The following is a 140832-nucleotide window of genomic DNA, read 5'->3' as shown; positions in this document are numbered from 1 at the left end:
CCTCTCAAGAATAAGCTTCTTACTGTGACTAATGCCAGTAACATGACCCAGGTTATAACTCAACCAAGTAGAGTGTAGACCAATAGTGTTGGATCTGTGACATCCACTTGTAATAATCATATCTTCACTAATGCTGCAGAGCTTTGCTCCAAAGCAATATCAGTTCCCATTGGCTGTAGTGACTATAACATTGTGGCAATAACTAGGAAACCCAAAGTACCGAAGGCAGGGCCTAAAGTTATTTATAAGAGATCATACAAAATGTTTTCTCAGGACTCTTTTGTAGAAGACAAATGTATGTCGGTCTGATGTGTATAAGGAGGAGAATCCAGACGCAGCACTTTGAGTATTTGTCAAATATTATTCTTGCCAATTGTTGACAAACATGCACCTGTTAAGAAACTAACTGCGAGAACTGTTGGAGACCCCTGGATTGATGATGAATTGAAAAATGGTATGGTTAAAAGAAATGAAGCAAAAGAGGTGGCAAACAAGTCAGGCTGCTCCGCTGATTGGTTGACATACTGTAAATTAAGAATTGTTGTGACTAAACAAAACAAAAATATATATATATATAAATTACATAAAACACAGTGGAAAAATACCCTTCATCTCCATCGTTCATAGAAGTGAATGGGTCATTTATAACAAAATATTTCGATATAGCCAATCATTTCAATGACTATTTCACTGGTAAAGTGGACAAACTGAGAAGTGAAATGGAAATATTGAACAGTGAACCATCATATTTCTGTATTGAAGATCTAATAATGAAAGAGAAGGATTGCTGTCTTGAGTTTGGTCATAATTTGTTATCGAAAAAACTCACTTGTTATGGCTTTACATCACCTGCCATCACATTGTTGGAGAGTTACTTATCCAATAGAACTCAGAGAGTATTCTTCAATGGAAGCTTCTCTAACATTAGATATGTACAGTATCCCTCAGGGCAGTTGCCTTGGGCCGTTATTCTTGTCTATTTTTACAAATGATTTGCCACTTGTCTTACAAGAAGGTAAAATGACTATGTATGCTGATGATTGCACACCTACAGCCAGTGAGCTCACTGAGACTCTTAGCAAAGCGTTACAGTCAGTGTCAGAATGGATAATTAACAATAAACTGGTCATAAATACATCTAAAACCAAAAGCATTGTATTTGGTTCAAAGCATTCTCTTAGACCTAAACCTCAACTGGAATTGTGCATAAAGGGTGTGGCCATTGAAGAAGTTGAACTCCTAGGAGTAACATTGGATAGGGGCGGCAGGTATCTTAGTGATTAAGAGCGTTGTGCCAGTAACCAAAAGGTCGCTGGTTCTAATCCCTGAGCCGACTAGGTGAAAAGTCTGTCGATGTGCCCTTGAGCAAGACACTTAACCCTAATTGCTCATGTAAGTTGCTCTGGATAAGAGCGTCTGCTAAATGACAACAACAAAAAAATTGTCAGTTATCATGGTCAAGCCATATTGACAAAGTTGTTGTGAAGATGGGTAGAGGTATATCTGTTATAAAAATAGTTTTGAGTTTTCACACAAAGATCAACTGTACTAGTTGTTCAGGCTCTGATATTGTCCCATCTTGATGACTGATTACCTGGTTAAATAAAGGTGAAATAAATAAAATAAAACAGTCCAGTAATATGGTCAGGTGCAGCTAGGGCTGGGCGATATATCGAATTAATTCGATTAATTAGAATTTATGTTTTTGCGCGATATTCCAAAAATCTGTATAGCAAGAATCGAGGTTTTGTATTTTATCGTTTTTATGAGCGTTTATGTCAGCTTGTTCTCATGTTGTACTTTTGGTCTCGTCTCCTTCGCTACTCTATGCTTTGCGTATCCTTCCCAGTTACACCAGAGATATCCATATGGTGACGAGATGCAATTCTCCACCCTAATAATGGGATTCATTGACCCAAAGGCGGGAAGGCAGGCGACAAACTTAGGTCCAAAATAAACCCATAGAAACGCATTGGCCTTATTTTTAACAGATTTTAGCGAGAGTGACACTTCTCGCTTCGCCTCTTCCTCGATTGTTTACACACACACCAAGCCCCTCACCCTGCCTCTCACGTCAACAAAGTTGAGAGATTACATCTTCCTCTCTGACAAGCGGTTTGAACTCGCAATTTGCATTTGAGGTTTGGTCGAACAGAATCGGTCATATGTCACAAACACATTGAGACATTATTTTACTGTAATAGAGGAGAAGTTAACTTTTCTAATGTCTCAACTACTCAAATTGCGCGCAGAGCAGACACTACTAAAACGAGAGTTTCGATTAACATTGATTCTGGAAAATGAATGCTCAGTTTGTACTATGTACCCCTAGCAGCATTTTAGCCAAATACTGTTATACTAGCTGTGTAGTCTGTGTTTTATAAATGTGCAATAAGCATAAAACACAATTATATAAGGAATTGGCAACTCATTCTCATTCAGAGAAATAAGGTAGGCCACTTGATTTCAACATCTGAACAAAGTGGACAGGCTAACATGCTTTTCAAACAGTTGGAGACAGTCAAACAGTTGGAGACAGACAGAAGGGTGTGTTCATAACAATTCAACTGTTCAACCTTGTTAGCTAACAAATAGATCCAAGTTGGCTAAACTTGAAATATAAAGAATAGCTGACTAATCACTAGCACGTGGGCTTGAGAGATTGTTGATGAGACCTGTGTTAATTTTCTATAGCCTAATGCCTGCTACAAGAAGTTAGTCATTATTAGTGAATGTGCATTATGGATGCTTCTAGTTACATCTGTAACAAAAATTGGGATTTTCATAGACAGACTTGAAAGCCAGATCAGTGATTATTGAAAAAAAAGCAGGTTAAACTATTTTGTTAAAATAATTAAATTATTAGTAGGTCTTATGGTTGTGGAAGACTTATATTTAGCCTAGGTATAACTTCACAAGCTCTGAATTCAATAGATTTTTGCTGACTGTTTGTAATGCAGTGTATTTGACGTTTAATTGTACAACAACGCTTATTTAGAGAAAACATATTTTTTTTAAATTGAGATATACAGTATATCGTGAATCGCCCATAAGTTAGAAAAAATGGAAATAGGACTTTTAGGCCATATTGCCCTGCCCTAGGTGCAGCATAGAAAGACCTAGCAAAGTTGCAGCTGGCTCAAAACAAAGCAGCATGCCTTGCCCTTAACTGCACACATATAACTAATATCAACAAACGCACAAATGCATGACAAAGTACAGAACAGTTATAGACAAGGACATTAAATGACATTAAATACAAAGGTAACTGCACTAAATGACTATCGCCCCGTAGCACTCACTTCTGTCATGAAGTGCTTTGAGAGACTAGTCAAGGATCATATCACCTCCACCTTACCTGTCACCCTAGACCCACTTCAATTTGCTTACCGCCCCAATAGGTCCACAGACAATGCAATCACCATCACACTGCACACTGCCCTATCCCATCTGGACTAGAGGAATACCTATCTAAGAATGCTGTTCATTGACTATAGCTCAGCATTCATGTCATGTATTTGTACATGTTATGTGGACCCCAGGAAGAGTAGTTGCTTCATGTGCAGTAGCTAATGGGGATCCTAATAAACTAAACTAAAACCCAGTGGTGGAAAAAGTATCCAATTGTCATACTTGAGTAAAAGTAAAGATACCTTAATAGAAAATTACTCAAGTAAAAGTGAAAGTCACCCAGTAAAATACTACTTGAGTAAAAGTCTAAAAGTATTTGGTTTTAAATATACTTAAGTATCAAAAGTAAATGTAATTGCTAAAATATACTTAAGTATCAAAAGTAAAAGTATAAATAATGTATAATTCCTTATATTAAGCAATTTTCTTGTTTTTTAAATTTGTGGATAGCCAGGGGCACAGTACAACATGCAGACATAATTTACAAACAAAGCATTTCTGTTTAGTAAGTCCACCAGGTCAGAGGCAGTAGGGATGACCAGGGTTGTTCTCTTGATAAGTGCATGAATTGGACCATTTTCCTGTCCTGCTAAGCATTCAAAATGTAACGTATAATGTATGGAGTAAAAAGTACACTATTTTCTTAAGGAATGTAGTGAAGTAAAAGTAAAAGTAGTCAAAAATATAAATAGTAAAGTAAAGTACAGATACTACAAAAAACTACTTAAGTAGTACTTTAAAGTATTTTTTACTTAAGTACTTTACACCCCTGCTAAACCCGACATATCAGGCACAACCCATTTTAATCTACCTCTTTGGGTAGATACAGTTGCTAAATACTAGTGCTATAAAAGAAAACTGTTTACCTGTCCCTTTGACTTTTCTAAAAACAGGGCTGTGAGGTAGAAAATAATTTTCATGCAAATGTTGACTCTGAATGTTTAATAAGCATATCTATAATACATGGAGATGCACAAGGCAGAGGAGCAGGTGTAAGATAATCACTTTCCCCATAACGTGGCACTGGTCGGTGCACACGTCTGTTACATCAACTCACACTCAGAGAGAGGAGCGCTAGCAAAGTGCTGTCATCATTTTACTGGGTGGCATTGATTGTTCCCCCTTTGGTGATCAGATACTGTTTAGGCATTCTGATTTTGAATCAATGAGAGTGGAAGATGAAATCATCTGCTTTGTAATGGCCCACTACTAATTAGATCTGCCTTAATTAAATTAAACTTGATGCCATTCAAATGCTAAATGGATAGATTACAAGTGGAAAGGCCTATATGCATTGGACATCTAAGTGAAAGAGATCCTGCTGTAATCCAATGCAACTCACTGAATTTCATTATTATATGAAGAATACCAATATGTGGCATTCAAACGTGATTATATACAAATTATAAACTACCTCCAGAGTTCAGACTACTTCACGTCCATGTTTGTGTTATCCAGAAACACACACGAGAGGTCACATAACACAGAGTGCATGAGCATCAAATGTAAGCTCTGTGTTCTCCTCTCATGCTCTGTGTAGTCCTGCTGGCCCAGGGGAGACAGATGCTGCCGGCTTATTGGCTGCTACTCCTGTCATTGTGAGAGAAAAGCAAATCAAGAGGCCCTCCCCAAGGCCCAGGAAAATGGATATTGGTCCCGAGCCATGACTAAATGGATGAAATTACAGAGTAGTGCTGGTAGTAGCAGGGATGGAGAGGGAGGGATGGAGAAGGAGGGAGGGGGAGAGAGGTAGGGAGGAAGGGGGGTTTGGGGGGATTGGAGTGGACTCTGCCAAGGCTTTGGCCGCCCATGCCTGGCAATGGCAGACAGCTCACTCCCTCTTCTCCCTATAATCAATACTATAATCAATCGTCCACTCCAACTTCCTCCTGCATGAAACAAGTTCCTAGAACACGCTCAGTCTCTATAACATTTGATTGAGACTGAGTGTGAAACTGTGATGAAGGTATCGACTACAAATTGGAGGGAGAAGATGCATCACAGACACATTAGGGGAGACTTGACTAACACTGTGTCAACGTTAGTGGGTAAAGCTGGGTGGGAGAAGTCATTCACTAACCTGCAGTCACTAGTCTTCTTGTATAAGCAGTGATCTGTGCATGGAGTACTCCAGGGTCTTCACTCCTCTGTCTCATTCACACCCTTTTTGTTCATGGCTTGAAGAGAAGAGAGGGAGAAGAGTCTGGAGAGGATATCTAACATAATACTTTCCCTGCATGTTCTGAGCATTAATATTCTGCATATTAATGTGTCCAATGGCACGACAGGAATATCAAAGAGTGGAGTGCTCAAGGGTAACTCTGTCATACTCTTTTAGGGACGGTTTCGCAGGCACAGCGATGGTCATATGACAAGAAAATAGAGCTCTTTGGCCATGCACACCAGCGGTGGGTTTGGCCTTCGAAAGAACAATGCAGGAATGACCTCATTCCTACTGTAAAATATGGTGGTGGATCTTTCATGTCATGGGGCAATTTTGCTTCCACTGGTCCTGGAGCCCTTTTTCAGGTCAACAGCATCATGAACTTTATCAAGTACCAGGACATTTCAGCCAAAACCTGGTTGCCTCTGCCAGAAGGCTGAAACTTGGCCGCAAGTGGAACTTCCAGCAAGACAAGAACCCCAAGCACATATCAAAATACACAAAGAAATGGTTAATTGACCACAAAATCAACATTTTGCAATGACAATCTCGGTCTCCAGACATGAACCCAATTGAAAAGCGGTGGTTTGAATTGAAGAGGGCAGTCCATATGTCCAGATGAAGGATATCAAGGATCTGGAAAGATTCTGTATGGAGGAATGGGCTAAGATCCCTCCCAATGTGTCCTCCAGTCTCATAAAACATTTTAGAAAATGCTCAGTGTCATTATCCTTGCAAATGGAGGGTGCTGGAGTATTGAAAACAGGGGAGGGGATCCAATCATTTTGACCCCTATCTAATTATATATTTATTTTTTTACTTTTTAACCCAATTGGTAGTTACAATCTTGTCCCATCGCTGCAACTCCCGTACGGACTCGGGAGAGGTGAAGGTTGAGAGCCAAGCGTCCTCCAAAACACGACCCTGCCAAGCCGCATTGCTTCTTGACACACTGCTCGCTTAAGGCCCAGCGTCGTCCAGGGTAGGGGAGGGAATGGCCGGCAGGGATGTAGCTCAGTTGGTAGAGCATGGCGTTTGCAACCCCAGGGTTGTGGGTTCGTTTCCCACGGGGGGCCAGTATAAAAAATTATGTATGCACTCACTAACTGTAAGTCGCTCTGGATAAGAGTGTCTGCTAAATGACTAAAATGTAAATGTAAATGTAAAATGCAACCAAAGTCAGCGTGCATGTGCCTGGCCTGCCACAAGGAGTTGCTAGAGCGCAATGGGATAAGGACATCCCGGCCGTCCAAACCCTCCCCTAACCCGTACGACGCTGGGTCAATTTTGCGCCGCCTCATGAGTCTCCCAGGTCTGTAGTGACACCTCAAGCGCTGCGATGCAGTGCCTTAGACCGCTGCGCCACTCAGGAGCCTTTTTGAGATTGTCTATGTATTACCTGTTATACAAATCTCTTTCTCTGAGCAATTGTATTAGTATAAAATAATATACTTTTCAAAAAATTTTAGCATACAATATAGCTCAATATTTGTATTATTTATTTTATACAGTCTTTTCTGCTCATTTTTATCAAGGGATCCAATAATTGTATGTAAATGTTAATTAAACCGCTGTCCATTTCAGTCCTTATGGATCCCTGTGTCCATTATAATGACAGTTAAGGGTGTCAATCCATGAGTACTAAAAAGAAAACTGATGTGGTTTTATTACTTTCTTTGATGCAAGAAAATAGTTGAACATTTTGGGGGAATACTGCCATGCTAAATCCATAAAATATACATTTATACATTTGCACACCACTGGTAGTCTAGCCAATTTTGGCAGATTTGTAAACAGATCAGTCATCAGTCATCAGTCAAGAAATTCTAAGAAAGTTGAAGCTCATTTACTGCATTTCTATACAATTTAAAACTCTAAAATAGAACAGCAAAAACAAGCTAAAATAACCCCAGTCATTATCACATTGGTTGCTGTAGTTTCATTCACCTCAGTCGATCTACAAACACATATCCTATTAGCTATACAGTTAGCCACTACAAACGTTAATTCAGTACCGGGATTAAAAACTATAATTGAATACATACAGAGGGATTTGTTAGAGGAAGCATTTTATTAACAAAAGGTAAACAAATACATTTGCTTTACATCACTTTTTTTTGTGCGGTTTTACAGCTAATGTCCTGCAATTCTACAGATTTTGCCATGACTTAATTTATCTTAATATGATATCTGAGTGAGAGTGACTAACAAAATCAATGGGGGCCCCCTAGAGGTCAGGGCCCCTGGGCACGTGCCCAGTCGGTAATTCGGCCGTGAATACTACAAGTTTAGATAGCTGGCTAGACTATACTAATTTATCAATAAATAAATTACTGACATGGGCTAATGTAGTGACTGTTAGTGAGTGACATATAACAAGAGAAAAACTGCTGATGCACAACCAAGTTTCGAAATTCCTCCTTGTGTATTCTACAGATGTAGGATCTTAATTTGAGCCAGTTTGCTACAGCAGGAAAATAATCCTGCAGCAACAGGAAATATGAATTATTATGTGGATTATAAATAATGGACATTTTTGTAGGGGTTGATAAATGTTTTCGTTAGGGCAAATCAAGTCTGACATTTTTAAGTGGAAATGACAAACTTTATAAGCCTTTTTAAAACTCAAATATATTACAAGTTTGCATTTCCTGCTGTGCAGGAAAATTCTCAGCAACAAAAGATTGATCAAATTAAAATCCTACATCTGTACTATTCTAACTCTCAACAGTAAATTGAGACCCCGACTGAGTTCCTAAATATATACAGTGCATTCGGAAAGTATTCAGACTCCTTGACAGCCTTATTCTAAAATTAATTAAATAGTTTTTTCCCCTCGTCAATCTACACAGAATACCCCATAATGACAAAGCAAAAACAGGTTTTTAGAAATGTTTACTAATTTATACAAAATAAAAAAAACGGAAATATTACATTTACATAAGTATTCAGACCCTTTACTCAGTACTTTGTTGAAGCACCTTTGGCAGTGATTACAGCATCATGTCTTCTTGGGATTGACGCTACAAGCTTGGCACACCTGTATTTGCAGATCCTCTCAAGCTCTGTCAGGTTGGATGGGGAGCGTTGCTGCACAGCTATTTTCATGTCTCTCCAGAGATGTTCGATCGGGTTCAAGTCTGGGCTCTGGCTGGGCCACTCAAGTACAATCAGAGACTTGTCCCGAAGCCACTCCTGCGTTGTCTTGGCTGTGTGCTTAGGATCGTTGTCCTGTTGGAAGGGGAACCTTCGCCCCCAGTAGGAGGTCCTGAGCATTCTGGAACAGGTTTTATCAAGGATCTCTCTGTACTTTGCACCGTTCATCTTTCCCTCGATCCTGACTAGTCTCCCAGTCCCTGCCGCTGAAAAACATCCCCACAGCATAATGCTGCCACCACCATGCTTCACCGTAGGGATGGTATTCACTAACTGTAAGTCGCTCTGGATAAGAGCGTCTGCTAAATGACTAAAATGTAATGTAAATGTATTGGCCAAGCGATGAGCGGTCCCAGGTTTCCTCCAGTCGTGACACTTGAGATTCAGGCCAAAGAGTTCAATCTTGGTTTCATCAGACCAGAGAATCTTGTTTTTCATGGTCTGAGAGTCTTTAGGTGCCTTTTGGCATACTCCAAGCGGGCTGTCATGTGCCTTTTACTGAGGAGTGGCTTCCGTCTGGCCACTCTACCAGAAAGGCCTGATTGTAGTCCCGTGTAGCTCAGTTGGTAGAGCATGGCGCTTGCAACGCCATGGTTGTGGGTTCGTTTCCCACGGGGGGTCAGTATGATAAAAATAATAACAAATAATGTATGCACTCACTAACTGTAAGTCGCTCTGGATAAGAGCGTCTGCTAAATGACTAAAATGTAATTGGTGGAGTGCTGCAGAGATGGTTGTCCTTCTGGAAGGTTCTCCCATCTCCACAGAGGAACTCTAGTGCTCTGTCAGAGTGACCATCGGGTTCTTGGTCACCTCCCTGACTAAGGCCCTTCTCCCCCGATTGCTCAGTTTGGCCAGGCGGCCAGCTCTAGGAAGAGTCTTGGTGGTTCCAAACTTCTTCCATTTAAGAATGATGGAGGCCACTGTGTTCTAGGGGGCCTTCAATGCTGCAGAATATTTTTGGTACCCTTCCCCAGATCTGTGCCTCGACACAATCCTGTCTCGGAGCAATTCCTTCGACCTCATGGCTTGGTTTTTGCTCTGACATAAACTGTCAACTGTGGGTCCTTATATATACAGGTATGTGCCTTCCAAATCATGTCCAATTAATTGAATTTACCACAGGTAAATTGTCATTATGAGGTATTGTGTGTAGATTGCTGAGGAAAATGTTTTATTTAATCAATTTTAGAATAAGGTTGTAACGTAACAAAATGTGGAAAAAGTCAAGGGGTCTGAATACTTTCCGAAGGCACTGTACACTACCGGTCAAATGTTTTAGAACACCTACTCATTCAAGGGGTTTTGAGATATTTGACATTCTTCAAATAGCCACCCTTTGCCTTGATGACAGCTTTGCACACTCTTGGCATTCTCTCAACCAGCTTCACCTGGAATGGTTTTCCAAGAGTCTTGAAGGAGTTCCCACATATGCTGAGCACTTGTTGGCTGATTTTCCTTCACTCTGCGGTCCGACTCATCCCAAACCATGTCAATTTGGTTGAGGTCGGGGAATTGTGGAGGACAGGTCATCTGATGCAGCACTCCATCACTCTCCTTCTTGGTAAAATAGCCCTTACACAGCCTGGAGGTGTGTTGGGTCACTGTCCTGTTGAAAAACAAATGATAGTCCCACTAAGCCCAAAGCAGATGGGATGGCGTATCGTTGCAGAATGCTGTGGTAGCCATGCTGGTTAAGTGTGCCTCGAATTCTAAATAAATCACAGACAGTGTCACCAGCAAAGCACCCCCACACCATAACACCTCCTCCTCCATGCTTTACGGTGGGAAATACACATGCAGAGATCATCCATTCACCCACACCGCGTCTCACAAACACACAGCAGTTGGAACCAAAAATCTCCAATTTGGACTCCGGTTTAATGTCCATTGCTTGTGTTTCTTGGCCCAAGCAAGTCTCTTCTTCTTATTGGTGTCCTTTAGTAGTGGTTTCATTGCAGCAATTCGACCATGAAGGCCTGATTCACACAGTCTCCTCTGAACAGTTGATGTTGAGATATGTCTGTTACTTGAACTCTGTGAAGCATTTATTTGGGCTGCAATTTCTGAGGCTGGTTACTCGAATGAACTTATCCTCTGCAGCAGAGGTAACTCTGGGTCTTCCATTTCTGTGGTGGTCCTCATGAGAGCCAGTTTCATCATAGCAGTTGATGGTTTTTGCAACTGCACTTGAAGAAACTTTCAAAGTCCTTGAAATGTTCCATATTGACTGACCTTCATGTCTTAAAGTAATTTCTTTTTGCTTATTTGAGCTGTTCTTGCCATAATATGGACTTGGTCTTTTACCAAATAGGGCAATCTTCTGTTTACCCCCCCTACCTTGTCACAACACAACTGATTGGCTCAAACGCATTAAGGAAAGAAATTCCACACAGTAACTTTTAAGAAGGCACAGCTGTTAATTGAAATGCATTCCAGGTGACTACCTCATGAAGCTGGTTGAGAGAATGCCAAGAGTGTGCAAAGCTGTCATCAAGGCAAAGGGTGGCTATTTGAAGAATCTCAAATATAAAATATATTTTGATTTGTTTAACACTTTTTTGGTTACTACATGATTCTATATGTGTTATTTCATAGTTTTGATGTCTTCACTATTATTCTACAATGTAGAAAATAGTAAAAATAAAGAAAAACCCTTGAATGAGTAGGTGTTCTAAAAGTTTTGACCGGTAGTGTATATATATAAAAGTTGAACTCCAGACTTCGGTGTCCTAATATGTACTGTAGCTACGGCCCTGGTTATGTTGCAGCAGTGTGTAGGAGGGAGATTCCTAGATGGGAGAAATGTGCAGGAGGGCATGAGACAAACGAATGTGTTGTATCGGTGGAAAAAGTTGTTTGTATTAACTGTAGGGGTACCCATGGTGCGGGAGATCAGAAGTGTCCGGTGAGAGAAAGGCAGGTCGAGGTTGCCAGGATCAGAGTAGTACAGAAGGTGTTGTATGCTGAGGTAGTGTAGAGAGTAGTAGAGGAAGATTGGTCCAGGGTGAGTGATCCTAAGAGGCTCCCTGTTAGTAGGCCGAGGACAATAGAGAGTGATAGGAATAACATGTGTTTCAGTAAGGTTGGCTTCTTAGCGTTCATAGCCATAGTTACAGAAATGGAATGTAAATCACAGAAAATAGATGTTGTGGTGGCAGCTGCAGAGAAGTACATGGGTGTATGAAATGTTACTGCAGAGGAGTTACAAGGTGTGTTGAACGATAGTGTCCCGTCCTCCCAGGCTGCCGGCCTGGTGTAGGATCAAATAGGACCAAGTAGTGAATAGGTTTTAATGGGTGAATGGTTAGTTGGTAGGGCAATTTTTCTTCCCTTTTCCCCGTCCTCTTTCCCTTCCCTTTTGTGTCACAAAGTGTAATGAATTCACACTCCAGAACAGTAGGCGGATACTAGATAAGAGTCCCCTGTAGCTCAGTTGGTAGAGCATGGCGCTTGCAACGCCAGGGTTGTGTGTTCGTTTCCCACGGGGGGCCAGTATGAAAATGTATGCACTCACTAACTGTAAGTCGCTCTGGATAAGAGCGTCTGTTAAAATGACTAAAATGTAAAAATACGAGAAATAGATGAGTAGGGAGGCCATATCCGGCCTCACACTCCAGTACAATAGGTGGCGTTGTAAGCACCTTTCAGTTGGTTGCGATCTGCCAATTTAAAGAAGAAACATGTAGGCTAGTGGTTAGCTCAATTATGTATATATAAACCATTGGGTTAGCTAGCTGATTAGCTTCACGGCAGCAACATTAGCGTCCAGGCACCAACATTAATATTGATTTTCTCTTCAAAATAAAAGGCTGCTGTAAAACGCTATGTGTATGATACAAAATCCATACTTTTTGCAGCTTTGAATAGTGCAGAATGTTAGAATTATGTTACAAAATTATAACTACATCGGGAAAAAAAACTAAAGAGAATGACTACTTTATATAAGATACATAATATTATAAGGTGGAGCACATTGAGAAGCTTAAGTAAATGAATGTAAAGAACATCATATTCTATTGACCCTACTGATCTAGCACTAGAGTCTATGCAGTTGAAGTTGGAAGTTTACATACACTTAGGTTGGAGTCATTAAAACTCGTTTTTCAACCACTCCACTAATTTCTTATTAACAAACTATCGTTTTGGCAAGTTGGTTAGGACATCTACTTTGTGCATGACACAAGTAATTTTTCCAACAATTGTTTACAGACAGATTATTTTACTTATAATTCACTGTACCACAATTCCAGTGGGTCAGAAGTTTACATACACTAAGTTGACTGTGCCTTTAAACAGCTTGGACAATTCCAGAAAATGATGTCATGGCTTTAGAAGCTTCTGATAGGCTAATTGCAATAATTTGAGTCAATTGGAGGTGTACCTGTGGATGTATTTCAAGGCCTACCTTCAAACTCAGTGCCTCTTTGCTTGACATCATGGGAAAATCAAAAGAAATCAGCCAAGACCTCAGAAAAAAGATTGTAGACCTCCACAAGTCTGGTTCATCCTTGGGAGCAATTTCCAAATGCCTGAAGGTACCACGTTCATCTGTACAAACAATATTACGCAAGTATAAACACCATGGGACAACGCAGCCATCATACCGCTCAGGAAGGAGACGCGTTCTGTCTCCTAGAGATGAATGTACTTTGGTGCAAAAAGTGCAACTCAATCCCAGAACAACAGCAAAGGACCTTGTGAAGATGCTGGAGGAAACGGGTACAAAAGTATCTATATCCACAGTAAAACGTGTCCTATATCGACATAACCTGAAAGGCCGCTCAGCAAGGAAGAAGCCACTGCTCCAAAATCGCCATAAAAAAGCCAGACTACGGTTTGCAACTGCACATGGGGACAAAGATCGTACTTTTTGGAGAAATGTCCTCTGGTCTGATGAAACAAAAATAGAACTGTTTGGCCATAATGACCATTGTTATGTTTGCAGGAAAAAGGGGAAGGCTTGCAAGCCGAAGAACACCATCCCAACCGTGAAGCACGGGGGTGGCAGCATCATGCTGTGGGGGTGCTTTGCTGCAGGAGGGACTGGTGCACTTCACAAAATAGATGGCATCATGAGGAAGGACAATTATGTGGATATATTGATCTCAAGACATCAGTCAGGAAGTTAAAGCTTGGTCGCAAATGGGTCTTCCAAATGAACAATGACCCCAAGCATACTTCCAAAGTTGTGGCAAAATGGCTTAAGGACAACAAAGTCAAGGTATTGGAGTGGCCATCACAAAGCCCTGACCTCAATCGTATAGAAAATGTGTGGGCACAACTGAAAAAGTGTGTGCGAGCAAGGAGGCCTACAAACCTGACTCAGTTACACCAGCTCTGTCAGGAGGAATGGGACAAAATTCAGCCAACTTATTGTGGGAAGCTTGTAGAAGGCTACCCGAAACGTTTGACCCAAGTTAAACAATTTAAAGGCAATGCTACCAAATACTAATTGACCCACTGGGAATGTGATGAAAGAAATAAAAGCTGAAATAAATCATTCTCCCTACTATTTCTCTGACATTTCACATTCTTAAAATAAAATGGTGATCCTAACTGACCTAAGACAGGGACTTTTTACTAGGAATACATGTCAGGAATTGTGAAAAACTGAGTTTAAATGTATTTGGCTAAGGTGTATGTAAACTTCCGACATCAACTGTATATGGTGTTATTTATTGGGGGACTGTGGTCTAAATACACAGCAGCACTTTCAACTCCACCCATTCCATTGGTCCCAATGCAGTACACTGTATGCCTATAAATGACATTTGCTTATAGAGAGAAAACTATTCTATGTGCCAATGTAAAAGCGGAGTTGGAATTACTCAGTAGGGTCTGTAGAATCTATTTATGGTGTTATTTCAAGGGGGGCTGAGATTTAAATACCCAGCAACACGTTCTACATCATGCATTCTATTGGTCCCAATGCAATACACTGGCCTATACATTTCATATTGGCTTATATAGAAAAAAGTATTCTATGTGCCGGTGTAAAAGTGGGGTTGGGAATACTCTACTCTGTGGAATCAGTTTATCCTTAAGAGTCCATTGACGCACCGGTGTGTCAATCTAAGTATCATAATACAAAAATTAAACTAGCGATATCAGGTTTTTTACACGGGCTGGGTATCAATCCACTGCCTCCGCCTATGGCGGCCTACTGCATCTGCAGTGGAAGGTGGCTGAGCTACACACTGTGTTTCTCACACCATGAGACATCCCGAAAATTGGTCTTCTCACAAAAACGTCTATTTGCTCTACGACCCCCACAAGTGTCACGGGACTAGTCTGAAGTCAATAACCCTGATGTGCCAACTTCTGTTTGTAGTGTCCGAACCGTTTGGGCTTTTCCACTGTGGAAAGGGGAGATTCTCACAAACACGTTGTTATCTGTTTTGCTCTACAAGCCCCACGAGTGTCACGGGACTCTCCTCAAGCAATAGGTTTTGTACCTGAGCCTCATTTACATTCTCTGTTTGTACCATTTTGTTTCATTTCACCCTGTTGTCACTAGCAATAGAATGTATAAATGTGTCACAGTCCCCTTTAAGACATAACCCATTTTGCAATGGATATAATTGAACTCTACATGATTCTGAGTTGCATAGAAAAGTAGCAGATTCTACATCCTTTTTACAACACAATCAAAGTGATACCAAATTGCACAGATATCACATTCTAGTGTTGCTTGTTTACTGTTATGGAGTGGGTGGAGTAAAAGTGTTGCTGGGCATCTAGACCTCAGTCCCCCATGAAATAACACCATACATAGATTCTACAGACCCTACCCACTGGGCACAGTCATCAAGTCAATGTCTATTCCACGTTGGTTTAATGTAATTTCATTGAAATGACGTGGAAACAACGTTTATTTCAACCAGTGTGTACCCAGTGGGTAGTGAATAATCCCAACCCCACTTTTACTTCGGCACCTAGAATTATTTTCTCTCTATAAGCCAATATGTAATTTATAGGCCTATAGTGTATGCCATTGCAACGAATGGAGTTGGTGGAGTAGAAAGGGTTGCTGGGCATATAGACCTCAGTCACCCATGAAATAACACCATACATATATTCTACAGACCCTAGTGAATAATCCCAACTGCACTTTTACTTCAGCATCTAGAATAGTTCTCGCTCTATAAGCCAATATGTATTTAATATTCAGTGTATTGCATTCAGGGCATATATTTGACCTTGGAACATGTTTTAAAATCCAAATGTAATGCAAATGCCACTTAAATATTAACAAATATGAATCATTGTTAATGTTATACAATTATTTTTCATATATCATGAATAAACACAGGGTATCCCTTTCCTACAGTCAAATGATCTAGTGGCCTCATGGCTGGAATGTTATTAATATTTTTCATAATTTCATAATTAATACATGTTAATTTATTAAAATGCCGTAAATACGGTGTTTCTATCAAACAATTTTGTTATATTTCAGTCTTCTGTGATGTATATAAAGTGTAATATTGGGATGCAAACTCAAAATGTAATACATTTAAACTCTATATCTGACCTGGTACAGGTGATTTCTTTTTTTAAGCCCATAACCATGTGTGTGAGGTGTATACTTTTATTTCATATTAGATTTGTTTGAGACTACCAAGAACACTCTGTGTGACCCTGATTCAGCCCACTGCAGTAAAAAGGTTAATGATACTTTTCTACTATTTTACTATTGAGCCCCGTGAAATGACACCATCTATAGATTCTACAGACTCTACTGAGTACTCCCCACCATAGAATGTGAGCAGAGTTGAGCGGTTGGAAGTGCTTGCACACCGCTCCTACCCGCTTCGGCTCACAGGGAAAAAAACTGCGCCTCCAAATTTGCTCCATTCATTAAAATCACAATTTAATCAACACACATCTATATTTGTGACTACCTGGATTGGTTTTAAGTATTGAAAACAAACCATATGGATTTGAATTAAAAGTATTTGAATAAACATGAAAAGGTGAACGTAAGCAAACATAATTTCAAATAGGCTACATGTCATTTTAAACAGCATATAAATACTCTAAATAGGTCAGGAGCCAGACAGGGAGCCTAAGAAGGAACGAAAATGAATTATTTAGGCTATAGCATTTAAACAACATTTTGTTGTATTAAAACATTATAGTCTATAAATTGCGCATTTAGACTGTGACTTACTTAGAATTAAATACACATTAAACGAAAAATGACTTATTAGTGCCTTTGAATTCATTTTTAGAATCCATTTTTAGAAACACGAGTTTGGCCAGTGTGTGGCTTCAGGCTCAAGCGATGGTGGCTTCAGGCTCAAGCGATGGTGCCTGGAGAGCCGGCCAGCATCGGAGAATATCCTCTCCACACTTGCAGAGCCACTGGGGATGCTTTTAGCCACTCTTGCCAGGCTGGGCAGAGATTCAAAGTTTTATTTATATATATATATATATATATATATATATATATATATATGGTAGGCCTAAATAACCCAATAAAAATGGAAATCTCCTTGAACGTGGGAATATGACAGGCCTATTCGGCCAACATCAATTATGACCTATTGTATAGACAATATAACGAAAATGAACGAAACGTTTAAGAGATAGGAATTTTAGTTTATAAATACATTGCTACAATGACACACTTATCGACCCACCTCATTCCTTTCTTTTAGCATGTGCACGTAGTAAGTACGCATCATGCTTTTGGAATACGTCTTCTCAGATTCGGATGATTATTTAGTTGTGGACACTACATCACCGCACTCCATCTCATGCTCTTGGTCCTCATCTTTGTAAGTCACCTTGATTTAGCACCTATGTGTTTTATCAGTAGCTAAACTCCATGACAGTAGCTAAAGCAAGGGGCTATAGCAGCACACAAGAAGACTACAAATGCATGCTGGGGCGGGCATCCCCTGAGCTCATGAAGTGAGCACTACTGGAGCGAAATTGGAGCAGGGGGGAAGGCCGACTCTCCAGCCTTTGGGAATCTCGCTCCATGCGCCAGTCAAATTGGGCACGCTCCACTCCTCCCTCTGCTCCAGCTCTGTTCTGCTCACATGCTCACATACTCTGCTCCCCATCCCACTTTTACATTGCGAATAATCGTGAAAATGTTACTTAACCCAAATGTAATGAAAATGTTACTTAAATAGGAACAAATATGAATCATTGTTAATGTTTAGACAAATATTTGTCATACATCATGAATAAATACAGGTTAATAACACTTTTCTACTATTACGCGGGGGACTTTTATTGAGGAAATTCCGTGACCCGGAAGTACTGTTTTAGTGTTGCTGACGAGACGCTGATAGTTAGCTGCTGGTTCCACGTGCAGCAGAATTTTGTAGTCGCATTGCCAGAGCCACAAACCTGCAATGAAGCGTCCAGGTAAGTGTAGCTAAAGTCTTTACATTTGGCATGTACATTCGTTTTTCTTTATTAATTACTATTAATTTAGTCTCTGTTGTGATTCAGTTGAATACATTTTCATTGCCAGTTAGACTGCCGATACTTAGCTAGTGACACATGCTGGCTACAGTCATAACGTTAGCTCTCTGGCTAGCATTAGGTTGTTAGGAAGCCAACCCTGGCTAGAATTTCGTTCATGTTTTTCAGGGTTAAAGAAAGCAAGTAAACGCGTGTCTTGCTCCAAACGTTACAAAATACAGAAAAAGGTAAACATTGTCAATTGCACTCATTACTGTCATTACTCTTTTTAAGGCTAACGTTACTCCTAGCTGTTGGTGATGTCATACATTGCTAACGTTAGGTAGCTAGCTAAGTTAGCTCAATTGGAGATACAGTATCCAAATCAAATATTATTGGTCGCGTACACATATTTAGCATATGTTAGGGGAATGTATGTAGGGAAATGCTTGTAAATTGCTTAGCGAAGCAGAGCTGCCATGTCTGTCGGCGCCATCTTTCAAATCAAATCAAATTGTATTGGCCACATGGGCCGAATACAACAGGTGCAGACATTACAGTGAAATACTTACTTACAGCCCTTAACCAACAGTGCATGGGAGGGGGGGCAGTGCAAATAGTCCGGGTAGCCATGATTAGCTGTTTAGGAGTCTTATGGTTTGGGGGTAGAAGCTGTTGAGAAGTATTTTGGACCTAGACTTGGCACTCCTGTACTGCTTGTCGTGCGGTAGCAGAGAGAACAGTCTATGACTAGGGTGGCTGGAGTCTTTGACAATTTTGAGGGCCTTCCTCTGACACCGCCTGGTATAGAGGTCCTGGATGGCAGGAAGCTTGGCCCCAGTGTATAACAGACCTATTAGTTATGTAGCTATATAAATATGCAATTTTGTCTTGTCATGATTTCTAATGTAATTTCTTTGTTTTTAGGTCCGGGAACACAACAAAAAACTAAGAAAAGATTCAAAAAAGAAAGGAGTTGGCAAAAAAGTGAAAAGGGATATTGGAGTTCCCAACAAAGCACCATTCAAAGAGGATATTCTGAGGGAAGCAGAACAGAGAAGGTCAAAGGTGAGGCGATGAACTGTTTTTGGGATAGCGTCCAGGTACATGTGTGGGCTCATCGCTTTCATATTTTAACGGGCAAAATAATTAGGTCTATGATAATTTTGTTTTTTATCTCTCTCCAACCCAGCTTGAAGAAGAAAAGGAGAAAAAGAAGCTTGCCAAGCAACAAGAATGGGCTCAGAAGAGGAAGAAGGAAAACGCTGCCAGCAGTGATGCAGACCCTAAAGCGAAGAAAGCTAGAAAGGTAAAAGAAAAGGGTGAAGTGCATCAAAGATCATGCCCTCAGCGTAGCTTGACACTATTTTAACTCCACATTTTAACTCCACAGGAGTTACCGTCACAGGAGGACCTTGTGAAACAGATGGTGAAACAGAGTGACCCAAGGAATTCGAAGAAGCACCTTTGTTCAGAATTAAACAAGGTGAGATTATTACATCCACATGTGTCTGTTGGCATTAAGTCCCAGATAAGGAAACGATAGCCCTTGTCTGGCTGAGTTGCTCTGCAAGACAGAAGCTGTCATGAAGCCATGCCCTACCTGAGTGTCCCAGCTACTCTCATATTTACTCCAGGTGATCGATGCCTCTGACATCATAGTGGAAATCCTAGACGCAAGAGATCCCCTTGGCTGCAGGTGCCCACAGCTAGAGCAAGCTGTGCTGAAGAGGGAAGGAAACAAGAAGCTACTATTCCTGTTGAACAAAATAGGTAATAACTTTATGGATAACATTATTTTGTGTCAATTCTATTTTTAAGGTTTTTACATCTTTATTCCAAAAGTAGTTAAACTTTAATACCGTAAATTACATTTTCCAACCCTCAGATCTTGTCCCTAAAGAGAATGTGGAGAAGTGGCTGCAGTGTCTTCAGCTTGAGTTCCCTACTGTGGTGTTCAAGGCATCCACACAACTACAGGACAAAACAGTGGTATGTAAATGAAATACCTACTATTTGAATGGGATTAATTTCACTGACTACTTGGGGGGGGGTCCATATTGATGACCAGCTTCAGTCACATGCAGAATGTAGAATATGGGTCATTACTGTGTAGACTATTTATTAGAATGTTGATAATTAATGCATTTACATGTACATTTTTTTGTTAAACAGCAAGAGAAGAAGGCCAGGTTGGCAACTCTTAATGGAGTAGTAGACCAGACCAAAGGAGTGGCCTGTTATGGCAGCAGCTGTCTTCTCCAGCTCCTGGGAGACTATGCAAATGCAACAGGAAGAGAAGGCTCACTAAAAGTGGGCTTAGTCGGTAAGGAAGTTACTCCCCTCACCATTACTCAAACATGAACAGCATCTTTTCCCTTGATTAGTATGGCTCTCAAGTGGTGTTATTAAAGGGTTGTGGATGAGAAATGATGAGGATTTATGTGAACTACTGATGTCTGTGAAGACTAATAATCCAACTCTGATCTCATCCATAGCAAACACAGTGCCCTGTTGGCTACCCTATGTCCTATCATGTCTGATCTGTTTTACTTGTGTTCTTTCAGTTTTATTTGATCAATTATATCATGACTGCATGCACAAATTAGCCCGTTATATCAGGACCCCTTGACAATGATTCACCTTTAAGGGTTTATCCTGCACAGTATAAATACCTGTTGTTTATTACTTCCACCTCTGATGCCCTCCTCTGTCCCCTCAGGGTTCCCCAACGTGGGGAAGAGCAGTCTGATCAACAGCCTGAAGGGGATGAGGGCCTGTAATGCAGGAGTCCAGAGAGGGATCACCAGGTGAGTGAAGCTGAACCATTTAAATAATTCATGATAGAGATGGGGTCCGTTTTAGTCGAAGATGGTGAGGAATTGAATGAAGCATGATGAAGTTGAAGATCTGACAAAACCGTGGAGTCTATATTCAATCCAACACTGAGCTTCATACACTTCATCTGGGTCTTGCCAATTGGCGCAGAACAGGCCAAAACACTTGGCTACGTCTGTTTACCTGAATTTGCTCATTGCATGAGTGTTATTGGAAGCTTCCCACCTAACACACCTGATATCTGACCCTTGCAGGTGCTTCCAAGACGTCCACATATCTAAGAATGTCAAAATGATTGACAGCCCAGGGATAGTGGCAGCCCAGTCTAACCCAAAAGCTGCCATGGCCCTGAGGAGTCTCCAGGTGGAGGATAAGCAGGAGACTGTTCTAGAGGCCGTCAGGACCCTGCTCAAACAGTGCAACAAGCAACAGGTGAGACGAGGGAGATCCCTGCTACTCACTGGTGTAAGGACATTTTACTGCCACGTTTGAGATCAAGCCCTAGCTCTGCTGAGCCTACTGATAGGTAATCATGGACTTTGTCTTTCAGGTAATGCTTCAGTACAACGTTCCAGACTTTAGAAACTTCTTGGAGTTTTTATCCTTTTTTGCCAAGAAGCGTGGATTTTTGCAAAAGGGTGGAGTCCCCAACACAGAACTGGCTGCCTCTACCTTCCTCAATGATTGGACAGGGTGAGTGTTGTCATCGTAACAATTTGTTACCAATTAAAGTAGTCAGACTAGCATGGAAATGAGGATAATTAATGCAATTCTTGAATTTAAGTGAAGACTTCTAATCCAACTCTGATCCACTGCTGAGCCAGACTGAGTACCTTGCCTGGAATCTAGAATGCATTTTTTATTTGTATTTCAGGGCAAAGCTTAATTCCTGTTACATTCCCATACAAGTGTGTTGATCCAGCTGCTGAGCCAGACTAAGTACCTTGCCTGGAAACTAGAATGACATTTATTTAATTTGATATATATATACCTAAAAATTTGATATTTTCAGTGCAAAGCTGAGTTACCACTGCAAAGCCCCTGAGAAGCAAAGCCTTCCCCCATACCTCTCTGAAGACATTGTAACAGAGATGCAGAAGGGGTGGGACTTGGACAAGCTGAGGAAGGGCAACGAGGAGACTCTAAGAAGTATGTTAATTTAGTATTTTCTCTAATAGAATTGTCTCATTTTACGGGAATGAGTGTTGTGTGATGATGACTGACCCACTCTCCTTCCAGGTGTAAAGTTCCCAAATCGGGCCAGCAGCATTGTCCTCCTGTCTAAATGCCCCACCGCCGGAGTGTTGAGTGATGTTGTTGAGGACAAACCTGCTCCAGAGCCCACTGAGGAAGATATGGAGGGTAGCTGTGAAAACGAAGAGGTAGCTGAAAATCTTTCTGTTTGTTTCTAACCTGATGAATCAGATAAAAGTAGGGTCAGTCAGTCTGTGCTATCATGGAAATGAGGAGAAAAAACGCAAGTCTGATTTTAAAGTGAAGACTTCTAATCCAACTCTGATCCCCTGCTGAGCGAGTACCTTGACTGTAATCAACAATCAAATGCATTTTTTGGTAAACAGGGCAAAGCTGAGTTACTACCTCAAATACTTTTCCAGCATTTGTAATACAATATCTTCCTCTTAATTTCAGGCTGATGGGGTTGAAGAGGTGTCTGATGCAGAGGAAGTGACTGAGGAAACAGATGAACCACAGATGAAGACACCAGTCACAAGTAAATAAATATAAAAGAGAACCAGCTTCATTCCTAGTTAATGTAGTGTCAGTCTGTGTGGAAATGAGGACAATAACACAAGTCTGACTTTAAGTGAAGACTTCTAATCCAACTCTGATCCACTGCTGAGCCAGACTGAGTACCTTGCCTGGAATCTAGAATGCATTTTTTTTTTGTATTTCAGGGCAAAGCTTAATTCCTGTTACATTCCCATACAAGTGTGTTGTCAATGTCACTTAAATTATTTATCCTTTGCAGATGAACAAGCCAAGGTGAGGTTACAGGTTCCTGTCCCAGTCAACATTGACCTCTCCTCAGTCCACACAGATGATGCCTATGACTTCAATACAGATTTTAAATGAACATCTGTCCTTTTTGTTTCTCAAAACTGTACTGGCTCTACCTGCACCATCTGTTCTGTAAACCTGTGTGATGGAAAATTGTATCTTGGTTACAGGCTATTCGAATCAAGTGACTGTTTAAGGCCTCTGTGGATGTAACCTGTATGAGTTGGTAAATGTTTTGCCTTTTGAGTAAAGGACCAGCGGTAATGTTTATGATCTGTACATGTTCAATGTGAATTATTGTATATAACCTGAACACAAATAAATTGATCCATAATTTGCTCCAAGCAGTGCTTTCATTCCAGTATTTCAGTTAAAATGGGGCTGATGAATACAACTGCTCAACCCCATATGGGGTGTTTAATTTGCTTTGACGTGGTGTTGATAACATGACAAAGACTCCAGGTAGAGTTGACTTGGTTTTATTAAGCTTCTTTTACAAAAGGATGACAATTTGAATATTTATATCTGCTAGAATAATCCTTTGTACAGAGTAGAAAAATAAGCCCTGACAGTGACATGTAACAACTGTTAGCAAAACACCACATTATCAGGAGGCGTGTAGTGTTTGAGAATACTTTAAAATGAAAACCATAGGAGTTGGTCCCGTGTGGCTCAGTTGGTAGAGCATGGTGCGTGTAACAAGGATTGTGGGTTTGATTCCCACAGGCGACCAGTAAGAAAATGTATGCACTCACTAAGTTGCTCTAGATAAAAGCACCTAAATGATGTAAAAAAGCTATTTGACACATGGTTATCCCATAACCATTTCAGCTAAAGCACATGTATTGATACCATAGTGGTTTGTGTATACCATTTATATCCATCTTTGCAAAAAAGCATGATGCTGCAAAATGCAATCAAGAGAAAGGATAGTAGGCTTCAAGCTTGTTTATAACTATTTGTTTAGTGTTGTGGTAGTGATGCTGATTTACAGTTATAAAGGGTAAGGAGTTAAAGTGCGAGACAACCGGCAGTAACAAACATTGATCCTTGTTCTGACAGAATAATGCATCAATGTGAAGGTCTAAGGAAAGAGGCAGACTGTTGGTTTAAGGAAAATGACAATCTTGGCAAATTGTCAGAGGGATAGTTCCTGAACACAGGCACAGAGTGTATTCAGTATGGCACTACTTCATGTTAAAGATATACATTATTACCTTGTCACATGTGAAGCTAAGCATAGAACCATTGGTGCATCTCAACAGTTATGTAGCTGCATCTGCTTTGATGTGAAAAAATTAGAAGGCCACTTTAGACTATTGAGATGTATGACACATTTCTATCTGTAACATCCTATGTTACACACTATGGAACATTGGAACATGCCCCTGTCTCTGCCTGAGATCTACAACACCACTGCATGGTAAACAGTAGACATATCACTGTGTTTGGAATGGGCTTGCATCACGTTAGGGTTCCTGAGAAGTCACTCTGGGAGGACAGACAGGTAGAGGCAGACTAGCTGTCGTCTGGTCACATCCCTGCTTTAGTCTACTTGTCCCCTGCATGTTTCCGAACTGGATGGAATTTACGCATGGGGTCCTGAATATACCACTTGTCCCAGACTTCGGTGAATGAAGAGGTCCTGGACCATGGTTTGTAATGTCCATTCCAATGGAGGAGTTTGGCAGCTTTCACGAACTGGGGAGAGTAGCGGTTTCCAGCACCAGTAGCCCCTGAAAATAGAGCAATACTGAGTGTTTCTATGCAAACAGCTCCCAAGCTTATAGGACAATAAACTGTACAAGCCAATAAGAAAGGGCAATGATGATCCTGTAATAATAACCTTTATTTGTACTTTATTATACAACATTACATCACTAAGTGTGCCAGGGCTGTCTGCAGCTCATTGTTAGGTAAACATGGAGACAGACAGTGAAGCATCCCCCCAAAGCATGATTTCACACCGTGAATGCTTCCTCCTCAGCGAGCTTAACTACAGCGTTCTCTTACCCCCGCACGTCCGCTCTCTCTCTCTCTACTGCATGTGCAAACACATTGGCGGGGAAACAGCTGTTGGCTCAGTGGGGAAACTCGCTATATGAAGTCTATTTAATCAAATACATTTCTCGACAGACCATAGTAACAGTTCTTACCTAGGTGTCTGACGTGCCACATGGGGTCGATGCTGGAGTGGTGTTTGTAGAAGACAATGAGCAGGGGAGGTGTGGTGATACTCTCTGCCAGGGTCTTACTGTAGAGGTCCTCTCTTGACGAGGGAATGAAATAAAAGCAAATGAAAACTCAAACAGAATGCTTTACAATTGTCAACAATCTGTGGTGAGTGTCAATTCAGATTGATTTAATTGATGTACTTTCAAAATCTCTGGAGGGCTGAGGGAATTCTGCCCGTGTGGCTGTCTGGCCCTCCAGGTGACTTACTGTGCGTTAAGCTCCATCCAGTGTTCAAGTTGGTTGGTGATGTTCTGACGCTTCCACTCCGTCAGGTTGGCCACGATCACGCCGGGATTAAAGGAACACGTGTTAGCCCTCATGCCCAGCTTCTTGATGGCCTCTTTTTTAAAGTCCAGGAAGCCAATGTAATTGTTCTGAAGGAATACATACTTGAGATGATTAAAACGTTGCCAATTTTTGATTTATGGCACCAAGTACAAAATAAAATGCTTTCATATAATTATGTAAAATAAGACCCTGTGTGTTCATTATTTTTTTATACAGAGGCTTTAAATCACTAGTTTTTGTAGAGTCTACAGCTGCCGTTGTGTACCTGGTTCCCGGCCCCTCGAACGATGCCCTTTGCGGATGCAGAATCACAGTCGTCTGAGAACGCAGCTGCGTGACCTGACTTTAGGCTTGTGTCAAAAAGCTCTTGGATGTCCCCTGCAAACATATCATATATTTAGTATTCATTCTTTATTCTCTTTCAGGAAATAAATCATCTTACTGTGCCAAACATGATCATGTTCAGTTAAGAGCTACCTTGTACAATGATGTCATCATCCAAATAAATGGCCTTTTCTGCATCTGGTATGAATACCGGCATGTAAAATCTGGCAAAGGTCAACTGAAACAAACAAGAGTAGTACTAATATTAACAGTAGTATGTACAGTGCATTCAGAAAGTATTCAGACCCATTGACTTTTTCCACATTTTGTTACGTTACAGCCTTATTGTAAAATTGATTAAATAAAAATGTTCCCTCATCAATCTACACACAATACCCCATAATGACAAAGTAAAAACAGGTTTTTAGACATGTTTGCACAGCTATTTTCAGGTCTCTCCAGAGATGTTCGATCAGGTTCAAGACTGGGCTCTGGCTTGGCCACTCAAGCACATTCAGAGACTTATCCTGAAGCCACTCCTGCGTTGTCTTGGCTGTGTGCTTAGGGTCGTTGTCCTGTTAGAAGGTGAACCTTTGCCCCAGTCTAAGGTCCTGAGCGCTCTGGAGCAGGTTTTCATCAAGGATCTCTCTGTAGTTTGCTCCGTTCATCTTTGCCTCGATCCTGACTAGTCTCCCAGTCACTGCCGCTGAAAAACATTCCCACAGCATGATGCTGCCACCACCATGCTTCACCGTAGGGATGGTGCCGGGTTTCCTCCAGACGTGACGCTTGGCATTCAGGCCAAAGAGTTCAATCTTGGTTTCATCAGACCAGAGAACCTTGTTTCTCATGGGCTGAGAGTCTATAGATGCCTTTTGGCAAACTCCAAGCGGGCTGTCATGTAAGCCACTCCTCAGTAAAAGGCACGTCTGGCCACTCTACCATAAAGGCCTGATTGGTGGAGTGCTGCAGAGATGGTTGTCCTTCTGGAAGGTTCTCCCATCTCCACAGAGGAACTCTAGAGCTCTGTCAGAGTGACCATCCGGTTCTTGGTCACCTCCCTGACCAAGGCCCTTCTCCCCCGATTGCTCAGTTTGGCCGGGCGGCCAGCTCTAGGAAGAGTGTTGGTGGTTCCAAACTTTTTCCATTTAAGAATGATTGAGGCCACTGTGTTCTTGGGGACCTTCAATGCTTCAGAAATGTTTTGGTACCCTTCCCCAGATCTGTGCCTTGACACAATCCTGTCTCTGAGCTCTAGGGACAATTCCTTCGACTTCATGGCTTGGTTTTTGCTCTGACATGCACTGTCAACTGTGGGACCTTATATAGACAGGTGTGTGCCTTTCCAAATCATATCCAATCAATTGAATTTACCACAGGTGGACTCCAATCAAGTTGTAGAAACATGTCAAGGATGATCAATGGAAACAGGATGCACCTGAGCTCAATTTCGTGTCTTATAGCAAAGGTTCTGAATACTTATGTAAATAAGATATTTCTGTTTCTTATTTTTTATAAATTTGCTAAAATTTCTAAAAACCAGTTTTCGCTTTGTCTTTCTGGGGTATTGTGTGTAGATTGCTGATGAAAAGGTTTTATTTAATCAATTTTAGAATAAGGCTGTAACGTAACAACATTTTGAAAAAGTCAAGGGGTCTGAATAATTTCCGAAGGCACTGTATATACAGTGAGCTCCAAAAGTATTGAAATGATACAATGACTATGAGGTTAAAGTTCAGACTGTCAGCTTTAATTTGAGGGTATTTTCATTAATATCGAGTGAACTGTTTAGAAATTACAGCACTGTTTGTACATAGTCCCCCCATTTTAGGGGACCAAAGGTATTGAAACAAATTCACTTACAAAGTAGTCAAAAGTTTAGTATTTGGTCCCATATTCCTAGCACGTAATGATTACATCAAGCTAGTGACTCTACAAACTTGTTGGCTACATTTGTTGTTTGTTTTGGTTGTGTTTCAGATTATTTTGTGCCCAATAGAAATGAATGGTAAATAATCCATCCTTCCGGAGACATTTGAAACCCCACCTCTTTAAGGAACACCTGGGATAGGATAAAGTAATCCCTTCTACCCCCAAAAAAAAAAAAAAAAGTATAATTGTAAAGTGGTTATCCCACTGGCTATAGGGTGAATGCACCAATTTGTAGTCGCTCTGGATAAGAGCGTCTGCTAAATGACGTAAATGTGCCCTTGAGCAAGGCACTTAACCCTAATTGCTCCTGTAAGTCGCTCTGGATAAGAGCGTCTGCTAAATGACTAAAATGTAAATGTAAATGTAATGTATTGTGTCATTTTCGAGTAACTTTTATTGTAAATAAGAATAGAATAAACAGTTCTCCCGATATGGATGAAAATACCCTCAAATTAAAGCCGACAGTCTGCACTTTAACCTCATAGTCATTGTATCATTTCAAATCAAATTGCTGGAATATAGAGCCAAAACAAAAACGCCACTGTCCCAATACTTTTGGAGCTCACTGTATTATATATGAATATCAACATTTATAACACTGATAATACATGTTGTCTGTCTCACCGGTTTCACAGACTCAAGCTTCTGAGGATCTTTGGTAATCTTCCCATTGAGAAGTTGGGGCTCAAATATGATGATCTTGTGCTTGACATTGTTAAGCTGAGTCTTACTCATCCACACCCTGGGGATTGAAATGGGCATTAAAAACGCTAACATCATTCAACCTCAAACAAACAAGTCTCTGTTGTGCTTTTTATTAACAGCATGGCAGAGGTAACGCGTTAATCACTCACTTGAGGTGATCCACAGTGTCGTTCATGGTCACAATGTTGAACACAATGTTGGCTTTGCTGTTCTGGTAGACACTGTTCATGGCAGCCACCACAGCTCCCAGTCTCTCCTCTGCAGCAGTAATGACCACTGGGATCTTCTCCCCAGTTCTCACAAGGTCTGGTCTGAGCTCAGGAGAGAACTCAGACTCAAATGGCAGAAGCATACCTGGCACTGCATCTGTAAGAAGAATATTCAGTTCAATTCAATTCCGTTTAGATCAGGGCGATCTGTAATGCAGTCAGTGGTATAAAAACAACACACAATGCAGAATGCAGTACACTACACATTATCCATCAGCACCCTAAATGTTATTTGAGAAAACAGAGAATTACCCCCACTACCAGATAGGGAAACATTTACCTGGATTCTCACTTATAAGGAAGTCATTGAGATTCAGGAGATTCCGTTGCACGATGATCAGAAATGCTACTGCCAGTAGCACAAGGATGACCACATTTACTGAAAAATACAGAGCAGGGAGAAGAAAGGATGAGAACATCTGAAGAGATAACCCAAAGGCCAGGAGATGGCGATATTGAGTCGTTTCATCTTGCGTTGCCTTTGGACAGTAAGATGAAACGACTCAATATTGCCATCTGCCGGCCTTTGGGCTTACTCTTCAGATGTTTACATTTTTAAATTTTTAGTCATTTAGCAGACGCTCTTATCCAGAGCAACTTACATTATCTTTTTATTTTATTTTTCATACTGGCCCCCCTCATTTTACTGAAGAAAAGTGTCCCCTACAGCTCAACACTCCAATTATAGGAACCCCCCCCCCCCTGTAATTCTCACAGAAGCCACTTTATGTCACAATTTGTTTTTATCCCAACACTTTCCCTGGCTGCTTTAGAATGATTTGGTGTGAGAATAAAAAGAGGCTCCTCACAAACTAGTAGTCCCGTGTAGCTCAGTTGGTAGAGCATGGCGCTTGCAACGCCAGGGTTGTGGGTTCGTTTCCCACGGGGGACCAGTATGAAAAAATGTATGCACTCACTAACTGTAAGTCGCTCTGGATAATAGCGTCTGCTAAATGACAAAAAATAATAATAAACATTTCTATCCACAGGTTTTATGCGAGTAAAATCATACCATATAAAAAAAATCACGATGGAAACAGTACGTTTCTTTACAATTTAAAAAATGCCAACAGATCATTTGTTCGTTTGACATGGTGGGATCTTTTTGTGTCTGTAAAATTAATGATGCGAGAAATGGCGCTGGAAACGCCTTTAATGCGCAAATATTGATATACTGTAACAACCATCATATTGAAGTAAACTTGGAGTGATGCGATGACATGGTGTGTAGTCCTCCCACCACGACTCTGGAAACCATGCAGTTTATTAGGCTACAGATTAAATAAATTATGATGAACTTCACAGGGTGGTGAAAGTGCACGGTGATCTTGATGCTCCTTTCCAATAAATATCGAGAGTCATATTCTGGTGACATGATGATCGATGCTTGACTGCCGTTTGACAAATTAAAATATTCTCGCTCTTATCCGTAATAATCTCATTATGTATAGTTCACCCGCACAGCCTACCTGTTGGCTAGAGCGCATGTGCCAAGACCAGAGTAGGCATATTTGCTATTTAATGCAACAGTTTGTGACAAGTTGAAAATGCGATGGAAACACATTGAACTTTAGATGTTTATTCGGTACATGAAAAATTAAGCAAAAAAGTACCTTTTGTGTGCACAAGTCATCACGCACTGATTTTTATCAACCTAGTGAGGATATTAATAGTGAGATGTGCAATGCCATTTTGTTTCAATATTTGATTTATTTAATTGAAATGAGATACCTAGACTTTAGCTTTTAAGAGTTAATAAAACAATTAAAATATAAATATAATTTATAAAATAGATTTTAATACACTAATCTTCTGGGGCCAGTTACTGTCCCCCCCATGGGGTTACCCCGGTATTTGGGAAAAATTCCCCTTTTCTAGGTGTAAACTGCAGCCACTTATTTCCCTTCATTGTTTGTTTGCCTAAGCATACCTAATTTTACCAAACGTAGCTTATTTTTTCTCTCCAGTAAATTGACATTGTTCTTAGGGGGGCTATTTACCCCACATTACCCTACATTGTTGCAAATGTATGTAATGTAACAACACTGACCTCTCCTTAATGACATCGCGGCGTCATCTGCTGCTCTCCTTGTTAGCCTGCACAGAAAGTAAACTAAGTAATGAAGCAGAATATGTAATAATGATCCATACAGAAAACTACCTTGATTTATAACGGATAATTGACCACCGTCTCAATGCACCAATGGCATGGATCCGCAATGAATAAGCCAAGTCAAATTAGTTTTTAAATAATATATACAATATATCCACGCATGCTTCGTACTCACAGACACACAAAAAATTCACATCAAAAGCCGAAGTGCCAACTCAACATCGAGTCTGTTAATGTCACTAGTTAACACAGCCACAACGTCATAAACCCCGCCTATTTCTACAATTTATCTTATTAAATATTTTAAACCTAACCCTAACCTTAATCACACTCATAACCTTAAGCCTGACCCTAACCGCAAATTAAGACCAAAAATATGATTTTAATTATCATTAACTTTTATAGTTAATGTTGACTTTGTGGCTGTGCTATCTAGTGGAAACACCCGTTACCTTGAATGGCCGGTAAAGATAGTTGCCTACGTATTTGCCTGTATTTAAATCGCGAAGTCTAATGAATAATAACCATACATTCCAATGGAGTTCACTATCACAACATCAGATTAACGTTTAATTTGATCAGTATTTTGATGTCGTATATGGAGTGGGATTGCTTGATAAACGGACGAAGAGCACCGTGTGAAGCTTCACATGCCTCGCGCTTGAATGAGGGGAGAACGAATGCCTCCTCTCATTAAAGCCGACGCGATACTGCAGGCTTTGTTAGCAGAAAAGAGGATCCCCCCATTATAGTGAATGGAAAAATGGCGATCTTCGTGGTCAACCTTTGTGTAAATACATTTTTTTAAACAATCATGGTACCAATAATTGCTTATAATGAACCAGATGTATGTCTTTGAACCGATTATTTTTTAAATCGCACACGTTCTGCTCGCCTAAGTTAGAATACCTCATGATAAGCAGTAGACCATACTATTTACCAAGAGAGTTTATCTATATTTTTCGTAGCTGTCTATTTACCACCACAAACCGATGCTGGCACTAAGACCACACTCAACGAGCTGTTTAGGGCCATAAGCAAAGAAGAAAATGCTCACCCAGAGGCGGCGCTCCTAGTGGCCGGTGATTTTAATGCAGGGACTCCAACCCCATTCATTGAACGGATGTTGGTGAAGCTATGTCTACATAAGGGTACTCATTTTTAAAAAAACTCACAGAAGCTCTGACAAAGGCCTTGAGGCCGATATGTAAAGCTTAATAAAGAGCAGTGATAAAAGCAAAAATGTCCAAAATAAAAAATACATTAATACATGCTTAATTAAGAGCAGTGATACTAGCAAGAGCAGTTTCTTCTTTTTTCTTATCTAATCATTTTACCCAATTTCTACCAGCATGCCACCTGTGCAACTAGGAGACAAAACTCTAGATCACCTTTACTCCACACACAGGAACGCATAAAAAGCTCTCCCTCACCCTCCATTTAGCAAATCTGACCATAACTCTATCCTCCTGATTCCTGCTTACAAGCAAAACCTCAAACAGGAGGTAGTACCAGTGACTCGCTCAATAAGGAAGTGGTCCGATGAGCTACAGGACTGTTTCGCTAGCACAGACTGGAATATGTTCCGGGATTCATCCGATGGCATTGAGGAGTTTACCACATCAGTCACCGGCTTCATCAATAAGTGCATCAACGATGTCGTCCCCACAGTGACCGTACATATCCCAACCAGAAGCCATGGATTACAGACAACATCCGCACTGAGCTAAAGGCTAGAGCTGCCGCTTTTAAGGAGCGGGACACTAATCCGGATGCTTATACAGAAATCCTGCTACGACCTCCGACGAGCCATCAAACAGGCAAAGCGTCAATAGAGGACTAAGTTCGAATCCTACTATGCTGGCTCTGACACTCGTTGGATGTGACAGGGCTTGCAAACTATCACAGATTACAAAGTGAAACCCAGCCACGAGCTGCCCACTGACGCGAGCCTACCAGACGAGCTAAATGCCTTCTATGCTCACTTCGAGGCAAGCAACAATGAACAATGCATGAGAGCACCAGCTGTTCCCAATGACTGCGTGATCAATCTCTACGTAGCCTTTTAAACAGGTTAACTTCACAAGGCCGCAGGGCCAGATGGATTACCAGAACACGTACTCAGAGCATGCGCTGACCAGCTGGCAAGTGCCTTCACTGACATTTTCAACCTCTTCCTGACCCAATCTGTAATACCTACATGTTTCAAGCAGACCACATTTACATTTACATTTACGTCATTTAGCACCATAGTCCCTGTGGCCAAGAACCTCAAGGTAACCTGTCTAAATGACTATCGCCCCGTAGCACTCACATCTGTAGCCATTAAATGCTTTGAAAGGCTGGTCATGGGTCATGGCTCACATCAACACCATCATCTCAGACACCCTGTACCCCATCCAATTTGTTTACCACCCCAAAAGATCCACAGATGACGCTATCTCTATTGCACTCCACACAGCCCTCTCCCACCTGGACAACAGGAACACCTACAGTTGAAGTCGGAAGTTTACATACACTTAGGTTGGAGTCATTAAAACTCGTTTTTCAACGACACCACACATTTCTTGTTAACAAACTATAGTTTTGGCAAGTCGGTTAGGACATCTACTTTGTGCATGACACAAGTACATTTTCCAACAATTGTTTACAGACATATTATTTCACTTATAATTCACTGTATCACAATTCCAGTGGGTCAGAAGTTTACATACACTAAGTTGACTGTGCCTTTAAACAGCTTGGAAAATGATGTCATGGCTTTAGAAGCTTCTGATAGACTAATTGACATCATTTGAGTCAATTGGAGGTGTACCAGTGGATGTATTTCAATGCCTACCTTCAAACTCAGTGCCTCTTTGCTTGACATCATGGGAAAATCAAAAGAAATCAGCCAAGACCTCAGAAAACAAATTGTAGACCTCCACAAGTCTGGTTCATCCTTGGGAGCAAACACCTGAAGGTACCACGTTCATCTGTACAAACAATAGTACGCAAGTATAAACACAATGGGACCACGCAGCCATCATACCGCTCAGGAAGGAGACGCGTTCTATCTCCTAGAGATGAATGTACTTTGGTGCGAAAAGTGCAAATCAATCCCAAAACAACAGCAAAGGACCTTGTGAAGATGCTGGAGGCAACAGGTACACAAGTATCTATATCCACAGAAAAACGAGTCCTATATCGACATAACCTGAAAGGCTGCACAGCAAGGAAGAAGCCAATGCTCCAAAACCGCCATAAAAAAGCCAGACTACGGTTTGCAACTGCACATGGGGACAAAGATCGAACTTTTTGGAGAAATGTCCTCTGGTCTGATGAAACAAAAATATAACTGTTTGGCCATAATGACCATCGTTATGTTTGGAGGAAAAAGGGGTTGTTTGCAAGCCGAAGAACACCATCCCAACCGTGAAGCACGGGGGTAGCAGCATCATGCTGTGGGGGTGCTTTGCTGCAGGAGGGACTGGTACACTTCACAAAATAGATGGCATCATGAGGAAGGAAAATTATGTGGATATATTGAAGCAACATCTCAAGACATCAGTCAGGAAGTTAAAGCTTGGTCGCAAATGGGTCTTCCAAATGAACAATGACCCCAAGCATACTTCCAAAGTTGTGGCAAAATGGCTTAAGGACAACAAAGTCAAGGTATTGGAGTGGCCATCACAAAGCCCTGACCTCAATTTGTGGGCACAACTGAAAAAGCGTGTGCGAGCAAGGAGGCCTACAAACCTGACTCAGTTACACCAGCTCTGTCAGGAGGAATGGGCCAAAATTCACCCATCTTATTGTGGGAAGCTTGTGGAAGGCTACCTGAAACGTTTGACCCAAGTTAAAGGCAATGCTACCAAATACTAATTGAGTGTATCTAAACTTCTGACCCACTGGGAATGTGATGAAAGAAATAAAAGCTGAAATAAATCATTCTCTCTACTATTTTTCTGACATTTCACATTCTTAAAAAAAAGTGGTGATCCTAACTGACCTAAAACAGGGAATATTTACTAGGATTAAATGTCAGGAATTGTGAAAAACTGAGTTTAAATGTATTTGGCTAAGGTGTATGTAAACTTCCTACTTCAACTGTATGTGAGAATGCTGTTCATAGACTATATCTCAGCGTTAATCTCCATAGTGCCCTCCAAGCTCATCACTTAGCTAAGGACCCTGGGACTGAACACCTCCCTCTGTAACTTGATCCTGGACCTCCTGATGGGCCGCCTCCAGGTGGTGAGAGTAGGCAACAACACATCCACCACGCTGACCCTCAACACGGGGGCTCTTCAGGGGTGTGTGCTTAGTCCTCTCCTGTACTCCCTGTTCACCCATGACTGCGTGGCCGCGCACGACTCCAACACCATCATTAAGTTTTCTGACTACACAGTGTGGTGGAAGGACAACAACCTCTCCCTCAATGTCAGCAAGACAAAAGAGCTGATCGTGGACTACAAGAAACGGAGGGCCGAGCACGCCTCCATTCACATCGACGGGGCTGTAGTGGAGCTGGTCGAGAGCTTCAAGTTCCTCTGTGTCCACATCACTAAGGATCTATCATGGTTCACACACACCAACACTCGTCGTGAAGAGGGCACGACAACGCCTCTTCCCCCTCAGGAGGTTGAAAAAATGTGTCATGGGCCCACAGACCTTCAAAAAGTTCTACAGGTGCACCATTGAGAGCCTCTTGACTGGCTGCATCACTGCTTGGTATGGCAAGTGCTTTACATTTGACTGCAAGGTGCTACAGAGGGTAGTGCGTACGGCCCAATATATCTATATATATATAATTATTTAACAGCGCCGGAGAAGATGGCTGCCGTTTTACAGCCCTCTAACCAATTGTACTATTATGTGTGTTTTTCCGCGTTATTTGTAATTTATTTTGTACATAATGTTTCTGCCATCGTCTCTTATAACCAAAAAGAGCTTCTGGATATCAGGACAGCGATTACTCACCTCGTATTGGACGAAGATTTTTTCTTCAACGAGGCGGCCGCGAAGGATATCATACAGACACCCGACAAGGCCCAAATCCCCGTCATTCGTGTAAGGAAGAGACGGAGATATCGTGGACGTAGATCGGGGTGCCTTGTAAGGATCCGACGGCGAGCGAGTAAACTGCCTCTTCCATCAATCCTATTAGCCAATCTTCAATCATTGGATAACAAATTGGATGACCTAAGATTACGGTTATCCTACCAACGGGACATTAAAAACTGTAATATCTTATGTTTCACCGAGTCGTGGCTGAACGACGACGTGGATAACATACAGCTAGCGGGCTATACGATACATCGGCAGGATAGAACGGCTGACTCCGGTAAGACAAGGGGTGGCGGTCTGTGTATATTTGTAAACAACAGCTGGTACACAAAATCAAATACTAAGGAAGTCTCGAGGTTTTGCCCGCCTGAGGTAGAGTATCTTATGATAAGCTGTAGACCACACTACTTACCAAGAGAGTTTTCATCTATATTTTTCATAGCTGTCTATTTACCACCACAAACCAATGCTGGCATTAAGATTGCACTGAATGAGTTGTACAAGGCCATAAATCAACAGGAAAACGCTCATCCAGATGCAGCGCTCCTAGTGGCCAGGGACTTTAATGCAGGGAAACTTAAATCCGTTCTACCTAATTTCTACCAGCATGTTAAATGTGTAACCAGAGGAAAAAAAACTCTAGACCACCTTTACTCCACACACAGAGACGCATACAAAGCTCTCCCTCGCCCTCCATTTGGCAAATCTGACCATAACTCTATCCTCCTGATTCCTGCTTATAAGCAAAAACTAAAGCAGGAAGCACCAGTGACTCGGTTAATAAAAAAGTGGTCAGATGACGCAGATGCTAAGCTACATGACTGTTTTGCTAGCACAGACTGGAACATGTTCCGGGATTCTTCAGACAGCATTGAGGAGTACACCACATCAGTCACTGGCTTCATCAATAAGTGCATCGATGATGTCGTCCCCACAGTGACCGTACGTACATACCCCAACCAGAAGCCATGGATTACAGGAAACATCCGCACTGAGCTAAAGGGTAGGACTCTAACCCGGACGCTTATAAGAAATCCCGCTATGCCCTCCGACGAACCATCAAACAGGCAAAGAGTCAATACAGGACTGAGATTGAATCGTACTACACTGGCTATGACGCTCGTCGGATGTGGCAGGGCTTGAAAACTATTACAGACTACAAAGGGAAGCACAGCCGCGAGCTGCCCAGTGACACAAGCCTACCAGACGAGCTAAACCACTTCTATGCTCGCTTCGAGGCAAGCAACACTGAAGCATGCATGAGAGCACCAGCTGTTCCGGATGACTATGTGATCACGCTCTCCGTAGCCGATGTGAGTAAGACTTTTAAGCAGGTCAACATTCACAAGGCCGCAGGGCCAGACGGATTACCAGGACGTGTACTCCGAGCATGTGCTGACCAACTGGCAAGTGTCTTCACTGACATTTTCAACATGTCCCTGACTGAGTCTGTAATACCAACATGTTTCAAGCAGACCACCATAGTCCCCGTGCCCAAGGACTCTAAGATAACCTGCCTAAATGACTACCGACCCGTAGCACTGACGTCTGTAGCCATGAAGTGCTTTGAAAGGCTGGTCATGGCTCACATCAACAGCATTATCCCAGAAACCCTAGACCCACTCCAATTTGCATACCGCCCCAACAGATCCACAGATGATGCAATCTCTATTGCACTCCACACTGCCCTTTCCCACCTGGACAAGAGGAACACCTACATGAGAATGCTATTCATTGACTACAGCTCAGCATTCAACACCATAGTGCCCTCTAAGCTCATCACTAAGCTAAGGATCCTGGGACTAAACACCTCCCTCTGCAACTGGATCCTGGACTTCCTAACGGGCCGCCCCAGGTGGTAAGGGTAGGTAACAACACATATGCCACACTGATCCTCAACATGGCGGCCCCTCAAGGGTGCATGCTCAGTCCCCTCCTGTACTCTCTGTTCACCCATGACTGCATGGCCAGGCACGACTCCAACACCATCATTAAGTTTGCCGACGACACAACAGTGGTAGGCCTGATCACCGACAACGATGAGACAGCCTATAGGGAGGAGGTCAGAGACCTGGCCGTGTGGTGCCAGGACAACAACCTCTCCCTCAACGTGACCAAGACAAAGGAGATGATTGTGGACTACAGGAAAAAAAAGAGGACTGAGCACGCCCCCATTCTCATCGACGGGGCTGTAGTGGAACAGGTTGAGAGCTTCAAGTTCCTTGTTGTCCACATCACCAATGAACTATCATGGTCCAAACACACCAAGGCAGTCGTGAAGAGGGCACGACAAAGCCTATTCCCCCTCAGGAGACTGAAAAGATTTGTTATGGGTCCTCAGATCCTCAAAAAATTATACAGCTGCACCATCGAGAGCATCCTGACTGGTTGCATCACCGCCTGGTATGGCAACTGCTTGGCCTCCGACCGCAAGGCACTACAGAGGGTAGTGCGTACGGCCCAGTACATCACTGGGGCCAAGCTTCCTGCCATCCAGGACCTCTATACCAGCGGTGTCAGAGGAAGGCCCTCAAAGTTGTCAAAGACTCCAGCCACCCTAGTCATAGACTGTTCTCTCTGCTACAGCACGGCAAGCGGTACCGGAGTGCCAAGTCTAGGTCCAAAAGACTTCTCAACAGCTTCTACCCCCAAGCCATAAGACTCCTGAACAGCTAATCATGGCTACCCGGACTATTTGCACTGCCCCCCCACCCCATCCTTTTTACGCTGCTGCTACTCTGTTAATTATTTATGCATAGTCACTTTAACTCTACCCACATGTACATATTACCTCAACTACCTCAACTAGCCGGTGCCCCCGCACATTGACTCTGCAACGGTACCCCCCTGTATATATATATATATATATATATATATATTTTTAGTCATTTAGCAGACGCTCTTATCCAGAGCGACTTACAGTTAGTGCATACATTATTAATTTTTAATTTTTCATACTGGCCCCCCGTGGGAATCGAACCCACAACCCTGGCGTTGCAAACGCCATGCTCTACCAACTGAGCTACATCCCTGCCGGCCATTCCCTCCCCTACCCTGGACGACGCTGGGCCAATTGTGCGCCGCCCCATGGGTCTCCCGGTCGCGGCCGGCTACGACAGAGCCTGGATTCGAACCAGGATCTCTAGTGGCACAGCTACCACTGCGATGCAGTGCCTTAGACCACTGCGCCACTCGGGAGGTGGCGCAGTGGTCTAAGGTTTACTTCTGCTCTTTTTTTTCTCAACACTTTTTTTGTTGTTGTTTTATTTTTATTTTTTTTGTTAAAAATAAATGCACTGTTGGTTAAGGGCTGTAAGTAAGCATTTCACTGTAATGTCTTCACCTGTTGTATTCGGCGCATGTGACCAATAAAATTTGATTTGATTTGATTTGATCACTGGGGCCGAGCTCCCTGCTATTCAGGCGATGTCAGAGGAAGGCCCTAAAAATTGTCAAAGACTCCAGACATCAAAGTCATAGACTGTTCTCTCTGCTACCGCACGGCAAGCAGTACCAATGCACCAAGTCTGGAACCAACAGGACCCTGAACAGCTTCTACTCCCAAGCCCTAAGGCAACTAAATAGTTAGTTACATAGTTAACCAAATAGCTACACGAACTATCTGCATTGACCCTTTTTGCACTAACCTTTTTGACTCAAAACATACACTGCTGTTACTGTTTATTATCTATCCTGTTGCCTAGTCACTTTATTCCTAGTTATACTGTATGTACAAATGTACCTAAATTACCTCGTGTCTCCGCACATCAACTCGGTACTGGTACCCCGTGTATATAGCCAAGTTATTGCTACTCATTTTGTATTTATTGTTATGTGTTATTACTTTTCTATTATTTCTCTATTTTCTCTCTCTGCATTGTTGGGAAGGGTCCGTAAGTAAGCATTTCACTGTTAGTCTATACCTGTTGTTTACGAAGCATGTGACAAATACAATTTCATTTGGGATAATTTAGTTGCTAATGGCAGACTGCAGTACCCAGGTTGGCCTTCAATTTGAGTTAGCCTGGACTAGCTCAAACTGCGTATGTCTCCATGAGACTCCATCTTAGTGAGCTTGGCTTCAAATGCGCTATTGAGTCTTCACATGGTCAGTACTATCTGTAAACTTTGGGACAACCCTACCCAGAACCTAACCCCAAACCTTACTTTAACCATTATACATTTCAACTTCAATGGGGTAGGGACGTGCCAAGGACCCAGGATGTACCTCTGCACATTGATCTGGTACTGGTACTCCCTGTATATAGCTCCATTCTTGTGTATTTTATTTTATTTCTTGTGTTACTATTTTATTTTAAAACTCTGCATTGTTGGGAAGGGGTAGTAAGCAAGCATTTCACAGCGCATATGACAAATACAATTTGATTTTGATTTGAATGGTGTCACCTGATCGATGGCTTTGTCCATTCCTTTTACCACCCTTTTACAGTCTATGGCCGTGTTCCATAGGATCAAAACCGCCAAGTATCATGGGTAAATTGTGACTGACTGATCTACAAATAATAATTAGTCGTTATTTATGATGCAAGTTGATTTGTAGATCAGTCAATCGGCAGTCGCCTCAGTCATTTTGATGCTCTCTAACACGGCCATTGGCTTGAATGCATCAACAGTGAGGTCCTTCGAAATCCTACGTGTGCTTTTTCAAACCGGAAGTCTAACCAGACAAATTGGATGCACATTTTTACTTTAATCTGATTAGCTATCTAACGTACAAAGATGTTGTCAATATTTAACTCCATTCCAACACACATGGTAAGAGTTTTAATTATTACTGAATTCACCGACTGTTGCAAATAGCTACAAATTGAAAACGCATGAGTAGATTAATCAAAGGCTAGCTAACGTTTGCTACAATATTGACATTTGAGTCATTTAGCAGACGCTCTTATCCAGAGCGACTTACAGTTAGTGAGTGCACACATTTTCATACTGCCCCCCCGTGGGAAACGAACCCACAACCCTGGCGTTGCAAGCGCCATGCTCTACCAACTGAGCTACAGGGGAATTGTGTTTTCTGCCATATGCCAATATCAAGCAGTTGCAGCAAGCTAGCTAGCGAGTTATAACATACAAGCTAGTTAGAACCTAAATTCGATGCAAAAATAATATTGAACATTGTTAAGAGTATAATAATTAGCTAACTATTCATCACAACCATAAATCCATGTCATATTGTTGGAATCAAACATTGATCATTGTTTGGATGCTAGCCAGCTTGATGCCCATATGGCATCTCTATGAACCTTGAAGGGATCTCATGTGTTATTGTGGATGCCCTAGTAGTTATAACCAAATGTATAAATGCATCCCCAATCACAAAGCATTTAATAATACTACTCTTCAAGGCACCACTTCTGATGAACCTTCCTGATCTGTCTTGATTATTGAAACGTCAGATATGAGTTTTTCTCTTGTGATGTAACAATCTACCAGTCCTACCTCAAAAATGATAAACTTTGCAAATGGCTTGGTGACGTTTTAGGATTATAAAGGACAAAAGCTGGCGGAGCAGATCTTCCAAGGAATCATACTTGCCTCAGCGGTGAGTGGCCTGACAAGCATACCTATTAAAATGTACTTTTCAGTATGTGTTGTTTTTACACTAGGCTTAACCCTAGCCCTTGATCATGACTCTCAGTTCCATATGGTTAGGGTTCCCACATGGCCATATTTCCCAGCCTGGTCTCATAGACTAGACGTAACATAGTAAATGTAAATCCGAGACACTCGAATTAGTGTGATATGTTACGTTGGTATGGTTACACAAGACCGATGGTTACTTAAGGCAAAATAACGTGAACATCTAGCAACCCAAAGGTTGCGAGTTTGAATTTCATCACGGACTACTTTAGCATTTTAACTAATTAGCAACTTTTCAACTATACTGAACAAAAATATAAATGCAACGATTTTACTGAGTTCGTATAAGGAAATCCGTCAATTGAAATAAATAAATTAGGCCCTAATCCATGGATTTCACGACTGGGCCTGGGAGGGCATAGGCCCACCCACTGCAGAGCCAGGCCCAGCCAATCAGAATGATTTTTTTCCCACAAAAGGGCTTTATTACAGACAGAAATAGTCCCCAGTTTCATCAGCTGTCTGTGTAGCTAGTCTCAGACGATCCCGCAGGTAAAGAAGCCGGATATGGAGGTCCTGGGCTGGCATGGTTACACGAGGTCTGTGGTTGTGAGGCCGGTTGGACGTACTGCCAAATTCTCTAAAACAACGTTGGAGGCGGCTTATGGTAGAGAAATGAACATTACATTCTATGGCAACAGCTCTGGTGGACATTCCTGCAGTCAGCATGCCAATTGCATACTCCCTCAAAACTTGAGACATCTGTGGCATTGTGTTGTGTGACAAAACTGCACATTTTAGAGTGGCCTTTTATTGTCCCCAGCACAAGGTGCACCTTTGTAATGATCATGCTGTTTAATCAGCTTCTTGATATGCCACACCTGTCAGGTGGATGGATTATCTTGGCAAAGGAAAATACTCACTAACAGAGATGTAAACAAATTTGTGCACACAATTTGAGAGAAGCTTTTTGTGCGTATGGAACATTTCTGGGATCTTTTATTTCAGTTCATGAAACATGGAACCAGCACTTTACATGTTGTTTATATTTTTGTTCAGTATACTTACTACTTTTTAGCTCCTTTGCAATTACTTAGCATGTTAGCTAACCCTATCCCTTTAACCTAACTCCTAAACTTAACCATAAAACCAACCCCTAGCCTAGCTAACGTTAGCCACCTAGCTAGAAATCCGTAACATTGTACGTTTTGCAAATTCGTAACATAATATGAATTGTAATTCATAACATATCATACGAAATGGGTGATGGAGATCCAAAAATTAATACACACCTTACGAAACGTTACATATCATACTAAAGAGTTCAGATTTACATACAGAATAATATGAAATGCTCTAAGACCAGGTTGCATTTCCATGCTACAGTGCTTGTTTATGGAAGAGACTGAAGACAGTGGACTACCTGTGCTAATTAGCCATCTGTGTCTCTGAACACCTGTGTGTAACGGAAGATGAACGCCACAAACATGTCACTGAAAAATACTGTTGGTTGCAACTGTGTTAGCATGTATTCTGCATTTTTGAAATTATTTGAAAGTAGAGGGATTTATGTTTCTAGAACCTACTTGACAATCAATTCACGTTTATATGTATTTGGCTGTTTTGGCTTCCAAAGCCAATCCGTCTTTAAACAGAACATGTAATGTCTTGGAATGGAAGGAGTAACGTTTAGTCCATTATTAGGCTAACCCCTTGCATTACCCTCCAGGTGATCGGATTCGCTTATGGCCTCATCATTGAACAGTTTGGGTGGACTGTGTACATAGTGTTAGGAGGTTTCGCTGTGTCTTGTTTGGTGAGTTAAGATTCATTCCATCCTCCCTGTATATGTGTATTTGACTTTGTTTCAGTTGCACCTGTGCAAAGAGTGCACCCACAGACCCACCTTGACTCAGGTTTATTCAAATGTATACTCTGTAGTCATTACATTCCATTCTGCAATGTTTGAAACATCTTACGGGATCCAAACTAACCCTCTTCTCCTCAACATCTCTCCCTCATCCCATGTCTCCTCCCCTCTCCGCCCTTCTGTCTCAGCTGACCCTGCCCCCCTGGCCCATGTACAGACAGAACCCCCTCTCCTGGCTTCCAGCCCTACCAGAGATTACAGGAGAAACCCAGCAAAAGCCTCAGGAGAATCTGAAGAAGAAGAAGCACAAGTAGATCATGACTGTTTGCCCAAGACACATTTTGTAACTGAAAATAACCGTATGTCTATACAATACATCCTTGTTTAAAGGAAGCCTTTGTCCACCAATCAGTGGTGGAATGTTTGAATGTACAAAAAAACAGATTTCTGCTACTGTCGATAATTTGTAGACTGCACTCATGCTGATGTTGTCATCCCAACTGTTTTTAATAATGTGGATATAAGAATCTATGTAATGTAAGGATAAATAAAATAACTTTACATTTTTATTATAAAGTCAAACAAAGGGGTTGGAAATATCTACAATACAGTACTTCTACGTCCTGCAACTTATAATAAACAATCAGGAAATTAAGAATTTACTCTGTTGTGTTTATTGGTACAATTATTGTTGCACTAGTTTGCATTATAAATATTTCACTACAATAATTAATCTACCTGACAGGTAGAAAAACAGTAACAGAAGACTCACATTCATTGCATATTGTCACCTTTATGGAAAATTAGATTATGTATTTTCTGAATTTATATTTAAAGTGAGGTATAAAAATTGTCTAAATGAACTTGTATATAGGATATGGAGATGTGATTGTGTCTATACAAAAAGTATTACATTGCTTGTGTGAAATGCATTGTTCATTAGCTGAACCTAACCCTTGAAAGAAACATCCTCAAAGAACTTTAGCTGCCGCACCATCAGAGCATATGACTGGTACTTGTCCTCTCCCATCTGCTCCCGAAGACACTGCTGTTTGCGGAGAAAGAGAGAATAAAACAGATTACAGCCATGTCTAGCTGGATGCACTCTGTATCATGGATGTCATTTTAAATCCTAACCTCTCGTTTGTCCTCGTCATCCTCCTCCATTATGTCCAGGACTCTGTCCAACAGCTTCACCCCCAGTCCCTTCACCACATCTGTTCTCAGGTGCTCGATTGCTCTGCGGATCTTCGCCGGTCCAGATGTGGAGCCTTGTAAGAGGTGGGTTGAATACAAAAATACATATAAGTTTCACAGATGTACCATTTAAATCCATTTATTTCTTATGTAGAAATATATGGATTTCTCAGTGATAAGCCAGTCACCAGGGCAATATTGCATTGAAACAAGCATTGAAACTGCTAAGGAAGCTCAGGGAGACTGTTTTGGCTGAGACTAACCCATGGGTAATTCACTGAAGTGGAACTCCTGCTCGTCGCTAGCTTTCCCATGCAGCACCAGAGTGTCCCTGTACTTCCTGTTTAGCTTAAACTCAGCCAGTGGAGTAGAGCCAGATCTAACACCATCCGGCTCACTAACAGCATCTCTGCCATCCATTCGCAATGTCTGGGCCATCATCTGAACCAGGTCCTCCATTTCACCGGATTCACTCTTTCTGCAATAGAAAAAAAAAAAAATGTGTCAGATTGAAATGTGCCCATTATCAGCAACACAAAGGGGTTTGTGCTTCTATGGGTGTGGGGTTGCACTGCCCCCAAAGAGTCAGAACAAGTAGTTTTTACCCCTCTTTGCAGTCCCTCTCTGAGCGATCTATTGAGCTGGTGGAAGAGCTGTATTCATCCTCGTCTGACAGTCGCCCCAGCAACCTGTCCTGCTAGAGGAGAACACACCACTGACATAGACTGAAGCCATATATGGACCTTTTAGCTTACTGTAACAGTAAGACAATGGAGATCAACCTATAGTTACCTTGTTTGTTTCCTTGCCCATGTCAGATGCATAGCGAGTGACAGTGGGGTTCTGGAACTCTGGCTGCTTATTATGTAAAGAGGCAACATCATATGATGCCCTTCTTACTGCATTGATAACCGCGGGAAAGAAGAATACTACAGTGAGCAATACAAAGCAGAGCTACCACTTTATTGTTTAATATGACAAAATGGCCCTCGCCAATTCCTTCTGGTCCTATGGTCATATGATATATTGACAACACAGGGCGGAGGAGTTAACCTGGTTGGCTGGAGTTCTCCTGGGACTGCCTCAGTCTTCTCCTCTCCCTGGCTGACAGAGGACGCTCCTGGAAGCAGTGGAGATATTATAAACTTTACCTGCCTATATAATTACCATGTAAATACATGGGCATTAAACTAATTGTAAAGTTGGACCAACTTTATTTCAACAAAAGGGAAACACAATTGACAATATCCAATTAGCAGTATACACTGATATACCAAACATTAGGAACACCTTCCTAATATTGAGTTGCATCCCCGCTTTTGCCCTCAGAACAGCCTCAATACGTCAGGGCATGAAAGCATTCCACAGGGATGATGGCCCATGTTGACGCCAATGCTTCCCACAGTTGTGTCAAGTTGGCTGAATGTCCTTTGGGTGGTGGACCATTCTTGATACACGTGGAAAACTGTTGAGCGTGAAAAACTTAGCAGCTTTGTAGTTCTTGACACAAACCGGTGCGCCTGGAACCAACTATCATACCCCGTTCAAAGGCATTTAAATATTTTGTCTTGCCCATTCACCCTCTGAATGGCACACATACACAATCCATGCCTCAACTGTCTCAAGGCTTTACAAAATCCTTCTTTAACCTGTCTCCTCCCCTTCATCTACACTGATTGAAGTGGATTTAACAAGTGACATCAATAAGGGATCATAGCTTTCACCTGGATTCACCTGGTCAGTCTATGTGATGGAAAGAGCAGGTGTCCTTAATGTTTTGTATACTCAGTGTATATTCAAGACCTCAAACCTGTAGCTGTTTAGTGCATTGACCTCACTTGTGTCAGTGGAGTGTTGCTGTCCTTGGAAGAGCTAATGGTTGTTGAGGAGTTTGTTGTGGCAGCCCTCTTCTTCTCTGTGTTTGTCCTGCTCCTCTTCTTCACCTCCACTACCATTGCATCAACAGGAGGAGGCGGTAGAGGTCTAGGAGCTGCCCCTTCACACTGGGAAAGAACAAGCAAGGGTTGAAGAGCCTTTAGGTTCCAAAGAACAGTTTGACAGCCCAAAGCCATGATAAAGTCCCCCAGTCACTGTCCTCACCTTGTCCGGATCACTCTGTATCCACCCCCTGTCCTTCTGCCTGCATTGCCGGGAGACAGAGGGCTCAGAGGAGGAGGGCATACACAGAGGGGGCGTGTCCTGCTCTGGGACTGGAGGGATGGGCTTCATGTGACAGGGTTCCTACATACACAGATAAAACATAACCAGCGTCAATGACCTCTAAAGGATGTGCTATATGGAGTGTGGTAGCCTATAGAAGAAACTAACTCCCACAATAAGAGAACAAACTGGTTCTTACCTGTGTTATCACAGGAGGAAGAGGCTCAAGGAGCTTTTCTGTGGATTCCAAGCTCTCCTTTAAAGACGAAAACACAGAGGTTTACAACTACTACAACTCTCATTCACAGAATTTACTAGCGTATGTGCACTGTGTGCAGCACGAGAGAATCATTCCCTATCCACAAACCAGGCACTTACTCTGACATCTGCAGGATGTATTTGTGTGGGATCCTCCTTCAGAAGATTCATGGTGTCATCTTTGTTATCGAAATTTTCTTCAAAAGTCTGTCCAGTGGATTCCACTTTGAGTTCCCCTGCAGACCTTGATTCAGGCAAGCTGGTGGAAACATCCAGACTTATGCTCTGTTCAGGAGCTGGGCTCTCAATGACCACATCCTTGAGTAGCTCTATTGTGTCATCCTTATCGTCCATGTTCACAGTTTTCTCTACAGAGGTTCTGACTCCATCTCTGGGCTTCAAAGCACACTGCATTAGAGGTCCATTGGCGATCCTCCTCTCCTCTACCCTGCTACTGACACCTGATAGCAGCCTGCGAGGGGGAGGCAGAGGGTGGGAGGGATCCTGTTTCCCTCCCCTCAGCTCCTCTACGGGTCTCTGATACAGAGCGTCATTATCTTCCCTGGCGTTAGGCACGGTCTGGGGAGGATCCCCTCTCTGGGCCTTTCTCTCCTCTTCCTGTGGCTGGATATCAATGTCAATGTTACTGATGGTTGCCAAGGATGCACCAGTGGTGTTGAGAATGTCTGGTGTTGGGGATTTGGGTGCTAAATATGTCTGGGGTGGGGCGTCCTCTATGATTCCATTGTGTCCTTTGTGCTTCTGTGAGTTCATCTCCTCCTATGAATGAGAACAAAAATACAACACAATGAAAAAAATTAAGACACTTGTGGGACTTGATGAGCATAAGTTTTACTCTCCCTCCCTCAACGATTTTACTGAGTTACAGTTCAAATAAATTAGGCCCTAATCTATGGATTTCACATGACTGGGCAGGGGTGCAGCCATGGGTGGGACTGGGAGGGCTTAGGCCCATCCACTTGGGAGCCAGGCCCAACCACTGGGGAGCCAGGCCCAAACAATCAGAATTAGTTTTTCCCCAACAAAAGGGCTTTATTACAGACAGAAATACTCCTCAGTTTCATCAGCTGTCTGGGTGGCTGGTCTCAGACGATCCCGCAGGTGAAGAAGCCGGATGTGGAGGTCCTGGGCTGGCATGGTCTGCGGTTGTGAGGCGGGTTGGACATACTACCAAATTCTCTAAAACAACGTTGGAGGCGGCTTATGATAGAGAAATTAACATTTAATTATTTGGCAACAGCTCTGGTGGACATTCCTGCAGTCAGCATGGTAATTGCACGCTCCCTCAAAACTTGAGACATCTGTGGCACTGTGTTGTGTGACAAAACTGCACATATTAGAGTGGCCTTTTGTTGTCCACAGCACAAGGTCCACCTGTGTAATAATAATGCTGTTTAATCAGCTTCTTGATATGCCACACCTGTCAGGTGGATGGATTATCTTGGCAAAGGAAAATACTCACTAACAGGGATGTAAACAAATTAGTGCACAGAATTTGAGACAAATAGGCTTTTTGTGAATATGGAACATTTCTGGGTGCATTTATTTCAGCTCATGAAACATGGGCCCAACACTTTACATGTTGCATTTATATTTTTGTTCAGTATACAGTACCAGTCAAATGTTTGGACACACCTACTCATTCCAGGGTTTTTCTTAATTTTTTACTATTTTCTACATTGTATAATAATAGTGAAGACATCAAAACTATGAAATAACACATATGGAATCATGTAGTAACCAAAAAAGTGTTAAACAAATCAAAATATATTTTATATTTGAGATTCTTCAAATAGCCACCCTTTGCCTTGATGACATCTTTGCACACCCTGTGGTAAATTCAATTGATTGGACATAATTTGGAAAGGCACACACCTGTCTATATCAGGTCCCATAGTTGACAGTGCATGTCAGAGCAAAAACCAAGCCATGAGGTCAAAGGAATTGTCCGTAGAGCTCCGAGACAGGATTGTGTCGAGGAACAGATCTGGTGACGGGTACCAACAATTTCTGCAGCATTGAAGGTCCCCAAGGACACATTGGCCTCCATCATTCTTAAATGGAAGAAGTTTGGAACCACCAAGACTCTTTCTAAAGCTGGCCGCCCTGCCATACTGAGCAATCGGGTGAGAAGGGCCTTGGTAAGGGAGGTGACCAAAAACCCGATGGTCACTCTGACAGAGCTCCTCTGATGTGAGAACCTTCCAGAAGGACAACCATCTCTGCAGCGCTCAAAATATGGCTACCACAGCATTCTGCAGGAATACGCCATCCCATCTGGTTTGCACTTAGTGGGACTATCATTTTATTCCCCAACAGGACAATGACCCAAAACACACCTCCAGGCTGTGTAAGGGCTATTTCACCAAGAAGGAGAGTGATGGAGTGCTGCATCAGATGACCTGGCCTCCACAATTACCTGACCTCAACCCAATTGAGATGGTTTGGGATGAGTTGGACCGCAGAGTGAAGGAAAAGCAGTGCTCAGCATATGTGGGAACTCCTTCAAGACTGTTGGAAAAGCATTGCTCATGAAGCTGGTTGAGAGAATGCCAAGAGTGTGCAAAGCTGTCATCAAGGCGAAGGGTGGCTATTTTGAAGAATCCAAAATCTAAAATATATTTTGATTTGTTTAACACTTTTTGGTTACTACATGATTCCTTGTGTTATTTCATAGTTTTGATGTCGTCACTATTATTTTACAACGTTGAAAATAGTAAAAATAAAGAAAAACCCTTGAATAATTATATATATACAGTGAGGGAAAAAAAGTACTTGATCCCCTGCTGATTTTGTACGTTTGCCCACTGACAAAGAAATGATCAGTCTATAATTTTAATGGTACGTTTATTTGAACAGTGAGAGACAGAACAACAACAACAAAATCCAGAAAAACGCATGTCAAAAATGTTATACATTTATTTGCATTTTAATGAGGGAAATAAGTATTTGACCCCCTCTCAATCAGAAAGATTTCTGGCTCCCAGGTGTCTTTTATACAGGTAACGAGCTGAGATTAGGAGCACACTCTTAAAGGGAGTGCTCCTAATCTCAGCTTGTTACCTGTATAAAACACACCTGTCCACAGAAGCAATCAATCAATCAGATTCCAAACTCTCCACCATGGCCAAGACCAAAGAGCTCTCCAAGGATGTCAGGGATAAGATTGTAGACCTACACAAGGCTGGAATGGGCTACAAGACCATCGCCAAGCAGCTTGGTGAGAAGGTGACAACAGTTGGTGCGATTATTCGCAAATGGAAGAAACACAAAAGAACTGTCAATCTCCCTCGGCCTGGGGCTCCATGCAAGATCTCACCTCGTGGAGTTGCAATGATCATGAGAACGGTGAGGAATCAGCCCAGAACTACACGGGAGGATCTTGTCAATGATCTCAAGGCAGCTGGGACCATAGTCGCCAAGAAAACAATTGGTAACACACTACGCCGTGAAGGACTGACATCCTGCAGCGCCCGCAAGGTCCCCCTGCTCAAGAAAGCACATATACAGGGCCGTCTGAAGTTTGCCAATGAACATCTGAATGATTCAGAGGAGAACTGGGTGAAAGTGTTGTGGTCAGATGAGACCAAAATCGAGCTCTTTGGCATCAACTCAACTCGCCGTGTTTGGAGGAGGAGGAATACTGCCTATGACCCCAAGAACACCATCCCCACCGTCAAACATGGAGGTGGAAACATTATGCTTTGGGCATTGAAAATGGGTCGTGAATGGGTATTCCAGCATGACAATGACCCAAAACACACGGCCAAGGCAACAAAGGAGTGGCTCAAGAAGAAGCACATTAAGGTCCTGGAGTGGCCTAGCCAGTCTCCAGACCTTAATCCCATAGAAAATCTGTGGAGGGAGCTGAATGTTAGAGTTGCCAAACGTCAGCCTCGAAACCTTAATGACTTGGAGAAGATCTGCAAAGAGGAGTGGAACAAAATCCCTCCTGAGATGTGTGCAAACCTGGTGGCCAACTACAAGAAACATTTGCAAATTTGTTGTCCTGTTGGAAGGTGAGCCTTCGCTCCAGTCTGAGGTCCTGAGCGCTTTGGAGCAGGTTTTCATCAAGGATCTCTCTGTAGTTTGCTCCGTTCATCTTTCCCTTGATCCTGAATAGTCTCCCAGTCTCTGCCGCTGAAAAACATCCCCACAGCATGATGATGCCACCACCATGCTTCACCGTAGGGATGGTGCCAGGTTTCCTCCAGATGTGACGATTGGCATTTAGGCCAAAGAGTTCAATCTTGGTTTCATCAAACCAGAGAATCTTGTTTCTCATGGTCTGAGAGTCCTTTAAGGTGCCTTTTGGCAAACTCCAAGCAGGCTGTCATGTGCCCTTTACTGAGGAGTGGCTTCCGTCTGGCCACTCTACCATAAAGGCCTGATTGGTGGAGCGCTGCAGAGATGGTTGTCCTTCTGGAAGGTTCTCACATCTCCACAGAGGAACTCTGGAGCACTGTCAGAGTGACCATCGGGTTCTTGGTCACCTCCCTGACCAAGGCCCTTCTCACCCGATTGCGCAGTTTGGCAGGGCGGCCAGCTTTAGGAAGAGTCTTGGTGGTTCCAAACTTCTTCCATTTAAGAATGATGGAGGCCAATGTGTTCTTGGGGTCCTTCAATGCTGCAGAAATTGTTGGTACCCTTCCCCAGATCTGTTCCTCGACACAATCCTGTCTCAGAGCTCTATGGACAATTCCTTCGACCTCATGGCTTGGTTTTTGCTCTGACATGCACTGTCAACTATGAGACCTGATATAGACAGGTGTGTGCCTTTCCAAATCATGTCCAATCAATTGAATTTACAACAGGGTGTGCAAAGATGTCATCAAGGCAAAGGGTGGCTATTAGAAGAATCTCAAATATAAAATATATTTTGATTTGTTTAACACTTTTTTGGTTACTACATGATTCCATATGTGTTATTTCAAAGTGTTGATGTCTTCACTATTATTCTACAATTTAAAAAATAGTACAAATAAAGAAAAACCCTTGAATGAGTAGGTGTGTCCAAACTTTTGACTGGTAGTGTATATATTTTAATATTTAATATGCCATTTAGCAGACGCTTTTATCCAAAGCGACTTACAGTCATGCGTGCATACATTTTTTTGTGTATGGGTGGTCCCGGGGATCGAACCCAATACCTTGGCGTTACAAGCGCCGTGCTCTTACCAGCTGAGCTACAGAGGACCACATATATAAACTCAGCAAAAAAAGAAACCCTGTCCAAATAACTTCACAGATCTTCATTGTCAAGGGTTTAAACACTGTTTCCCATGCTTGTTCAATGAAGCATAAACAATTAATGAGCATGCACCTGTGGAACGGTCGTTAAGACACTAACAGCTTACAGACGGTAGGCTATTAAGGTCACAGTTATCAAAACTTAGGACACTAAAGAGGCCTTTCTACTGACTCTGAAAAACACCAAAGGAAAGATGCCCAGGGTCCCTGCTCATCTGCGTGAACGTGCCTTAGGCATGCTGCAAGGAGGCATGAGGACTGCAGATGTGGCCAGGGCAATAAATTGCAATGTTCGTACTGTGAGACGCCTAAGACAGCGCTACAGGGAGACATGACGGACAGCTGATCGTCCTCGCAGTGGCAGACCACATGTAACAACACCTGCACAGGATCGGTACATCTGAACATCACACCTGCGAGACAGGTACAGGATGGCAACAACAACTGCCCGAGTTACACCAGGCACGCACAATCCCGCCATCAGTGCTCAGACTGTCCGCAATAGGCTGAGAGAGGCTGGACTGAGGGCTTGTATGCCTGTTGTAAGACAGGTCCTCACCAGACATCACCGGCAACAACATCGCCTATGGGCACAAACCCACTGTCGCTGGACCAGACAGGACTGGCAAAAAGGGCTCTTCACTGACGAGTCGCGGTTTTGTCTCACCAAGGGTGATGGTCGGATTCACGTTTATCGTCGAAGGAATGAGCGTAACACCGAGGCCTGTACTCTGGAGCGTGATTGATTTGGAGGTGGAGGGTCCGTCATGGTCTGGGGCGGTGTGTCACAGCATCATCGGACTGAGCTTGTTGTCATTGCAGGCAATCTCAACGCTGTGCATTACAGTGAAGACCTCCTCCCTCATGTGGTACCCTTCCTGCAGGCTCATCCTGACATGACCCTCCAGCGTGACAATGTCACCAGCCATACTGCTCGTTCTGTGTGTGATTTCCTGAAAGACAGGAATGTCAGTGTTCTGCCATGGCCAGCGAAGAGCCCGGATCTCAATCCCATTGAGCACGTCTGGACCTATTGGATCGGAGGGTGAGGGCTAGGGCCATTCCCCCCAGAAATGTACGGGCACTTGCAGGTGCCTTGGTGGAAGAGTGGGGTAACATCTTACAGCAAGAACTGGCAAATCTGGTGCAGTCCATGAGGAGGAGATGCACTGCAGTACTTAATGCAGCTGGTGGCCACACCAGATCTTTTGATTTTGACCCCCCCTTTGTTCAGGGACACATTATTCAATTTCTGTTAGTCACATGTCTGTGGAACTTGTTCAGTTTATGTCTCAGTTGTTGAATCTTATGTTCATACAAATATTTACACATGTTAAGTTTGCTGAAAATAAACGCAGTTGACAGTGAGAGGACGTTTCTTTTTTTGCTGAGTTTATATATGTGTGTGTGTTTTCCAGAGTATTTTAGTGCTGTTCTGTTAGCTGTTCACTCTCACCCTCTTCCCTTTGGTGTTTGGGTCTGGCTGGGGACATTGAGGGTGGGGCTCAGGCCTGGGCTTAGACGAAACCACAGACGCTGCACCACTGCCACCAACAGCTTTCTTTCTGGACTTGGCAGTTTTCCTAGAGTGAATGGAACAAATAAGACATCCAAGATGAGATCAATCCAACACACTTAATTTACTAAATATTGCTTCAACATACAAAGGCGCGCGAGAGAGAAAGAGAGCGTTAGCCAGGTGCTACAACAGATGAAGACACCTACTCTTTGGTGGCCTCTAAAAATATTGCGATTTGTCGTTTGATGTAGGGCTGACGTAGGACGTGTTTGACGTCAGGTCTGTCCTCTGGTCTCTTACACAGCATGCTCTTTATCAGCTCTCCCAGCTTAGGGTCGTACTTACTCGGCATCTGAGGCAACTGGATGACAGGAAAATAGATCAATTAATCTAGTAGCAGACAAATAATCAGTGTCATCATGAGCAATGTTCCCTCTAATTCTTTCTGGCACTGAGCAAAATTCAGGCCTGCTGAGCGCAAACTTGAACATTGTGAAAATTCTGAGCAACTTCTGGTGCGCTTCTTTTACTGTGAACACTGAGTCTGTACCCACTTTAAGTTACAGTTATAAAAGTGGCCACGTAGGCTACTGTGGCTATTTGATCATAATGTAGGCCTATCAGAGTGGCCTACCATCAAAAACAATGGAGAAAATGCATCCAATAACATTTTAACATGGAAAAAGCTGTTCTTTCATTTAGCCTACAGTAACAGCCAATGTGTCGTGTTCAATGTAGTCCTACATTCCATAAGACTTTTGGAAAAAACATGAAGGACTTGACATTAACCTGTTTATCTACTTGTCCTTCAGGCAAGGAGGTGACTGAAAATATTTTTTAATGCAAAAAAACACTTTACCTTAATATAATTCATTATTATTCCCATACTATTATTACAGAGAATCAGACAAATTATACTACCCTCTGCCTATTGGCTACTAAGCTTATTCAAGACCGTCTCAAAATACAACACTACCCCTTTTAGACAAAAAAAACAACAATTTACCTGACTTACTTTTCAAAGCTCTTGTAGGAAGCACCCACTCCCTCATTGATGACTAGAAATTATCTATATCTGGGCTAATAACTCACTTATTAGCAAAGCATACGAACAAATGTGCACACGTGGCTACATGCAGCTCTCACGTTGATCTCAAAACAAGCGCATCTACTCACGACCACTCATGCTGTAAACACAGTCCAGTTCAAAGTGAATGGCACAGATCCATATATGACAATGGTCTATTTGCATATAGATCTACTGCAGCTTTGATTGGTTATGCCGCACCGGTCTGTGTAGAGCAGGACTGCCCAACCCTGTTCCAGGAGAGTTAACGTCCTGTAGGTGTTTGCTCCAACCCTAATCTAGCACACCTGATTCTAATAATTAGCAGGTTGATAAGATGAATCAGGTTAGTAACACCTGGGGTTGGAGCGAAAACCTACAGGAGGGTAGCTCCCCAGGAACAGGGTTGGGCAACCCTGATGTAGAGTATGGGCCTGAGTCCTGCCTGTCAATGCAATAGAATCCTACTCCAATGTGCTCTGCCTACAAGAAAGAGATTTACTCTTGCATAGTTCATTTTGTTTCGGTATGTTGCATTGAAAGTGGCTAATATTGCGTTGATTAGATCACAATTCCCACAGTAGAGGGTAGCGTTGATAGTGTTAACTAAAGGGGTCCTCTGTAGCTCAATTGGTAGAGCATGGCGCTTGTAAAGCCAGGGTAGTGGGTTCGATCCCCGGGACCACCCATATGTAAAAATGTATGCACACATGACTGTAAGTCGCTTTGGATAAAAGCGTCTGCTAAATGGTATATTATTATTATTATTATATTATAAAACTAGAAAGTTGAGTGTAGTTCAATCTCGTGCTTCTCTGCGTGGGCTGATATTTCTTCAGCATGGCAGTCCCAGGGCTTAGAGGTAACATTGATCATGACTACTCATTTGGGAAAAGGTGTAAGAGGCTGACCTTTCCCTCTACAATGCGGTACACCAGTGAGTTCATGTCCTTGGCATTGAAGGCATGTTTCAGGGTTGACATCTCGTACACACAGCAGCCCAGTGCCCACACGTCAGACTGGGGGGAAAAAGGAGGGTTGAAGTTGGCAAATGAAAAGGTCTAGTGCCCACAACAGCAATCTCCTCAGATTGTGTCTGGCTCAACAGAACTGCTGCTCCAACAGTGATGATCTCAAGCATTGATCTACTAAGTACACCGTACCTTGTGGTTGTAGGGTTTGTTGGAGAACAGCTCCGGGCTCATGTAGTACGGTGTTCCTATGAGGGTATTGGCCATGTCGTTCTGATTCTCCAGAACCCGGGCGATGCCAAGGTCCCCCACTTTGATGATGTTAGTCTTGGTCAGAAAGATATTCTGGGTCTTCAGGTCCCGGTGCAAGATACACTTCTCGTGTAGATACTACAATTCAACAGAGAAAAGAGTCAGATGTTGTCACTATAACTCTCCTGTACGTAAGCCTCTGTCTCTGCCAAAACGAATGGCAAGAGGCAGAGTAGATGTTGCAGCATATCAATCAATTGTTATCCGGGGCGCAACTTTGGTTTTAGAAGTGGGGGGACATAACTTTTTTGTAATGTTATTATTTTAATCCAGTCGGATAAACACTTCAAGCAGCCTACCCAACCTCTCGGAGGCGTCTGCATGGTCTTAAAGCACACCGTTGCCTCGTTTTGTATCACATTCCAATTATAAAACTGGGGGGGGAGAAAAATGCAATTTCAGAATGTGTGTGTGGGGGGGGGGACATGTCCCCCAAGTCCCCAGTGAAAGTTGCGCCCCTGATTGGATGCACTTCAATGTACCTGGAGGGCCATAGCTATCTGAACGAACCACTCCACCACCTGCCTTTCAGGTAGGAGTTCCCCCTTCTGTTGCTTGAGTCTATGGTAGAGGTCGCCTCCCTCGCAGAAGCCCATGACGATGTAGAGCTGGCAGTCTTCTCCTTCCCACGACTCCCTGTAAGTCACGATGTTTGGGTGTCGTAGTTGCGAGAGAAGCTGAGCCTCTTGTTCCGCGGCTCGCCGCTCACGTTTCGAGGACGTGGTCAAGTTCAACTTCTTTATGACATACTGAGGAAAAATATTAAACGGTTTCGACTTCGCGCCACATATTTCACCCTGCAAACATTCTGTCACAAATGAATCTAGCCAGAATGTTCACAACAAATGCCGCAGTTTTTTATTTCTAAATAGCAAACTAAATAACTACCTTATTTGTAGATCCCATAGGCAGTAATATCAACGTTAGTTTGTTAGCTGGCTAGCTAACGTTAGCTTAACTAGCTAGCTAGTTACTAACTTGTTGTGATATTATAACGTTATTCAAACCATGTTTTGAAGTGTATTGTTGTATTCTTACCTGCTTACGGTCGGTTTTGTGTTTCACCAGATTCACCTCTCCATAACTCCCCTTTCCAACAACTCTGATAAACATGTAATTATTCATGACTTCAAATCGTACAATCTTTCTAATTGTTACCCCAAATTCAAAGGGTATAATCTACTTAATTAATTGAAGAAACCCTGTGAATATCTCCCATTTTCTACACATTATAAATTCAGATTTCTAACTTATTTAGCGCAGGATAATGTGCCAACAAGACGATTTTCAAAACACAGGAAATCATCAGTAGCTTTTTCGTCACTAGGCAACTGGCACATGAAAGTCGACGTTGGTTGGAGGGGTGTACGAACCCGTAAACAAACACCCCCATTTATCCCATAGCCCCATCTAGGGTCGAAAAAGAGCATGAGCTGTTTGTCATAAATGTTGTATCAGTTGTTTACATTTTTTTACATTTTTTGTCATTTAGCAGACGCTCTTATCCAGAGAGACTTACAGTTGTTGTATGGTGTTCCCTGGACATTAGGTAAAGGTTTTTATTGTCTGTCTGCCTTTCACACATCACGGATCGCATCGATTTCCAGAAAATGTTTCATTATAAACAGTGTTGTTTATAATCATCCCAACCTGTATTCAGTAGCCTACATTTAGTCCTTATAATTTCATTGACGGATGCATGTGTCTATGACATTATAGACGCATGCATCCGTCAAGTTCCTTGGTGTCCACATCACCAACATCCTATCATGGTCCAAACACACCAAGACAGTCTTGAAGAGGGCACGACAAAGCCTATTCCCCCTCAAGAGACTGAAAAGATTTGGCATGGGTCCTCAGATCCTCAAAAAGTTATACAGCTGCACCATCAAGAGCATCCTGTCTGGTTGCATCACTGCCTGGTATGGCAACTGCTTGGTCTCCGACCGCAAGGCACTACAGAGGGTAGTGTGTACGGCCCAGTACATCACTGGGGCCAAGCTTCCTGCCATCCAGGACCTATATTTTGTTTTCTCATGATTTAGTTGGGTCTAATTGTGTTGATGTCCTGCGGCTCTGTGGGGTCTGTTTGTGTTTGTGAACAGAGCCCCATGACCAGCTTGCTTAGGGGACTCTTCTCCAAGTTCATCTCTCTGTAGGTAACGGCTTTATTATGGAAGGTTTGGGAATCGCTTCCTTTTAAGTGGTTATAGAATTTAACGGCTCTTTTCTGGATTTTGATCATTAGCGGGTATCGGCCTAATTCTGCTCTGCATGCATTATTTGGTGTTTTTCGTTGTACACAGAGGATATTTTTGCAGAATTCTGCATGCAGAGTCTCAATTTGGTGTTTGTCCCATTTTGTGAATTCTTGGTTGGTGAGTGGACCCCAGACCTCACAACCATAAAGGGCAATGGGTTCTATAACTGATTCAAGTATTTTTAGCCAGATCCTAATTGTTATGTCGAATTTAATGTTCCTTTTGATGGCATAGAAGGTCATTCTTGCCTTGTCTCTCAGATCTTTCACAGCTTTGTGGAAGTTAGCTGTGGCGCTGATGTTTAGGCTGAGGTATGTATCATTTTTTGTGTGCTCTAGGGCAACGGTGTCTAGATGGAATTTGTATTTGTGGACCTGGCAACTGGACCTTTTTTGGAACACCATTATTTTTATCTTACTGAGATTTACTGTCAGGGCCCAGGTCTGACAGAATCTGTTCAGAAGATCTAGGTGCAGCTGTAGGCCCTCCTTGGTTGGTGACAGAAGCACCAGATCATCAGCAAACAGTAGACATTTGACTTCAGATTCTAGTAGGGTGAAGCCAGGTGCTGCAGACAGTTCTAGTGCCCTCGCCAATTCGTTGATATATTTTTTAAAAGAGGGTAGGGCTTAAACTGCATCCCTGTCTCACCCCACGGCCCTGTGGAAAGAAATGTGTGTGTTTTTTTCTCCCATTTTAACCACACACTTGTTGTTTGTGTACATGGATTTCATAATGTATGTTTTTCCCCCAACCCCACTTTCCATCAATTTGTATACTTTCCATCAATTTGCACACCCTAATAGACCCTCATGCCAAATTGAGTCAAAAGCTTTTTTGAAATCAACAAAGCATGAGAAGACTTTGCCTTAGTTTTGTTTTGTTTGTTTGTCAATTAGGGTGTGCAGGGTCAATACGTGGTCTGTCGTACGGTAATTTGGTAAAAAGCCAATTTGAAATTTGCTCAGTACATTGTTTTCACTGAGGAAATGAACTAGTCTGCTGTTAATGATAATGCAGAGGATTTTCCCAAGGTTGCTGTTGACGCATATCCCACGGTAGTTATTGGGGTCTCCACTTTTGTGGATTGGGGTGATCAGTTCCAAATATTGGGGAAGATGCCAGAGCTAAGGATGATGTTAAAGAGTTTAAGTATAGCCAATTGGAATTTGTGGTCTGTATATTTTATAATTCCATTGAGGATACCATCAACACCACAGGCCTTTTTGGGTTGGAGGGTTTGTATATTGTCCTGTAGTTCATTCAATGTAATTGGAGAATCCAGTGGGTTCTGGTAGTCTTTAATAGTTGATACTAAGATTAGCATTTGATCATGTATATTTTTTTGCTGTTTGTTCTTTGTTATAGGGCCAAAAAGATTGGAGAAGTGGTTTACTCATACATCTCCATTTTGGATAGATAGCTCTTTGTGTTGTTGTTTGTTTAGTGTTTTCCAATTTTCCCAGAAGTGGTTAGAGTCCATGGATTCTTCAATTACATTGAGCTGATTTCTGACATGCTGTTCCTTATTTTTCTGTAGTGTATTTCTGTATTGTTTTTGTGATTCACCATAGTGAAGGCGTAGGTTTCTCAATTTCTTTCTTAGGTTTTTGCATTCTTCATCAAACCATTTTTCATTGTTGTTACTTTTCTTCGGTTTTCTGTTAGAGATTTTTAGATTTGATAGGGCAAATATACTGTTTAGGTTTTCTACTGCCAAGTTTACACCTTCACTATTACAGTGGAACGTTTTGTCCAGGAAGTTGTCTAAAAGGGATTGAATTTGTTGTTGCCTAATTGTTTTTTGGTAGGTTTCAACACTACTTTCCTTCCATCGATAGCATTTCTTAATATTATTCAGTTCCTTTGACTTTGATGCCTCATGATTTGAGTATTGCTCTGTTCAAGTAGACTGTGATTTTGCTGTGGTCTGACTGTGAATGCCCTGAGAGACTCTGGGTTGAGGTCAGTGCTAAAGTAGTCTACAGTACTACTGCACAGAGATGAGCTATAACTGTACCTACCATAGGAGTCCCCTCGAAGCCTACCATTGACTATGTACATACCCAGCGTGCGACAGAGCTGCAGGAGTTGTGACCCGTTTTTGTTGGTTATGTTGTCGTAGTTGTGCCTAGGGGGGCATATGGGGGAGGGAATGCTGTCACCTCCAGGTAGGTGTTTGTCCCCCTGTGTGCTGAGGGTGTCAGGTTCTTGTCCAGTTCTGGCATTTAGGTTGCCACAGACTAGTACATGTCCCTGGGTCTGGAAATGATTGATTTCCCCCTCCAGGATGGAGAAGCTGTCTTCATTAAAGTATGGGGATTCTAGTGGGGGGATATAGGTAGCACACAGGAGGACATTTTTCTCTGTTGAGATAATTTCCTTTTGAATTTCTAGCCAAATGTAAAATGTTCCTGTTTTGATTAATTTAATAGAGTGAGTTAGGTCTGCTCTATACCAAATTAGCATATCCCCTGAGACCCTTCCCTGTTTCACACCTGGTACTTTGGTGGATGGGACTACCAACTCTCTGTAACCTAGAGGGCAACCAGTGGGTCCGTCTCCTCTATACCATGTTTCTTGTAGGATGACAATGTCTGTATTTCCGATTTCTTTGGTGAAGTCCAGGTTCCTGCTCTTTAGGCCAAAGGCAGATGACCTCAGGCCTTGGATATTCCAGGATGAGATAGTGAAGGCTTTGTGTTCCATAAAGTGTCTAATGTTGTTGGTCGTGTGGTTTGGCCTCAGGCCAGTAATTGTGAGCAGAGCCTGCTGATCATCTGGTACATGCCATTGGCTTGGGCTAGTGTAAGAGTGGGGATTGGGCCTGTTTGCCTGCTCACGGCCTGGGCGTATGTGTGACTTTCATGTTGAGGCCCCCTTTGCGGGAGTGGGGGGCATGGGGTGGGTAGGAGGGGCATAGGTCTGATCTGAGGGGGCCTAAATGGGGTGTGGGCATGGTTGACTTGGGGGGGTGTTAATTGGTTGGGGTGTTTAAAAAAAAAAATTATTAAAAATGATCTACGCATAGCCACTTTAACTCTACCTACATGTACATATTAACTAAATTATCTCGACTAACTTGTGCCCCCGCACATTGACTGTACCGGTACCCCCTGTAAATAGCGTCGCTACAGTTATTTTACTGCTGCTCTTTAATGATTAGTTATTTTTATTTTCTACTTAGCTATTTTTTACTTAACACTTATTTTTCTTAAAACTGCATTGTTGGTTAAGGGCTTGTAAGTAAGCATTTCATTGTAAGGTCTACACCTGTTGTATTCGGCGCATGTGACAAATAAAATGTGATTTGATTTTGCATGAATGAATGGGGATTTGAATTTGACAGAGGGATGAAACATAATGAGTAATTGATGGCCAAGGCCACTCCACTAGAGGGCAGATGATACTAACAAAGTTGGTAGTGCAGGGAGTTTGTTTGATTGACATCACATTTTTGTTGCCTATGCCTCTCACCCTGTCCTTGACAGTGTGTAGGCCTATGGTGGCAATAATGAGAGAGCGTTTATTGAATAAAATTCCAGTGGGAATGAAGTATCCTACTTGTGAATGACATGTCATCATTGTAACACCTAATTATTTGTTGGATGTTTTTAGTAAACTTCAGCCTTTCTATATAGCCTATTAACACTTTGACCAAACGATTACGCTAATCAACTGGGACAATTTACCCTGTCCGGAGCCATTGGACAAAGACGACACCTTCCTTAAGCAGAATGTTTAAAAAAGAATTAACCAATTATGAAGCAGCATGCTTACCTTTGTGCCACAAACAAGTTGTTCATTGGGTATTGGACGAGAATGACCAGACCCCTTGTGTGTTAGCCACGCCCTCCGCCCATTGCCCTGACGTCAGGAGAGTGCTGTTGGAGGTGTGGAATCCAGTTTTTCCGCAAGCGCCGTGAGTCCAAAATTGGAGAAGCAGTAAGAAAGGAACGACCTTTGAAATCGTGCAATTCACAGGTAAAAATCTCTGTTATGTTGATTAGAACATTGTGTGGCCAAAATTGAAATGACTGGCGTAATCCAGATTTAGTCGCTAACGTTATATGGAAACATGCCCAGAATGCGAGAATAGTTTAAATTTTTGGTCTGTCTGATTGACAATAAAAAACCTAGTTGAAATGTTAAACCATAGGCTAAATAGTTTATTGCTTTTATAAATATTGTTTCCTAATAGTTTAAATGAATAATATATTGAAAGTAATTGTTTCTCGTAGCTGGTTGACCTCTCAGACTGAAACAAGCTATGAGACAGACAGTGCCCCATCATATGGAGCGTTCATTCATATTAATATGCGTGCTAGTGTTTTACATTAGTATTAATAAAGGCCAGATACCAAAGAGTTGCGGGCATATTGGTTTATGGTACTAAGCATATTTCTCAGTAGAGATCAGAGACCACTGATGGAGTGTGTGCAAACCAATAGAAAGAGGATAAACTGATAGCAGTGTTGAATTTTTCATCAAAGTTATAATTCACATTTTAGAGTGTAGGTCCTCATGAATGTATTATAACTTATTGTAAAAAAAAATCCCTTTTTAGTGCATTACTGAACTAGAATGCTTGAGGTATTTTTGTCTTTACTTTCATTCTCTCTCACTCTCTCTCCCCTTCAAGCACTCATTATTTTTTATACACTCTATGATACACACACACACACACACACACACACACACACAGACACACACAGACAGAGAGACACACAGACACGACACACACATACATCCTCGCCAGCTCGGAAGGAGAATGTGGCTTATCAATGAAAAAGCTCATTTTGAAAGGGATTTGCTTAGTGTCATGGACACCGGTGTCCCAGATGAGCTTGTGGTTCAGATCAGGATGTTATCATGACAAGGATAATGTGATATCTGTGAGTGGACAGTGAGATGTTACTGTAACACAGATACAATGTCATGTTGCAGCTCTCAATGTGGAGGTATCAGTTAGGATAGCCTATGTGTTCTTGACTTTTTGTCATAGGGTGTAATCAAGGTGACAGCCAGTAACGCATTCAATACCGTCTTGCACACTCTTGCCTGCATCTAGCTGATCTAGGGTGTAATCATTAGTCCAAACAGTTGCAAGCGAGAGATTATATTTGACAAATTCAGGTATGTTTATCCCCGTTTCATTTGCTTCCATTTAAGAAATGTTTTTCAACAGAATAGGCGGAATGACTACACCCCTTATTACCCACACACACAGTTCACTTTCATAGCAGCCACATAAAAACATCATGATCACTTTGCTCGTTGTATAATTCCTTCTCACATCTACGCACTCTCCTCCTCTCACCTTTTCCCTTCACTTGTGGACTTCAGTGCACAACACAACAGCTGTCTGTGATCAGGTGAAAAAACCATTCCAAGCCAAACCTTCATACCATAACCACTAACCGCTACACACGGCCTACATCGTTGTCACCATATTAGCTAATATCATAGTCAACATAGCTACTAGAACTAAACGCGTTAGTAAACCTGCTACATTTATGCAGTACAGTGTACAGCAAGCAGTTTAGCAGTTACACCGGTGGGCCCCAGTGGCAATAAATTAATAAAACCAAAAGTTTACCATGACTTGGAAGAGTTCCAGTTTTGGATAGCCTTAGCCAGCTATCTAACAATCCCTCTCTGTTTGAGCCGGGTGTTTGAGTACGCTTAACTAGCTACCTCCATTCACTAGCTAAGTAAGTGAAAGTGAAAAAAATATAACTAGCTCTCTCTCTATCTCTCTCTTGCTTCTCCTTCATTTTTGAAGAAATTAATTTGTTAAAAACTGTTCAACTATTGTCTTTCTCTCTCTTTGAGTCAACTACTCACCACATTTTATGCACTGCAGTGCTAGCTAGCTGTAGCTCATGCTTTCAATCATTTTCTGATCCTTTGATTGGGTGGACAACATGTCAGTTCATGCCGCAAGAGCTCTGATAGGTTGGAGGACATCCTCTGGAAGTCGTAATAATTACTTTGTCAGTCAATGGAAGGGGGTGCGAACCATGAGCCTCCTAGGTTTTGTAGCCTCAACAGCACACTCTGGGGTAGCACCATTGTGTAGCCAGAGAACAGCTAGTTTCCGTCCTCCTCCGGCTACACCATGGTGCTATCCCAGAGAGTGCTGTTGAGGCTACTATGGACCTTCATTGCAAAACAGTGTGTTTTAATCCATTATTTGGTGACATGAATATATTTAGTATAGTTTTATCTAAAAAGGAAAACTTTTCTTAATCTTTCACTATTTGCATTTTTATGAAATTCACTGAGGAGGATGGTCCTCCCGTTCCTCCTCTGAGGAGCCTCCACTGAATGTAAAGTTATATCAATAGACCAAACATATGAAGATGTTTTCACTACAGTGGATAAAAGCGACTGGGTATACACCGTGGATTTGCTCAAGGCTTTTCTGGAATTGCTATGTTAGGCTAGAGTGATTTTGAAAACGTATAGCATGTTGATTGCCATAAAAAATAATAATGATTTTTTATAATTGACCATGTTTTTAACCAGATTTTTTTTGTTTTTGTTACTTTGAGTAACCTCAGTTGCCATTGTTCCTCTGGTTACCTCTGTCCCTATTCTCTGTTGGGGGCCAATGTCATGTGACCTCTGCTCTGACTGGTCCTCGGATACACACACACACACTGCTTGGTGGTGGAGCCAAATGTCCCAGACTATCTTGGCATTCTGATCCACTACTGATCCTTTTTTATATGACAGCTATGCTGTCAAGATAGTCCAGTCCAACTAAACACACATAATTTATGGCAAGTGTGTAATCAGGAAAGGATCCCTATCAGTAAGTGAATGATGACTTTATACAATAAAGAGCGATAAGCTGGGGAATCTTTAAAGACAGATTGTACTCAGTGATGAGCTTCAGAAAAATTAGTTTGCATTGCAGGTTACTGAAGGCTTATTAAGCAAGAGAGCTTGTGAGTGAGATACAGTGCATTCGGAAAGTATTCAGAACTCTTGACCTTTTCCACATTTTGTTAAGTTACAGCCTAAAATTGATTACATTCATATTTTTCCTCATCAATCTACACACAATACCCCATAATGACAAAGCGAAAACTGGTTTTTAAACATTTTAGCAAATTTATAACAAATAAAAAACAGATTTTTTTTTTCTTCTTATTTACATAAGTATTCAGACCCTTTGCAATGTGACTCGAAATTGAGCTCAGGAGCATCCTGTTTCCATTGATCATTCTTGAGATGTTTCTACAACTTGATTGGAGTTCACCTGTGGTAAATTCAATTGATTGGACATTATTTGGAAAAGCACACACCTGTCTATATAAGGTCCCACAGTTGACAGTGCATGTCAGAGCAAAAACTGAGCCATGAGGTCAAAGGAATTGTCCGTAGAGCTCCGAGACAGGGTTGTGTCAAGATTCTCTAGTCTGATGAAACCAAGATTGAACTCTTTGGCCTGAATGCGAAGCGTCACGTCTGGAGGAAACCTGGCACCATCCCTACGGTGAAGCATGGTGGTGGCAGCATCATGCTGTGGGGATGTTTTTCAGCGGCAGGGACTGGGAGACTAGTCAGGTTTGAGGCAAAGATGAACGGAGCAAACTACAGAGAGATCCTTGATGAAAACCTGCTCCAGAGCGCTCCGGACCTCAGACTGGGGCGAAGGTTCACCTTCCAACAGGACAACGACCCTAAGCACACAGCCAAGACAACGCAGGAGTGGCTTCGGGACAAGTCTCTGAATGTCCTTGAGTGGCCCAGCCAGAGCCCGGACTTGAACCCAATCTAACATCTCTGGAGAGATCTGAAAATATCTGTGCAGCAACGCTCCCCATGCAATCTGCAGAGCTTGAGAGCATCTGCAGAGAGGAATGGGAGAAACTCCCCAAATACAGGTGTGCCAAGCTTGTAGCGTCATACCCAAGAAGACTCGAGGCTGTAATCACTGCCAAAGGTGCTTCAACAAAGTACTGTGTGAAGGGTCTGAATATTTATGCAAATGTGATATTTCAGTTGTATTTATTTATTTTTAGAAAAAATATGCAAAACCCTGTTTTTGCTTTGTCATTATGGGGTATTGTGTGTAGATAAATGAGGGGGGGGAAAACAATTTAATCCATTTTAGAATAAGGCTGTAACTTAACAAAATGTGGAAAATGTCAAGGGGTCTGAATACTTTCCAAATACTCTGTATATGTTACAATGAGCCCATCCTCCGTTTCTCCCTCCACCAGCCACCACTGGCTACCCCAGCCCTAGCCTCTGTGGTCTTGTGTGGCTCAGTTGGTAGAGCTTGGCGCTAGCATGGCTAAGGTTCCCGTGGGGCCAAATATTATACAAATGTATGCACGTACTGTAAGTCGCTTTGGATAAAAGCGTCTGCGAAATGGCATATATAAACTCCACAGGAGCGGAATAAGTGGAATGGTATCAAATACATCGAACACATGGTTTTCCATGTGTTTGATGCCATTCCATTAACTCTGTTCCAGCCTGCTGATTTTGTACGTTTGCCCACTGACAAAGAAATGATCAGTCTATAATTTTAATGTTAGGTTTATTTGAACAGTGAGAGACAGAATAACAACAAAAAAATCCAGAAAAACGCATGTCAAAAATGTTATAAATTGATTTGCATTTTAAAGAGGGAAATAAGTATTTGACCCCCTCTCAATCAGAAAGATTTCTGGCTCCCAGGTGTCTTTTATACAGGTAACGAGCTGAGATTAGGAGCACACTCTTAAAGGGAGTGCTCCTAATCTCAGCTTGTTACCTGTATAAAAGATACCTGTCCAAAGAAGCAATCAATCAATCAGATTCCAAACTCTCCACCATGGCCAAGACCAAAGAGCTCTCCAAGGATGTCAGGGACAAGATTGTAGACCTACACAAGGCTTGAATGGGCTACAAGACCATCGTCAAGCAGCTTGGTGAGAAGGTGACAACAGTTGGTGCGATTATTTGCAAATGGAAGAAACACAAAAGACCTGTCAATCTCCCTCGGCCTGGGGCTCCATGCAAGATCTCACCTTATGGAGTTGCAATGATCATGAGAACGGTGAGGAATCAGCCCATAACTACATGGGAGGATCTTGTCAATGATCTCAAGGCAGCTGGGACCATAGTCACCAAGAAAACAATTGGTAACACACTACGCCCTGAAGGACTGAAATCCTGCAGCGCCCGCAAGGTCCCCCTGCTCAAGAAAGCACATATACAGGGCCGTCTGAAGTTTGCCAATGAACATCTGAATGATTCAGAGGAGAACTGGGTGAAAGTGTTGTGGTCAGATGAGACCAAAATCGAGCTCTTTGGCATCAACTCAACTCGCCGTGTTTGGAGGAGGAGGAATGCTGCCTATGACCCCAAGAACACCATCCCCACCGTCAAACATGGAGGTGGAAACATTATGCTTTGGGGGTGTTTTTCTGCTAAGGGGACAGGACAACTTCACCACATCAAAGGAACGATGGACGGGGCCATGTACCGTCAAATCTTGGGTGAGAACTTCCTTCCCTCAGCCAGGGCATTGAAAATGGGTCGTGGATGGGTATTCCAGTATGACAATGACCCAAAACACACGGCCAAGGCAACAAAGGAGTGGCTCAAGAAGTAGCACATTAAGGTCCTGGAGTGGCCTAGCCAATCTCCAGACCTTAATCCCATAGAAAATCTGTGGAGGGTGCTGAAGGTTCGAGGTGCCAAACGTCAGCCTCAACCTTAATGACTTGGAGAAGATCTGCAAAGAGGAGTGGAACAAAATCCCTCCTGAGATGTGTGCAAACCTGGTGGCCAACTACAAGAAACGTCTGACCTCTGTGATTGCAAACAAGGGTTTTGCCACCAAGTACTAAGTAATGTTTAGCAGAGGGGTCAAATACTTATTTCCCTCATTAAAATGCAAATCAATTCATAACATTTTTGACATGCGTTTTTTCCTGGATTTTTGTTGTTGTTTGTGATGTCACGAGAGGCTGTGTCCTGGAGGGACGTTACATCCCCCTGAGGTGGCTGCAAACCCAGACAGCTATGGCTCCATCTGCTGGTATGGTCGGGAACTCCACCCCTCTATGGCCAATCTTCCCACGCAGCTGAAACAAATGAGGAGCTGATGAGCTGAAGGTTTGGGAAGGGAAGAGACACAGTCTCCAACCTGGGCTCTCTGGAGGACAAGAGTGCTGCACGTCCACTTCCATGAGGAATATAAGGATTTGGAGATACTTACCTTTGGGAAATACTCACCTTTGGATATATGCACCTGTGGAAATACGTGAGAGACATTTGGAAGGACTTTTTGCTGGGTTGGCCACTAGCTGCAACGTGGACTACAGTAAGGCTGGGGAAAAGTTATCTGAGCGAGTGAGAATTATGATTTTGGATGTGGAAGAGACATCCCTGAACTGTTAACCCTTAAAGAGCCACAAGAGAACAGAATTTTGTTATATTTTCGTTAATTTCCCAAGACCTATAATAAAATCCTTGTTTTGTTTGAACCTTGTCTCCTTGCACTACTTGAGCAATCCCGCTGAAAGCTGTGTAGCCTCTCGTGACGTCACAGATGGTGGAGAATACGGGCACGCTCAAGCGTTAATAGTGCATGTCAGAGGAGGATACCGAAGGTTTGATCACCCAGTTTTCCAAGTTGGCCGTAGGCTCCCCGCCCGACTGAAATGGAGGACATATTGAAAGCCCTTGTTGCTGGCCAGCAAGCCCAGATGCAAGCAAACGTGGCTCTCTTGGAGGAGCAAAAGAAAGCCAACCTTCTGAAGGCAGAGGAGTTGCAGTTGCAGAGACAGAGGGTGGTCCAAAATACCCGCCCAATAAAGGCAAGTGACTTTATATCTAAGATGGGAGCTACCGATGACATTGAGGCATACCTGCATGCATTTGAGGCCACGGCCACTAGGGAAGCCTGGCCCAAGCAACAGTGGGTTGGTCTGTTAGCCCCCCTTTCTAACCGGGGAATCGCTGAATGCTGTCCGGGACCCGGGCCCTGACCAGGTTACTGACTATGATGCCCTGAAGTCTGAGATCCTCAGCAGATATGGACTCACAAAGTTTGGTATGGCCCAGCGCTTTCACAGCTGGACCTTCCAACCAGACCAACCTCCTCGGGCGCAGATGCATGAACTTGTCCGAATCGCAAGGAAATGGCTGGATCCGCAGAGGAATACAGCAGCGGCGGTGGTGGAGGCCGTTGTGGTGGATCGTTACCTACGCGCCCTGCCTTATGAGGCAAAACGGTTCATCAGTCAACAGGCCTTGACCACGGCTGATCTGACCGTGGAAGCTGTGGAAAAGTACCAGGCCACAGCGGAGATGCTGAATGCTTCCCGAAAAGACCCCAGGAGTGCGGCCCCACCCCAAATGGGAAGAACCCGTCCAAAGGACCCCAAGGTCTCGAACCCAGCCACGTCAGGACTTATCCCGGCTCCAGGGGGGAGCCAGAAACCAGGCGGGTCCAAGAAGAGTACACCAGGAGGGGGAAACTCGACAGTGTTACCGGTGTGGGGAGATGGGACATATCTCCTGGCAGTGTGGGAAACCAGCCGATGAACCTATGCCCACTGCGGAGTCCTCCAGCTCAGCACCCACACACCGTTTTGCCTCGCTCTTGGGAGTCGTAGATGGCGGCCCAGATCGACCCCCCACCTGCCCGGTAACTGTGAATCACCATGATGTGGAGGCCTTACTGGATTCTGGTAGCCGGGCCACCCTGGTGCGTAAGGATTTGGTGGGCCCAACGTGTCTGACCCCGGGGAAAGTCCTCCCAGTTTCCTGTGTCCATGGGGACACCAGAGAATACCCCATTACTGAACTTACAATGACCAGCACACGGGGAACCATACACACGACGGCGGGGGTGGTTGATTCCCTCCCCGTCCCTGTCCTAATTGGACGAGACTGCCCAGCCTTTTACCCACTCTGGAGAGAGTCTCAGGAGAGGATAACCCGAGTACCTCGGAAACGGAGAGGCAAGACTCATCCTGGGAAGGCTCCGGTGCAATCCTCCGAGTTACTCACTCCCGCCCGGGCTCTGATAGGGATGGCAGGTGCCCAGACCGACACAGAGACGGAGCTACAGAATCTGGACAAAGAACTGTCTGGTCTGAAGGGGACCGCTGAGAGGTATCGTTTGTTAAAGCAACAGTTAGACATGAAGACAGAAGAGTTAGATATCCTCCAGGCTAAACTCCAACAGAGCTCCTTCCCTAAGCAACAGGAGGAGCTGGAGAGGCTGCGCAGGACCATCGAGGAGTGTGAGGAGACCCTGCGCAGTAGTAAGGAGGTCCAGAAGAAGGCAGAGGAGAAGTACAAGGTGTTGGAGAACAAGATGAAGAATGCGGAGGCAGAGGGAGAGAAGGAACTGAAAGCTGCTCAACAGAAGCTAAACTCTGCTAAAACCAAGGCTGATGCGTTCAGTAAGAAACTCAAGGAGAGACAACAGGAGGCTGAGTCCCTGGTCCTAGAGTTGGAGGAGTTGAAGAGAGAGCAGTCTGGCAAGCACCACGGCAATGCGGACGCCCTCTCCCGGCGTGATGCCTTCTTCGCTGCCTTTACCCCGACGAGGACGTCGGTCCCGAGGAGGGGGATGTGTGATGTCACGAGAGGCTGTGTCCTGGAGGGACGTTACATCCCCCTGAGGTGGCTGCAAACCCAGACAGCTATGGCTCCATCTGCTGGTATGGTCGGGAACTCCACCCCTCTATGGCCAATCTTCCCACGCAGCTGAAACAAATGAGGAGCTGATGAGCTGAAGGTTTGGGAAGGGAAGAGACACAGTCTCCAACCTGGGCTCTCTGGAGGACAAGAGTGCTGCACGTCCACTTCCATGAGGAATATAAGGATTTGGAGATACTTACCTTTGGGAAATACTCACCTTTGGATATATGCACCTGTGGAAATACGTGAGAGACATTTGGAAGGACTTTTTGCTGGGTTGGCCACTAGCTGCAACGTGGACTACAGTAAGGCTGGGGAAAAGTTATCTGAGCGAGTGAGAATTATGATTTTGGATGTGGAAGAGACATCCCTGAACTGTTAACCCTTAAAGAGCCACAAGAGAACAGAATTTTGTTATATTTTCGTTAATTTCCCAAGACCTATAATAAAATCCTTGTTTTGTTTGAACCTTGTCTCCTTGCACTACTTGAGCAATCCCGCTGAAAGCTGTGTAGCCTCTCGTGACGTCACAGTTATTCTGTCTCTCACTGTTCAAATAAACCTACCATTAAAATTATAGACTGATCATGTCTTTGTCATTGGGCAAACATACAAAATCAGCAGGGGATCAAATACTTTTTTCCCTCACTGTATAATGAGCCGTCCTCCGCTCAGCAGTCTCCACTGATATACTACTAACCCTAGACTCAGTGATTGATACTTTCATTTCCATGTTTATTTGAGCTAGCTGCAGTCATTCCTCACTCATCTCTACTATATCTTGACATACGTCATTATGTTGATGTCTTTCCTATGAAGGGTTAAACTATTCTTCATTTTCATTATGTGAAAGGGTAAAAAAAAAAGTGTTTTATAACCTACCAATTGCTCAGGGTTCGCAATTTCGCACAAAGTTTTGTTCATCATTTTTACATTTTAGTCATTTAGCAGACGCTCTTATCCAGAGCGACTTACAGTAAGTGAGTGCATAAATTTTTTTCATACTGGTCTCCCGTGGGAAACGAACCCACAACGCTGGCGTTGCAAGCGCCATGCTCTACCAACTGAGCTACACGGGACTATGAAATTAATACCTTTATTATGCCATGTGATGTGTGTGTTAGCAGAACAACGCATCATTGCAGTTCATGAGAACATGAGTACACCCGAAATGGATCACTCACACAGATAGATTAAGCTAGCCAGCTAGCTTGCTAACATAAACACACTTTGGAAGCAGTAGGAAGTGCATGAACATTTTATCATGATCGCGTTATGTAGTGATGCTGACTAGTGAGTCCATGATAATTTTATGAAGCGTCCGTAACGGTCACATCCGTTACACTTAGTACTGACAAAGAGAGAAAGGCAACCAATTACACATCACCTAAGCCCTTGATGAAAGTTAGCTTTGCATAGAAAGTTTGAATACAATTACATTTACATTTACGTCATTTAGCAGATGCTCTTATCCAGAGCGACTTACAAATTGGTGCATTCACCTTATAGCCAGTGGGATAACCACTTTACAATGTTTTTTTTTTTTGGTGGGGTAAGGGGGGTTGTAGAAGGATTACTTTATCCTATCCCAGGTATTCCTTAAAGAGGTGGAGTTTCAAATGACTCCGGAAGGTGGTGAGTGACTCCGCTGTCCTGGCGTCGTGAGGGAGCTTGTTCCACCATTGGCGTGCCAGAGCAGCGAACAGTTTTGACTGGGCTGAGCGGGAACTGTGCTTCCGCAGAGGTAGGGGAGCCAGCAGGCCAGAGGTGGATGAACGCAATGCCCTCGTTTGTGTGTAGGGACTGATCAGAGCCTGAAGGTACGGAGGTGCCGTTCCACTCACAGCTCCGTAGGCAAGCACCATGGTCTTGTAGCAGATGCGAGCTTCAACTGGAAGCCAGTGGAGTGTGCAGAGGAGCGGGGTGACGTGAGAGAACTTGGGAAGGTTGAACACCAGACGGGCTGCGGCATTCTGGATGAGTTGTAGGGGTTTAATGGCACAGGCAGGGAGCCCAGCCAACAGCGAGTTGCAGTAATCCAGACGGGAGATGACAAGTGCCTGGATTAGGACCTGTGCCGCTTCCTGTGTAAGGCAGGGTCGTACTCTCCGAATGTTGTAGAGCATGAACCTACAGGATCGGGTCACCGCCTTGATGTTAGCGGAGAACGACAGGGTGTTGTCCAGGGTCACGCCAAGGCTCTTCGCACTCTGGGAGGAGGACACAACGGAGTTGTCAACCGTGATGGCGAGATCATGGAACGGGCAGTCCTTCCCCGGGAGGAGGAGCAGCTCTGTCTTGCCAAGGTTCAGCTTGAGATGGTGATCCGTCATCCATACTGATATGTCTGCCAGACATGCAGAGATGCGATTCGCCACCTGGTTATCAGAAGGGGGAAAGGAGAAGATTAGTTGTGTGTCGTCTGCGTAGCAATGATAGGAGAGGCCATGTGAGGATATGACAGAGCCAAGTGACTTGGTGTATAGCGAGAATAGGAGAGGGCCTAGAACTGAGCCCTGGGGGACACCAGTGGTGAGAGCACGTGGTGCGGAGACAGCTTCTCGCCACGCCACTTGGTAGGAGCGACCGGTCAGGTAGGACGCAATCCAAGAGTGAGCCGCGCCGGAGATGCCCAGCTCGGAGAGGGTGGAGAGGAGGATCTGATGGTTCACAGTATCAAAGGCAGCAGACAGGTCTAGAAGGACAAGAGCAGAGGAGAGAGAGTTAGCTTTAGCAGTGCGGAGAGCCTCCGTGACACAGAGAAGAGCAGTCTCAGTTGAATGACCAGTCTTGAAACCTGACTGGTTTGGATCAAGAAGGTCATTCTGAGAGAGATAGCAAGAGAGTTGGCTAAAGACGGCACGCTGAAGAGTTTTGGAGAGAAAAGAAAGAAGGGATACTGGTCTGTAGACATCAGAGGGATCGAGTGTTCGTTTTTTGAGAAGGTGTGCAACTCTCGCTCTCTTGAAGACGGAAGGGACATAGCCAGCGGTCAAGGATGAGTTGATGAGCGAGGTGAGGTAAGGGAGAAGGTCACCGGAGATGGTCTGGAGAAGAGAGGAGGGGATAGGGTCAAGCGGGCAGGTTGTTGGGCGGCCGGCCGTCACAAGTCGCAAAATTTTATCTGGAGAGATAGGGGAGAAAGAAGTCAAAGCATAGTGTAGGGCAGTGTGAGCAGGACCAGAAGGGTCATTTGACTTAACAAACGAGGATCTGATGTCGTCAACCTTCTTTTCAAAATGGTTGACGAAGTCATCCACAGAGAGGGAGGGGGGAGGGGGGGATTCAGCAGGAAGGAGGTGGCGGCAAAGAGCTTCCTAGGGTTAGAGGCAGATGCTTGGAATTTAGAGTGGTAGAAAGTGGCCTTAGCAGCAGAAACATATGAAGAAAATGTAGAGAGGAGGGAGTGAAAAGATGCCAGGTCCGCAGGGAGTCTAGTTTTCCTCCATTTCCGCTCGGCTGCCCGGAGCCCTGTTCTGATAGGGGACATAGAGAGTCAAAGGATGCAGAAAGGGAGGAGAGGAGGGTTGAGGAGGCAGAATCAGGAGATTGGAGGGAGAAGGATTGAGCAGAGGGAAGAGATGATAGGATGGAAGAGGAGAGAGTAGCGGGAGAGAGAGAGCGAAGGTTGCGACGGCGCATTACCATCTGAGTAGGGGCAGAGTGAGTAGTGTTGGAGGAGAGCGAGAGAGAAAAGGATACAAAGTAGTGGTCGGAGACATGGAGGGGAGTTGCAGTGAGATTAGTAGAAGAACAGCATCTAGTAAAGATGAGGTCAAGCGTATTGCCTGCCTTGTGAGAAGGGGGGGACAGTGAGAGGGTGAGGTCAAAAGAGGAGAGGAGTGGAAAGAAGGAGGCAGAGAGAAATGAGTCAAAGGTAGACGTAGGGAGGTTGAAGTCCCCCAGAACTGTGAGGGGTGAGCCATCCTCAGGAAAGGAACTTATCAAGCCGTCAAGCTCATTGATGAACTCTCCAAGGGAACCTGGAGGGCGATAAATGACAAGGATGTTAAGCTTGAATGGGCTAGTGACTGTGACAGCATGGAATTCAAATGAGGAGATAGACAGATGGGTCAGGGGAAAAATAGAGAATGTCCACTTGGGAGAGATGAGGATTCCTGTGCCACCACCCCGCTGACCAGATGCTCTCGGGGTATGCGAGAACACATGGTCAGACGAGGAGAGAGCAGTAGGAGTAGCAGTGTTTTCAGTGGTAATCCATGTTTCCGTCAGCGCCAAGAAGTCGTGGGACTGGAGGGTAGCATAGGCTGAGATGAACTCTGCCTTGTTGGCAGCAGAACGGCAGTTCCAGAGGCTGCCTGAGACCTGGAACTCCACGTGGGTGGTGCGTGCAGGGACCACCAGGTTAGAGAGGCAGCAGCCACGCGGTGTGAGGCGTTTTGTATAGCCTGTGCGGAGAGGAGAGAACAGGGATAGACAGAGGCATAGTTGACAGGCTGCAGAAAATGGCTACAATAATGCAAAGGAGATCGGAATGAAATGAACTAAACATCTGGGAAAGGAGAGAGCGGGGCCTCCCTCACCACAACACCCAAATATAACTCTCCCAACTTCCACCTCAGAAACTATAATTGTTGTAAACTACAGCGGTTCAATGTTTTCTAGGAATAGACTAACTTAGTTTATTCAGCTAGCTAACTTGGTACAGTATTCTTCCGTGAAAATCGTCCAGGGCACCTAGTCATAAGACGCCACAGCCAGCTAGCATGCCGGACTCCAACAACACGCCACAACAAACCACCAGTGTGTCAACACGCCAAACAGATCGTTCGTGTCCGTGTCTAACGTTGTGGGTTAGTCCCGACAGCTTGAGCGAGTCCGTCGTCAACTTATTCAGCCAGTTAGTTAGCTAGAATAGTTAGCATACTAGCTAGCCATTGCTTTCAGACAAAGAAGAAACCCCTCCTTTCACGGCACGAACACACAGAGAGAGCCAAGCTAACGTTAACTAGTCACCCATGTCCCGAATTCCTTGAACGACTCTGGCTACCAATATGTAAAAACAAAACACAAATGTAGGTTATGACTTACCCCTAGCAGCTACTGTTAGCTAGCCAAGTGCAAAGCTAGCCACTGAATTGACTCAGCCAGTTCGCGTCTGTTCGCTAGGTCGTTCCAGCTATTGTTTACTATCCAGGTAGCAACAAGCTAGCTAAATTTCAAGCACAGTAGCCACTTACTACCTAACGTTAACGGTTCAGACAATGAGGTTAGAAAACAGCTGAATGGTAGGCATTATTGTATGTAATTTTTGTAGGCAGCCTGCTGGCGTAATTACAGGCACTCTCAGGCGTGAAACAACTACAGTGGGGAAAAAAAGTATTTAGTCAGCCACCAATTGTGCAAGTTCTCCCACTTACCTGTATTAATGGCACCGGTTTGAACTTGTTATCAGTATAAAAGACACCTGTCCACAACCTCAAACAGTCACACTCCAAACTCCACTATGGCCAAGACCAAAGAGCTGTCAAAGGACACCAGAAACAAAATTGTAGACCTGCACCAGGCTGGGAAGACTGAATCTGCAATAGGTAAGCAGCTTGGTTTGAAGAAATCAACTGTGGGAGCAATTATTAGGAAATGGAAGACATACAAGACCACTGATAATCTCCCTCGATCTGGGGCTCCACGCAAGATCTCACCCCGTGGGGACAAAATGATCACAAGAACGGTGAGCAAAAATCCCAGAACCACACGGGGGGGACCCTAGTGAATGACCTGCAGAGAGCTGGGACCAAAGTAACAAAGCCTACCATCAGTAACACACTACGCCGCCAGGGACTCAAATCCTGCATTGACAGATGTGTCCCCCTGCTTAAGCCAGTACATGTCCAGGCCCGTCTGAAGTTTGCTAGAGTGCATTTGGATGATCCAGAAGAGGATTGGGGAGAATGTCATATGGTCAGATGAAACCAAAATAGAACTTTTTTGGTAAAAACTCAACTCGTCGTGTTTGGAGGACAAAGAATGCTGAGTTGCATCCAAAGAACACCATACCTACTGTGAAGCATGGGGGTGGAAACATCATGCTTTGGGGCTGTTTTTCTGCAAAGGGACCAGGACGACTGATCCGTGTAAAGGAAAGAATGAATGGGGCCATGTATCGTGAGATTTTGAGTGAAAACCTCCTTCCATCAGCAAGGGCATTGAAGATGGAACGTGGCTGGGTCTTTCAGCATGACAATGATCCCAAACACACCGCCCGGGCAACGAAGGAGTGGCTTCGTAAGAAGCATTTCAAGGTCCTGGAGTGGCCTAGCCAGTCTCCAGATCTCAACCCCATAGAAAATCTTTGGAGGGAGTTGAAAGTCTGTGTTGCCCAGCGACAGCCCCAAAACATCACTGCTCTAGAGGAGATCTGCATGGAGGAATGGGCCAAAATACCAGCAACAGTGTGTGAAAACCTTGTGAAGACTTACAGAAAACGTTTGACCTGTGTCATTGCCAACAAAGGGTATATAACAAAGTATTGAGAAACTTTTGTTATTGACCAAATACTTATTTTCCACCATAATTTGCAAATAAATTCATAAAAAATCCTACAATGTGATTTTCTGGATTTTATTTTCTCATTTTGTCTGTCATAGTTGACGTGTACCTATGATGAAAATTACAGGCCTCTCTCATCTTTTTAAGTGGGAGAACTTGCACAATTGGTGGCTGACTAAATACTTTTTTTCCCCACTGTATACCGTTGCTAATAGTTGCCTGTAGCTACCCGCCAGCTATTCCAGGTAGTGGGTTAGCTAGCTAGCTTTGTGCTTCACCGGGCTCAGATGAATACAATACTAACCTACAATAATTACATACAACAACCCACGATAACAACCTACAATACCTAACTACAATCTAAATACATAGTTTAAGCTTTACTCGACAAAGCCCAAACTATGTATAAAGCCAAGCTTACCCGAAGACCTCACCCGACAACCTCCAGATGATATATAGTCATTTACAATCATACTCGAAACGTATCTACAATAACAACTTTTCTTCAAAAACATTAAGGATGTGACTCTGCCTGTCCAAATCAGTGTTCTATCTTTACTAGATTGTACAATTCTATACTAGCATTCAATGGACTAAAATGTGTTTGATATTGTTTCATTAACCTTCCGACTTGGTCAGAAACACAGAGGGACAGATGTGAGTACCAAAACAAGTTCTGTGAGCCATTGCCAAAAGCTATGAAATCTGGTTGACTGAAAAGTCTTATTTTGAGACTGAATCCTACGTTGTAGTAACAATAACACTACATTTGGAAAATATAAAGGCCAGCTATAGTCTGTACTTCAAAATACACACATTCAAGGTAAATATGAAAGTAGTTTAATTACGAAATGAGCTATTTTGTTTTTTCATGCTCAGGTTGACCTTTCTATGGAATTGCCCTTAAGCAAGTCAGCCATATCAGCTATGTTTTTTTAAAAGGCAGTAAATGAGGCTGAATGAACTGTTTCGCTGCCAGACAAGGCTCCGCTGATAGCCAGGTGTAGCGGTGGTAAGGATTCACTCCATGGTGCTGAAAAGAAAGCTCTGCTGTTGGGACAGCTTTCTGTAGGCCCTAACAGTTTTTGGGCACCGTTCGTCACCATTATAGTACAATTAATGTATTGTTTAGTGTTGTGTTGTGGCTTTGCTGGCATGCATCCCCCCAAAATATGTTGGGTTTGCACCACCAAGATTTACAAGCTTAAATCGCCACTGGTCCGATGGTTGAGGAAGGCTTATCTGTATCTTAGGTTCACAAGCACTGAATTAATTAGATTATTGCTGACTGTTTGAAATGCAGTGTATTTTACCTTTAATTGTACAGCAAAGCTTATTTAGAGATTTTTTTTTTTTACAAACGAGATATACAGTATATCATGAATCATCCATAAGTTTGAAAATAATTGAGATATGATTTTTAGGCCATATCACCCAGCCCTACCTCTGCACCTGTGTCAACAACTAAGGGCCCATAACACCGGCACTCAGAGGCCATACTGTATAGTGTATGGCTACTTTCCTTCATCTGCTCTGATCTATAATAACGGGACATGTTGTAAGCGAATACCCTTGTGTCCATATTGCTCTCAGCTATTCCATCCTTCCAGCTTAGTACAGATGAGGGAGAGGAGAAGCCACTAGACCAGGGATGGGCAACTTTGATGAGTGTGGGGGCCACAGAAAATCTGAAGTCATCATGAGGGTTGAGAGTTGGAATTTAGAACAGGTAACTCAGGTAACCACCTATTTCTTACTGGGACTTTCCTGGCTATGACATTGGCCAGAGTTGTGACTAAAGGCACGGCCCTGAGGTGTCTGTTGATGTGCCCACCTCTGTGTGTGCGTTCACCACGCATCGACACCATGCACTGATATACACGGCTTCAGCTGACATTAGATCTGGTGCAATTTGGTTCTGCAGATACCAGAATACCTCTCTGGGGTTACCATGGAGACATGCAAGAAGCCAACTTCAGACGAGGAAGGAAAGGCACCTCTGAACGAACCTGTGTGTGTGTGTGTGTGCCTAGCAGCAGTGACATTGAATTCAGCATTGAAAAAAGGCACACGTTTTTAAGTTTGTTCCACATGACCACAAGTCAGAGACCACTATGATGAGCGGAAAGTGATCAAAAAGTAACAGAAAGTAATCAGATTATGTTACTGAGTTTGGGTAATCCAAAAGTTACATTACTGATTACAATTTTGGACAGGTAACAAGTAACTGTAATGGATTACATTTAGAAAGTAACCTACCCAACACTGATGAGCAATCAAATAACGTTTTTAAAAAACCGCCGGCGAGCAGGCATTTGCCCCAGCACTTCTTCTAAAAATATTGACAGAAAAGCGTTCAAGAGGGACAAAGTACTGTTGTTTAGAATGATTTGACTCAGAATTTGTTTGACAGGACTTCAATGTTTTCATCCTACCTAGTGCCAGGAGTTTTTCCAGGAGTTTTTTTGTGGTCCCATGATAGCCCATATAAAGCAATTTTTTTTTACAGCTGATGTTTTTCTATGTCATACCTTGAGTTTAACCTGGTTAGGTTATCTACCAGATCAGGAAAAACTGGGCCCCAGGAAAACTATTTCCCCCCCACCACTCTGGGACCTGCAGTGCCACCCAGGGGAGGATCAAGGCCGACCGCGGTACAATTGTTTGCAGAAAACAGGATCCCCCATTAATTTTGAATGGAAAAATGGCAGTCTTCGTGATCAATCTTCGTGTAAATAAAACATTTTTTTGTTGAAAAAAAGTAATTGCTTCTAATACAGCAGATGTATTTCCTTGAACCGATTTATAAAAAAATATATTAAAAAAATATTGCACACACAAGAAGTTATAAGGATAATTTTTATTTTTTATTTTACCTTTTATTTAACTAGGCAAGTCAGTTAAGAACTAATTATTATTTACAATGACGGCCTACACCGGCCAAACCCGGACGACGCTGGGCCAATTGTGCGCCGCCCTATGGGACTCCCAATCACGGCCGGTTGTGATACAGCCTGGAATCGAATCAGGGGGTCTGTAGTGACGACTCAAGCACTGAGATGCAGTGCCTTAAACAGCTGCGCCACTCGGGAGCCCGCTACAATTAAGTTGTCAACCACGCTGACTCCAGCAGCGGCTTCGTCGTCGAGTTCGGCTCCTTTCCCTCGCTCTGGATCTGACGGGGCACTGCCTGCTGTGGAAGATCTGGACCTATCGCCGGGAGCAGCGGGTGGATTTCTCAATTTGCTTCTCTGGCCGTTGTATTGGGCAGTTCAATGGTGAGAAATGTCTCAGTCCCTGGAGCAAAAATGTTGTGCTATCCAGGAGCACAAGTACAGGACATCAATAAGCTGCTCCCAAACATTTTAAACCAACATCAGGAAATTGAGTCTATCATAGTTAATGTGGGATTCAATGAGATTATGAAGGGCAGCTCAGAACAGCTGAAGATGGATTTTAAAGAACTGATTGGGTCAGTACTTGACACCAACAAACGCCCCATAATATCTGGCCCTCTGCCCTTCCTGAATCGTGGCATTGAACGGTTCAGCAAACTTTTAGCCCTCCATAACTGGCTACAAGACTATTGCAGCTCTGTGGGTGTAACATTTATTAACAGTTTTGATAACTTCTGGAAACAAAGCTTGTATTATAAGGAGGATAGGATCCACCCAAATCATTTCGGTTCCTGGATCCTTTCACAGCATTATAAGGCTGCGTTGAGACAATGACTTATCAATGATCCAAGCCCAGCTCATTTAATCCCTACCATTGTGTTGCTGAGTTGTCATAATGCGTGAGCAAATGTACATTTTCCCAGGGGCGCTGGAAGACACAATGTAAGTAACCTAATTTATGTCCCTCTTACTGCCCTGAATGCCTCTGCTGATCCTACAGCAATTGTATGCAGTAATCATGCGCCTATGAACTAGAGTTATACTGTTAGCACTGAGGCGGTGTGCCCTAGTAGGAAGTCCACTGTGTGCAGCTCACCCTGCACTAACATAAATAACCTGACCATGTCTACCTCTGCTAAACATCCCAGTGAAGCAATGAAAACAATTAAGCATCCCAGAAATGCCAAGGCAGCAGCTACTCTTCCTGGGGTCCAGCAAAATTAAGGCAGTTCATACAATTTTAAAAACATTACAATACATTCACAGATTTCACAACACACTGTGTTCCCTCAGGCCCCTACTCCACCACTACCACATATCTACAATGTAATGAGAAGCAACCAGACGTTCCACTTGACCCATTTATGAAATTGCTTATCCCAGTTACTAATAACCATGCACCCATAAAGAAATGACTGTTAAAAACTGTTAAATCCCTGTGGATTGATGAGGAATTGAAATTTTTTATTGTTGAGAGGGATGAGGCAAAATAAATGTCAAATAAGTGGCTGCACAACCGATTTTCAAACGTACTGCAAATTGAGAAATCATGTGACTAAACTGAATAAAAAGAAGAAGAAACTACACTATGAAACAAAGATAAATGACATAAAGAATGATAGTAAAAAGCTTTGGAGCACCTTAAATGAAATTTTGGGCAAAAAGGACAACTCCACTCCATCATTCATATGAATCAAATGGCTCATTCATCAAAAACCCAACTACTTTAATGATTTTTTCATTGGCAAGATTAGCAAACTTAGGCATGACTTGCCAGCAACAGACACATGCATACAAACACACAATAACATACTCACTATCCACACACGTACACATGGATTTTGTGTTGTAGATGTGTGGTAGTAGAGTAGGGGCCTGAGGGCACACACTTAATGTGTTGTGAAATCTGTTGTGAATGTATTGTAATGTTTTTAAAAATGGTATAACTGCCTTTATTTTGCTGGACCACAGGAAGAGCAGCAGCTAATGGGGATCCATAATACAAATACAAATACAAATACAAATACAAATGGCAGCCTGCAGTACCCCGGTCAACCTTCAATTTGAGTTACTCAATGGGAGGGGGCAGCACTGGGCTAGCCTGCAACTTCACTTCCTGGAGTAGCTCAAACTGCGCATGTTACGTCTCCATGAGATGCCATCTTAACTGGCTTCATTTGGCGCCAATGCACTATTGAGTCTTCACATTGGAATAAATAGTGTCACGTGATCAATGGCTTTGTCCATTCATATATACAGTCATTGGTACCATGTCTGAAATCACCACACAATGTTGCAAATTAAAAAACATTCTATGTATTATCGAAAATGTTTAACTTATGTAGTTTGACTTGCGTATCTAAAAATGTTGACTTACATATCTCTACATTTTGAGATGGTATCACCCCCGCCCGCTCCCCCCCACGGTGGCGGAAATGGGCTTCCATTGTTTTATGTGGCTCAGTGCAGCCGGCAGCTATTGCAACAATTTTATAATGTAAGAAGATGTTACTGCAATTTCAGATAAAAACTCTATAAAACAAGTCTCAAATACAGTGCCTTCAGAAAGTATTCATACCCCTTGACTTATTCCACATTTTGTTGTTGCAGCCTGAATTCATTAAAGATATTTTTTTTATCACCCATCTACACTCAATACCCCATAATGACAAAGTGAAAACATGTTTCATTTTATTTTTTCAAATGTATTTAAAGTTAAATACAGATATCTAATTTACACAAGTATTCACACCCCTCAGTCAATACATGTTAGAATCACCTTTGGCATCGATTACAGCTGTGCGTCTTTTTGGGTACGTTTCTAAGAGCTTTGCACACCTGGATTGTAAAATAATAATATAATAATAATAATATGCCATTTAGCAGACGCTTTTATCCAAAGCGACTTACAGTCATGTGTGCATACATTATAAAATTATCAGCACATTATTCTTTAATAAATGCTTCAAGACAAGTCTTTCCATGGATTTTCAAACTGATTTGAGTTAAAACTGTAACTGGCACTCAGGAACATTCAATGTTACCGTTTATACTGTATGAGCTCAACGACACAATTCTGTTTAGACTGCCCTGCTCGGAGGGAGGCAACTGTTGGGCGAGTATCGTGTGCGATCTCCAGAGGTAGCGCTCGGTACGTGATCGTTTTGCAAGTTTACCCAACAGTATTGTCTCTCGAGAATCAATACCTCTCGAAAATGCAATGTGAAAACATTCTGAGACAGTGCCAACAGAACAGGCTGCAGGCAGAATAGTGGAGTAAGCTCTTTAATGAAATGGGCTATTTTAGTCAGAATGGGCTGGTGGGATTTGGAATGTGATAACAATAGCCCACTTGCAGCTAGGAGAGGGATTCTGTCTGTGAGGTCTAATTATAAGTAAAACACAAATTGTATAATGTTTGATCTGGTTGTTTTATTGGTTGATTCATAACCACATCTACTGCCCACAGTGTTTCCGTTTAAAAGTCTGCATTGTTATGGACCTGCAAAACTAGTCTGTCGGATAATAAGTGTTACACTTTAATTTCTCCTAGTTTGAATAAAAAGCCACTTGCAACTGACAGCGGGAGTGAGTATGTCAACTATAGTTACAAAAGGTACTTATTTTTGGTGCACAGACTGGTAAGAATAGCAACAAGAGATGTTAAAGGGAAGCTTAAGTTGTGTTCATTCAGGATTATGAGGTAAAGGAAGAGCAGGACTGATCGCAAACCCTCGTCACCTGAAGCAATTTGTAGAAGTTTGTATATTCTGGGTGACATTCTAATAATTTTAAGTGTCGGAGAGCTCACTTTATCAGACTTAGTTTCCAGGTGAGTCTAAACCATTTGTGTGTCAAACAAAAGGTGCCAAAATATGTCCAGTCCAGTTACTTTTTTAGTCAACCCTTATCTCTTTGACTTTTAAACCTTTTTAGTGTGGAATGACAAAGCTATTCTGTTATCCTCAAAAACAAAGAACCCTTATTGTTTCAATTACAATTAATACCTAGACAAATATTTGGGTACTATCCAGAAAGAGTGTTTGTCTGACCAGTTTTTTCCCCATGTTGAACAATGAGTGATTAAGTTTCCCTCCTCTTCTCCAGCATTGTAGCCGACCACCAGAAAGTAAAGATGCCTTTGGGTGACGATGGACATTCCTGGAAGAAGAAAACGTCAGATGTGAAGGAGAACTTTGACTTCAAGGAGATCCTGGGGACGTAAGTGTTGAGGATATAGTTTAATAGTGAATATACCGTATAACTGTAGCATACAGGGGTCTGAGCCTTTTGCTATCTCTCTGCTCATGAAAACACCATAAAGAGTTCACACGGACCGCTTAGCAGTGTTATTCAGATGCAGGCTACAACACTATAAATACAGAGGGACATTTGCATGTGTTTTCTGTACCTCTACCTTTTTGCATGTTTGACACAGACTGACGACCTCTATGTATTGGTCATGTTTAATGCAGGCATGTGGGTAGAAAGTGGCTAATAGGGTCTATTAAAGTTTGAGTGATTGGGGGATATTCTCTTCACTAAGAGCCCTTTGGCTCTGAATGCAGTAAACAGATCAGGACTCTACCTTGGCGACATGCCACTGATTGGTCATTATTAATGCTGAGAAAATTGCCCAATGGTTTTAGATTACACTGTTAAGATGTGTGTGTGTCTCTCATGTGTCCTTAGTACGAGTCGTTCTGGTCCAGTTGATAATGTATTCTAACAACAGAACCTGCCTTGCTCTGAGCAGTGCTTTGATGTGTTACATGTCTTTTCACTGAATTATAAATGTCCCGGGAGATATTTTGCACTTTAGCTTTTCTTATTTAGCTTTTTGTTGTTGTTGTAGTTTCCAGAGTTTGTTGTGTTTCATGTCTGTATGTGATTTGAGTGGAAAGGACGTCAATAGCGTGCTAGATATTCTGGGCCTCATCAAGTATTAAAGTGCAAGCTAAAATACTGTATATTGTCAGAGATGTTACATTTTTATAGAGCTGACATCAGCTGTGCTATTTTGACATGGTCCCTGGTGGGTGAGAACATTATTCAGTGATGTTGTTTCCCTGCTCAGTGTGTGTGTGTCGACATGTGAGCTGACCCCTGACCCAGGAAGCAGTTAGCAGAGGGGCTTTGGTGCCCTTTCCCTGAGTGGTCCCAGCATGGGAGAGAGAGCGAGACAGGCAGGAACCAGAAACTACAGGAGAGACAAACTATATCCATGCTGGGACCACTTATAGTGAGGAACCATACATTAATACATTACAGTACAGTGTCAAGGGAGATACATATTTTATCAATATCTTTGCATAGCTCAGGCCATTGCTAAAGAGGAATGAGGTTGAGAGAGACTGAATGCCTAGCATATACGAGGAGCAGACAGAGAAAAGCCAGGAGTTTGCATGAAACATGCAATCAGAGGGCCAGTTGTAGCTCCATACAATTAGGTGTTCAGAGAGACAGCCCATGCTTGGTCAGTGCCAGTTGTAGCTTGAAGTCTGTCCTTTTAACAGCTCTGTGTTTAGGTTCGAGGGGGTCGGCCTTCTACACTAAAGTGTTGACTAATCCAGTGGACAGGGCCTTTCATTTAGCACTGAGTGGTGGATGGGTGGCTCTGTTTCCCCCCTCAACAGTGATGATGAGAATATTGTTCCCTGTGTGTTTGTCGGTCGGTCTGCGTGTATCTGATCTAAGGAGGGTTTTAAACCTGCAATGTTTTTTGCAGGTTTAAAACCCTAATTTATGTAAAAGAGTGGTTAACAGGTAGTAATAGGCCTTGTGAGGTACTGTATTGTGATGCTGTTTGGTTCTCAGGTATTTGTCTCTGGCCCAGCCTGTCTTCAGACTGGTGAATAATCTGTGTTCTGATCTCTTCTGGGTGTCTGGATAATGGAATCAGGCTAAACGTATTATCCAGTAGAGGTGTTTAAAAGGCTTTGGTGTAACAGTCTGCACGTTTCAACATGCATTTGAAGGAATGTTACAGTTGCAGTCGGAAGTTTACATACACATAGGTTTGAGTCATTAAAACTCGTTTTTCAACCACTCCACAAATTTCTTGTTAACAAACTATAGTTTTGGCAAGTCGGTTAGGACATCTACTTTGAGCATGACACTAGCAATTTTTCCAACAATTGTTTACAGACAGATTATTTAATTTATAATTCACTGTATAAATGGCATATTATTATTATTACTGTATCACAATTACAACGGGTCAGAAGTTTACATACACTAAGTTGACTGTGCCTTTAAACAGCTTGGAAAATTCCAGACAATGATGTCATGGCTTTAGAAGCTTCTGATAGGCGAATTGACATCATTTTAGTCAATTGGAGGTGTACCTGTGGATGTATTTCAAGGCCTACCTTCAAACTCAGTGCCTCTTTGCTTGACATCATGGGAAAATCAAAATAAATCAGCCAAGACCTCAGAAAGAAAATTGTAGACCTCCATAAGTCTGGTTCATCCTTGGGAGCAATTTCCAAACGCCTGAAGGTACCACGTTCATCTGTACAAACAATAGTACGCAAGTATAAACACCATGGGACCCGCAGCCGTCATACTGCTCAGGAAGGAGACGCGTTCTGTCTCCTAGAGATGAACGTACTTTGGTTCGAAAAGTGCAAATCAATCCCAGAACAACAGCAAAGGACCTTGTGAAGATGCTGGAGGAAACGGGTACAAAAGTATCTATATCCACAGTAAAACGAGTCCTATATCGACATAACCTGAAAGGCCGCTCAGCAAGCAAGAAGCCACTGCTCCAAAACCGCCATAAAAAAGCCTGACTACGGTTTGCAACTGCACATGGGGACAAATATCGTACTTTTTGAAAAAAAGTCCTCTGGTCTGATGAAACAAAAATAGAACTGTTTGGCCATAATGACCATCGTTATGTTTAGAGGAAAAAGGGGAAGGCTTACAAGCCGAAGAACACCATCCCAACCGTGAAGCACAGGGGTGGCAGCATCATGCTGTGGGGGTGCTTTGCTGCAGGAGGGACTGGTGCACTTCACAAAATAGATGGCATCATGAGGAAGGAAAATTATGTGGATATATTGAAGTAACATCTCAAGACATCAGTCAGGAAGTTAAAGCTTGGTCGCAAATGGGTCTTCCAAATGAACAATGACCCCAAGCATACTTCCAAAGTTGTGGCAAAATGGCTTAAGGACAACAAAGTCAAGGTATTGGAGTGGCCATCACAAAGCCCTGACCTCAATCCTATAGAACATTTGTGGGCAGAACTGAAAAAGCATGTGCGAGCAAGGAGGCCTACAAACCTGACTCGGTTACATCAGCTCTGTCAGGAGGAATGGGCCAAAATTCACCCAATTTATTGTGGGAAGCTTGTGGAAGGCTACCTGAAACATTTGACCCAAGTTAAACAATTTAAAGGCAATGCTACCAAATACTAATTGAGTGTATGTAAACTTCTGACCCACTGGGAATGTGATGAAATAAATCATTCTCTCTACTATTATTCTGACATTTCACATTCTTAAAATAAAGTGGTGATCCTAACTGACCTAAGACAGGGAATATTTACTAGGATTAAATGTCAGGAATTGTGAAAAACTGAGTTTAAATGTATTTGGCTAAGGTGTATGTAAACTTCCGACTTCAACTGTACCTGGGAATGTGTTCAAGTTTTTTTCTGGATCAAAAAGGGGGTTAGCTGAGAGAAGATGTTGTAGATTTAAAGCTAGTTTCCTCCAATTCTATGCATTTTGCTATGGATAATGCTGTGCTATTTTTCTCAAACATAATAACAAAATGAATACTGCTAAACTCCCTGACTGTTTAGCTTTTATTTTGGTGATTGTTTGTTCTGAAATATTATATTATTTAAAGATATATAGGTCCATTATCTTTTCTACATACTTCATATCTGGTTTTAGTCATTTAAGTTTACACTTAAAACACTTAAAGCATTATTCCATCCTGAATTATTATATATATATATATATATATATATATATATATATATATATATATATATATACAAATATATATACAAATATATATACAGTACCAGTCAAAAGTTTGGACACACCTACTCATTCAAGGGTTTTTCTTTATTTTTACTATTTTCTACATTGTAGAATAATAGTGAAGACATCAAAACTGTGAAATAACACATATGGAATCATGTAGTAACCAAAAAAGTGTTAAACAAATCAAAATAGATTTTAGATTCTTCATAGTAGCCACCCTTTGCCTTGATGACAGCTTTGCACACTCTTGGCATTCTCTCAACCAGCTTCACCTGGAATGCCTTTCCAACAGTCTTGAAGGAGTTCCCTCATATGCTGAGCACTTGTTGGCTGCTTTTGCTTCACTCTGTGGTCCAACTCATCTCAAACCATCTCAATTGGGTGGAGATCGGGGGATTGTGGAGGCCAGGTCATCTGATGCAGCACTCCATCACTCTCCTTCTTGGTCAAATAGCCCTTACACAGCCAGGAGGTGTGTTGGGTCATTGTCCTGTTGAAAAACAAACAAATGATAGTCCCACTAAGCGCAAACCAGATGGGATGGCGTATCGCTGCAGAATGCTGTGGTAGCCATGCTGGTTAAGTGTGCCTTGAATTCTAAATCAATCATAGACAGTGTCACCAGCAAAGCACCCCACATCATCACACCTCCTCCTCCATGCTTCACGGTGGGAACCTCACATGCGGAGATCATCCGTTCACCTACTCTGCATCTCACAAAGACACGGTGGTTGGAACCAAAAATCTCAAATTTGGACTCATCAGACCAAAGGACAGATTTCCACCAGTCTAATGTCCATTGCTCCTGTTTCTTGGCCCAAGCAAGTCTCTTCCTTTAGTAGTGGTTTCTTTGCAGCAATTCAACCATGAAGGCCTGATTCACGATCTCCTCTGAACAGTTGATGTTGAGATGTGTCTGTTACTTGAACTCTGTGAAGCATTTATTTGGGCTGCAATCTGAGGTGCAGTTAACTCAAATGAACGTATGCTCTGCAGCAGAGATAACTCTGGGTCTTCCTTTCCTGTGGCGGTCCTCATGAGAACCATGAGGACCGCCGAGTGGCGCAGTGGTCTAAGGCACTGCATCGCAGTGCTAGCTGTGCCACTAGAGATCCTGGTTCGAATCCAGGCTCTGTCGTAGCCGGCCGCCACCGGGAGACCCATGGGGCGGCGCACAATTGGCCCAGCGTCGTCCAGTGTAGGGGAGGGAATGGCCGGCAGGGATGTAGAGCATGGCGTTTGCAACGCCAGGGTTGTGGGTTCGATTCCCACGGGGGGCCAGTATTTAAAAAATAAAAATACAAAAAAATTATGTATGCACTCACTAACTGTAAGTCGCTCTGGATAAGAGCGTCTGCTAAATGACGTAAATGAAAATAAATGTAAATGAAACCAGTTTCATCATAGCGCTTGATGGTTTTTGCGACTGCACTTGAAGAAACTTTCAAAGTTCTTGAAAAGTTCCGTATTGACTGACCTTCATGTCTTAAAGTAATGATGGACTGTCGTTTCTCTTTGCTTATTTGAGCTGTCCTTGCCATAATATGGACTTGGTCTTTTACCAAATAGGGCTATCTTCTGTATACCACCCCTACCTTGTCACAACACAACTGATTGGCTCAAATGCATTAAAAGGATCTGACCCATTGAATCAAATGTAGTCTAAAATGACATACCCAAATCTAACTCAGGACCTGAAGCAAGGATATGCATATTCTTGATATCATTTGAAAGGAAGCACTTTGAAGTTTGTGGAAATGTGAAATTAATGTAGGAGAATATAACACATTAGATCAGGTAAAAGATAATACAAACAACAAAACATGCGTTGTCTATATTTATTTTTTTGCGTCATCTATGAAATGCAAGAGAAAGGCCAGACAGTGATGTAGGATTCTAGATGTAATTTAGATGTTGTCCACCAGATGGCAGCAGTGTGTGTGTGTGCAAAGTTTCAGACTGATCCAGTGAAGAATTACATCACTACACAATATTTTGTATCAAGTCTGCCAGGGTTCTTCCCAAATGTGCCGAATTGGTTTTCATGTACATAACTATAGAGAAAATACAAAAATGCTACGGTAATACAAAATGTAAGTTTGCACACTCCCAGGAATGTCATAAATGATGGATCATTAGCTTCCCTACAGAAAAGACACTAACCTTCACACATCTAGATGGCCGGGCGGGGTGTGTGTGGAGTCAGTGGTCAAACTGTAGAACCCAGTTCCTACATTTGAATATAAAATTTGATTTTTCAAACAAAACTACACTACATTTTATCTCTAGGACCCTCAGGATGACAAATCAGAGCAAGATTACTGAATGAAAGTACGTTATTTACCTTCAGAGGTGAATGTACCAAACCAGTTGCCGTGATGAAAGTGTTTTGTTGTTGTGCACTATCCTCAAACAATAGCATGGTATGTGTTAGCTGTCATAGCTACTGTAAATTGGGCACTGCAGTTAGATTAACAAGGATTTAAGCTTTCAATCAAGTTTGGAATCTGATTGATTGATTGCTTCTGTGGACAGGTGTCTTTTATACAGGTAACAAGCTGAGATTAGGAGCACTCCCTTTAAGAGTGTGCTCCTAATCTCAGCTCGTACCTGTATAAAAAGACACCTGGGAGCCAGAAATCTTCCGGTTTAGAGGGGGGTCAAATACTTATTTCCCTCATTAAAATACAAATCAATTTATAACATTTTTGACATGCGTTTTTCTGGATTTTTTTTGTTGTTATTCTGTCTCTCACTGTTCAAATAAACCTACCATTAAAATTATAGACTGATCATGTCTTTGTCGGTGGGCAAACGTACAAAATCAGCAGGGGATCAAATACTTTTTTCCCTCACTGTATGTCCCGGAAAGTTGGCTGTTGTTACAACACCATTCTAGTCACATATCGCATATTGAGCAACAACCATCCCATATAAAGGACACCAATCCCATAGAGGTTAAGAAGGAAATAAATTCCACTTATTCACTTTTAACAAGGCACACCTGTTAATTGAAATGCATTCCAGGTGACTACCTCATGAAGGTGATTGAGAGAATGCCAAGAGTGTGCAAAGCTGTCATCAAGCAAAGGGTGGCTACTTGGAAGAATCTCAAATATAAAATATATTTTCATTTGTTTAACACTTTTTTGGTTACTACATGATTCCATATGTGTTATTTCATAGTTTTGATGTCTTCACTATTATTCTACAATGTAGAAAATGGCAGAAAATCTCTGGTGTTATCGCTATGCTGCTTGTCTCTAATTTGACATTTGCATCCTTTACATTCATAACTTCTGTCAGTTCTCGCTTGAGCCTACACTATTTTGTGCGAAAGGTTTTTTGTGAATCACAAGGAAACCAGGAGGTTATGAACTTTCTTTTATTATTTAAGAATGTCCTTTACCATGCAGTTTCTATTGTAAATATCAGGTAATGCATAACAATATGAGTATCTCCTCTGATGTCTGGTGACTGAGCACATACACTGGAATGGTAAAGCCTTATTGATACAGTAGCACTGAGCGATGAACTGTTCCAATGAAACAGGATGTTTACCTAAGGTGCACTGACATTAGACATACACTACCAGTCAAAGGTTTGGACACACCTACTCATTCAAGGGTTTTTCTTGATTTGTACTATGTTTTACATTGTAGAATAATAGTGAGACATCAAAACTATGAAATAACACATATGGAATCATGTAGTAACCAAAAAAAGTGTTAAACAAATCAAAATAGATGTTATATTTGAGATGCTTCATTTGAGATGCACACTCTTGGCATTCTCTCAACCATATGAACCATACAGCCATACAGAAGATGGCTCTATTTGGTAAAAGACCAAGTCCATATTATGGCAAGAACAGCTCAAATAAGCAAAGAGAAATGACAGTACATCATTACTTTAAGACATGAAGGTCAGTCAATATGGAAAATGTCAAGAACTTTTAAAGTTTCTTCAAGTGCAGTCGCAAAAACCATCAAGCGCTATGATGAAACTGGCTCTCATGAGGACCGCCACAGGAATAGAAGACCCAGAGTTACATCTGCTGCAGAGGATAAGTTCATTAGAGTTACCAGCCTCAGAAATTGCAGCCCAAATAAATGCTTCACAGAGTTCAAGTCACAGACACATCTCAACATCAACTGTTCAGAGGGGACTGTGTGAATCAGGCCTTCGAATTGCTGCAAAGAAACCACTACTAAAGGACACCAATAAGAAGAAGAGATCTGCTTGGGCCAAGAAACACAAGCAGAGATTTTTGGTTCCAACCGCTATGTCTTTGTGAGATGCGGTGTGGGTGAACAGATGATCTCCGCATGTGTATTTCCCACCATAAAGCATGGAGGAGGAGGTGTTATGGTGTGGGGGTGCTTTGCTGGTTACACTGTCTGTGATTTATTTAGAATTCAAGGCACCCTTAACCAGCATGGCTGACACAGCATTCTGCAGCGATACGCCATCCCTTCTGGTTTGCGCTTAGTGGGACTATCATTTGTTTTTCAACAGGACAATGACCCAAAACACACCTCGAGGCTGTGTAAGGGCTATTTTACCAAGAAGGAGAGTGATGGAGTGCTGCATCAGATTACCTGGCCTCCACAATCCCCTGACCTCAACCCAATTGAGATGGTTTGGGATGAGTCGGACGGCAGAGTGAAGGACAAGCAGCCAACAAGTGCTCAGCATATGTGGGAACTCCTTCAAGACTGTTGGAAATGCATTCCAGGTGAAGCTGGTTGAGAGAATGCCAAGAGTGTGCAAAGCTGTCATATAATATGCCATTTAGCAGACGCTTTTATCCAAAGCGACTTAGTCATGCGTGCATACATTATTTTTTTTGTGTATGGGTGGTCCCGGGGATCGAACCCACTACGTTACAAGCGCCGTGCTCTACCAGCTGAGCTACAGAGGACCACAATCATCAAAGCAAAGGGTGGCTATTTGAAGACTCTCAAATATAAAATATATTTTGATTTGTTTAACACTTTTTTGGTTACTACATGATTCCTTATGTGTTATTTCATAGTTTTGATGTCTTCACTATTATTCTATAATGTAGAAAATAGTAAAAATCAAGAAAAACCCTTGAATGAGTAGGTGTGTCCAAACCTTTGACTGGTACTGTACATTATTTGAAGTTTCCATTAAGTACACACATGGATCATTGTTATTGAGGATTTAAACATCATCCATAACACAGTTTACCTAATGTAGCCCAATGATACATTGTGTTCCCAAGGCTCCTATGTTGGTTCAGGTATAAGCCAGTCTCTATTTGATTGGGATATTTCTACCACAGTGCTTGTCTCATTCCTATCATCGTGATGTTTGTCAAACATTTTGAGTAAACCCCGTTGACATTGTAAAACCCCCTTTCCTCTTGACTTCAGGTGTTAGGAATTCTTTAGATAAAGTTGTGTATGTGACGGGTATGTTTAGGTTTCCTTTCCCCCATATCCCCTGGTCTGCCGATGGGGTTGTCCTCCTGTTTATGGAAAGATCACCAGCTCACCACATTGTCAGCTAAGAGTTCACCGTTGGCTGGTTGTCTTAGCAACAGGAGGAGACACTTTCCATATGGACTCTTAACAATCACTATGGAAACAAAGTTTGTATTTACTATTAATAATCCTGGTGTTTGAGCATTGTGAGGGGCGGTTAAGTCCCCTCATTGTATACACTGTTGAATGTGTCAGCTAGGAGCAGAGCTGAATTCCTGGAGACTCCCTCTCTGACGTCCTTTCACGAATAGGCCGTTTGAGGGAAGAATCCCTCTGTGTGTGTGTGTTTATGTGTGGTGTTCACCATGTTATCCCCTGTCCAGATGACTCCTCTCCCACCCTCCACCCCCTCATGCCATCCCTTTGTAGCAGAAATTCTCTGATCATGGCGTCAGTTTGAGTCCTCGGCTGTGTTTTGATCTTATTCAGCCCCACTCCACAACACAATAGCTGACTGATCAATCTGCCCTTAACAAGTACAATGAATGTATGTATCTATTTTCTCATTCATAGTAATGAAGCACTCTAATGACAAAACATTTAAATAATTGAAATTCTAATTCAGGCCCTTGTCTACCACCTACCCAATGATGTATTCTGTCACGCAGAGGGAGGCTGATGAGGCTTATTGGGGAGAACAACGTTCTTGCTACTCACTGTCTCGGTCCACATTGATGCAGGTACTGATGTGCCTCTTAGGATGTAATGGGTCCCTTTAAGTAAAGATCTGTGACATACATCCTTTTACGCTCCTTATCTTAATCGCTCTCCTCTGCTGTTGTCTCTCTCTCTATCATTCCCTCTATGTCCTCTGCTTCCTTTCAGTCAGTCAACTTCGGTAGAAAATACTATGGGGAGTCGCACTCTCACGACTTTGGTTGAAGGATCTACAATGACGCCTAACAAGGCCAATGAAATCCGCACCTCGCTGGAAGCTCTGCCTTCCACAGGTGATAAGCACAAGGCTCGGATTAATTCCTTCAGTTATTCCGCTCTTCCCCTCGTTGTACACAGGAACGATTCTCGCTACTAAAACAAAATATTTGAATCAATGGTAAGCCCTCCCGGCGCATCCACTTCAACGTGGGCTGAATCAGAACCACTGGCGGAAACGCGTAAAGGAGGGTCCAAAGCCACTGGTGCGCCAGAGCGTCCGTTCTCAATGGGGCACTCAGGTCCCTCGTCTAGAAAAATAGATGACACTGCACGTTGTCCCGCGATGCATATAGATCTATGTCGGCCCTGACGAAAATGTCCCATACCTGGCAGTGCCTCCACTCCTGAGAGGGTCCCACCTGGATAAAAGATCTGCATCCGAGTTGAGGCAACCGGGGACATGCGTTGCCCAAAGCGAAAGCATGTGCGCACTGCTTCCTAGCAATAGGGAGCAAGCCAAGGTTAGGAGGGTGAGAGACAGTCTCTCTCCATTTGTTGATGCACGCCACCACTGACATATTGTCGGTTCTGACCAGCACAAGCTGGCCTGACAAAAACAGGGGGAAGCACCTGAGCGCCAGATACTCCGGGTAATTGACCTGCAGTGCGCTCCGCACCAGTTCCATACCCCCGGAATTGAGTTGCCTTCGTACAGCGCACCCCACCCTCAGGGATGTGTCTGGTGTGATCACCTTTGCACGATACAACTCAGCCCATGGGAGCCCCCTAACAATAGTAGAGGGTCCCACCCCAGGGACATGGCCTGTAGGCCTGACAGGGACACCCGAAGCGACCCGCTTAGGCTGCGAGATGCGTCCAGGTGAGTGGCTAGCACTCATTGCTGGAAGGGCCATATCAACAATAGCGCCACAGGAAAGACTTAAATCACAGAAGCCATCATCCCCAGTAGGCATTTGTGAAAAAGCACTGTGTGATCCAGCTGAAATTTGGCTAAGCAGAGCCGGAACATGGACACCCTCCGTGGGGATAGAAAAGCATGATATGCAAGTGAGTCTAGCTTAAGACCCAGAAATGGAATGCATTGAGATGATGTCAGAGAGCTCTTATTCTGGTTTATCTTGAAGCCTAGAGACTGAATACAGGACAGTAGCATGGATGTGTGTAACTCTGCTTGTACCCTCGACCATGCCGCCACCAGCCAATCACTGTAATAGCCGGCAGCTCGAGAGCATTCTGAATTTGTAGACTCTGAGGTGCTTGCTGAGGGCACTTAGGTCTAGAATGGTATGCAATGTCCCATCCCTTTTCGTAACCAGGAATACCGGCTGTACCAGTAGTCCCGGATATTCGACATAGGAACCACTCGGATTTCCTGCTTCTGGAGACTGGAGGATATTTCCTCCCTCAAAACGGGCACTGAGGCCTCGGGAACAGTCGACATAATGACGCTGCAGAAGTGTGGGGAACGCACAACAAATTGTAGCCTGTAACTTGAGGTCACTGTTCGCATGATCCAGGGCGACATTGCGCATGTGCGCTATTGGTCGGCGCAGACAGTGAGACTCCTGTGAAGTGCCATCTGAAGGGGCGGGATGCCACCTTGTGGACTGGGAGAGAGCCAGGGGAAATTTCCGTTGCTCAGGGACCTGTTGTCCCAGGTGCACGGGCAGGTTTGGCAATCGAGGCCAGATATTTGGTTCCTATGGGCCTGTCCTGTAAGCAGGCCAATCTGATGGCTAGAGGTTTACCACTGAATGTTATTGCTACCATTCAGTCTGCAAGGGCGCCCTCCGTGAGTGGCAAACGTTTCAGCTCTGGTGCCAAGATAAAGGACTTGTTCCTTTTCAGTGCTCTGTGAGGGACATCCTTATGTTCCTACAGCAGCATTTCAAGCATTCTCCACTTTAAAAGTGTGCATGGCTGCTGTCTCAGCGTGTCATGTGGGAATTGACGGAAACTCACTGGGGGCTCACCCCCTGGTGGTGCGGTTCCTGAAAGGTGTACGTCGTCTCAGACCGGTCTCTAAACCTATTACGCCCACATGGGACTTAGCGCTGGTTTTGGAGGCACTGTGTGTGACCCCCAGATCGGTGGATCTGAATATCCTCTCCTACAAAACCTCCCTGCTCATGGCTTTGGCCTCGGCTAAACATGTTGGGGATCGCCATGCGTTATCCGTACACCCTTCCTGTACTTAGTTCGCCCCGCGAAATTCTAAGGTGACGTTGCGTCCAAATTTGGCCTTCGTCCCGAAAGTCATGGCTATGTCCTACAGGTCCTTAGCTTTTGAGATATTTACCTTTTCACCTCTTCCTTTTGCTTCTGAGGAGCAACAGAGGTTACATGCCCTGTGTCCAGTGCGAGCTTTACACAAGTACATTGAACGGACCCGGGATATCTGGATATGTGAGGGGCAAGGGCTACCTAGCAGTGTATGCACCCACTCCACCAGGGGTCTAGCAGCGTCTTGGGCATCGTTTAAAGGCTTGACTATAGGAGATATTTGTGCTTTGGCAAGTTGGGCATCCCCACACACTTTTTTGAGAGGTTTTATGACTTGGATGTCATACACTGTGCTTACGGGCTGAGACGGGGAAAGTCACTAGGCAGCGTGCCATGTGCGCAATATCCAGACTGCCAGACTGCGAGGTCAGGTCTGGGTGGTCTGCCATGGGCCGTTTCAATGAGTATCCATTCGGGTCAGCTTGGGGCGCGATTATACTTCCCCATAGTATGTTGTACCGAAGTTGACCGACTGAAAGGGAACGTAACGCTATGACTACAACTACTGTTCCCTGAAGGAGGGAAATTAGGTACAACACCTGTTTGGCCGCGCACCGCCAGTTCCTGGGCTCGGAGAAGATTGGTATTAAATTGAAGGAATGAATCCGAGCCTCACGCTTATCATCTGTGGAAGGCGGGGCTTCCAGCGAGGCACGGATTTCATTGGCCTTGTCAGGCATGATTGTAGATCCTTCAACCGAAGTCGCGAGAGTGCAACTCCCCATAGTATGTTGTACCTCGTTTCCCTCCTTTAGGGAGCAGTAGTTATAGTCATAATGTTAAATTTTCATCTCTCGTTCTCCTTCCCCAAACACAGCTTTATTTTAGCTCATATTCCTAGCTGCCTCTTAACTATCCCATCTTGTCTCTCTTCTCCCCAGTTGCCTTATCAGTAGCTGTTTTCACACAGGGGTTTCTATGCCATTGGGCCCTGGAGTGTGTTGTGAAGCTGAAATGGGAGCTCCAGTGCTGTAGGCTACTGTACAGGCTGATGGGAGCAGTGAAACATAAAAACACATATTGATCATTTCCATAGCTGACAGACAGACCCTTACGAGGGACGAATCTCTGTGTGTGTGTTTATGTGTTGTGTTCACCATGTAGTCCCCTGTCCACATGACTCCCCTCCACCCCCTCATGCCATCTCTTTGTAGCAGAAATTCTCTGATCATGGCGTCAGTTTATGTCCTTGGCTGTGTTTTGATCTTATTCAGCCCCACTCCACAATACAATAGCTGACTGATCAATCTGCCCTTAACAAGTACAATGAATTTATGCATCTATTATTTTCTCATTCATAGTAATGAAGCACTCTAATGACAAAACACTTAAATAATATAAATTCAAATGCAGGCCCTTGTCTACCACCTACCCAATGGTGTATTCTGTCACACAGAAGGAGGCTTATGAAGCTTATTGGGGAGAACAACTTTGTTTCTACTCACTGTCTCGGTCCACATTGATACAGGTACTGATGTGCCTCTATTAGGATGTAATGGGTCCCGTTTAAGTAAATATTTGTAACAGACTCTAAAATCTGTAATTTCTGTAATTAAAACAGATCTGGATAAATGATGCACACACAGTTAACATCACCACAACTAGGACTGGGCGATATGGCATAAAAATCATATCTTGATTTTTTTCAAACTTATGGCCGATTCACGATATATATATTGCTAAAAATATATATATACAGTACCAGTCAAAAGGTTGGACACACCTACTCATTCCAGGGTTTTTCTTTATTTTTACTATTTTTTACATTGTAGAATAATAGTGAGACATCAAAACTATGACAAGCACATATGGAATCATGTAGTAACCAAAAAAGTGTTAAACAAATCAAAATATATTTTATATGTGAGATTCTTCAAAGGAGCCACCTTTTGCCTTGATGACAGCTTTGCACACACTTGGCATTCTCTCAACCAGATTCATGAGGTAGTCACCTGGAATGCATTTCAATTAACAGGTGTGCCTTGTTAAAAGTTAATTAATGCGTTTGAGCCAATCAGTTGTGCCGTGACAAGGCAGGAGGTGGGGGTATAAAGAAGATAGCCCTATTTGGTAAAAGACCAAGTCCATATTATGGCAAGAATAGCTCAAATAATCAAAGAGAAACGACAGTCCATCATTACTTTAAGACATGAAGTTCAGTCAATCAGGAAAAAGTCAAGAACTTTTAAAGTTTCTTCAAGTGCAGTCGCAAAAACCATCAAGCGCTATGATGAAACTGGCTCTCAGGAAAGGAAGACCCAGAGTTACCTCTGCTGCATTCTTGACACCAGGCCATCCTCCAAAAGTCTTCGCCTCACTGTGCGTGCAGATGCACTTATTATATGCAGGAAAAGGCATTGGTCGTCACCAAACTGTTCTTGGATGGTTGGGAGAAGTTGCTCTCGGAGGATGTGTTGGTACCATTCTTTATTCATGGCTGTGTTCTTAGGCAAAATTGTGAGTGAGCCCACTCCCTTGGCTGAGAAGCAACCCCACACATTAATGGTCTCAGGATGCTTTACTGTTGGCATGACACAGAACTGATGGTAGCGCTCACCTTGTCTTCTCCGGACAAGGTGTTTTCCGGATGCCCCAAACAATCGGAAAGGGGATTCATCAGAGAAAATGACTTTACCCCAGTCCTCAGCAGTCCAATCCCTGTACCTTTTGCAGAATATCAGTCTGTCCCTGATGTCCTGGAGAGAAGTGGCTTCTTTGCTGCCCTTCTTGACACCAGGCCATCCTCCAAAAGTCTTCGCCTCACTGTGCGTGCAGATGCACTCACACCTGCCTGCCGCCATTCCTGAGCAAGCTCTGCCCTGGTGGTGTCCCGATCCCGCAGCTGAATCAACTTTAGGAGACAGTCCTGGCGCTTGCTGGACTTTCTTGGGCGCCCTGACGCCTTCTTCACAACAATTGAACCTCTCTCCTTGAAGTTCTTGATGATCCAATAAATGGTTGATTTAGGTGCAATCTTACTAGCAGCAATATCCTTACCTGTGAAACCCTTTTTGTGCAAAGCAATGATGACTGCACGTGTTTCCTTGCAGGTAACCATGGTTAACAGAGGAAGAACAACGATTTCAAGCACCACCCTCCTTTTAAAGCTTACAGTCTGTTATTCTAACTCAATCAGAATGACAGAGTGATCTCCAGCCTTGTCCTTGTCAACACTCTCACCTATGTTAACGAGAGAATCACTGACATGATGGCAGCTGGTCCTTTTGTGGCAGGGCTGAAATGCAGTGGAAATGTTTTTTTTGGGATTAAGTTAATTTTCATGGCAAAGAGGGACTTTGCAATTAATTGCAATTCATCTGATCACTCTTCATGACATTCTGTAGTATATGCAAATTGCCATCATCAAAACTGAGGCAGCAGACTTTGTGAAAATTAGTATTTGTGTCATTCTCAAAACTTTTGACCACGACTCTAGGTGTGTCCAAACTTTTCACTGGTACTGTATATATCTCTAAATAAGCGTTGTTGTAAAATACACTGCATTTCAAACAGTCAGCAATAATATAACGAATTCAGGGCTTGTGAAGTTATACCTAGGCTAAATATAAGCGTAAGACCCACTAATAATGTAATTATTTTATCAAAATAGTTTAACCTGGGGTTTTTTGTGCAATAATCACTGATCTGGATTTGAAGTCTATCTATGAAAATGCCCTTTTTTGTTACAAATTTAATTAGAAACATGCACATTCACTAATAATCCCAGAAACCATAGACCCACTGTGACACTCTGGCTCCATGGACTTTGATATTTGAGCCAGGGTTGTTCATTTTCATTGTTTGGGTGTATTTCTATGTTGGGGATTTCTGGTTGTTCATTTCTATGTTTGGGTTAATTGTTCTTTATTAGTCATATGACTCCCAATCGGAGGTAACGAGTGTCAGCTGTCGGCTCGTTATCTCTGATTGGGAGCCATATTTATACTGTGTGGTTTCACCGTTGTTTGTGGGTTTTTGTTCCTGTACAGTATTTTGTAACTGTGGACTTCACTAGTCGTCTTGGTTTATTGTTTTTGTCGTTCATGTACTTTTCTCAAATAAAGTCATGTTCGTTCAACGCGCTGCGTTTTGGTCTCCTTCGTCAGACGACCGTGACAGAAAAACCCACCATAAAAGGACCAAGCAGCGCGTCCAGGAGCAAGACAGCTGGACATGGGAGGAAGCGCCGGGTAAGGAGAGAACGCTGGTGGATGTCCTCCTCGGCTGGGGGCATATTACGCAGGAGGAGGCCGTCCGGTACCGGAGGGCGATGAAGGGGGAGAACCTGGCAGGAGAGGAGCAACGGCATCGGCAGGGCCATCGTCGGAAGGACGAGAGGCAACCCCAAAAAGTTTTTTGGGGGGGGCACATGGCTTGGGCGGCTGGGCAGCAGGAGGCTGCCACAGGGCTGACGGAGGCAGAGAAGGGGCGAATTCAAAGGGCAACCAGGTTACGGGGGTCACTGGCCAAAGTAGGGAAAGGAGATGTAGAGGCACGGCGAGGGGTACTGGGGTGTATTACCAGTCCGGTCCGGCCCGTTCCAGTTCCCCGGGGTAGAGCCAGTGGTGTGTGCCTCCAGTACGGTCCGGCCTGTTACGACCCCTCGCACCAAGTGTACGGTGCGCGTCTCCAGCCCGGCTCGGCCTGTTCCGGCCACTCGCACCAGGGATACGGTGCGCGTTCGCCAGCCCGGCTCGGCCTGTTCCGGCCACTCGCACCAGGGATACGGTGCGCGTCGCCAGCCCAGCCCGGCCTGTTCCTGCTCCACGCACCAGGGATACGGTGCGCTTCGCCATCCCGGCCCGGCCTGTTCCGGCCACTCGCACCAGGGATACGGTGCGCTTCGCCAGCCCGGTCCGGCCTGTTCCGGCCACTCGCACCAGGGATACGGTGCGCGTCGCCAGCCCAGCCCGGCCTGTTCCTGCTCCACGCACCAGGGATACGGTGCGCCGCCAGCCCGGCCCGGCCTGTTCCGGCCACCCGCACCAGGGAGACGGTGCGCGTCGCCAGCCCAGCCCGGCCTGTTGCGGCTCTCCGCACTAGGCCTTATGTGCGTCCCCAGGGTCCAGCATGCCCTGTTGCTGCTCTCCGCACTAGGCCTTATGTGCGTCCCCAGGGTCCAGCATGCCCTGTTGCTTCTCCCCGCACTAGCCCTGAGATGCGTGTCCTCAGTCCGGTACCTCCAGTTCCGGCACCACGCACCAGGCCTACGATGCGCCTCAGACGGCCAGAGTCTGCCGTCTGCCCAACGGGGTCTGAACTGTCCGTCTGCCCAACGGGGTCTGAACTGTCCGTCTGCCCAACGGGGCCTGAACTGTCCGTCTGCCCAACGCCGTCTGAACTGCCTGTCTGCCCAACGCCGTCTGAACTGTCCGTCTGCCAAGCGCCGCCGGAACTGCCCGTCTGTACTGAGCCTGCAAAGCCGCCCGTCTGCCATGAGCCTTCAGAGCCGTCCGCCAGACCGGAGCCGCTAGAGCTCTCCGCCAGACAGGAGCAGCCAGAGCCTTCCGCCAGACAGGATCAGCCAGAGCCTTCCGCCAGACAGGAGCAGCCAGAGCCTTCCGCCAGACAGGATCAGCCAGAGCCTTCCGCCAGACAGGATCAGCCAGAGCCTTCCGCCAGACAGGATCAGCCAGAGCCTTCCGCCAGACAGGATCAGCCAGAGCCTTCCGCCAGACAGGATCAGCCAGAGCCTTCTGCCAGACAGGATCAGCCAGAGCCTTCCGCCAGCCAGGATCCGCCAGAGCCGTCCAGCCAGGATCCGCCAGAGCCAGCTAGTCAGGTACTGTCCCTTAGTCCGGTGCTGCCCCTTAGTCCGGTGCTGCCCCTTAGTCCGGTGCTGCCCCTTAGTCCGGTGCCGCCCCTTAATCCAGTGGGGGTTTAGTTGGGGGTGGTCATGTGGAGGGGGCTACGGAAGCGGATAGTGACTAAGGTGGGGTGGGGACCACGACCTGGGCCAGAGCCGCCACCATGGACAGACGCCCACCCAGACCCTCCCTAGACTGTATGCTGGTGCGCCCGGAGGTCGCACCTTTAGGGGGTACTGTGACACTCTGGCTCCATGGACTTTGATATTTGAGCCAGGGTTGTTCATTTTCATTGTTTGGGTGTATTTCTATGTTGGGGATTTCTGGTTGTTCATTTCTATGTTTGGGTTAATTGTTCTTTATTAGTCATATGACTCCCAATCGGAGGTAACGAGTGTCAGCTGTCGGCTCGTTATCTCTGATTGGGAGCCATATTTATACTGTGTGGTTTCACCGTTGTTTGTGGGTTTTTGTTCCTGTACAGTATTTTGTAACTGTGGACTTCACTAGTCGTCTTGGTTTATTGTTTTTGTCGTTCGTGTACTTTTCTCAAATAAAGTCATGTTCGTTCAACGCGCTGCGTTTTGGTCTCCTTCGTCAGACGACCGTGACACCCACCACAATTTGCATACTGCCCGAACAGATCCACGGATGACGCAATCTCTATTGCACTCCACACTGCCTTTTCCCACCTGAACAAAAGGAAGCCCTGAGAATGCTGTTCGTTGACTACAGCTCAGCGTTCAACACCATAGTGCCCTCTAAGCTCATAACTAAGCTAAGGACCCTGGGACTAAACACCTCCCTCTGCAACTGGATCCTGGACTTCTTGATGGGTTGTCCCCAGGTTGTAAGGGTAGGAACAACACATCTGCCACGCTGATCCTCAACACAAGGGCTACCTCAAGGGGTGTGTGCTTAGTCCCCCCTGTAATCCCTGTTCACCCACGACTGCATGGCCACGCACGACTCCAACACCATCATTAAGTTTGCCGACTACACAACGGTGGTAGGCCTGATCACCGACAAGGATGAGACCTGGCAGTGTGGTGCCAGGACAACAACCTCTCCCTCATCGTGAGCAAGACAAAAGAGCTGATTGTGGACTACAGGAAAAGGAGGGCCGAGCACGCCCCAATTCACATCGACGGGGCTGTAGTGGAGCGGGTCGAGAGCTTCAAGTTCCTTGGCGTCCACATATTAACAAACTATAATGGTCCAAATAAACTAAGACAGTCGTGAAGAGGGCACGACAACGCCTATTCCCCCTCAGGAGATTTGGCATGGGTCCTCAGATCCTCAAAAATGTATACAGCTGCACCATTGAGAGTATCCTGACTGGTTGCATCACCACTTGGTATGGCAATTGCTTGGCAGCCGACCGGTAGGCGCTACAGACGGTAGTGCGTACGGCCCAGTACATCACTGGGGCCAAGCTTCTTGCCATCCAGGACCTCTATACCAGGCGGTGTCAGAGGAAGGCCCTAAAAATGGTCAAAGACTCCAATCACTGTAGTCATAGACTGTTCTCTCAGCTATTGCACGGCAAGCGATACCGGAGCACCAAGTCTAGGTCCAAAAGGCTCCTTAACAGCTGCTACCCCCAAGCCATAAGACTGCTAAACAGTTAATCAAATGGCTACCCGGATCACTTTACCTCTACCTACATGTACATATTACCTCACCTCGACTAACCTGTACCCCCGCACATTGACTTGGTACCGGTACCCCCTGTATTTAGCCTCATTATTGTTCTTTTATTGTGTTACTTTTTTTCTTACTGTAGTTTCTTTTATTTTTGCTAAATTTGTTTTGCAAATATTTTCTTATAAAAAAAAATTCTGCATTGTTGGTTAAGGGCTTGTAAGTAAGTTCACGGTAAGGTCTACACCTGTTGTATTCAACGCATGTGACGAATAACGATTTGATTTGACATCTAATGACTAACTTCTTGTAGCAGGCATTAGGCTACAGAAAATTAACACAGGTCTCATCAACAATCTCTCTAAATCTTTATATTTCAAGTTTAGCCAACTTGGATCTATTTGCTAGCCAACAAGGTTGAACAGTTGTATTGTTATGAACACACCCTTCTGTCTGCCTCCAACTGTTTGAAAAGCTTGTTAGCCTGTCCACTTTGTTCAGATGTTGAAATCAACTGGCTTACCTTATTTCTCAGAATGAGAACGAGTTGCCAATTCCTTATATAATTGTGTTTTATGCTTATTGCACATTTATAAAACACAGACTAGACCGCTAGTATAACAGTGTTTGGCTAAAATGCTGCTAGCGGTACATGGTACCCCAATGCCGCGTGCAACAAATTGAGCATTCATTTTCCAGAACCAATGTTCATTGATACTCTCGTTTTAGTAGTGTCTGCTCTGCGCACAATTTGAGTAGTTGAGACATAAAAAGGGTATAGTTAGAAAAGGTAACTTCTCCTCTATTACAGTAAAATAATGTCTCAATGTGTTTTTGGTGTTCCATATGACTGATTCTGTTGGCTCAAACCTCAAATGCAAATAGCGAGTTGAAACCGCTTGTCAGAAAGGAAGATGTGATCTCTCAACTTTATTGGTGTGAGATGCAGGGGGAGGGGCTTGGTGTGTGTAAACAATAGAGGAAGAGGCGAAGCCAGAGGTTTCACTCTCACTAAAATCAGTCCAAAAATAAGTCCAATGCGTTTCTATGCTCATTCAAATATTCCTCTTTGGAAAATTGCCAAGGGGCTCTAAACATTTCCTGTTATTTTTAGTGTGCCTGCGTGCATATGTGTGTGTGTTTAAATGTTTAGAGCCCCTTGGCAATTTTCCAAAGAGGAATATTTGAATGAGCCATGAGAAAATTTGATTAATTGATCGCCATTTTAATTTGTTGGCAGAATGTCTTGGTTGATTCTATGATATTTTAATAGCTGTGTATCTTTCATTGTTGTTACTTTCTGATGACACAGTAACCTATAGCCTGTCAGCTGCTTTACTGTTTATCAGTCTATTGTTCACACTGGGCATGGCCCACTAATTACATACCACTCTCTAACCAGCCTCATTCTCCTCCCATAATGTATTGTGTAGTAGTGGTTCTCTTTTTAACATTCCTAGCTGTGTTCAGGGAACAGGCTGATCCAGGGTGTCTGTTCCCACACTCTGTGACCTCTCTGGGTAGACTCTGGTGTTTCTCAACAAGCTGTATACTGTACAACTGCCTTTGCCAGTGCCATTTGTACTTCTAAATGGCCTAGTAATACATAGAAAGGGCAGTCCTGGCCCTGGCAGTAAGCACAGGGTTACTAGGGGAAAATACTTCACAGCACTTCAATACAGCTATTCTGTGCCATCCCAGAATGCCTGGCAAAGCAGAGAGAAGGGGAGCAGGGAACGGAGCGTGGGAGGAGGAGAGGGGGAGGTAGGGAAAGCACTGGAATAGTCTAAAATCAATAAAGCTGGAATTGTTTTTGAGTGAGCTGTGTGTGTGTGTGTCAGAGAGAGTGCGCTAGGCTCAGAGAAAAGCCTGAGAACACCAGGTCAGCACATGCAGTGGGCCTGTTATGGATACGAAGAGACATGGGGACATTGTCTCCGCAATACCTTTTATAATGCAGTCTGCATATTAAAAAATAATAATGTTTTTATTGCTTTGTTGCAGTTGGTTGAAGTTTAATTAACTCCATAGCTATTTTTGATTTCAAAATGAGAAACATGTTGCCTCAACAGACTCCATATTGTCCTAATCAGGGCCGGTGATCTGCCTGTTCTCTTGGACACAGGGCAGCTGGCCCACTGGACCTCTTCAGCAGGCCGCTTCAGAGCTAGGAGGCTTCAGAATGATGGATCTACCACCTCTTTGAAACAGGGAAACTCTGTGTTCCTCTCCTCTTCCTGTCTTTCTGAGATGTTCTACATTGTTTTTATCTCTTCATCTTTGGAACACACAATGAGGTGTGTTGAAGCTTTGTAAAGTATCCTAGCCTCAACTCCAGTTGATTTGTGATGGCTGTACCGAAGGTTCCCATGAACTCTGATGTTGAGAGGAGGTTTCCCTGCCTAGTGTCCCTCTGGTTCTGTCTAGAATGTCAGACCCTTCCATGTAGGGAGGATAATCGGATATGTCTGTCTCATTTTCTCCAGAGGATGTCAATGATGTTTACTCTTCAAAGACGTGTAAATCTTTTTCAATGGGGCTCCAGTTTGGGGGAGTGAAGAGCCCCCCTGGTGTTGACATATGATATGCAGTATAGTTAACCTCTAAGCATCTTGTGCTTTACCTGCTTCAACAGTACTCCATAATGAGAGGCCTCCTCACTGGAGTGGACCGCTGAGAGAGAGAGAGAGAGAGAGAGAGAGAGAGAGAGAGAGAGCATTACTGTAATGTATAGATTATTTTTACTGTAAAACTATCCTATTTACTATAGACCTTTCATAGTCAATACCATCCCTACGGTGAAGCATGGTGGTGGCAGCAGCATGCTGTGGGGATATTTTTCAGTGGCAGGGACTGGGAGACTAGTCAGGATCGAGGGAAAGATGAACGGAGCAAAGTACAGAGAGATCCTTGATGAAAACCTGCTCCAGAGCGCTCAGGACCTCAGACTGGGGTGAAGGTTCACCTTCCAACAGGACAACAACCCTAAGCACACAGCCAAGATAACGCAGGTGTGGCTTTAGGACACGTCTCTGAATGTCCTTGAGTGGCCCAGCCAGAGCCCGGACTTGAATCTGATCGAACATCTCTGGAGAGACCTTAAAGTAGCTGTGCAGCGACGCTCCCCATCCAACCTGACAGAGCTTGAGAGGATCTGCAGAGAAGAATGGGAGAAACTCCCCAAATACAGGTGTGCCAAGCTTGTAGCGTCATACCCAAGAAGACTCGAGGCTGTAATCGCTGCCAAAGGTGCTTCAACAAAGTACTGAGTAAAGGGTCAGAATACTTATGTAAATGTGATATTTACGTTTTTTATGTTTAATACATTTGCAAAAACAAATATAAAGCTGTTTTTGCATTGTCATTATGGGGTATTGTGTATAGATTGATGAGGGAAAAAAACTATTGAATCCATTTTAGAATAAGGCTGTAATGTAACAAAATGTGGAAAAAGTGAAGAGTACAGGCTGAGTTGTGTGTGTCAATGCAATAGAATCCTACTCGATGCGTTCTGCCTACAACAAAATCTCTTGCATAGTTCGTTTTGTTTCGGTATGTTGCATTAAAAGTGGCTAATATTGAATTGATTCGATCACAATTGCCACAGTAAGTTCAATCTCGTGCTTCTCTCTGTGGGCTGATACAGTATTTCTTCTGCGAGGCAGTCTCGGGGCTACTGCGTGCCCGCGCACGCAGCTTAGAGGGAACATTGTCCATGAGTTCATTGCCAAAATCCCAAACTATCCCTTTAAAGAAAACAATTGTCACGGTTTCTGCCGAGGCTGCGCCTTCTCCTTGTTCGGGCAGGCTTCGGCGGTCGTCGTCCCCGGAGTACTAGCTGCCACCGTTCGTTGTTTCTGTGTTCGTTTGGTTTGGTCTGTTTTGGTACACCTGTTTCTCATTTTGTCTTGATTATGTGTCCTTTAAGTTCTCGTTGTTTCTGTCTTGTGGTTGTGTGTAGTTGTTCATTTGTCAGCAGGTGTTTCCATGTGTAGTTTGTGCTCTATTGCTGTAGAGAGTCCGCACTATTGTGCGTGTTTAGTGTATTACGCTGAGTGCGTTATTTTTCTTGTGCCTCCGGCTCTGTTTGTAGCCGTTCATTCTGTGGACTTTATTAAAGTATTTTTGGACTACTTCTGCATCCTGCATCTGATTTCCACACCACCCCTACGCCAGCTTTGACAACAATGCACAAATGCAAAACAACAACAAGCACTTCAGCTTAGACTCGGCTTTGCATAGACAATTTTTCTGATTGTTGTTGACTGCATCACATTTGGTTTACAGATGACTAACATTTGATATATATATAGAGAGAAAGAGAAAGGGAGTGTGACTGAGAAAGGGAGGGAAAGAGACTGAGAAAGGGTGATATACTGTATATAGTCACTTGTGAACGTGAGAGAGGGGTGTGCTAGAAAGATGAGGGAGAGAGACGGAGCGAGAAACACACAGATGACAGAGGGAGAGATGCAGGGAAGCATATAATGAGAGCGAGAAGGCGAAAGGATGAGTGTAGATACCTGGGTTGTTTACTCTGGCCCTAGGCAGCTCCTCCTGTTTAGCAACATGTTTTGGTAACAGGAGAATTCTGAGGGAGAGACCTGCACATGCACACTGTAGTGACTGTATGGACCCTGTTGTTGTGGCTTCAGGGAATCACTAATGACACCATTTGCATGCAAGCAGTGGGTCATGTTTAGGTTAAATAAAGAGATCAGGTCAACCGGTCATCTGTCCTGTGAGAGGAAACTAGTACCAATTTTAGCCTCGCCATATAAAAGGAGGAATGGAAATATCAATGTTTGTCTCAGCTAGCTCAATGTCATTCTGTCTCATTTATTTGTAAGTATCAGGCTTTAATGTCATTTCAACATGCCTTTTTAAATACTACAGCTGGGGAATTCAATTCACAGAGCCTTTTGAGCCTTTTAACTCTCTGAGACTGGTCCCCTAACTCCATGCTAACAACTCCCCCAGAGTCTGTACCAGGATGTAATCATTCTGTGGTCACATCAGTGGACACATCAGTTGCTAATGGACCTATCACTGCCACCATAGATCTCTCTTTACTTTGATGTCCACCAGCGATAGCATGGGAAGGATCAGCCAAGAGAACACAGTGTGTTGAGGAATGCTTTGTGTTCTGACTAACTGCCCTCCCTGTGACTCTTTATGCTCTTCTTTAATAAATAAGAAGCCAGTCATTAGCTGGGTCCTGTATGGGAGCTCTGCTGGTTTTCTCTGTGTGTAATTGGCTGTTCCCCAGATGGAGTCATGGGGATAACAGTCCCATTCTAGGTCTCCAGCTGGTTGCGGTCAGCAACATATGACCAGACCGCCCATCTCTTTGGTGGTGACCTCACTTCCTGTCCGTTTTCACTGTGGTAAACAGATGATGGAATTGGAGATGTAATGTTGTAGAGGGGATGGTGTGTGTGTGTGTTTTTGTTTTACTATACTTGTGAGGACCAGAAGTCCTCACAAGAATAGTAAACCAAGGAGAATTCGGACAAGTGAGGATATTTGACAGGTCCTAAAAAGGAAAAAGGCTATTTTAGGCTTAGGGGTTAGGTTTAGTGTTAGAATTAGAATTAGGGTTAGGGGTTTGGGGTTAGGGTTAAGATTAGGGTAAGGGTTGTGTGTGGGTGTGGGTGTGTGGTTTAGGGTTCCAAAATCCAGAACTATCCCTTTAAAGCGTCAATCAGCAGTAGACACAATAAGAAAGCGTTCTCCCCACCCGTTTCGGTAAAAAGCTGAGGGATGGGGCTGGAGAAATGTAAACACTCTCAAATTCATAAAAAGAGCTATGGATGCAAGGACTGACCATCCATGATATCAAATTCAGAGTTTTAACCATGTTTTGAGGCTATATAGTGTTTGTTCACATTTACTTTGTTTATAAACATTGGAGTTAAACAAGCTAATATTTTTGATTCTGATGGGGTACGACAGTTGAGCTAAGCCCATGAGACATACGTTGTATACTTCAAGAATAAATGGTTACATATAATTAATTTATAAGTCCAAAAATGTATGTAGCAACTGCTGATTGGCCCTTTAAAGAAAACAATGCACAAATGCAAAACAACAACAAGCACTTCAGCTTAGACTCGGCTTTGCATAGACAATTTTTCTGATTGTTGTTGACTGCATCACATTTGGTTTACAGATGACTAACATTTGATATATATAGAGAGAGAAAGAGAAAGGGAGTGTGACTGAGAAAGGGAGGGAAAGAGACTGAGAAAGGGTGATATACTGTATATAGTCACTTGTGAACGTGAGAGAGGGGTGTGCTAGAAAGATGAGGGAGAGAGACGGAGCGAGAAACACACAGATGACAGAGGGAGAGATGCAGGGAAGCATATAATGAGAGCGAGAAGGCGAAAGGATGAGTGTAGATACCTGGGTTGTTTACTCTGGCCCTAGGCAGCTCCTCCTGTTTAGCAACATGTTTTGGTAACAGGAGAATTCTGAGGGAGAGACCTGCACATGCACACTGTAGTGACTGTATGGACCCTGTTGTTGTGGCTTCAGAGAATCACTAATGACACCATTTGCATACAAGCAGTGGGTCATGTTTAGGTTAAATAAAGAGATCAGGTCAACCGGTCATCTGTCCTGTGAGAGGAAACTAGTACCAATTTTAGCCTCGCCATATAAAAGGAGGAATGGAAATATCAATGTTTGTCTCAGCTAGCTCAATGTCATTCTGTCTCATTTATTTGTAAGTATCAGGCTTTAATGTCATTTCAACATGCCTTTTTAAATACTACAGCTGGGGAATTCAATTCACAGTGCCTTTTGAGCCTTTTAACTCTCTGAGACTGGTCCCCTAACTCCATGCTAACAACTCCCCCAGAGTCTGTACCAGGATGTAATCATTCTGTGGTCACATCAGTGGACACATCAGTTGCTAATGGACCTATCACTGCCACCATAGATCTCTCTTTACTTTGATGTCCACCAGCGATAGCATGGGAAGGATCAGCCATGAGAACACAGTGTGTTGAGGAATGCTTTGTGTTCTGACTAACTGCCCTCCCTGTGACTCTTTATGCTCTTCCTTAATAAATAAGAAGCCAGTCATTAGCTGGGTCCTGTATGGGAGCTCTGCTGGTTTTCTCTGTGTGTAATTGGCTGTTCCCCAGATGGAGTCATGGGGATAACAGTCTCATTCTAGGTCTCCAGCTGGTTGCGGTCAGCAACATATGACCAGACCGCCCACCTCTGTGGCGACGACCTCACTTTCTGTCCATTATCACTGTGGTAACTGTGTCCCAAAGATGGAAGGTTGTAGAGGGGATTGTGTGTGGGTGGGTGGGTGGGTGGGGTGTTAGGGTTCCAAAATCCCAAACTTTCCCTTTAAAGAAAACAACAATCACATCAGCTTCGACTCTGCTTTGCATATGCAATTTTTCTGATTGTTGTTGACTGCATCACATTTGGTTTACAGATGACTAGCATTTGATATATATAGAGAGAAAGAGAGTGTGACACAGAAAGGGAGGGAAAGAGACTGAGAAAGGGCGATATAAATAGTAACTTGTGAACGTAAGAGAGGGGTGTGCTAGAAAGTAGGAGAGAGTTGGATGAGGGACAGGGAGAGAGACAGAGAGAGAAACTCTCAGAGGACAGAGGGAGAGATAGGGAGACAGAATGAGAGAGAGAAGGCAAAAGGATGAGTGTAGATACCTGGGTTGTTTACTCTGGCCCTAGGCAGCTCCTCCTGTTAACAAGATGTTTTGGTAACAATAGGAATCTGAGGGAGAGAACAATGTTCATTTTGGCACTCTTTTTTTGATTTTGTCTAGTCTTAGTTATTTTAACTCAAATATCATTAAGACTTAGTCACATTACTGTCATTTGAATAATTATTTTGTCTAGTTATTGTCAAAATGACGAAAACAGTGGGCCATTTTAGTCAACTAAATGCCCTATCATTTTAGTCACATTTTAGTCACATCAGTGATTTATGTTTACTATACTGTAGGTTAATGAGGTACAAATGTGACTTCTATGTGCACAAACATACAGTGCCTTCGGAAAGTATTCAGACCCCTTGACTTTTTCCACATTTTGTTACGTTAGTCTTATTCTAAAATTGATTAAATTGTTTTTTTCCCCCCTCATCAATCTACACACAATGCCCCATAATGACAAAGCAAAAACAGGTTTTAAAAATTGAAATATCACATTTACATAAGTATTCAGACCCTTTACTCGGTACATTGTTGAAGCACCTTTGGCAGCGATTACAGCCTCGATTCTTCTTGGGTATGACGCTACAAGCTTGGCACACCTGTATTTGGGGAGTTTCTACCATTCTTCTCTGCAGATCCTCTTAAGCTCTGTCAGGTTGGATGGGAAGCGTTGCTGCACAGCTATTTTCATGTCTCTCCAGAGATGTTCGATCGGGTTCAAGTCCGGGCTCTGGCTGGGCCACTCAAGGACTTTCAAGGACTTGTCCCGAAGCCACTCCTGCGTTGTCTTGGCTGTGTGCTTAGGGTCGTTGTCCTGTTGGAAAATGAACCTTCGCCCCAGTCTGAGGTCCTGAGCGCTCTGGAGCAGGTTTTCATCAAGGATCTCTCTGTAGTTTGCTCAGTTCAACTTTCCCTCGATCCTGACTAGTTTCCCAATCCCTGCCGCTGAAAAACATCCCCACAGCATGATTCTGCCACCACCATGCTTCACCGCAGGGATGGTGCCAGGTTTCCTCCAGACGTGACGCTTGGCATTCAGGCCAAAGAGTTCAATCTTGGGTTCATCAGACTAGAGAATCTTGTTTCTCATGGTCTGAGAGTCCTTTAGGTGCCTTTTGGCAAACTCCAAGCAGGCTGTCATGTGCCTTTTACCGAGGAGTGGCTTCCATATGGCCACTCTACCATAAAGGCCTGATTGGTGGAGTGCTGCAGAGATGGTTGTCCTTCTGGAAAGTTCTCCCATCTCAACACAGGAACTCTGGAGCTCTGTCAGAGTGACCATCGGTTCTTGGTCACCTCCCTGACCAAGGCCCTTCTCCCCCGATTTCTCAGTTTGGCCGGGCAGCCAGCTCTAGGAAGAGTCTTGGTGGTTCCAAACTTCTTCCATTTAAGAATGATGGAGGCCACTGTGTTCCTGGGGACCTTCAATGCTGCAGACATTTTTTGGTACCCTTCCCCAGATCTGTGCCTCGACACAATCCTGTCTCGGAGCTCCATGCTAACAACTCCCCCAGAGTCTGTACCAGGATGTAATCTTTCTGTGGGCACATCAGTGGACACATCAGTCGCTAATGGGGCTACCACCACCACCGTAGATCTCTCTTGACTTTGATGTCCACCAGTGATAGCATGTGAAGGATCCAATACATGTTAAGAAAGTTAAAGCTAATTTACTGAAGAACAGCAAAAACAAACAAAAATAACCCCAGCTATTATCACATTGGTTGCTGTAGCTTCATTCACCTCAGTCAATCTACAAACATGTAGCCTGTTAGCTATACAATTAGCCGCTTCACATTACCTCACATTAACTCAGCACCGGGATTAAAAACTATGATTTCATACATATAGAGGGATCTGTTAGCAGAAAAAATATATTATTAACAGAAGTTTGGTATACAGAATCCTTTATTTTTCTTCAGTGTTAGAGCTAATTACTGCAATTCTGAGTGACTGTCAGTGAGTTACATGTAACGAGGAAAACTGCTGATGCACAACCACATTTGGAAATTGCACCTTGTGTATTCTACTATTCTACATTAAGTTGAGACCCTGACTGAGTTCCAATATAAAAAAAAGAATACAGTGAGGGAAAAAAGTATTTGATCCCCTGCTGATTTTGTACATTTGCCCACTGACAAAGACATGATCAGTCTATAATTTTAATGTTAGGTTTATTTGAACAGTGAGAGACAGAATAACAACAAAGAAAATCCAGAAAAACGCATGTCAAAATTTTTATAAATTGATTTGCATTTGAATGAGGGAAATAAGTATTTGACCCCTCTGCAAAACATGACTTAGTACTTGGTGGCAAAACCCTTGTTGGCAATCACAGAGGTCAGACGTTTCTTGTAGTTGGCCACCAGGTTTGCACACATCTCAGGAGGGATTTTGTCCCACTCCTCTTTGCAGATCTTCTCGAACTCGAACCTTCAGCTCCCTCCCCAGATTTTCTATGGGATTAAGGTCTGGAGACTGGCTAGGCCACTCCAGGACCTTAATGTGCTTCTTCTTGAGCCACTCCTTTGTTGCCTTGGCCGTGTGTTTTGGGTCATTGTCATGCTGGAATACCCATCCACAACCCATTTTCAATGCCCTGGCTGAGGGAAGGAGGTTCTCACCCAAGATTTGACGGTACATGGCCCCGTCCATCGTCCCTTTGATGCGGTGAAGTTGTCCTGCCCCCAAAGCATAATGTTTCCACCTCCATGTTTGACTGTGGGGATGGTGTTCTTGGGGTCATAGGCAGCATTCGTCCTCCTCCAAACACGGCGAGTTGAGTTGATGCCAAAGAGCTCGATTTTGGTCTCATCTGATCACAACACTTTCACCCAGTTCTCCTCTGAATCATTCAGATGTTCATTGGCAAACTTCAGACGGCCCTGTATATGTGCTTTCTTGAGCAGGGGGACCTTGCGGGCGCTGCAGGATTTCAGTCCTTCAAGGCGTAGTGTGTTACCAATTGTTTTCTTGGTGATTTTGGTCCCAGCTGCCTTGAGATCATTGACAAGATCCTTCTGTGTAGTTCTGGGCTGATTCCTCACCGTTCTCATGATCATTGCAACTCCACGAGTGAGACCTTGCATGGAGCCCCAGGCCGAGGGAGATTGACAGTTATTTTGTGTTTCTTCCATTTGCGAATAATCGCACCAACTGTTGTCACCTTCTCACCAAGCTGCTTGGCGATGGTCTTGTAGCCCATTCCAGCCTTGTGTAGGTCTACAATCTTGTCCCTGACATCCTTGGAGAGCTCTTTGGTCTTGGCCATAGTGGAGAGTTTGGAATCTGATTGATTGATTGCTTCTGTGGACAGGTGTCTTTTATACAGGTAACAAGCTGAGATTAGCAGCACTCCCTTTAAGAGTGTGCTCCTAATCTTAGCTCGTTACCTGTATAAAAGACACCTGGGAGCCAGAAATCTTTCTGATTGAGAGGGGGTCAAATACTTATTTCCCTCATTAAAATGCAAATCAATTTATAACATTATTGACATGCGTTTTTCTGGAGTTTTTTGTTGTTATTCTGTCTCTCACTGTTCAAATAAACCTACCATTAAAATTATACTGATCATTTCTTTGTCAGTGGGCAAACGTACAAAATCAGCAGGGGATCAAATACTTTTTTCCCTCACTGTGTGTGTATATATATATATATATATATATATATATATATATATATATATATATATATATATATATATATATATATATATATATATATATATATATAAGGAATTTGAAGATATTACAGAGGTCTGTACCTCGGTGTCCTCATATAAATAATATGCCATTTAGCAGACGCTTTTATCCAAAGCGACTTACAGTCATGCGTGCATAAATTTTTTTTTGTGTATGGGTGGTCCCGGGGATCGAACCCACTACCTTGGCGTTACAAGCGCCGTGCTCTACCAGCTGAGCTACAGAGGACCACCATATGTAGCTACGGCCCTGCACACCAGGTGTTTGTCCCTCTTACATAAGACCATCTTCTTTCAACCACTACTGAGACAGGGGTTCATGACTGATGGCCAAATACAGCAGTAACTCCCTAACACATAAGGCACTTTGGATGGCTACTACAGGAAAGGTGCTGAGTGTTTATCAGACTCCATTTTGTCAAAGAGTCTTTTTAGGTTTCACCTTCTGTATGTTGAACCTTTTTGAGAGCTTGATGCTAGTCTGGGATGCGGTTCCCTGGCTTTCCGTTGGTGTCATGATGATATTTTCTCTCCAAATTGGGATGTCTCATGCTAAAGAAATGGACATGAGGGAGAGTAATCCGTCTGTATTTAGCTCAGTAGGAGTTAATGAAAGTCTGCTGTATCACTTATCAGCACATCATTTCCTTTGGCTGAACCTTTCTTTGTTCCAGTAGCTTCCATACTATATGTGACTACCTCTCCCAGCTGTGTTTGTGTGCTTGTCAGATCGTAACACAGATTATTCTGAGAACTTCTTCGTATTTTAACGAGGGTTACTACAGTTTGCGTTACTGTGATTACTAGTAACTTTATCCTGTTAGCCAAGAGTATATAAGGATGTATTGGTGTACACTCAAGTTGGCTTGTCAGGACGGTCAAGATATTTCCACTCTGTCTGAGCTAGAGTGCGCGTACAACTGTAATCAATAAGTACAGAGATTAAACCGTGAGTTCGGAACTCTTACCTGTTGTCGTGTGTGGTCCACGTCTCTGTGTGAGTATCTTATCTATGAGAGGTCTATGCCTAAGCTAGCAAGCCTGCCTAGCTGTGCCTATCTCCATCACTTGTGGATAAGAAGATAACTCCAGTAATAACTAAAAGTACGACAGTATCCCGCTTCTGAAGAAGGCTCATGCCTAAACCTGGTCAGCCTTTTCTCTAATAACGTGTCTTCATTTTTAGCCCAGTTTTCTGTACGAAAGCACTCAAGGCTGACACAAATGTAAGCATATCTGTCAGCCTTCTCTTCCCCTGCTTCAGAGACAGAAGATGGGGAAGAGAAGCAGCCCCTTTGATCAATCTGGCAGTGGGGTGGAGGATAGGATCGAGGGATGAGGAGAAGAGGGGAGGAAGGAGAGAAAGCATGGGAATGAAAGCGGTCTCTTTAATGAGCTCACCAGGACCATTGTTTCTGTCAGGCAGGTGTGCATGTTATCAGAGGTGCTGAGGGAGGTTTGGAATGTCCACCTCAGTAGGGCTATAGCATGGGTGCCAGACAGTGTGTTTCTGCTCTGTCGTCACTGGCTTATGCAGGAACAGACTGGCGCCCCGGGCTAGCTGAGAGCTAACCCTGAGGGGGATTAGTACCACACAGAGAACTGTCATTCTCACCATATGTAACAGGCTGTCACTCATACTGATAAACACAGCTCTATCAAGGTTCTCTTATCCTATCTTTTGTAGTCATGGCTGTCATCTCTTCATCTCTCATTTCCTCAAAGTAGAGCTGAGGACACAAGCTGCTGACTGCTGAATAACGTGGTGATTTTTTGTTGTTGTAAGAAACGTTTGCTATGAATGGCATAGTGGAAAGTGTGTGGTCAGCCAGGTGGTGTTGTCTTGGACATGGAGGTCCTGAGTAGTCCTCTCCCTGTGTGGTACCTCTGGACCAGATGGCTCTCTGTGGGCCTGGCTGACCTTTCCTTTGCCTTGCTTCATTTGGCTCATATGTTCTTGTTTCCTACCTGCTTGACGAAGAGTCTTAGTTGTACAGATGGCTCAGTTGGTGCATGGCGCAGACAACACCAGGCGCATGTTCAGCAGGAAGGAAATAAGAGCAAATGCCCAAGATGGTGAATTCCTATCCCAGTTCCCCTTACTATGGGGGAGCTCTGTGTTTGCTTCACAGAATCTTACACACGAGCAGAGACTTCTCTTATCTTAGCCTGGTACTGCTTCATGTGACCTTTATTTCTGCCTCAAGACCACACTCATTAGTGTGTGTGTGTGAATGACTGTTAGCCTGTGTGTGTGTGTTGTGTGTTTTGTATGCGTGTATGCCTTTTTTGTGTGTGCGTGTGTAAGAGAGTGTGTTAAGCTTTGAATTCCTTTGATGCACAGCAAAGTCATTCAAATCCTAGAGAGAGAGAAGGGAGAGAGAGCGAACCACACTCACAGGGGGTTGCTGTTAGCGACGGAAGCTAAGCAACACCAAGTCTTTATTTTAAGCGCTATTAGCAGACAGAGAAAATGTTCTAACACTATTCCGCTGCCAGCCACATAGAGATTCAATGGCTTGATTATTTCAGTGTTTGTGTCGGAAGATCAGATAGGAGAAGTCTTTCAACTTCCCCCGTTTTGATAAGACAAAGGTCTGTGCACATTCTGGCCAGTACATCCTGTTTTAGTGCATTTTGCTTCCTTTTATTGTCTGCTTGATTCAGTGGCTGTTTTATTGGTACATATAATGTTTTATTGGTGGGTAAAAAGGTATTGTATGACATGATGACTGTTTTTTCTTACGAAGCTAAATTATTTGTCATTGGCAGATAATTGTGCTTATTTTAACATAGAATAGGCTTTATACAAGTAATTTATCTTATTTTAAGATATTTGTAAAAATATTTGACCTTAATCATCTTATTAAAGTAAAATATCTTGAAAAATATCTTGAAATAAGATCAGTTACATGTATAAAGCCTTTTTTAGTTTGCAAAATTATCTAATTATCTGCCAATGATGTTAGATAATTTAGCTTGGTAAGAAAAACAAGAAAAAAGTAAAACATTTAAAGTGAATTATGACTCATTATACAATGGGTGGGTCTAATCCTGAATGCTGATTGGTTAAAACCGCATTCCAGCTGGTGTCTATTCCAGAAGTTACCACCGGCCAAATCTATGACATTAAAATGCTTAGATTTATAATTTTGCAGTACAGTATGTGTGGTGTATGTGAGGACTGGTGCTAGCTCAGAAGTATGTGTGTCAGTGTCCTGTGGCACCCCTCAACCAGGCCTGCCAGCCTGGTGCAGATGGAGAGCTGATTGGATTTCTACTGTAATTGTGTCCCGAAGGTGCCTGAGCAGCGAGGCCTGAGCCTGAGGCAGCAGTATGGTCACTGTGGCTGCAGCTAGCCTACATGCTGTTCTCTGGATATCATGGGTGCTGCCTGCCTGGGACTAGTGTATACAGTAAATACAATGCAAGTCTGTGGGCTAGATTTAGTACACACTAAGCTTGATAGTGAAAGCCTTGAACTTTTTTCTCTGTGTCTACGAGACAAAAAAATAAACCTGTATTGAGTCAGCTTGTTTTAGAGAAAATCCAATTGTAAAAGTTCTGTGTTAGAGGACAATACTTTTTTACTGGGAATAAAGCTTCAATAAAAGTGGCCTTGAGTGTATTTTTAACTGCCTCCCCTAGGGACCCTGCTTGGCTACAGAGTGTGAGTTGGCTTTGCTTATGTGAAAGCGTTGGTTTCAAACAGTGAGGATCTTAAGGCTCCGTTGGGACACTAGACTGTCAGCATAGTGACAGACTGTCTTTAGAAGCTCTGAAGCAAAATGTTGATTTTTGAGACTCACTGTTTAGGGACAGTTGGCTGTTAGTATACAATTCTGCTAGGATGCTTGACTATGTGAACATTTGGCTGTTTTAACTGTTAACTGACAGAAATACTGTTGACTAACTGTTAGTATAGTTGACTGTTTGACTAGCACCGTAGTCTGTATAGAAGAGCACAGCTGTGAACTGTTGTGATAGTTCTGTGTTTGGATAGTGTCTATGTGAGTGTATCTTAGAGGAGGCTCTGTCTGCTGGTATTAGTAGTATGTTGGGGCAGTTTAGTGTTTGATAGCATCAGGGCCAGGCGTCTTCCTGGACCTGTGTCTCTTGGCGATGATAAGAACATCCTGTTAGGAACAGCTTAGTAAACACACACACAACTCTGCTCTGCTCCATCTCAGCCAAAACCCACAGCACATCACTGAACCAAAACCACTTATTCTGTTCTTATAAATTAGTCATCCTACTGCATAGACTTGTTTTCTTATTAACATCCCTCGGGATGTCAAGGAATTTTTTTCTGCATTAATCAGAGCGATCGTTGTTGTTTGGTTATGAAAATACTTATAGGTGATTAAAGCCTTCGAGATGTTTTTTTCAAAGGCATCGTTATCAGTCATACATCTAAATGTACTGTTTAGACTAGATCATGTTTACTGTCTGTTATTTCGTATCTTCTGTGTAAATACAGTAGGTCTGAGTAAACAGGACACATTGACACGTGAGAGTGTGTGGTACTGTCAATAGAGTTGGCTAATCCTGAAACAGACTGGCAAGATTATGAGATTATCATTATCATCCATCATTGTCATTATCACCAGTCTTTTTTGGGAGAATGATTGCACTCTCTGCCATTTCTAGTCTGGTCCTTTGGGAGGCGGCTTTATAGTTCACTTCTCCAGATTCTAGAGAGGAATTTGAACTGGTAAACTCCCCACCCCCTGCTGCAGGGCTAGATTTGAGCCCAGAATCATAAAGATCAGTTTAGGACAGTGCGTCCTAAATGGTGGACTGTGGCCAGTCCCCTTGGGTTGCAGCTGGGTTCTGCTTCCACAGTGATTTAGATCACTAGTTCCCAAACTTTTTCCATCATTGGGGAACATCCTCACTCTCGCTCGCTCTCTCTCTTTGTCATTCTCCACTGTGTCTATCTCTCTCACGAGTTGACCTATGGTGTTTCCCAGATGATGCATCAGCACCCAGTGGTAGGTCATCATGGCAAAAGCCTCCTGTGTCACGGCCAACTGTGGGTTTAGAATCTGGCCAGAAATATAGTATATTTTATCTAGTGAGACAAGAAAATTATTTTATTTAGGTCAAATTGCAAAAAAGGTTTGGTAACCGCTGCTTTCTACGAACCTGTGTGTGGCTTTAGCACGTCGTGTTGAGACAAGTTTGCGAGAAGTTTGTCAGAATTATTCTTATTTTTTTGTCATTTAGCAGACGCTCTTATCCAGAGCGACTTACAGTTAGTGAGTGCATACATTTTTCATACTGCATACATTTTTCAGATCTTGCTCCACTGGCTTCGGAATGGGTACTGGAGCACTGATAATATACATATCCTCCCAGTCTAATGTCTAGTTTCCTCAGTATTCATTTAGAGGAGAAATAAAGAAAAAGTGACAACAAATAAAAGTGATTTTCTTTGATCTAGGCCTCTTATTTCTGGTTCATAACCTTTTACAGTGAGGGAAAAAAGTATTTGATCCCCTGCTGATTTTGTAAGTTTGCCCACTGACAAAGAAATGATCAGTCTATAATTTTAATGGTAGGTTTATTTGAACAGTGAGAGACAGAATAACAACAAAATAATTCAGAAAAACGCATGTCAAAAATTTTATAAATTGATTTGCATTTTAATGAGGGAAATAAGTATTTCACCCCTCTGCAAAACATGACTTAGTACTTGGTGGCAAAACCCTTGTTGGCAATCACAGAGGTCAGACGTTTCTTGTAGTTGGCCACCAGGTTTGCACACATCTCAGGAGGGATTTTGTCCCACTCCTCTTTGCAGATCTTCTCCAAGTCATTAAGGTTTCGAGGCTGACGTTTGGCAACTGAACCTTCAGCTCCCTCCACAGATTTTCTATGGGATTAAAGTCTGGAGACTGGCTAGGCCACTCCAGGACCTTCATGTGCTTCTTCTTGAGCCACTCCTTTGTTGCCTTGACCGTGTGTTTTGGGTCATTGTCATGCTGGAATACCCAATCCACGACCCATTTTCAATGCCCCGGCTGAGGAAAGGAGGTTCTCACCCAAGATTTGACGGTACATGGCCCCGTCCATCGTCCCTTTGATGCGGTGAAGTTGTCCTGTCCCCTTAGCAGAAAAACACCCCCAAAGCATAATGTTTCCACCTCCATGTTTGACGGTGGGGATGGTGTTCTTGGGGTCATAGGCAGCATTCGTCCTCCTCCAAACACGGCGAGTTGAGTTGATGCCAAAGAGCTCGATTTTGGTCTCATCTGACCACAACACTTTCACCCAGTTCTCCTCTGAATCATTCAGATGTTCATTGGCAAACTTCAGACGGGCCTGTATATGTGCTTTCTTGAGCAGGGGGACCTTGCGGGCGCTGCAGGATTTTAGTCCTTTAAGAGTGTGCTCCTAATCTCAGCTCGTTACCTGTATAAAAGACACCTGGGAGCCAGAAATCTTTCTGATTGAGAGGGGGTCAAATACTTATTTCCCTCATTAAAATGCAAATCAATTTATATTTTTTTTTTGTTGTTATTCTGTCTCGCACTGTTCAAATAAACCGACCATTAAAATTATACACTGATCATTTCTTTGTCAGTGGGCAAACGTACAAAATCAGCAGGGGATCAAATACTTTTTTCCCTCACTGTACAAGGAGTTTTTCCTTGCCATGGTTTTCTCTTGGAGGGTTTGCCTGGATTACTAATTAAAATGGTTGCTGAGAACAATTATATTAATAAGATGTGATTGGCAGTCTGTGGTGTCTTTGGCTGACCTGTCTTTTTTGTGTTTCAGGGGGGCTTTCTCTGAGGTGGTCCTAGCGGAAGAGAAGAGGACCCAGAAACTGGTGGCCATCAAATGCATCCCTAAGAAAGCCCTGGAGGGAAAAGAGAACAGCATAGAAAATGAGATCGCTGTCCTGCACAAGTGAGTGATACACACACACACACACACACACACACACACACACACACACACACACACACACACACACACACACACATTTACACACCCTTGTTGCTTATTGATGTTAGGGGAACAAGTGATTTAACTCTGAGACAGATAGTGACTACAATTGCAGTAATGACAGTCTGGTTAAAATACCTCCCTTTAAAACTGTGGAATTACGGACCAAGCCGGAAACAACGGAACTAGAGGGGCCTAAGCTATTTATAGTGCTCTTGTTACCTGGGTTACAGGAGACACAGAGGCCAAGTGAATATACAGGGATATTTCTAGAGCTGAGGATGTGCGGACGAGAGAGAGATTGTGAGTGAGAGAGAGGGATAGACAGAAAGAAAGAGACAGACAGGAAGAGAGAGATTCAGAGAGAGACCATCGTTTAAACTCCTAAAAGTCAAATTAAGCCAGAATTGTAACATTTTCATTGCAGATCACCTCATTCTTCTAGTAGTGATTGTATCAGTCTGTGCCTTAGGTTAGGGTCCTTCCTTGTGATGTAGAGGTCAGGTAATGAGCCAATAGTGAGGAGACAAGGAGGAAAACCATTCATTTTAAGAGTATTGTAACACAGCCTCCTACTCTTCCCATTAGTGTATTCCCATGAGGTCATGAACTGTCAGAGAAACCTGGAGTGAGATGCTGAACTCTGTATGTTTACCCAATTACTCAAGGCAACATGGCTGCCTCTTAATGACGGTGTAAAACATCTGTTAGAGGACATCACTACTGTACCCATGAAACAGCTTGTCTGACGACTCAAATGTAATTATTCCGCTGCTCTATGTTCGCTACATACTTCAGTCCGAGACTGCCATCGTTGAAGTCGTTTGTGGTGACGTCAAAATTAGGGGTGTTGTACAAAACAAAGTAATCAGCGATCGGATCATCTCTAACCAATCAGAGTATCAAAGCCAATGACACATTTTCAAAACGCTGCTTTGTGTTATGGGCACAGTGATGCTGAAACGTTGGTGGTTTCTTACCCAATAAATTACTGGGAGTTTATACATCAAATCAAATCAAATCAAATCAAATTGTATTGGTCACATGCGCCGAATACAACAGGTGCAGACATTACAGTGAAATGCTTACTTACAGCCCTTAACCAACAGTGTATTTATTTTTAAACAAAAAAAGTAAAAATAAAACAACAAAAAAAGTGTTGAGAAAAAAAAGAGCAGAAGTAAAATAAAGTGACAGTAGGGAGGCTATATATACAGGGGGGTACCGTTGCAGAGTCAATGTGCGGGGGCACCGGCTAGTTGAGGTAGTTGAGGTAATATGTACATGTGGGTAGAGTTAAAGTGACTATGCATAAATACTTAACAGAGTAGCAGCAGCGTAAAAAGGATGGGGTGGGGGGGGCAGTGCAAATAGTCCGGGTAGCCATGATTAGCTGTTCAGGGGTCTTATGGCTTGGGGGTAGAAGCTGTTGAGAAGTCTTTTGGACCTAGACTTGGCACTCTGGTACCGCTTGCCGTGCGGTAGCAGAGAGAACAGTCTATGACTAGGGTGGCTGGAGTCTTTGACAATTTTGAGGGCCTTCCTCTGACACCGCCTGGTATAGAGGTCCTGGATGGCAGGAAGCTTTGCCCCAGTGATGTACTGGGACGTATGCACTACCCTCTGTAGTGCCTTGCGGTCGGAGGCCAAGCAGTTGCCATACCAGGCGGTGATGCAACCAGTCAGGATGCTCTCGATGGTGCAGCTGTAGAATTTTTTGAGGATCTGAGGACCCATGCCAAATCTTTTTAGTCTCCTGAGGGGGAATAGGCTTTGTCGTGCCCTCTTCACGACTGTCTTGGTGTGTTTGGACCATGATAGTTCGTTGGTGATGTGGACACCAAGGAACTTGAAGCTCTCAACCTGAAGCTCTCAACCACTTGTACATAGAGTGTGCAACTCTCTTTATTTGTTTTTATAGCTGACATTTTATTCACTGTTAGTCAGCACCTCTACACTATTTGCTTCTGGCCCAACCCATCTGTTTCTGGGACCAATCAGAATGGTTAGAGTGTGTGCGCGTTCTAGAAATCGTTGGGGAGGTACTCAGATCCAGACTCTTCAGAGAAGAAACTAAAGTCCGTGGGCATGGCGTAGCGTTTGGCTGGAGGAACGAGTTTGGGTAACCAGGCAATGAAACAGGACAAAGCTGCTTAGTCATCCAGAGTCACATCAGACAGGATGAAGTGAACAACAGTGTAGAATATAGTGGGTAGTTGGTATCAGTGTGAAGGGTTCTGGATACAGTTATCTGTTAACAGTCTGTAATCAACCCCAAGCCCCTACAAACCTCTTCATGGTCCCTCATATATCTGTAACATCACATGGCAAAGTGTTAATCAAGTTTAAACAAATAAGAGGGACAGTGTCTTACTTCTTACTGAGAGAGAGAGAGAGAGATAAGGATAACACTTTATAGCTGTTGAAGTGGCTGTGCTGCTAACTTCCCTTACTGTACTCTAGTTTAACCAACTGTACTGTATGTATCCCCCAGTCCTGCACAAAACCATTAGTCAGCCTCTGTATGGAGCAATTCATTATCTCAGCTCACTCTTTCCACTCAATGAAACACTTTACTGAGACCATAATGAAATCGAAAGGCTTTTATAATCTCCCTCTTGTCTCAGTTGGATCCCTGCCAATGATAAAGTGTTGTGATTTTCCCCAGGCAGCAATGTTTCAGACAGGGCACAGTAACACACGTGATACAAGATTGATACTGCGGTGCAGTTCCATTTTTGTTTTGGCCTCTCTCCGAGCCGTGCCAATGTGACAAGTGTCTGTCATCAATGGGGTGCCTGCCGTCTGTCTGTCTGTGTCATCAAAGGGGTCTGATATCGTTCTATTTGGGCAGGTCTTCTAAAAATGTAGTGACACTGATGAATGGACTATCAGTATCTTGAGGGGAAAGCAATGTATTCTACCTGCGCAGTGCCATGATACTTTGGTGTAGAGAGAGAGACACCTAGTGATAGAAGAGCTACTCCGTTGTAGTCATAGGAGGATTTGGCATTGTGTTAGAGCATTGTTAGCTTTCTACCCCATTCATGGTTCCTACACTCAAGCTGAGCTCAAACCAAAGATTGAAAAATGGCTTGTGAGGAGAGACTTAGTGAGTGAGTGTGTGAATGAGTGTGTGTGTGTGTGTGTGTGTGTGTGCGTGCGTGCATGCACCTACATGAGTGCGTGTCTGTGGGTGGGTGTGTGTGTGTAAACAATCTTTCTCAGACAGTCTTTGAGTGTAAAGTGAAGTGTTTTAGGTGGGCGAGCACGGGGCTGATGGGAGAAAGCCGCCTCCAGAGCCGTGACTCACCTGCTCAGTGTTCTGTTCTGTCTCCATGCCAATGACTCCCAGGTGGGCGTCGGAATACACTGCTCAACCAATTAGGAAGATGCGTGACACCACACAGTCTGACATCACTGGCAACACAACTCTAGCTCCAGCTTAAACTAATATTAGTGATAATTAGTATAATATATATTGTAATCTCTCGTAGACAGACTGTGTAACCATAAATGGTACCGTAGAGCTGTCATGATACAATGGAAGGCGTAAGATAACGAGCAGCATTAGTTCTGTTGCTTTGGACAAATCACGATTTCGCAGGTGTTAGCATCTTTCGAATTTCAAAAGGGGAGGGGACATTTGGCCTATAGACTTGTCATAAATTGCAAAGAGAGGTTGGAGCTCTTCTTTCCTTCTTAACATGCATGTACCCAGAACTTAATCGAGCATCTGACCAATTATGTGAGACTTTAGCTCTGGGTTAACCGAGATTATATATAAAGCACCTTTTTAATATAAAATAATACTTTTTTCATATAATGTGCTCCCTATGATGTTTATTTAGATAGAGAAATAATGAGAACGATCTCAGAGAAAATCACAGAATGCAATTTTTAACGATCACACTTTGTCAGACAGTTCTGTATTTCTAATGGTAATGTACAATGTTTGTGACTGACTCTCTCTCTCTCTCTCTCTCTCTCTCTCTCTCTCTCTCTCTCTCTCTCTCTCTCTCTCTCTCTCTCAATATATATATATATATATATATATATATATATATATATATATATATATATATTTTTCTCTCTCTCCCTCTTTCTTTCTCTCTCTCTCTCTCTAGGTTAAAACATGCCAACATTGTCTCCCTGGAGGACATCTTTGAGAGTCAATCCCACCTCTACCTGGTTATGCAGCTGTGAGTGATCATCCTGCTGTCTTTATTATCTGCCTCTATCTTCTATCTCTCTCTATCCTCATTCTACCCACGTCAGCCCTTTCTGTCCCTCAACCAGCTCACTCTCTGCCTTGTGAAGAGGCAGTCTTCAGTTTGAAAACTTTCAAGATTATTCCTCTGCAATGTATGTGTGTTTGCGTGTGTGTATTGTAAGTCGCTCTGGATAAGAGCGTCTGCTAAATGACGTAAATGTAAATGTATTAGACTCCCTGCCTGTGCTGTCTCCCACGCACAGTGTCGTTCTCCATTAATTACTCTCTGAGCTCAGGGGCCTTTCTGTTGACTGATCCCAACAGAAGTCAAGTCACAGACTGCCCCCCACCCACACACACACACATACACACACACACACAGCATTGTGCCTGCTGACAACCACTGGGGAATGAATGTGCGCTACACCTGCAGCCTCTCTGCCCCCCACCCATTTCTCTTCCTGAAATGTCGGAAGGTGTGGAGCGAGTGAGATACAGAGAGAAAGAGTGGTGTGTGAGAGATAGAGATTGCTTTTACTGTTGAAAACAGTGGGTGGTGAGATGAAAGGGGGGGGGGGGTTCACTTTAGCAACACTGCCATAAGGGCAGTCAGATTTAACCAAAGAACAGTTGGGGGTTTGCACAAATAAAAATCCCTTTTATCTCTCTTCCCCTCTTTCCCTCCTCCTCTCTCACTCTTTTTCTCTCTCCCCCTCTCTCCCTATTGTCTCTCTCTCTCTCTCTCTCTCTCTCTCTCTCTCTCTCTCTCTCTCTCTCTCTCTCTCTCTCTCTCTCTCTGGGAGGCAGCATGACATGGCTTTAACTTGTTTTTAGAGCTGAAACACAGAGAGCAGTGGTGGGTACATCTAGGAAGAAGCAATGCCTCCACCTAGTGGTGATGTAGGCTTATAGACGGTTGAAGTTAGATTGCCATACATAGCAGGTGTACATCAGACGCGTTCCTCCTCTCTGTCCAGGGTGTCTGGTGGGGAGCTGTTTGACAGGATCGTGGAGAAGGGCTTTTACACAGAGAAAGATGCTAGCAAGCTCATCCAGCAGATCCTGGACGCTGTCAAATACCTCCATGACATGGGCATCGTACACCGCGACCTGAAGGTGAGCCTGGGTCAGGGGTCAAGGGTCAGGTGGTGAGTATAACAGTGAAAGAGGAGATTTCAGTGTTTAACACTGGAGTCATTTACCTTCTTCTTTCTGTCCAATGACTGAATAGTACAAGACTGGATGAGTGATAGCCACTCTATAGGATGAAGACACCAGGTGTGCTGTGAAAATTGCAACTTTGAATTTCAACCATTTTACTATTTTGCGATTAGAGGTTTAAGGGTGATCTTATAATTTAGTATGGAAAATGTTTGTTGCCTAGGCACATGATGCTTTTGTCCCAATCGTTCTACAGTGCCTTTAAATGAGATAAATTATCTTTACTCCTCTAACGAGCTAATTTGTTTACAGGCAGTTCAGCAGCGTATAAACTGATTGATCATTAGTTTGAATAATGAATTATTTCCCCAGTTTGTATGTGTGTGTTTATAAAATGTTAGTGAACAATAAAGTTGATTGAATTCTCTGTCTTCTTTTCCAGCCGGAGAACCTTCTGTACTACAGTATGGAGGAGGACTCTAAGATCATGATCAGTGACTTTGGCCTGTCAAAGATCGAGGGATCTGGAAGTGTCATGTCCACAGCCTGCGGAACACCAGGATACGTGGGTAAGGAGGACTGGTACTGATCAGTACATGCCTGTGTGTGTGTCTGTATTTATGTTTCAAGAGGATGTGGTTTCTATGATTTAGGGCTTGTACTGTACCGTATCACGGAAATCCAGCATTACAGCGTGATTTAAATTTAAAGGCAATGTTCCCGCGTTAGTGGAGACTGCATTCACGGTAAACGGTTCAATAGTAAATTACCTTTGCATTTATAGCGCTACAATCGCTTCAGCAATACAGATTGAAATGTGAATGTAAAATGTAATGAAAGCACACACCCAGTGATCATGTCAGGCTAGATGTGTAATGATGCTGATGAAAACACTGCTCTCTTATCGTTGGCAGCCCCTGAAGTGTTGGCCCAGAAACCCTACAGCAAGGCGGTGGACTGTTGGTCAATCGGTGTCATCGCCTACATCCTGTGAGTCATGGGGTTGGACTGGCTCTTTCACTTTAGTCTTTCTCCTACCAGTCTTACTGTGTTACACTAGTTTCCACTTCATTGTGTTCAACAATCAACTCATACCAGATTACTTCATGGATGCAAGTATAAAAGCATTACAACAGGTCCCCTAACTCTCACATGATGCCTTTGTGCACTTATTCTGACGCAGGTTGTGTGGATACCCTCCGTTCTATGACGAGAACGACGCCAAGCTCTTTGAGCAGATTCTGAAGGCAGAATATGAGTTTGACTCTCCCTACTGGGACGATATCTCTGACTCAGGTACAGTAGTCCTACGTTGTCATTATTAGTTCCATTTGTCAGCAGTTTCATATTATTGGAAGTTACTTACCTTGGTCTGGGGTTTGTTATGGTTTGAGTCTTCCTGCCAAGCTGTCAGTGTGTGTGTATGGGATGAACCATAATACACTCACTGGCCATAGAACAATCACTGAGGCCCTGTGAGATCACCATTACTTAGAGCTCTGGGGATCATGGTACAGTACATAGTCCTGTGGGGAGTTTCTGAAGTCAGTCCAAAGGCACGTGGACAGTTTATGTATTTTACTGTCAAGTCAGTCTGGACAGTGTTTCTGCTGCAGTGAAGTTCCTTTTACTGTAGTATCCTAGGAGTCTATTTCTGCGTCAGCTACCTTTTTATTGTGTGTAAGTAGCATCATTAGATATATCTATGTTTTAAAAAAGGCATTGCCTTTGGGTTAAATATATTACTTTTCATTCTGTGTTTTTAGCCAAAGACTTCATAGTCCACTTGATGGAGAAGGACCCCAGGATACGCTACACATGTGACCAGGCTCTGCAGCACCCTTGGTAGTGTACACCATCTTCTCCTTGATAATACACGCACACACACACAACACGACTTTATCATGTCCAGAATTATCTACTAAATGTGTGCTTTTGCCAAGTGTTCACCTGTTCTTGTGACAACCAGCCGAATTTGTCCCCTTATGTCTTTCTCTGTCCCTCAGGATCGCTGGTGACACAGCTCTAGATAAGAACATCCATGAGTCTGTCAGTGCTCAGATCAGGAAGAACTTTGCCAAGAGCAAGTGGAGGGTGAGTTACTTTTTCTGTGCATCTGGTCCTCTTCAAAATGCGAATACATTTTTGCTGGTGTACTGTGTTTAGTATATTAGTGGAATACTAAAGATCCTGCAGTATTCAGCGGACTGTTATTAAGTCAGTACAGCTGTTATGGCATTTATCATGTATCACTTTTCAAAATTCTGATCTTAATATGTTCCCTCCTGCAGCAAGCGTTTAATGCCACGGCGGTGGTGCGTCACATGAGGCGTCTGCAGCTGGGCACCAGTCAGGAGGCCCCCAGCCAGACCACCCTGCCCAGCCCCCTCAGAGCCCACCTGCTGTTGCCCGAGGCCACAGAAACAGAGCACACCACCGGTCAGTGGGTCAAAGCACCGTCACCCCCCCCCGTGTTTTGTTCATTCATCCCCAGTGGGTCTTGTTGCTAGGGACAGTATGTTGCCAGAGAATAACCAGTCCCTTTCAAAGTGTATTAGGCTTAGGATTACGCACATCTCAAAACACTGTCTCACTCAGTAACACTTTGATAAGTAATCCTTGCCTAATGTCCAGGCTGAAATAGGCTAATAAGAGGCAGATTTATAGTGTAGAAGAGTTTTCAGATCTCTGTGTGGTGATCATCCTCTCTCTCTCTCTGTGTTCCAGAGTCTCCGTGTGAGGGGGGCTGCTGCCAGAGTGCTGATGGGGGGGCGGAGCGCGACCACCTCTCCAACTGCACATACCGCTGCCATCCAACCAGCCGGGTCTGATCCCTGCTCACCCGGGCCACGCGGGGCCAACCAATGACTTTCACATTTACCTCTGGAGACCAGAGAACTCCCTAGTCTGGCCAGGAATACAGAGTTGTTCCAGCAACCCGCCACCAGGAGGGGCAGGCGGGTTATGAATCCAGGGTGGGGAGGAGGGAGGAGGGACTCGATGCCAACAGAGGAGGTAACTTGAATGGATTGGGTGAGAGCGGAGGATGAGATGAGAGAGGAGAGGAAAGGAAAGGAGGAGGACGTTGAGAAAGAGAGGTGTGGTGCCCAGAATAATCCTGGGTCATATATTTTGGTAGCGGGACAGAGCTTGGACAGCGTTTTACTCATCCTTTTAAAATGTGCATCTGCTTTTTATATCTCTGCATTTATGTGCATGGTGTTTTTTTTTAATCATCATTATCTTTCCCCTTTGACAGAATCCACTAATGATATCTGCATGATGAGGTGACAGTTCCCCCTGCATGTTGGCAGCAGGTGTTTTATAGCGTGAAGAGTGTATTGCAAAATCGTGTATGTATGGTGGTAATCATTATGGTATAGTTCCTGTACTGCAGATACACATCTTTATGACCTTAATGAGTTTAGTCCTTCAGCATTACATTTGTATGGCTTTGTTGTATGTTAAAATTATTTTTTTAATATAAATGTAGCCCAAGAAGCATTCACCTAATACCACATCTGGAGAATCAATGTGAGAATACTCCATCCATTGGGCTAGTATACGGTAGACCCAGTTTGTGGTTGTGCCCCCCAGGCTTGTAACAGAATAAGGCTTTCTGATTTTAACTAATTCAGCACAGGGACTTCTTCTATGGTGCCTTTAGAACAGTATCAAAGGTTTATTTTCTGGTAGCTTTTAGAAATCTAAAGATACATCTCTATATCTCTGTACAGTTAAAGGAGCATTAGAGGCTATTTCATTTCTATCATTGTATTTTTATATATATTTCAATGTGGCAATTCAGTCGTTAAAATACAGACTTTTACCTCAGTCAAGATCTGTCCAGATCTCTTTCCCAGTTGAGAAGTGTAATACCCGGGAGATAGACTTACATACACAGCTATTCCTCTTAGTACTAGTTAGTACTTAGTTTTTCCAAGCCATTGTATCTGTACAGAGAGAACTTGAGTTAAAGAATGTAAATATACATCTCATTGTCTCACCTCATAATTTATTCTCTCTCACTCATCATAATTAAGCAATAAGGCACGAGGGGGTGTGTTATATGGCCAATATACCACGGCTAAGGGCTGTTCTTATGCACGACGCAACACGGAGTGCCTGGATACAGCCTTAGCCGTGGTATATTAGCCATATACCACAAACCCCCGAGGTGCCTTATTGCGATTATAAACTGGTTACCAATGTAATTAGAGCAGTAAAAATAACGTTTTGTCATACCCGTGGTATACGGTCTGATGTTCCACGGCTGTCAGCCAATCAGCATTCAGGGCTCAAACCACCCAGTTTATAAGGTCATTTAGAACATACTTTTGGTTACCTAAAAGAGAAGGCAGGATTTTATATCAAAGGACTTTACTTTACTCATTTGTTATTGTTCCTTTGTTTTTTCAACAGTTCAGTTTACATTCAATCCATCATCTTCATACATTTAGTGTACATAAATTAGCTGACGATGGCTCTTCCGATTTGTGCCATATAATACTCGCACTTTTAATTAAAACATACTGACTTAATTCTCTGACGAGAAGGGTACAATGTGTTTCCATTACCAAGCCAGTCCAGTCCAGTGGGTTATAGCTCCTACTGTTAGTAAGATTTAAGGCTTTCTCACGTTCGTTCCAATAGCCAAGTGAACAAGACTTGGAAGTGTGGCAACGCGAGACTAGTAGGGAGAGGGACATCCTCTCTGTCCTCACTCTCTCTAGCTAGTCCCACACACATGCATTGACTCTACAGACCTACTTGCCATAGCCTGCATTGCATTCTAAGCTAATTGATTGACACAAATTTGACTTGGCGTTTCCTGTTTCAGTGGCTTTTGTGTAGTGTGCTAGTCTAAATTCTGATCACTGACTGTGCTGTTCCGCTTGTTGATATTGAGCTGTCACAACATGGATCGTTTGATTGAATTTTGCTCTCAATGTTGTGTACTCAGTGGTCTACTCTACATAATGCGCCGTCAGTTATTTTTTAAAGGGACATTCATTAAAGTAGTGCCATTTTCATTAAGGAATGACTTCAAATCAAATTAGTACAGTGTTAATGGCTAATCACTAAAAAGGTGGCAACATTTCGTTTCCTGAGTTGGGATTGACATGTTGGAAGCCAATAAGACTGACTACATGTTGAGGTCTTCCAGATAAAGTGGAGGACAGGGTCTGATCTCTTTCTGCTCAGTGATGTTATGAAAATTAAAAGAGAGCCTAACTCTTCTCCAACCCTAGCTTTCCCCCTGAATGTATCTTTTGATTCTATGATTGTTTCCTTTGTAATAGTGAGTGCCATTTGTGAAAGACATTTAACAATTTTAACTGTAGCCTGTCCAATGGTTGCATGGGATGATTCCAAATGTGTGAGAGAGAATAAAACATTTATTGTGCAAACACAACACAAGCTACACACATAGAATACTTTTTGTTCTGTATGCAGTATAGTGAAATGAGGAATCTTAATACATTTACATTTTAGCAGACGCTCTTATTCAGAGCGACTTACAGTTAGTGAGTGCATACTTTTTCATACTGGTCCCCCGTAGGAAACGAACCCACAACCCTGGCGTTGCAAGTGCCATGCTCTACCAACTGAGCTACAGGGGACTTACCAACATGTTTTATTTTAGATAAGTTACATTCACCAAATTAGATACTTGACATATGGACAGAGACAAGGGCAGTGCAAGTTGTCATATCTTCAAGTGTGACTAACAGTAACAATTGTCAGTAACTCTTTAACATGTATTATTGGCTTTATCTTGTATTTGATCTCCACTAATTTGTTTGGATAGTGAAGTAGTTTGTGATGCAGTGAACATGTCCCAAGAGTGTGTGAAGGTAGAGTGTACGAACAAAGGAGGGCAGATTGGTGGAGGCAGGTAACCCTCAAATGTCCCCTGCCCAGGGCTTTAACCCATTCATTCTGATTAGAGAGAAATAAAGAGAGAGGGAGAGAGAGAGATGAAGGAATAGAAACAGACAGTTCTAGAGGATAGATTTAGGCATGGTTTAGTAGTTTATTGTAGCCGAATAGTAGAAGACTAGAGGTCTTTTAGAGAGGACGCTATTGCTACATTTCCACATCATAAGAAGATATTCTAGCCTTACCTCAAGTGGTACACATTCAATATTCAAAATGTATATGAAGGGCTTCACTGTATCTAAAAAGTTGGTGGTTATTTGATAGCTGATGGGTATTTGATGAGTTTACATGTTGACATTTGCTTACTCCAAATTAACAATCTAAACAAGTCCTTTGATAAGAAAAGTATATTTAGTTGTATTTTCTGTTCTTTGTTTTTTGTTGGAAGTAAATTATATAAATTAATGTGTATGCATAATGAAGTATATAATATAGTATTTTTTGTAAAAGCTACAGTACTATTGCATGTATGCAATGCATCGTGAGCTATTGAATATTAACTATGGAGTATTGCTAACTATCAAAGCCAATTATTTGTACTTTGAACAGATTTGTAAATGGATGGTATATTAAAAATACTCTGTCTATGCATTGTTTGTCTGACTGTGTCCTTCCTTACAGCTTCTTGAGCCCTTGAAGCCAATCTTAATACTCAGGCTGTGTCCTAAAAGTCTGATATGATGCTGTCATTTCAGACAAAGTGCACCAGGATAGTTTCACTCACTTTGGTGATGAGTATAGGGTCTTTGCTGTTTGGATGTTCAGGTTTCCTGCTTAACTACCGGCCGTGCTGTAAACAACAGACACAGACACTTTTAGTGTGTTTTCTGTAGGGAAGCTAATGATCCATAATTTATGACATTCCTGGGAGTGTGCAAACTTTAAATGTTGAATTACCATAGCATTTTTGTATGTTCTCTATTGTTATGTACTTGAAAACCAATTCGGCTCATTTGGGAAAACTCCTGGCAGACTTGATACAACATATTGTGTAGTGATGTAATTCTTCACTGGATCAGTCTTAAACGTTGCACATACACTGCTGCCATATGGTGGACAACATCTAAATTACATCTAGAATCCTACATCACTGTCTGGCCTTTCTCTTGCATTTCAAAGATGATGCAAAAAAAATAATATATATATGCATGTTTTTTTGTTTGTATTATCTTTAACCAGATCTAATGTGTTATATTCTCTTACATTAATTTCACATTTCCACAAACTTCAAAGTGTTTCCTTTCAAACGATATCAAGACTATGCATATCCTTGCTTCAGGTCCTGAGCTACAGGCAGTTAGATTTGTGTATGTCATTTTAGGCGAACATTTAAAAAAAGGGTCCGATCCAATGTGAAATTGTGGCCAGGGCCGGGCTGGGAAGCTGAGTCAGAAGTACAGAGGGATGATGTGAGTAAGGAGAGAAGAAGGAAAGAGAGTGAGGGAGAGTGGGGTGATAACGCTCAGCAAAATCAAGTGATAATTCAACAAATCAATTTCATTTCAGATAATGCAAAGTGCTCAATGGCAACCCGGAAAAGACAGTCCCTAGGAAGGGAGAACCTTGGGTAGAACCAGAGAGTGGGATACCATCCACTTTCTGTGTGGTCTCACCCTAACCCTCCACCACTGCCTACCATCATTCCCTCTGCATCTTTCCACACTCTCTCCTTCATCATCCACATAGTTGCACTCTCTATTTTCAATCAGTTTCATTTTCCTGGTAATACCACCATAATTCCTACCCTGTGAGTTATCTTCTGAGTGAGGGAGACTGCCAGACTCCTTCTCTCTATCTGCAGTAGTCTTCCCCTGCCTCAGCTCACCACAGCCTCATTTACCCAGCATTCCTCCTGTCTTGGGGAGAGAGATCGACAACGAGAGAGACTGAGAGGAAGAGAAAAAACAGAGGCCACCTCACCTGCCCCAGTCACAACCCGCCCAGTAGGGACAACAAAACTCAAGCTCTTAAGCCCCTGCTAGGACTCTCTCCGATCCCTCCATTTGTCTTTAAGACATTGTACTTACAGCATTAACCCTAGCCATAACCCTAACCCTTACCCTAGCTTCATGTCCACATCCTAACCCTCAACCACAACCCTAACCCTAACCCTAACCCCCCCAAATAGGGCTGCCCCACCTCCCAATTCCCTATTTAATCTGTGGATATATCCAGTTAAGACGTCCTCTTGAATCTTCTACTGTTCAGACAGGATCTCACGGTTGGGGTTTTGGAGTGACACAATCAATTTGAATACCCTCAGCTCCCTCCCTTGTTCTTTGGTTAGTAGAGTCCTAAAGCCTGTTCTAACAGAGAATACTTTATCACCTGAGTGTAAGCCAAGACCTACCAGGGGAAAGTTGACTTTAATAGCTTGTTTGGTTTCACCTGCTGACCTGATGGACTGAAGATTTGACCTGAGAATTTGACTTTTGACCGCGGGAATTAGTGGTGCTGATAAATAATTGTTTTTCTCTCACAAAATTAGCGCACTAGGCCTTTATTGCTCCCCCCAACACGTCCAGCAGCCCCGTCAAAAACATATTCCCGCGGCCATGCACTCATCACTCAAGCACAAGGTCAAGCCTTAGGGATATGAGTAGATATTACAAGGTCATTTTGTTGATTTATGATGTTGTGATGATGTTTTATTACAGTAGGGTTATGTCAATGTTTTTGGAATAGGTTAGTTAGAATTCATGGATCTACATTCTGTGGGAAAATGAGCTTAACTTCCTCAAACCCAACCTTAGCCATTGTATAATTAGAAACTGTTACTATTCAATATCCAGGGTTATCTTGCTCAGAGTATGTCAAAGGCCTGAGCCTGGAGTGTATTGGACTAAATTAAATGTTTCATGGTGCGCACACACACACGCACACACCCTGTCATTCTCACTGCCCATACGGCTGTCGTCAGGACCCCATTGTGTCCGTGTCTGCCAGCTGTGCTGGGAGTTACGTGTGCCCCCTGTGTCCATCAACACCTGGGGACTGAGTGTGCCTGGGCACTGGTTCTTTTTCGCATTCTCTTTATTTCTACTTGTTCTACCACCATAACTGTAACCCTAAATGACCCTAAAAACGCAAATGTGTAGTTACTTCACTGACCCATCAATCGAATATCTTATGTTTATTTTATAGATGTTGTCAACCGTCCAATGTTGGATCCAAAATAAATCCAGAACTTTTACAAGCGGATTTCTGAAAGGAGAAGAGGGAGTTGGGAAAATGTATGAACTGTCTCTTTGCCTGCCTGCCTGCCTGTCATGATGAGTATGTCTGTCTCAGTCTACACATTTATCTTTCAACCTGCTTACATTCTAGTCTATCTGTCTGCAGGTGGATGTTTGCTTGTAAATCTAACAGCAACCATCTATCAAACTACTTGTTGCAGTCAACAGATGGATGAGAGAGAGCGAGCGAGAGAGAGCGAGCGCAGGAGAATGGGTTATTTTTCCACTTTCAGGGGTCTATGTCCCATCAGAGTGGATCAAACCCTGCCAGACACTTGACATATGCTATTTGTATTACTGACAGGTTTGATACCCTACTCTTTATGAAATCTGGAATTATAAAAAAAACTCTCCCATACGCAGGCGAACAGACAGACCAGACCTCCCAAGTGAGTGTCAGCAATAGAGGGAAAAAAAGAGAGGTTATGAAGAGAGCATGGAAAGAGAGTGATAGAAAGAGAATTATGAATGAGTGGTTTTTCCATACCCGTAGTCTTGCCTCATTAGAATGTGATTCTTCTCAGAATGCTTCCATTGGAAAAATGGATGAAAGGGCCAGAGAGAGAGAATGGAATTTCAGGGCCATGGGCCGTTTGAGTTCGTCAGGGCAATGTGTACACAGACAGGGACACCTCCTCATTGATTGGACAAGCTGGGTTATACACACATATACAGTGAGGGAAAAAAGTATTTGATCCCCTGCTGATTTTGTATGTTTGCCCACTGACAAAGAAATGATCAGTCTATAATTTTAATGGTAGGTTTATTTGAACAGTGAGAGACAGAATAACAACAAAAAAATCCAGAAAAACGCATGTCAAAAATGTTATACATTTATTTGCATTTTAATGAGGGAAATAAGTATTTGACCCCCTCTCAATCAGAAAGATTTCTGGCTCCCAGGTGTCTTTTATACAGGTAATGAGCTGAGATTAGGAGCACACTCTTAAAGGGAGTGCTCCAAATATCAGCTTGTTACCTGTATAAAAGACACCTGTCCACAGAAGCAATCAATCAATCAGATTCCAAACTCTCCACCATGGCCAAGACCAAAGAGCTCTCCAAGGATGTCAGGGACAAGATTGTAGACCTACACAAGGCTGGAATGGGCTACAAGACCATTGCCAAGTAGCTTGGTGAGAAGGTGACAACAGTTGGTGCGATTATTCGCAAATGGAAGAAACACAAAATAACTGTCAATCTCCCTCGGCCTGGGGCTCCATGCAAGATCTCACCTCGTGGAGTTGCAATGATCATGAGAACGGTGAGGAATCAGCCCAGAACTACACGGGAGGATCTTGTCAATGATCTCAAGGCAGCTGGGACCATAGTTACCAAGAAAACAATTGATAACACACTACGCCGTGAAGGGCTAAAATCCTGCAGCGCCCGCAAGGTCCCCCTGCTCAAGAAAGCACATACACAGGGCCGTCTGAAGTTTGCCAATGAACATCTGAATGATTCAGAGGAGAACTGGGTGAAAGTGTTGTGGTCAGATGAGACCAAAATCGAGCTCTTTGGTATCAACTCAACTCGCTGTGTTTGGAGGAGGAGGAATGCTGCCTATGACCCCAAGAACACCATCCCCACCGTCAAACATGGAGGTGGAAACATTATGCTTTAGGGGTGTTTTTTTGCTAAGGGGACAGGACAACTTCACTGCATCAAAGGGACGATGGACGGGGCCATGTACCGTCAAATCTTGGGTGAGAACCTCCTTCCCTCAGCCAGGGCATTGAAAATGGGTTGTGGATGGGTATTCCAGCACGACAATGACCCAAAACACACGGCCAAGGCAACAAAGGAGTGGCTCAAGAAGAAGCACATTAAGGTCCTGGAGTGGCCTAGCCAGTCTCCAGACCTTAATCCCATAGAACATTTGTGGAGGGAGCTGAAGGTTCGAGTTGCCAAACGTCAGCCTCGAAACCTTAATGATTTGGAGAAGATCTGCAAAGAGGAGTGGAACAAAATCTCTCCTGAGATGTGTGCAAACCTGGTGGCCAACTACAAGAAACGTCTGATCTCTGTGATTGCCAACAAGGGTTTTGCAAGTACTAAGTCATGTTTTGCAGAGGGGTCAAATACTTATTTCCCTCATTAAAATGCAAATCAATTTATAACATTTTAGACATTCGTTTTTCTGGATTTTTTTGTTGTTATTCTGTCTCTCACTGTTCAAATAAACCTACCATTAAAATTATAGACTGATCATGTCTTTGTCAGTGGGCAAACGTACAAAATCAGCAGGGGATCAAATACTTTTTTCCCTCACTGTACATACAGTATGCACACACACACACACCGCACACACAAACACATTTAGCTGTCATGCAAGTACCTTCTAAAATGTGCACATTCAGTAGAGTGTAAATCAACAGCTAATGCCAAATGTAATTAGTTATAATACTTTAGTCTTGACATGATGTTTTCTCTGTGACAAACACACTCAAACACATGTTACACAGTAACAAACATTGTCTGTCGTTTACAGTCACATCCATCTTCATTTACCATATCTGTGTTTAAATAACCCTAGCCCACACAGAATCCTTCCATTACCTTGTCTTCACATTGTTCTGTGTCTACAGGCCATTCAGACCTTTTTTCATGGGGAGCTTTTACTGGTGATGTAGAGAGGGGAAAGGGAGAGTTTCCCAGAACCGAACCGATCAGCGCTAACAAAGGCAGGCCAGACAGACGGCCCGCTGTTTGTGAGAGTGTGCATTGTGTGTGTGAGAGTGTGCGTGTGTGTGTGTGTGTGTGTGTGTGTGTAGGTGCATGTGTGTGTGTGTGCGTGTGTGTGTGTGTGTGTAGGTGCGTGAGTGTGTGTGTGTGTGTGTGTGTGTGTGTCTGTGTGCGTGTGTGTGTGTGTGTGAGGTGCTCTGGGTTTAAGGCCTGGGATGGGAAAAGAGAGGTGCTGCTGCCAACTGTCCTGTGAAAGAGAATTTATGTGGCGTTCAGGTCTCATAAATACACAGACATTTTGGGAGAGCTACAGAGAAGGAGGTGCATGAACGACCACATAGTGTGTGTGTGTGTGTGTGTGTGTTTAGAATATGCAGAAGGTTTCTCTAGGACTTTTCTAAATTCTGTAATCTAAATAGAATAGTGCTGAAGTGGTTGTTTTAATCATTCTACCATGCTTCCTGTGTTTCAATGTGCCAGTTGGCCAGGTCTTTATCACAAATGACAAATCTGTTGTTGACAACAGTCTGAAGAAAAACTTGAATAGGCATTGTAGATTAACAGATTTAATTGATGGACCAATACAAATGGGA

General features: G+C 43.2%; 5 protein-coding genes and 4 non-coding genes across 12 annotated transcripts; 7 read left to right on the top strand and 2 right to left on the bottom strand.

The window, feature by feature from the left end:
- The first annotated feature begins 18007 nt into the window (after window positions 1-18007).
- LOC121577752 (guanine nucleotide-binding protein-like 3) lies at window positions 18008-23358 on the top strand. Its single transcript, XM_041891619.2, has 15 exons — window positions 18008-18118; window positions 18347-18405; window positions 19085-19225; window positions 19350-19466; window positions 19551-19643; window positions 19795-19930; window positions 20046-20149; window positions 20333-20483; window positions 20880-20967; window positions 21250-21427; window positions 21546-21688; window positions 22008-22144; window positions 22235-22377; window positions 22646-22727; window positions 22986-23358. The coding sequence occupies exons 1-15, from the start codon at window positions 18106-18108 to the stop codon at window positions 23087-23089; spliced, it is 1689 nt and encodes a 562-aa protein (XP_041747553.2). The 5' UTR covers window positions 18008-18105; the 3' UTR covers window positions 23090-23358.
- LOC121578841 lies at window positions 20582-20656 on the top strand. The gene has a single exon (XR_006002842.1). It is a non-coding gene; the product is annotated as a small nucleolar RNA SNORD19 (small nucleolar RNA).
- Window positions 21041-21116, top strand: LOC121578843. Its single transcript, XR_006002844.1, has one exon. It is a non-coding gene; the product is annotated as a small nucleolar RNA SNORD69 (small nucleolar RNA).
- LOC121578842 lies at window positions 22453-22527 on the top strand. Its single transcript, XR_006002843.1, has one exon. It is a non-coding gene; the product is annotated as a small nucleolar RNA SNORD19 (small nucleolar RNA).
- Window positions 22785-22859, top strand: LOC121578840. The gene has a single exon (XR_006002841.2). It is a non-coding gene; the product is annotated as a small nucleolar RNA SNORD19 (small nucleolar RNA).
- Window positions 23359-23477: 119 nt separating the features above from the next.
- On the bottom strand, window positions 23478-31134 carry glt8d1 (glycosyltransferase 8 domain containing 1). Of its 2 annotated transcripts, XM_041891624.2 has the most exons (10): window positions 31056-31134; window positions 30818-30864; window positions 29048-29146; window positions 28648-28864; window positions 28418-28535; window positions 26015-26099; window positions 25803-25915; window positions 25457-25623; window positions 25171-25283; window positions 23478-24750 (listed from the first exon to the last, which is right to left on the bottom strand). In XM_041891624.2, exons 2-10 carry the CDS (start codon window positions 30831-30833, stop codon window positions 24566-24568), a joined length of 1113 nt encoding a protein of 370 aa, XP_041747558.1. In that variant the 5' UTR covers window positions 30834-30864; window positions 31056-31134; the 3' UTR covers window positions 23478-24565. The 2 variants fall into 2 exon arrangements, with proteins under 2 accessions (XP_041747558.1, XP_041747559.1); XM_041891625.1 differs by lacking the exon at window positions 31056-31134 and having other exon boundaries at window positions 30818-31049.
- A 9399-nt stretch (window positions 31135-40533) lies between these two features.
- LOC121577755 (signal peptidase complex subunit 1) lies at window positions 40534-44065 on the top strand. Its single transcript, XM_041891626.2, has 4 exons — window positions 40534-40705; window positions 41436-41495; window positions 43263-43349; window positions 43592-44065. Exons 1-4 carry the CDS (start codon window positions 40670-40672, stop codon window positions 43715-43717), a joined length of 309 nt encoding a protein of 102 aa, XP_041747560.1. The 5' UTR covers window positions 40534-40669; the 3' UTR covers window positions 43718-44065.
- nek4 (NIMA-related kinase 4) lies at window positions 44055-57445 on the bottom strand. 3 transcript variants are annotated; one of them, XM_041891620.2, is made up of 16 exons: window positions 57196-57445; window positions 56640-56906; window positions 56038-56235; window positions 55786-55893; window positions 54015-54169; window positions 53746-53872; window positions 47139-47798; window positions 46960-47016; window positions 46701-46841; window positions 46439-46603; window positions 45654-45720; window positions 45393-45499; window positions 45206-45297; window positions 44864-45078; window positions 44541-44674; window positions 44055-44451 (listed from the first exon to the last, which is right to left on the bottom strand). In XM_041891620.2, exons 1-16 carry the CDS (start codon window positions 57280-57282, stop codon window positions 44353-44355), a joined length of 2679 nt encoding a protein of 892 aa, XP_041747554.2. In that variant the 5' UTR covers window positions 57283-57445; the 3' UTR covers window positions 44055-44352. The 3 variants fall into 3 exon arrangements, with proteins under 3 accessions (XP_041747554.2, XP_041747556.2, XP_041747557.2); XM_041891622.2 differs by having other exon boundaries at window positions 45206-45294; XM_041891623.2 differs by lacking the exons at window positions 53746-53872; window positions 54015-54169.
- A 4874-nt stretch (window positions 57446-62319) lies between these two features.
- Window positions 62320-132484, top strand: camk1b (calcium/calmodulin-dependent protein kinase Ib). Its single transcript, XM_041891627.2, has 12 exons — window positions 62320-62402; window positions 84599-84712; window positions 122831-122962; window positions 127129-127203; window positions 128192-128330; window positions 128818-128944; window positions 129290-129365; window positions 129559-129671; window positions 130142-130220; window positions 130382-130469; window positions 130667-130814; window positions 131103-132484. Exons 2-12 carry the CDS (start codon window positions 84627-84629, stop codon window positions 131204-131206), a joined length of 1167 nt encoding a protein of 388 aa, XP_041747561.1. The 5' UTR covers window positions 62320-62402; window positions 84599-84626; the 3' UTR covers window positions 131207-132484.
- The last annotated feature ends 8348 nt before the right edge of the window (window positions 132485-140832 follow it).

The sequence above is a fragment of the Coregonus clupeaformis genome, chromosome 12 (genome assembly GCF_020615455.1).
Source record: "Coregonus clupeaformis isolate EN_2021a chromosome 12, ASM2061545v1, whole genome shotgun sequence".
Lineage (NCBI taxonomy): Eukaryota > Metazoa > Chordata > Actinopteri > Salmoniformes > Salmonidae > Coregonus > Coregonus clupeaformis.
Note: the sequence above shows the minus strand (reverse complement) of the source record. Positions and strands in the feature narration are given on the sequence as shown.

What these genes read in the sequence shown, in the direction of transcription:
- camk1b (XM_041891627.2), top strand. Translation starts at nt 84,627, where the DNA reads ATGCCTTTGGGTGACGATGGACATTCCTGGAAGAAGAAAACGTCAGAT. An exon ending in CGGAACACCAGGATACGTGG is followed by an intron (nt 128,945 to 129,289) that starts GTAAGGAGGACT and finishes TATCGTTGGCAG; the next exon opens with CCCCTGAAGTGTTGGCCCAG. An exon ending in CAGGCTCTGCAGCACCCTTG is followed by an intron (nt 130,221 to 130,381) that starts GTAGTGTACACC and finishes TCTGTCCCTCAG; the next exon opens with GATCGCTGGTGACACAGCTC.
- nek4 (XM_041891620.2), bottom strand. Translation starts at nt 57,282, where the DNA reads ATGAATAATTACATGTTTATCAGAGTTGTTGGAAAGGGGAGTTATGGA. An exon ending in TGGGCAAGGAAACAAACAAG is followed by an intron (nt 45,298 to 45,392) that starts GTAACTATAGGT and finishes GTTCTCCTCTAG; the next exon opens with CAGGACAGGTTGCTGGGGCG. An exon ending in ATGACGAGGACAAACGAGAG is followed by an intron (nt 44,452 to 44,540) that starts GTTAGGATTTAA and finishes CTCCGCAAACAG; the next exon opens with CAGTGTCTTCGGGAGCAGAT.
- LOC121577755 (XM_041891626.2), top strand. Translation starts at nt 40,670, where the DNA reads ATGTTGTCAATATTTAACTCCATTCCAACACACATG. An exon ending in ACTCCATTCCAACACACATG is followed by an intron (nt 40,706 to 41,435) that starts GTAAGAGTTTTA and finishes GTGACGTTTTAG; the next exon opens with GATTATAAAGGACAAAAGCT. An exon ending in GTTTCGCTGTGTCTTGTTTG is followed by an intron (nt 43,350 to 43,591) that starts GTGAGTTAAGAT and finishes CTTCTGTCTCAG; the next exon opens with CTGACCCTGCCCCCCTGGCC.
- glt8d1 (XM_041891624.2), bottom strand. An exon ending in GACACTGTGGATCACCTCAA is followed by an intron (nt 28,536 to 28,647) that starts GTGAGTGATTAA and finishes TTCAATCCCCAG; the next exon opens with GGTGTGGATGAGTAAGACTC. An exon ending in TTCGAGGGGCCGGGAACCAG is followed by an intron (nt 25,624 to 25,802) that starts GTACACAACGGC and finishes GTATTCCTTCAG; the next exon opens with AACAATTACATTGGCTTCCT.
- LOC121577752 (XM_041891619.2), top strand. An exon ending in AAGCGAAGAAAGCTAGAAAG is followed by an intron (nt 19,467 to 19,550) that starts GTAAAAGAAAAG and finishes TTAACTCCACAG; the next exon opens with GAGTTACCGTCACAGGAGGA. An exon ending in TTTGTTCAGAATTAAACAAG is followed by an intron (nt 19,644 to 19,794) that starts GTGAGATTATTA and finishes TATTTACTCCAG; the next exon opens with GTGATCGATGCCTCTGACAT.